At 39.0% G+C, this 121,896-nt stretch overlaps 2 protein-coding genes across 2 annotated transcripts; one reads left to right on the top strand and one right to left on the bottom strand.

Annotated features, from left to right (window-relative positions):
- The first annotated feature begins 325 nt into the window (after positions 1–325).
- On the top strand, positions 326–24,490 carry LOC132771599 (nucleoside hydrolase-like). The gene is made up of 6 exons (XM_060769796.2): positions 326–387; positions 15,458–15,648; positions 16,769–16,948; positions 17,783–17,894; positions 20,563–20,699; positions 22,648–24,490. The coding sequence occupies exons 2-6, from the start codon at positions 15,469–15,471 to the stop codon at positions 22,966–22,968; spliced, it is 930 nt and encodes a 309-aa protein (XP_060625779.1). The 5' UTR covers positions 326–387; positions 15,458–15,468; the 3' UTR covers positions 22,969–24,490.
- A 9,711-nt stretch (positions 24,491–34,201) lies between these two features.
- TMEM131 (transmembrane protein 131) lies at positions 34,202–113,720 on the bottom strand. The gene is made up of 41 exons (XM_060767103.2): positions 113,395–113,720; positions 100,019–100,080; positions 87,077–87,117; positions 76,028–76,096; positions 73,613–73,736; positions 72,186–72,302; positions 71,086–71,208; positions 69,864–69,944; positions 68,686–68,836; positions 68,543–68,599; positions 67,742–67,803; positions 65,742–65,850; positions 64,755–64,863; positions 63,657–63,810; positions 63,391–63,561; positions 62,579–62,689; positions 62,362–62,496; positions 61,592–61,696; positions 60,059–60,145; positions 58,347–58,499; positions 57,816–57,891; positions 57,590–57,707; positions 56,470–56,608; positions 56,245–56,354; positions 55,732–55,798; positions 52,325–52,476; positions 50,911–51,053; positions 50,488–50,674; positions 49,271–49,456; positions 48,164–48,322; positions 46,853–47,445; positions 44,108–44,283; positions 43,119–43,243; positions 42,270–42,391; positions 41,964–42,122; positions 40,342–40,501; positions 38,947–39,068; positions 38,770–38,866; positions 38,019–38,116; positions 36,096–36,259; positions 34,202–35,127 (listed from the first exon to the last, which is right to left on the bottom strand). The coding sequence occupies exons 1-41, from the start codon at positions 113,570–113,572 to the stop codon at positions 34,834–34,836; spliced, it is 5,646 nt and encodes a 1,881-aa protein (XP_060623086.2). The 5' UTR covers positions 113,573–113,720; the 3' UTR covers positions 34,202–34,833.
- Positions 113,721–121,896: the final 8,176 nt, after the last annotated feature.

Below are 121,896 nucleotides of genomic sequence, written 5' to 3'. Positions count from 1 at the left end.
TTTGCCCCCTCAGCCTCTTAAAAGGAATGGAAAGGAAAGAAAGGGTCTGAGGCTGTTAGGAATTGTGGAAGTCCAAAACACCAGGAGGGGCGAAGTTGGCCCAGGCCTGAATAGATTCTCTTTGCCTCTCAGGGCTTGCAGAAATGGTGCCTTTCAAACTGGACTGCAGCAAGCAGGGGGAGATGGGCAGGTCAGGCAGAACTACTCTTTTCCCAGTTGAGGCGATCGTTTCAGTTTCCACAGCTGTGACCACCTGTTCCAACCAATCAAACTGAAGGACTCCAGGCGGGAGGGTGGGGCTTATCCAGAGGCAGCGGCTCCTGATTGGCCAGCTTGCCTCCGCGAGCGCTGGACAAAGCAACGGCTGAAGTGGGAGCGCGTGCGAAGGTAGGCAGCGTGCCAGAACTTGAGGGAAGGGGCTCATTGTGTGAAGGAGAAGCAGCCGTTACTCTTCCCCATCCCTTCAAGCCCGCCCCTCCCTTGTGCGCGTGAGGGTTTGATTGACAGCGGCTGTCCCTCGCGCCTGTCTTTTTCCCCCCTGAAGCGTTGCTTGGGAGACTCTGGCTTCCAGAACACACACACACACACACAGAGAGAAGGCATGGCTGCTGTGGGTTTGGGGGAGCTGTTCTCCCAAAGAGTAAAGTTTCTTCGCCTTCATCCATAAAATGCCCCACGTTCATGTGTGTAGGGCAGGCCCTCCCACTTCCACCATAGAAAGCAGCACATGCTTGCCAAATACTCACTTTGATTTTGCTGCCAAGTGCTTAGAAAGCTAGTTCTTATCTGTGATAACACTAAAATTAGGCCACTGTGACGCATTTCTGCGAATCTGGTTTAACAAGTCAGCTCCTCATACACGAATTCTACATAAAAAAAAATGCAGTAATATGTATTTATTTATTTGTGATATTTATAACCCGCTTTTCTCAGCCATACGGCGAGGCGAGTTACAGATTGGCACAATTTGATGTCAGGCATTCATAAAAGTGCCGTTCAAAACAATCAACATTACAATATAAAATACAAATAAAACCTGTTAAAGCATATAATCATCGGTGTCATCTTGTTAAAAACGATATCCAGTAACATCGTCTGGCCATTCCATGTTCATCATTCATAGTTCCGTGTTATCTATTCCTCTGCATTCTCAAAAGCTTGCTCAAAGAGCCAGATCTTTACTTTTTTTCAGAAGGCCAGGAGGGAGGGGGCCAATCTAATATTCCTGGGAAGGGAGTTCCATAGCCGGGGGGCCACCACTGTGAAGACTCTGTACCTCGTCTCTGCCAATGACACTTGCGAGGTAGGTGGGATCGAGAGCAGGGCCTCCCCAGATGATCTTTAGCTCCTAGATGGTTCATAGGAGGAGATACATTCAGACAGGTAAGCCGGGCTGCAATCATTTAGGGCTTTATAGGCTAAAGCCAGCACTTTGAATTGTGCTCGGTAGCAAATTGGCAGCCAGTGGAGCTGATGCAAGAGGGTTCCTTGAGTGCCACTCCTGTAGTAACCTGGCTGCCACCCTTTGGATCATTTGAAGCTTCCGAACAGTGTTCAAAGGCAACCCCACGTAGGGCGCATTGCAGTAATCTATTTGGGATGTAACAAGAGCATGGACCACCGTGGCCAAGTCAGACTTCCCAAGGTATGGGTGCTGCTGGTGCACAAGTTTTAACTGTGCAAATGCTCTCCTGGTCACCGCCGAAACTTGGCGTTCCAAGCTCAGCGATGAGTCCAGGGTCACTCACAAGCTGCGAACCTGTGTCTTCAGGGGGAGTGTAACCTCGTCTGACATAGGCTGTAACCCTATGCCTTGTTATTATACCAATAATAATAATAATGTCTACAGAAGGCATGGGCAGACTTGGGCCCTCCAGCTGTTTTGGACTTCAACTCCCATCATTCCTAACAGCCTCAAGCCCTTTCCTTTTCCCCCTGAGCCACTTAAGTGGCTGGGAGTTGAAGTCCAAAATGGTGGGAGTTGAAGTCCAAAACACCTGAAGGACCCACATTTGCCATTGAGTACCAGGGGAATGATTGCAGGAATAGCAGATTATAAGTAAAATGACGTAATACAATACACATTTTCTGCCAAAGTTACCACATAACAGCTACCTGACAAATAGAGCAATTTAATTAGTACAAGTACACCCAGGCATTCACATCTATTTCTATATCTATATCTATATCTGTATCTGTATATATATAATAAAGAAGAGTGTTTGTATGGGAAGGACAGAGGTGCGGAGGGCGGAAGGTGTATGTGCCAGCATTCTGATTGGCTGCCGCTGTGGTGCTATTTGCATATGGTCTCTGATTGGCCAGCTTCAATAGGAGCCCCTGGTGGAGAAGAGGGTTCATGGCAGAAACGGGGCATGACAGAAAGAAATTTGCATATGGTCTCTGATTGGCCAGCCTCAAATGCAAGATTCCAAGATGAGAAAGAGAGGAAAGGAAAGGCCAAAGGGGTCAGAACACTCCCAATACAGACCGAAATAGGCACACAGTGCCCCCATCACCCACTCTACATCCTACTGCAGTTTGGAGGAGGATGAACCATGGATGATGGGACTTGCAGTACCACCACTCACATTCTGAGACCGCTGTTAACCATATCCAATGACTGAACAGGACCAAACTTCGCACAGAGACCTCTCATGACCCACTTTACGTCCTGGTGTGGTTTGGCCGGGGATGGACCGTGGATTATGGGACTTGCAGTACCATTGCTCAATTCTTCAGACCACTGCAACCCTCATCCAATCTATCTATGTATATAATAAAAGTCAAAACTTGTATGCGGAGGACAAAAGTGTGGCGGGAGGAGTATGTGCCAGCGTTCTGATTGGCTGCCGCTGTGGTGCTATTTGCATATGGTCTCTGATTGGCCAGATTCAATAGGAGCCCCTGGTGGAGAAAAGAGTTCATGGCAGAAACGGGGACATGAGAAGGAAATTTGCATATGGTCTCTGATTGGCCAGCCTCAATTCCAAGATTCCGAGATGACAAAGAGAGGAAAGGAAAAGGCCAGAGGGGGCTGAGTCAGACAATTACCAATACAGACCAGATTTAGCACACAGAGCCTGCAAGACCCACTCTACATCCTACTGCAGTTTGGAGGAGGATGAACCATGGATGATGGGACTTGCAGTACCATCATTCACATTCTGAGACCGCTGTTAACCTCATCCAATGACCGATCAGGACCAAACTTGGCACATAGACCTCTCATGACCCACTTTACGTCCTGGTGTGGTTTGGCCGGGGATGGACCATGGATTATGGGACTTGCAGTACCTTTGCTCAATTCTTGAGACCACTGCAACCCCCATCAATTATCGATAAAGACCAAACTTGGCACACTGAGTCTTCATGACACACTCTACATCCTGGTGCAAGTTGGAGGAGGATGCACCATGGATGATGGGACTTGCAATACCTGAACTTCCTTCCTAAGACCATTACAACTGCCAACAATGATGCATCAGGGCCACAATTCAGACAGAGAGCCCGCATGACCCACTCTACATCCTGGTGCAGTTTGGAAGAATTTGTAAATGGATGATGGGACTTGCAGTCACTTCACTCACTTCCTGAGACCACTGAGACCCTCGCCAATGACTGATCAAGACCAAACTTGGCACACATAGTCCCTATTGCCCACTCTACATCCTGGTGCACTTTCGAGGAGGACAGATCATGGATGATGGGACTTCAAGTACCTCCACTCCCTTCCCAAGACTGCTGCAACCCTCATCTAATGTCCGATCAAGACCAAACTTGGCACACATAGCACCCATGACCCACTCTACATCCCAATGCTGTTTGAAGGAGGACGGACGATGGATGATGGGACTCCAAGTACCTTCACTCACTCCCTGAAACCACAGCGACACTTATACAAATACCAATAAAGACCAAACTTGGCACAGAGAGCCCCCTTGGCCAACTCAACATTCGAATGAGGTTTGGGGGAGAACAGACTATGGATGATGGGACTTCAAGTACCTCCACTCACATCCCAAGACTTCTGCAACAGTCATCCAATGACCAATCAAGATCAAACCTACCACACAGAGCCCCCATGACCCACTCTGCATCCTGCTGCAGTTTGAAGGAAGATGGACTTTGGATGATGGGACTTGCAGTACCTTCACTCACTTACTGAAACCACTGCCACCCTCATCCAATGACTGATAAAGACCAAACTTGGCACACAGAGCCCCCATGACCCACTCTATATACTGCTGCTGTTTGGAGGAGGGTTGACCATGGATGATGGGACTTCAAGTACCTTCACTCACTTCCTGAAAACAATGCAACCATCATCCAATGACCAATAAAGACCAAACTTGGCATAGAGAACCACCATTACCCACTTTCTCTAATAACCCGGGCAGCGCCGGGTCCCCAAGCTAGTTACCAATAAATACCAAACTTGGCACACTGAGTCTCCATGACGCACTCTACATCCAGGTGCAGTTTGAAGGAGGATGCACCATGGACGATGGGAATTGCAATACCTGCACTCCCTTCATAAGACCATTACAACTGCCAACGATGATGGATCAGGACCACAATTCACACAGAGACCCAGCATGACCCAATCTACATCCTGGTGTGGTTTGGAAGAATTTAACAATGGATGATGGGACGTGCAGTCACTTCACTCACTTCCTGAGACCACTGAGACCCTCGCCAATGACTTATCAAGACTAAACTTGGCACATGGAGCTTCAATGACCCACTCTACATCCTGGAGCAGTTTGGAGGACGACAGACCATGGATGATGGGTCTTCAAGTACCTCCACTACCCAAGACTGCTGCAAAACTCATCTAATGACCAATCAAGACCAAAGTTAGCACACAGAGCCCCCATGACCCACTCTACATCCTGCTGCAGTTTTGGAGAAGGGTGGACCATGGATGATGGAACTTCCAGTACCTTCACTCACATTCTGAGACCTCTGCAAACCTCATCCAATGACGGATCAAGACCAAACTTGCCATATAGACCTCTCATGACCCACATTATGTCCTGGTGTTGTTTGGAAAACTTTGGAGATGGATGATGGGACTTGCAGTACCTTTGCTCACTTCCTGAGACCACTGAGACCCTCGCCAATGACTAATCAAGACTACACTTGGCACATGGAGCTCCAATGACCCACTCTACATCCTGGTGCAGTTTGGAGGAGGACAGATGATGGGACTACAAGTACCTCCACTCCCTTTCAAAGATTCCTGCAACCCTCTTCTAATGACCAATCAAGACCACACTTGGCACACAGAGCCCCCATGATCCACTCTACATCCTGCTGCAGTTTGAAAGGGGATGGACTTTGGATGATGGGACTTTCACTACCTTCACTCACTTACTGACACCACTGCCACCCTCATCTAATGACTGATAAAGACCAAACTTGGCACACAGAGCCCCCATGACCCACTCTATATCCTGCTGCTGTTTGTAGGATGGGCCATGGATGATGGGACTTCAAGTACCTTCACTCACTTCCTGAAAATAATGCAGCCGTTATCCAAAGACCAATAAATACCAAACTTGGCATACAGAACCGCCATTACCCACTTTCTCTAATAACCCGGGCAACGCCGGGTCCCCAAGCTAGTACATATAATAAAAGTCAAAACTTGTATGTGGTGGATGTGTGGCGGTGCGACGGGAGGAGTATGTGCCAGCATTTTGATTGGCCAGCCTGAAAGTTCCAACATTCGGATTGGCTGCCGCAGTGGTGCTATTTGCATACGGTCTCTGATTGGCCAGCTTCAAGAGGAGCCCCTGGTGGAGAAAAGAGTTCATGGAAGAAACGGGGACATGAGAAGGAAATTTGCATATGGTCTCTGATTGGCCAGCCTCATACCCAACATTCCGAGATGACAAAGAGAGGAAAGGAAAGGCCAAAGGGGGCTGGGTCAGAACACTCCCAATACAGACCGAAATAGGCACACAGAGCCCCCATCACCCACTCTACATCCTACTGCAGTTTGGAGGAGGATGAACCATGGATGATGGGACTTGCGGTACCATCACTCACGTTCTGAGACCGCTGTTAACCTCATCCAATGACTGATCAGGACCAAACTTGGCACATAGACCTCACATGCCCCACTTTATGTCCTGGTGTGGTTTGGCCGGGGATGGAGCATGGATTATGGGACTTGCAGTACCTTTGCTCAATTCTTGAGACCACTGCAACCCTCATGCAATTACCGATAAAGACCAAACTTGGCACACTGAGTCTCCATGACGCACTCTACATCCTGGTGCGGTTTGGGGGAGGATGCACCATGGACGATGAGACTTGCAATACCTGCACCCCCTTCCTGAGACCATTACAACTGCCAACAGTGATGGATCAGGATCACAATTCGCACAGAGAGCCCACATGACCCACTCTACATCCTGGTGCAGTTTGGAAAAATATGGAAATGGATGATGGGACTTGAAGTCACTTCACTCACTTCCTAAGACCACTGAGACCCTCGCCAATGACTGATCAAGACCAAACTTGGCACACAGAGTCCCCATGACCCACTCTACATCCTGGTGCACGTTTGAGGAGGACAGACCATGGATGATGGGACTTGAAGTACCTCCACTCTCTTCCCAAGACTGCTGCAACCCTCATCTAATGTCCAAACAAAACCAAACTTGGCACACAGAGCCCCCATGACCCACTCTACATCCTAATACGGTTTGGAGTAGGGCATGCCATGGATGATGGGACTTGAAGTACCTCTACTCGCTTTCCGAGACTGCTGCAACCCTCAACAATGATTGAACAACACCAAACTTGGCACATAGACCTCTCATGACCCACTTTATGCCCTGGTGAGGTTTGACTGTGGATCGTGCATGGATTATGGGACTTGTAGTACCTTCGCTCAATTCCTGAGACCACTGCAAAACATCATCCAATTTCCGATAAGGACCAAACTTGGCACACTGGGTCTCCATGATGCACTCTACATCCTGGTACGGTTTGGAGGATGATGCACCATGGACAATGGGACTTAGAGTACCTTCACTCAGTGAAACCACTGAGACCCTCATCCAATGACTGATGAAGACCAAACTTGGCACACAGAGCCCCCATGGCCAACTCAACATTCTGGTGAGGTTTGGGGGAGAACAGACTATGGACGATGGGATTTCAAGGACCTCCACTCACTTCCCAAGACTGCTGCAACCCTCATCTAATGACCAATCAAGACCAAACTTGGCACACAGAGCCCCCATGAGAGACTCAACATCCTGGTGCTGTTTGGAGGAGGACGGACAATGGATGATGGAACTTGCAGTACCTTCACTTACTTCCTGAAACCACAGTGACATTCATCCAAATACCAATAAATACCAAACTTGGCACAGAGAGCCCCCATGGCCAACTCAACATTCTGGTGATGTTTGAAGGAGACTATGGATGATGGGACTTGCAGTACCTTAACTCACTTTCTGAGACTGCTGTGACCCTCATCCAATGACTGATCAAGACCAAACTTCTCCATCCTGGTGCAGTTTGGAGGATGATGGGACTCACAGTACCTTCACTAACTTCCTGAGACCACTGCGAGCCATATAAATAACTGATAAAGACCAACCTTGATACACAATTCCTTTCTCAAATAACCCGGGCAGCGCCGGGTCCCCAAGCTAGTATATAATAAAGAAGAGTGTTTGTATCGGACAGAGGAAGGGCGGCGGGTGGTGTATGTGGCAGCGTTCTGATTGGCTGCTGCTGTGGTGCTATTTGCATATGGTCTCTGATTGGCCAGCTTCAATAGGAGCCCCTGGTGGAGAAGAGGGTTCATGGCAGAAACGGGGCATGACAGAAGGAAATTTGCTTATGGTCTCTGATTGGCCAGCCTCAAATGCAAGATTCCGAGATGAGAAAGAGAGGAAAGGAAAGGCCGGGGGCTGGGTCAGAACACTCCCAATAGAGACGAAACTTGGCACACAGAGCCCCCATCACCCACTCTACATCCTACTGCAGTTTGGAGGAGGATGAACCATGGATGATGGGACTTGCAGTACAACCACTCACATTCTGAGACCGCTGTTAACCTCATCCAATGACTGATCAGGACCAAACTTCACACATAGACCTCTCATGACCCACTTTACGTCCTGGTGTGGTTTGGCCGGGGATGGACCGTGGATTATGGGACTTGCAGGACCATTGCTCAATTCTTGAGACCACTGCAACCCTCATCCAATTACCAATAAATACCAAACTTGGCACACTGAGTCTCCATGACGCATTCTACATCCAAGTGCAGTTTGAAGGAGGATGCACCATGGACGATGGGAATTGCAATACCTGCACTCCCTTCCTAAGACCATTACAACTGCCAACGATGATGGATCAGCACCACAATTTACACAGAGACCCTGCATGACCCACTCTACATCCTGGTGCGGTTTGGAAGAATTTAACAATGGATGATGGGACTTGCAGTCACTTCACTCACTTCCTGAGACCACTGAGACCCTCGCCAATGACTCATCAAGACTAAACTTGGCACATGGAGCTTCAATGACCCACTCTACATCCTGGAGCAGTTTGGAGGACGACAGAGAATAGATGATGGGACTTCAAGTACCTACACTACCCAAGACTGCTGCAAAACTCATCTAATTACCAATCAAGAACAAAGTTGGCACACAGAGCCCCCATGACCCACTCTACATCCTGCTGCAGTTTTGGAGAAGGGTGGACCATGGATGATGGAACTTCCAGTACCTTCACTCACATTCTGAGACCTCTGCAAACCTCATCCAATGACGGATCAAGACCAAACTTGGCACTTAGAACTCTCATGACCCACGTTACGTCCTGGTGTTGTTTGGAAAACTTTGGAGATGGATGATGGGACTTGCAGTACCTTTGCTCACTTCCTGAGACCACTGAGACCCTCGCCAATGACTAATCAAGACTACACTTGGCACATGGAGCTCCAATGACCCACTCTACATCCTGGTGCAGTTTGGAGGAGGACAGACCATGGATGATGGGACTTCAAGTACCTCCACTCCCTTCCGAAGATTGCTGCAACTCTCTTCTAATGACCAATCAAGACCACACTTGGCACACAGAGCCCCCATGATCCACTCTACATCCTGCTGCAGTTTGAAAGAGGATGGACTTTGGATGATGGGACTTGCACTACCTTCACTCACTTACTGACACCACTGCCACCCTCATCTAATGACTGATAAAGACCAAACTTGGCACACAGAGCCCCCATGACCCACTCTATATCCTGCTGCTGTTTGTAGGAGGATGGGCCATGGATGATGGGACTTCAAGTACCTTCACTCACTTCCTAAAAATGATGCAGCCGTTATCCAAAGACCAATAAAGACCAAACTTGGCATACAGAACCGCCATTACCCACTTTCTCTAATAACCCGGGCAACGCCGGGTCCCCAAGCTAGTATATAATAAAAGTCAAAGTTTGTATGCGACGTAGGGCAGAGGTAGGTAGGATGTAGGGCGGACGTGTTTGGCAGCTTTCTGATTGGCTGCCACTGTGGTGCTATTTGCATATGGTCTCTGATTGGCCAGCTTCAATAGGAGCCCCTGGTGGAGAAAAGAGTTCATGGCAGAAACGGGGACATGAGAAGGAAATTTGCATATGGTCTCTGATTGGCCAGCCTCAGTTCCAAGATTCCGAGATGACTAAGAGAGGAAAGGAAAAGGCCAGAGGGGGCTGGGTCAGAAAATTACCAATACAGACCACACTTGGCACACAGAGCCCCCATGACCCACTCTACATCCTACTGCAGTTTGGAGGAGGATGAACCATGGATGATGGGACTTGCAGTACCATCACTCACATTCTGAGACTGCTGTTAACCTCATCCAATGACTGATCAGGACCAAACTTGGCACATAGACCTCTCATGACCCACTTTACGGCCTTGTGTGGTTTGGCGGGGAATGGACCATGGATTATGGGACTTGCAGTACCTTTGCTCAATTCTTGAGACCACTGCAACCCTCATGCAATTACCAATAAAGACCAAACTTGGCACACTTAGTTTCCATGACCCACTCTACATCCTGGTGCAGCTTGGAGGAGGATGCACCATGGATGATGGGACTTGCAATACCTGCACTCCCTTCCTAAATCCATTATAACTGCCAACAATGATGGATCAGGACCACAATTTACACAGAGAGGCCGCATAACCCACTCTACTTCCTGGTGCGGTTTGGAAGAATTTGACAATGGATGATGGGACTTGCAGTCACTTCACTCACTTCCTGAGACCACTGAGACCCTTGCCAATGACTGATCAAGACCAAACTTGGCACACAGAGTCCCCATGACTCACTCTACATCCTGGTGTACTTGCGAGGAGGACAGACCATGGATGATAGGACTTCAAGTACCTCCACTCTCTTCCCAAGACTGCTGCAACCCTCATCTAATGTCCGAACAAAACCAAACTTGGCACACAGAGCCCCCATGACCCACTCTACATCCTACTGCGGTTTGGAGTAGGGCATACCATGGATGATGGGACTTGCAGTACCTTCACTCACTTACTGACACCACTGCCACCCTCATCTAATGACTGATAAAGACCAAACTTGGCACACAGAGCCCCCATGACCCACTCTATATCCTGCTGCTGTTTGTAGGAGGATGGGCCATGGATGATGGGACTTCAAGTACCTTCACTCACTGCCTGAAAATAATGCAGGCGTTATCCAAAGACCAATAAAGACCAAACTTGGCATACAGAACCACCATTACCCACTTTCTCTAATAACCCGGGCAACGCCGGGTCCCCAAGCTAGTATATAATAAAGAAGAGTGTTTGTTTGTATAGGACAGAGGGCGGACAGAGGGCGGACAGAGGGCGGAAGGGGTATGTGGCAGCGTTCTGATTGGCCAGCCTGAAACTTCCAACATTCGGATTGGCTGCCACAGTGGTGCTATTTGCATATGGTCTCTGATTGGCCAGCTTCAATAGGAGCCCCTGGTGGAGAAGAGGGTTCATGGCAGAAACGGGGACATGAGAAGGAAATTTGCATATGGTCTCTGATTGGCCAGCCTCATTTCCAACATTCCGAGATGACAAAGAGAGGAAAGGAAAGGCCAAAGGGGGCTGGGTCAGAACACTCCCAATACAGACCGAAATAGGCACACAGAGCCCCCATCACCCACTCTACATCCTACTGCAGTTTGGAGGAGGATGAACCATGGATGATGGGACTTGCAGTACAACCACTCACATTCTGAGACCGCTGTTAACCTCATCCAATGACTAATCAGGACCAAACTTCACACATAGACCTCTCATGACCCACTGTACATCCTGGTGTGGTTTGGCCGGGGATGGACCGTGGATTATGGGACTTGCAGTACCATTGCTCAATTCTTCAGACCACTGCAACCCTCATCCAATTACCGGTAAATACCAAACTTGGCACACTGAGTCTCCATGACACACTCTACATCCAGGTGCAGTTTGAAGGAGGATGCACCATGGACGATGGGACTTACAATACCTAAACTCCCTTCCTAAGACCATTACAACTGCCAACAATGATGGAACAGGACCACAATTTACACTGAGAGCCTGCATGACCCACTCTACATCCTGGTGCGGTTTGGAAGAATTTGGCAATGGATGATGGGACTTGCAATCATTTCACTCACTTCCTGAGATCACTGCGACCCTCGCCAATGACTGATCAAGACCAAACTTGGCAAGCAGAGTCCCCATGACCCACTCTACATCCTGGTGCACTTTCGAGGAGGACAGACCATGGATGATGGGACTTGAAGTACCTCCACTCCCTTCCCAAGACTCCTGCAACCCTCATCTAATGTCCAAACAAAACCAAACTTGGCACACAGAGCCCCCATGACCCACTCTACATCCTAATACGGTTTGGAGTAGGGCATGCCATGGATGATGGGACTTGAAGTACCTCTACTCGCTTTCCGAGACTGCTGCAACCCTCAACAATGATTGAACAACACCAAACTTGGCACATAGACCTCTCATGACCCACTTTATGCCCTGGTGAGGTTTGACTGTGGATCGTGCATGGATTTTGGGACTTGCAGTACCTTCGCTCAATTCCTGAGACCACTGCAAAACATCATCCAATTTCCGATAAGGACCAAACTTGGCACACTGGGTCTCCATGATGCACTCTACATCCTGGTACGGTTTGGAGGATGATGCACCATGGACAATGGGACTTAGAGTACCTTCACTCAGTGAAACCACTGAGACCCTCATCCAATGACTGATGAAGACCAAACTTGGCACACAGAGCCCCCATGGCCAACTCAACATTCTGGTGAGGTTTGGGAGAGAACAGACTATGGATGATGGGACTTCAAGTACCTCCACTCACTTCCTAAGACTGGTGCAACCCTCATGTAATGACCAATCAAGACCAAACTTGGCACACAGAGCCCCCATGAGTGACTCTACATCTTGGTGCTGTTTGGAGGAGGACGGACAATGGATGATGGGACTTGCAGTACCTTCACTCACTTCCTGAAACCACAGTGACACTCATCCAAATACCAAGAAAGACCAAACTTGGCACAGAGAGCCCCCATGGCCAACTCAACATTCTGGTGATGTTTGAGGGAGACTATGGATTATGGGACTTGCAGTACCTTCACCCATGTTCTGAGACTGCTGTGATCCTCATCCAATGACTGATCAAGACAAAACTTAGCACACAGAGCCCCCATGACCCACTTTACGTCCTGCTGCAGTTTGAAAGGGGATGGACTTTGGGTGATGGGACTTGCAGTACCTTCACTCACTTACTGACACCACTGCCACCCTCATCTAATGACTGATAAAGACCAAACTTGGCACACAGAGCCCCCATGACCCACTCTATATCCTGCTGCTATTTGTAGGAGGGTGGGCCATGGATGATGGGACTTCAAGTACCTTCACTCACTTCCTGAAAATAATGCAGCCGTTATTCAAAGACCAATAAAGACCAAACTTGGCATACAGAACCGCCATTACCCACTTTCTCTAATAACCCGGGCATCGCCGGGTCCCCAAGCTAGTATATATATATATATCAGTCAGTAGCCTTTATTTCGGTCAACAAACCATCGGCTAAGTCAAGTGAAAGTAGAATGATGAAATACGACATTTAAGTAATTAATAACATAACATTTGTCTTATGATTAATGAAAACAAATATCACCATTCACTATTGGTTGAATGACTGTCTTTATAATCTAAAACAGGAACTGATTGCCATTTAATAATAACACAAACACACACACACACACACACATAGAGAGAGAGAGGCAGGGGGAAAGAGATTGCAAGAGTACTTTAATACATGCTTTTCTTTCCCACCTAAATGTGATCGAGGCATTACACAGCATGGGACCAACAACACAAAGCTAGGAATTTCAATCATGGCCACTCATTCATGTAGTAATTTGGTATTTGAGAAAACTCTTTTATTTCAAAACAAGATACAGCCGTCCTTATGCTCTTGCTGAATTTCTAATAATGCAGAGTAAATGCTAAATTTCTTCTAGTTGTACAGATGGAATGCCTGAAAGAATCCATAACAGTACAATCTCTTTCATACCTTAGTTGGAATTAAACTTGTGGTGTACTTTCCATTGCATCTACACCTTCTTATTAAATAGTAATCATGATGGTGACAATGAACAGAGACTAAGCTTAGGGCTTTGTGTGTGTATCTAGGCATGAGCAAACTTAGGCCCTCCAAGCAGGCCCGTAGCCAGGATTTCATTTCGGGGAGGGGGCTGATTTTTTTCAGGGGGGGTTCGGGGGGGGGGGCTGAGTTTGGGGGGGGGGCTGAGTCTGAGTGAAAGAGGGTCTAGCCTAGCAAATCTTTTGTATCATTACCCCAATACCCCCATGTATATGGGATATATTGAGTATGGTGATCAGATTACGATATGAATAAACATAACAGTTTAAATAATGCACCAGTAAGGCCTTTTCGCGAACCACCATGAGAATTTTGGGGGGGGGGGGGCTGAAGCCCCTCAAGCCCCCCCCCCCCCCCCCGGCTACATGCCTGCCTCCAAGTGTTTTGGACTTCAACTCCCACAATTCCTAACAGCCTAACTGATGGGCATGTTGGCTTTTAAGAATTGTGGGAGTTGAAGTCCAAAATTCCTGGAGGGCTGAAGTTTGCCCATGCCTAGATATACACAGCATTGTTTGGGGGTCAGAGAGGGCCACTCCCCCCCCCCCCCCCCCCGTTTTCTCCCTTCTCCAGCTCTGAGAAGATCTACTCCACAGCAAGTCTTTTTGGACATACTTTCTTTGTAGCTCATACACTTTCTCCCTCTCTTTGTTCTTTCTTTCTTCCCTTGCTTTACCTCATACAGCTTCCCTCCTCTTCTTTCCTTCCTTCTTTCCTTCCTTTCACCACCCTTTTTTTTTCTTTCATCCCACCCTCCATACTTTCTTCCCTTCCTCCTTTCATCCTTTCTTTCTTCCCTTCCTTTCTTTCCCATTCCTTTTCCCTTTCCTCCCCTCCCCTTGTACCCTTCCTCCTTTCCTTTCTCTTCCTTACCTCCTATTTCTTCCTTCCCCCTTCCTTCCTTCTGTCTCCCTCCCTTTCTTTCCCTTATTTCCCCTTTCTTTCTTGCTTTCTTTTCCTTCATAAACATGCCACAAAGCAGCAGCCAAGCCGCTTCACTTTCTTTCCCAGTGTCATCACTAAGAGCCATATCACCTACCCAAAGCCAATCCTTCACCTAGCTACAGACAATCTGCTTTCTTCTTTTCTTCCCCTCAGCTCTGGACCTGAAGGAGGTATTTTCATTCAAGTCCCTCAATTATTTTAAGTGGGACAATGAAGAGTAAGTCTGCCTTGTCTGATTCAGATACATCAAGCCATGTAGGAGTCTTTGATATACAACTGGGCAAACATACACATATACTTTTGCTTTTAAATCTATGGAAAATATGTATGTCTTCTATATGTATCATCCCACAGGATGTTAAAATATCTGGGCATTCCCTGGGCAACATCCTTGCAGACTACCAATTCTCTCACATCAGAAGCGACTTGCAGTTTCTCAAGTCATCCTGACATGAAAAAAAATGTATATACTGATGGACATGGTGACATATTGCTGATGGACATGCCAATAACTGTTCTGCATTCAGCCTATTGGAAAGAAGGCTATTGTTGGCCATGATCCTGTTGTTGCTCTAAGCTGAGGACGGGGAAAGAAAATGAGGCCATGGAGCTTGAAATAAGTCAGATTTCTCCATCTACATTTCTGCTACCATTTTTTTACTATGGGATCGAGGAGCATGGCATTGTTGAACTAGATCTTATTAGCATGTAGCTTTACTCCTCTGCTCACTTGTCCCTTCATTTGATACACAGGTTGTCTTTTTAAATTATTAATGCCACTTTTTCGCAGGTATTTCCAGAATGAAGAAGTTTCTGCTGGTTGATGTTGACCCGGGTGTTGATGATGCTGTAGCGCTAATGATAGCTCTAGAATCTCCAGATGTTGAAGTTCTTGGGATAACTTGCTGTTACGGAAACAGTCAGTTGCAAAATACATCTAGAAATGCACTCCGTGTGTTACATGTTTGTAATAAACTGGAGGTAAACTTCTCCTAATGAGTAATATTCAAAATATATTTCATGTTATTATCATGTGGGGCTTAAATAGTTAGCAATTGACATCTTGATATTGCCCATATATGTTTGTGTTTCTACATGTAATGCCAGTATGGCTGTACCAATGACTGGTTCACTTTTTAAAAAGGAACTCATATATGATACAATGTATCTAAGATATTACAATCTCTCCTATAGAATGATGCCACATTATAATAAATGTTACTCATTCTTCAGGAGTCTAATATAAAATTTTGAATATGGGTTCTCTTATATTTTCAAACACTGAATCTGACAGAGCTGAAGAATACATTTTAGCCCACTCCATCTCTGTAATTTCTTTTGACATCAAGAAATTCTAGCCTCTGATTGAGTGTGGAACTTTTCTTCAATTAGCAGACAAAGTTGTGTCACTAAACAGTAAAGCTGTGTTACAAATTTCTCTGACACAACAGTCCATATTTTGTAAGAGCTCTTGAGTTTCTTGATATTGTAGCTAACCTTTCTACTAACTCTAGTATTTGCTCTGTAACAATAGTTTAACATATTTTTTTAAATTTCAGTTTCTCCCTTGTTATCAGTTTACCCTGATGTAAAAAGATCTTTAAGTCTAAAAACTTGTTTAGCCTTCCATTGTTTAAACTGTTCTATTCTGTCCTCTATATGCATTTTTTCTAAAGCTGTAATATGTGCTATTGGAGAACGTGGAAATGCTGATATATATATATATATATATATATATATATATATATATATATATGCGCCCATTTTATACCATATGTTAATTGTATCCCTTAAAAAGGTTATGATATATTAAAAATGTTTGACATTGGTCACTTCACAGACTGTCAACACACTTCCATAGATTCATCTCTTTCTGTTTCCACAGGGGAACTATTCCCTCTTATAAGACGCACCATTGTGTCAAATTAAAATATTCAAATGTATGCATAAACAAAGTGCAGCTAACCCAACCTTTTTCTTAAACTAAACCCTGATTTGATCTTGAAAATCATAGTTTTTTTTTCCTTTGTAGAAATATAATTATGAGGATTGTAATTGACTGACATTAAAACATTTTCTATTGATATACTATCTTTTATAGATTCCAGTTTATTCTGGAGCTTCTGCTTCCATACTTGGTGAGCCATTGGTGGATACATTCTATTATGGAAAAGATGGTTTCGGTGATGTTCCAGATCTACATTCTCCAAGTTTAGACCTTCTGCAGAAAGAACATGCTGTACTTGCAATACTAAGAATAGTCAATGAGCGACCAGGTCAGGTGAGATGACATGGTCACTCTGTAAAAGCCAAATTTTATTGTAAGTGATGGTGTGGAGATCCTCTTCAGGTGTTCACTCCTGAATTTTTTTAGTCACAAATCCAAATACATATGTGAAGTTTGTTTTCAAAAAGTACTAATTTTTTTTTTAAAAAAAACCTGAATTATGGGTGGCAGCATGTTGTTGACTAGGAGTACAGATCAAAATTATCAAGATGTATCAAATATCTTTGGTACAGGGCTTGGAAATTGCATTTTATAGCAAAAGAATGCATATTTTCCATATTTTTTATTCCTGTATTCCTCCATTCCTGTTCAAATACATTCTACCTGCAGTCCACCTTTAGAGCCAACTTTTAGGTTGTATTAAAGATGAGCTGTGTTTGGGAGTGCAAGGAAGATAATGTTTTCATCCATTATAATCAAATACTGATTTTAAAACAATCTGATGGGAATAAGAAAACAGCAATATTCTGACCACTGACTGGGTGGATGCTCTAAGGGTAGTGGCAGGGAGCACCCTTGGAAGATGAGCAGATACACTGTATTTTAATTTATTTTAAACAAGGCAACTCTAACCAGGCTTAATTGTGGACATGGTATTAATATCCAAGATCCCAGTATTAATGTTCTGGGTAGTGTAATATTAATTGTACTGTAATTTGAGCCAGGAACTTACCAAGTCCTGCTTGTGTGGTTGTATTATACAGTCTTTTAACTTAGCAAAAGAAAATTGACTACAGTCTGTACTTTATCTGTAACAATAACTTGATCCTAGGAAATGACACTTATAGAGTGGTGTTCGTACTGAGCATTATCATGACTATTTTATAGGTTTCTCTGGTTGCTGTTGGACCCTTGACAAATTTAGCACTGGCAGTGAAAATGGATCCAGACCTTCCTAAAAAACTTAAAAATGTGTTCATCATGGGAGGAAATATTGAAGGTAAGTGATCAGAAGAAGCCTGTTAAGAACCCCCGCCTCTGTTTTGATCAGTTCACAAATGAGGTGTATTGCAAGCCAAGTCTCCCTTATTTGGAAAGCCAAAATCTGAAATTTCCAAAAGCTGAAACTTTGTGCTGTCTGCCATTCCCTACTGACTTTGGGGAAAGTTGCACATTCAGTGCCAACTCCTAAACTTTTTCTTGAGTTGCTCCTATTGAGGGGAGAGGACATGTGTCAAACTCAAGGCCTGCCATGTCATTTTATGTGGCCTGTGGGGTCTGGACGCTTGTGGATGCTTTGACTGCACTGAGAGTGTGCTGAATGCGGATCTCCTCTCGCAGGTGGGGCTGAAATACCTGGATTAATTTCTGGTGGACACAGCATGTGAGGCAGGTGGAGGCCTTTCCCTTCTCTTCTTCAGGGTCTGGGCAGCCTTTCTCCTGAGGGGCTGGAGCTGGGCCTGTGGTGATTGTATTTAAAAAGGCATGCCCATGTCTGGTCCAGTCCCTTCCTAACTGAGCCGGAATACAATAGCCCTCAATTTGTGGCACAAAATAGGAAAGGAATTTTGAAGAAGAGTGACTCCCTGCACTTTGCTTTTCCTCACAGAGGATCTGAGGGATATTGGAATACATGGGGTATGAACCAATCTTGATAATTAGTGGGTGGCTTTCATGTGGGAGGTATTTTAGGCTTTCAGTACCAGACAACATAGTTTAATTTTTCTATTCCATTTGTTTTATGGGGTGCTGTACTGCATGTTAAACATTATTCTTTGAGTTGCCAGGTCTTTATGTAAGCCATCTTGGGTCCCATGATGGGAGAATGGTGGCATTATATCTATATCTACATCTACACACACACACACACATGGCTTTCAGTGCCAAGGCAGCATAGTTACATTTATACAGTATTACAATTACAACTGACCTTTTGAAGGCAACCATAAGGCTGATGTGGCACTTGGTGAAAATGAGCTTGACATCCCTATCGTAGATGTTCCAGTGCTCACTTTCTCCCTGGCCAATGGCAGTACGCAGCCGATATCCTGGAAATGAACTACAAGGTCAAGTGAGGAGTGGTCCCCTTGGCTACTGTTTATTTCTAGCTTGGAGGGAATGAAAAAGACTCGGGATGGGGAGTGATTTTCCTTTCCATCCTTGGATACTTTGCTTAATGGCATGAAGTCTCTGAAAATATTTTCCTTGAGGAAAAACTTAGCTCCCTTTCCCTGAATCACTGTGTATATACAAATACAGGTGCAGACAGGTTTTATAGGTTTGTTCTTAAGTTGAAATTGTATGTCAATCAGAACAGGTACATTTTTAAGTATACCCTCAGTCAAATGTGTGTGAGTGTCTCTGTGTGTGTGTGAGAGAGAGAATTATAGAGATTTAGCTTTTAATAGCATAGGAGTTAACGCCCTATGCTGTTGGAGCCCCTGATCAGAGGATTTCACCTCTCTTTCTGTCCCCGTGATAACTGGATTTTTGGGGGAAAAAGGTTTGTTGTTGAAATAAGAGTGGGCGATCAAGCTTCAGTTGAGACACTTTTGCCCCATGATAACTCTTTCAGGATTGAATTTCCCTTCCTAGAGGTACATTTTTCTCACTTCCTGTTGTCTCAGCCCCTTTCTTAACTATGAGTTGTTTGTAAGTCAAATGTTTGTAATTTGGGGTCTGTGTGTATTCTAAAAGCAAAATAAATAAATATCAAATTAAAAATCCTCTCTGCCCCCAAGCATTTCAGATTATAAAGAACCTTAACATCCTTAGAATGCTACTGTGTATTCATATATCTGTGATTTATATACAGTGAGGTCTATCTGAGTATTTATTATGTTTTAACATATGGTTAAGCAGTAGAATTATGAGAAATCTAGCTGACTAATTGCTGAATGAATGCAGCGTGCTTTTATTTTTTACATAAATTGATTAGTCTGATGGCATTTGAGCAGTTGTATCCTGTAAACATGTACTTTAAAGTAAATAAGTTTTTAACTGGAGGGTTTTTTTTGTTTTTGTTTTTGGCCAGGTTAGTGTATATAAAATTGCAGTCTAATTTAGATACCAGGTGGAGTGAGATAAATAACTAAGACAAAATCATTAAGGCAGGAAAAGTTATGTAAATGCACAGCTGGCGTTTTCTTTGAAGTATGCTCATTAGAAAGTCCTATTTCTGAAGAGGCAAGTCATTTTAAACATAGATTGTTTGTTTGAGAGTGGAAGCTCTTTTAGAAGGGAAACGTTCAAAGGAACCTCCAACTATAGGCAATCATACAAAATACAATTACTATCAGTGTTGTTACTCACACATACATTATTTAGTTTGTGTTCTATATGCTCTTGAAATGGTGGAGCTGCCATTTCATGCCTTGCTTGGGTATGAAAGGGGAAAATGCCACTCAGGTAAATAATAACATATATTTTGATACAATTTATATGCTTAGAAGTTGATAGAGCCAGTGAGGGAGAAGGTAGAGATTATTTTGTATCTCACCTTTTGATCTTCAAAATGTCCTTAGAAGTGCCTTGCATCCATACAAATATCTACATATACATACATTATTATATGTTTAGAAATGGGCATGATGTTCCATATTTATGCAGATAATGTGTTATATATGAAGTAGACCTGAGAAGAAAAGTGACTTATTTGTATCTTTTAGGAAAAGGAAATGATACAGTCTCTGCAGAGTTCAATTTTGCATCTGATCCAGAAGCTGCTTACATTGTCTTAAATGAGTACACGTGCCCAGTTTATATTGCAACATGGGAGGTCATAAACGCCTTTCCGTTATCCTGGGTAAGATACTTGCTGTCTCACAATCACTCTCCTGTAAACTTACAGGATGTTGCTGTAAAGGTCAGATAATATATGGGCAGACATTTAAATCAGTGCTAATCAGAATGATGGTCTATGGACTGAAGCTTCTTTTGTGAGTTACTGCTTGCCACTTCGTTGCAGAACGCCAGAAAAGAATAAAAGAAAGAGTTGCTGGTTGTGATAGTCCCTTTACCCAGATTGGTTCCAAAACTCCAACTCCTACCCATTAGACTCCCTTGTTCTCCCAATCATTCCCTTGATGGATTGGGTTATTGGGCCTCACAATGATCTCCTTAAACCTCATTACATGATTTTTGTCCTCTTTTCTTAAGCTGTTCTTGGGATATTCAAATGAAAACAATTATTGTGTGATACACACACACACTGTTTATAATACAAAGAGCTTGGGGGAATTATGGTAGTGTGGCGAGTTGTTGTGAAGATAAGATGGGAAACAGGAAAAATTATGGATGTATCTTCACAAAAATCCTTTGAGGTTGATTAGCCAGAGAGGGAACAATTGGCCACATGTCTAGCAATGAGCTTTATAGTTGAACTAGCTTAGGTACCCAGCAATGCCCTGGTTAGGTATTTTAAACATTAGAAATAATTATTGTTTGGTTTTGGATGTTATGAATTGAGCCAGTAGAAAATGCATAAAAATGTGGGTGAATTACAACTCCCAGCATCCTGGGCTAACCACCCCCCCCCCCTCAAATCCACCAGTATGCAAGTTGGTCATGGTGGGTATGTGCACCAAGTTTGGTCCAGATCTATCCTTGGTGGAGTTCACAGTGCTCTCTGAATGTGAGTGGACTGTAACTCCTATCATACAGGGTCAATTCCCCCAAACACCTCCAATGTTTTCTGTTAGTCATGGTGGGTATGTGTGCCATGTTCAGTATAGATCCATCATGGGTTAGGTTCAGAGTGCTCTTTGATTGTGGGAGAACTATAATTGCTGTTGTTCTCTGTCATTTCCTTCCCAAATGCCACGAATTCTTAAAGTTGGTCATGATGGGTCTGTGTGGCAAGTCTGGTCCAGATCCATCGCTGATGGGACTCATAATGCTCTCTGGAAGTGGGAGCCATCTTGAAAAATAGACAGACTGACTGATAAATACATACATACAATAATAATTTCACTTATATATATAAAGATGGAGATTTCAACTTGGGTCTAACCCAGGAATTGTCACTAATTTATCCTCCCATCATTCTCTAATAGTTTTTGATGTTTCCTTCCAAAAGTATTTTTTTATCACTGATGTCTCTAAAATTTCCCTAAAACATAATTTTTCTTATTTATTTATTTTCTTATGATGATTTAGCATAGAACAATATTGACACACAACTTTGGAAAAATCTGTCTGTCTTGACATAAGAGGGTTCTACTCTGCCATATAATGCAATTTAAATGGCATTATATGATAATTGTAGTATATAATTAATAAACAACATTTCCTCTGGGGAATTTGTCCTTGTAGGTCTTTAATATTTAATCTTCATTGGATATATGCTGACTTATTTATAATATTGGATAATGGCCCTCAACATAAGGATGAAAACACAGTTAGCAGTTGCTAATATTTCTTTAAGAGACCTGGTCACATACTTAAAATGTTGCAATTAAGTACTTTGTAAATGTTGGGAGGTGAAGTTTGATGATATTTTATTCATGTTATTTAACTTTTTAAAATTTTGTTGTCATTTGAATTGACTATTCAAATTTTCAAACTGTGTTGTGTCCTTAATTCTACATAAAAATATTCCCAATTATTCAAACGAGTATCAATTCTTACTCATTGAAAAGTTGTCTCGGTGGAATGTTACTAATTCTGACAGCAATATTACTTGAGCTAAAACTCCTGTATATTTATCCCAAGTTTGCACTTTAAGTTCAAATTCAATGTTTTTTACTTTTCAGAATTTCTATCATCAATGGATTAATCAAAATACTGAGAAAGCCAAGTTTTTGAAGAAAATCCATGCTCATTGTATAACAAAGGGTGAACATAAACCAGGCTTTGTTTCTTGTGATTCTTATGCTGTGGCTGCTGCAATTGATGATAACTTTATCACAGAAGTCACCTCAGTTGGTGTCACTGTTGAGCTCAGAGGTTCCCTGACCAGAGGGATGATGGTCGTGGACTGGACTGACAAACTGAAAAAGAAACACAAAGTTTTTATCATGAGAAAATGTGATCTCAAGAAATTGGAGGCACTTTTCTTGGCTGCTGTGAAATAGAAATGGGACTCCTAAGTGAAAATCCATCCTAACTTAGACATCTATTGGGATGGGAATACTGATCTTTGGCTATAGTTGCAACCGTTGAAACAGTATTTCATGCAAGAGAAACAATGTTAGCCTGGAAAAGGTTGCCACTGCCATAATTCCATTAATGCTAATCCTCTCTTAATTACAGTCTGTTAGCATCTCTGAAAAAATTGAGTTTGAATCTAAACCTTACAGAGAAAATAATCATCATCATCATCATCATCATACTCATACTCGAGCTCGACTTGAGATTTTGTGATATGAAATCTATCCTATATATCTCGTTTGCTATGACATACTGTGTTTTTGTGTCAGTAAAATAATAATAATAATAATAATAATAATAATAATAATCTTTATATATACCCTGCCACCATCCCCCCAAAGGAACTCAGGGTGGCTAACAAGAGGCCAAGCCCAAGGATTACAATACAGCAAGGTAAAATACAACAGCACATAATAATAACAAAATGAAATGCAAATAGTAGCAAATGCACAATAAACAAACACAAAATAAAACAGTGGATGAATAAAAACACAGTGGGTGGGCCAAATGCACAGGATAAAATTGATAAAACCCATGAAAATTTCTTTTATGCTTACTTTCTATAATGAAACTAACATTAATAGTTAAGCAATTACTCAAATCCGTTAGATAACATGATTTTATTTATTCCATGAATTAACCTACCGAGATAGTAGGTTAATTCACAGAATAAATTAAATCATGTTATCTAATAGATTTGAGTAATTGCTTAGCTATCAGTGTTAGGGAGCCCTCGGTGGCACAGTGGGTTAAACTGATGAACTGCTGAGCTTGTTGACCAAAAGATTGCAGGTTCGAATCCGGGGAGCGGCGTGAGCTTCCACTGTCAGCCCCAGCTTCTGCCAACCTAATAGTAACAGCGCTCCATGTAGTCATGCCAGCCGCATGATCTTGGAGGCATCTTTGTACAACGCTGGCTCTTTGGCTTAGAAATGGAGATGAGTGCCAACCCCCAGAGTCAGACATGACTGAGCTTAATATCAGGGGGAAACCTTTACCTTTACCTACCAGTGTTAGTTTCATTATAGAAAGCAAGCATCAAGAGAAATTCTGATGGGGCACTCAGGGAATATACTGAAATCCACTATGTATCTACTGGATTCAGCCCAGAGAAAAATTAAGCACACTTTTGCTTTTTTCTTGTAGTGGACTACAATTTCCATTAGACGTACCAGTTAATTACCATAAGCCTATTTTATGTGTTAAATACATTAATCACAGTTAGCTTAAGTCAAGAACAAATTGGTTAGTAACTTCCAAAACTTACATAGATGTTTTATGTCAAAAGGGAAACAGTTTATCACTGTAACAAAAGAAAGGTGCCACTATAATATTTTTTCTACAACAGTAATTATTTTAAGTATTGCCAAATAATGTGTTTCTGCATTCCAAAGTTACAGAATTACAGTGCTGAATTATTCTCTTTGTGTTAAATGTTAAAAATATAAAATAAAATATTATTTGTTAAGATTCAAAATCCATACAGAAAACTTACCAGGTTCTTAGACATACTGGACGTTCTCCAGACTGAACATGGGCATCGTCATAAGATGGTTTTTAGGGTATGGGCTCAAGGTTAAAAGAAGGAAAAGATGACTGTGCTGTCATGGTATTTCTTGTAGCTTTGAATCTTTGCTTTCAAGAGTCAAAGCTAGGCATCTCCTGCTATACCTGGCCAATAAGAAAAGTAAGTGTGCATACTCACAGGAGCAATGGGAAGCCAAAGACTGAACTTTTCTATCTTTTTCTCACTTAGGAATTTGTCATGTGCAGTGACTTGTAAAATCGATTTGTTTCTACATGACATACTTTGATCCCTTTGGGTAGGTATCTCCTTGTTAAAAAAGCTTTCTTATTCAACATTCTGCAAACTCAAAACATTTAATATCAGAAAGGCCGGGCGGTCCTTCCACTTAGTTGAACCTGCATGGCAAACTGAAACAACAACAAAGGATCTCAATTTTTAAAAAGGCTCAGCTGAAATGGAGAAAAACCATAATTGTCTATGGAAAAACCTGACTTTCCCTGCTTCCAATAGCCTCCCATAAAAGCCTCTGGAAGGTCCAAGGCTCATTCTTCCTTTATCTTCACATTTCCAAATGTTATATCAGGCTGAAAACAGCAACAGGGGGAGAAATACCAGTGAAATAGCCAATCATGTCCTCTGTGTTTTGCAGAGGTGCATTTTTACAGTAACTGTATTTTGCTTGCCCCTGAATTAAAACAAATTCAGACTTTCACAGTTTTGATTACATACCAAAATTCTTCAATTTTAAGATACACTTACTTCCCCAAGAAAAAATCTCTAAAAACAATGAGTGTCTTAGAATCACAGATGCTTTGTTTTATATACTGTTAGTAGTACTGCCAAAACCAAGGTCACAACAAGATCTGTTATAGAACTCCAATATGCTGATGATAATGTCATCTGTGCACACTCAGAAGAAGACCTACAAGCCACTCTAAATACCTTTTTCAGAAGCATACGAGAAGCTCAGATTCTCATTGAACATTGAGAAAACCAACGTGTTCTTTCAGCAGTCACCAGCCAATCCTTCTCCAATGCCAGAAATACAGCTTAATGGTGAAACATTAGAAAATGTTGACCATTTCCGCTACCTTGACAGCCATCTCTCCACAAAAGTCAACATTGGCACTGAAATACAACACCGCCGGAGCTCTATGAGTGCAGCATTCTTCCAAATGAAGCAGAGAGTGTTTGAAGAATGGGACATCCGTAGGGGGACCAAGGTGCTTGTTAATAAAGCCATTGTCCTCCTAACCCTGCTATATACCTGTGAAACGTGGACATTTACAGACATCATACGCAACTCCTGGAATGATTCCATCAGCGCTGCCTCCAAAAAATCCTGCAAATCTCTTGGGAAGACAGACAAATGTCAGCGTGCTGGAAGAAGCAAAGACCATCAGCATTGAAGCAATGGTCCTCCGCCATCAACTCCGCTGGACTGGCCATGTTGTTCGAATGCCTATCACCATCTCCCACAGCAGTTACTCTACTCCAAACTCAAGGATGGAAAACGGAATGTTGGTGGACAGGAAAAGAGATTTGAAGATGGGTTCAAAGCCAACCACAAAAACTTTGGCATAGACACTGAGAACTGGGAAGCCCTGGTCCTTGAGCACTCTAACTGGAGATCAGCTGTGGCCAGCAGTGCTGGAGAATTCAAAGAGGCACAAATAGAGGGCAAAATGGAGAAACATGCCAAGAGGAGGGCAAAAGGGAGAAACATGCCAAGAAGGCACATCAAGCCAACCCTAACCCTAATTCTTTCCCCTGGAAACCATGTCCTGCAGGAGAACATGCAGATCAAGAATAGGGCTCCACAGCCACCTATGGACCCACCGCCAAGACACTACATCTGGAAGACCATTATCATCCTCAAAGTAAAGTGGTACTGAAATTAGTGTGTGTCTTACACTCATTGCCATCTTGGAATCAAAGAAATGCAGTATGTCAAAGAGCTATGAATTCTAAGAAACTGGTTATGAAAAAAACATAACCCTTCTAAAAATGTCAGAGAGGAAACTGGACTATTAAAACGTATTACAAATTCACTTTTCAGCCACAAGGTGGTGATATTGACCAGCAGTAAAAATAAGTGTCTATGCCTTTTAGATCATGGAAAGGAAAAAAAAAGCTATTTGCTATAGACTTAGCTTTCTCCACTGATTCCTAGTCCTGTTCACTGTATGCTTACCTATGTGGGCTTATGTTTTGTGGGCCACAGCAACATCTTGAGTTTTCCACAACAAGTTTCTAAATTGAGTCGCAATTGAGGACCAATGTCTAATTTCAGCCCTTTTCTGAAAATACAGTGATTTGGCAATAGTGAAAAGGTCCCCACTTAGTCACACTTTAGTTATTTATAACAAGTGTCATGGTTGGCAGGTGTACTTCAAGTATGGGTTCAATCCAGATTAACATACTAGTAGGTTTATCTACACCACATAAATATAGATCCCACTTGAACGGGCCCTGCTCCATCCTAAAGAAAGCCAACATGGTATAGTTGTTTAAGTGATAAATTAAGATGCTTGGAGCAGGCATGTAGCCGAGGGGGGGGGGCTTGAGGGGCTTCAGCCCCCCCCCCCCGAAATTCTCATGGTGGTCTGTGAGAAGGCCTTACTGGTACATTATTTAAACTGTTACGTTTATTCATATCATGATCTGATCACCATTCTCAATATATCCCATATGCATGGGGGTATTGGGGTAACGATACAAAAGATTTGCTAGGGTAGACCCTCGTTCACCCAGACTCAGCCCCCCCCCCCCCCCAAAAAAAATCAAAATCCTGGCTACAGGCCTGGCTTGGAGAAAAGGGTTTGAATCCTTACTCAGCCATGGACACCCAATGAGTGACCTTGGGCTACTCACACTTTCTCAGCCTCAGAGAAAGGTAAGGACAAACCACCTATGAACAAATTCGGCCAAGAAAAAACCCATGACGGGTTTGCTTTAGGATTGGCATAAGTCAGAAATGTTTTGACAACAAAGAACAACGTTCCATCCCAACTAACTAGAGATTTGTAGTTTGGGGAAGTACTTAAACTTTGAGCCACAGAACTTTAACTATAGAACTAGAACTCTAGTAAGTAATTCTATGTATCCCAGGATTCCTTGGGATGGAGCAAGTACACTTAGAATGCAAGTAAGCAGGGCCGTAGCCAGAAAACTCTTTTGGGGAGGGTTGACAATTTCAGGGGGGGGGGTTGAAAATTTTGGGGAGGATTGAAAATTTGGGGGGGGGGGGTTGAAACCTGCCTCCTAGCTCACGCTGAAGCAAAGAGCACAGCAGGGGCAGAGCAGCCTTCAATAGCTTGCAGCTCTGCCCCTGTCAACCACCTCCACCAAGTCTGGCCTCCTTAATGAGAGCATTCAACACACACACCCACAACTTGGTTGCTTCACTACATCGGCTATTGCTGCAAGTAATGACAGTGTGAATAAATTGTCAATATTTGCTTGAGATAGTGCTTACAGTTCTGGAGGGACTCTTAATTTTTTGCATCTTATAGACTTAGCATGGGGATTTGGTTAACCAGTTAAAATTCATGAGTAAACCAGGTTTTTTTTAAAAAAAAACATCTGAAACATTTCGGGGGGGGGTTGAACCCCTAAAACCACCCCCTCGCTACAGGCCTGCAAGTAAGGTACTATTTATGTGCAGTATGGATCAATTTATTGTTTACACATTAGGAGAAAAGTTGAGTTTTTGGGACTGAGCCCCCTTGAAGTACTGCAGATAGCCACTTCTCCTTCCTGAAAGCATTGCATGAGGATTCTGGGAAGTAAGAGCTGAAATATGCTGGCAGCTTTGCTTCCCCTTGGCCCCACTCACCAGGAGAAGATGAGCACCTTTCTGAAACTGTGTTCGACCCTATGGCTTGCTCTCTAGCTTTGGATTTGGTTGACTTAAAAGTTTTGTTTTAGACTGGCATCATATTCCATAAGCACTCATTTATGATTTGTGGGGATTGTTTTCTTAAAACAAATTTTCAGGGAAAAGTCTTCAAAATGCGGTAGCACTTTTGTTGCAAAAGACTGGAATTTCACAATTTATATTATTATTTATAGTACTCCACCCTTCTTCGGGAGCAGGAAGATCAAGGGGCATTGCTCACAAAGGCTGGCTCTATTTATGGAGAATTGTGTCATAATGTTTTATTGATTTATAAATATAGAGATGCAGCAACACAAGCACTCTTATAATTGCAAATGCACTGGCTGCCCTACATCAGCCAGAGAAGAAACATGGCCCTCTTTAAGCTCCTGTATCTATCTCAGATTGCAGTTTCCTTTGTTCCTTCTCATTCCTGCCCCTGAAAAAAATGCCTTCTTGTCCCAGAAGGATAAATCATGTCCCCAGTTCTAGTGGCCTTCAACTGGACTATTCAAGGATCATCTCCCAACTATTTTTTGCAAACCCCTTTGTCACACATCTGTAGTTGTCACAAATCTGCAGTCATTGCCTTTGCTTTGTCTTGTCCCAATCATTCAATGGCCGTGCCCTCTTTCAAAAACAAGTGAAAACCACCAGATTTGGCATAACATTATACATGATCAGCACATGTTCATAATTTTTGATTATTTTCCCAGCACAAGTGACCATGGAGAGAAACTTTGGTCTCAGCAGTACAGGCACTACAGAGAAAAGTGTTTAATAATATACTTCAATTGCAGCCATTGAGGGAGCACTATGTACCCCTAACCTTTCACTTAAACCTATTTTCCTATCCATACTGCATTCTTCTCAGACATGCAACTAAATAAATGCTTCATCAGAACAAGTGTTCAGTGTGAACATATCTACTTCTTTCCTTCCATAGTAAACATCACTCTTTAGGTTGTTGTAGGTTTTTTCGGGCTATATGGCCATGTTCTAGAGGCATTATTTATTTATTTATTATTTATTTGCTTTATTTCTATACCGCGTTTCTCAACCTAATTAGGCGACTCAATGCGGTTTACACAATTAATTACCACAACAATAACAATTAAAACACAGCATACACAATAGCAAACACACAACAATCATACATAATGCCTCGATCACAAACAAGATCCAGTCTCATATCCTTATGCCGTTCCTATGTTCAGTTTACCGTCATTCTGTGTTCAATTGCGCTGATTAGCCAAACGCTTGCTCAAAGAGCCAACTTTTGAGCTTCTTCCGAAACGCCAGCAGCGAAGGGGCCTGTCTGATGTCGTTTGGTAGGGCATTCCATAACCGAGGGGCCACCACCGAGAAGGCCCTGTCTCTCGTTCCCGCCAGCCGTGCCTGTACATTCTCTCCTTATGTTTTGCCTGCATCTATGGCAAGCATCCTCAGAGGTAGTGAGGTGAGGATACTACCTCTGAGGATGCTTGCCATAGATGCAGGTGAAACGTCAAGAGACACAACAGAGGAGTTAAAAAAAAAACCTACAACAACCCAGTGATTCAGGCCATAAAAGCCTTCGACAATACATCACTCTTTACTTCTTTTCTCATAAGTCTTAAACAAGACTACCGTATTTACCATTTATGCATATTAGTAGCCAGTCTGCCCCAAAGCATGTAAGATGACATTCCTGATGAAACCTGTTTACCTGAGTCCTTCATTGTAAGGGAAACAAAAGTTAAGTAGCTTAAAACAAAAGTTAGGTAGGTCATCTGCCCGGAAGCATTTCCTCTTAACAGCAGCAACAGAGCAAGTTTCCATTTCCCCTGGAGATGTGAAGAGCAGATAAACTGGCAATACTTTCAGCTGAGACGGAAACCTATAATCTGCATGAGACAAAAACAAATGAGCTCCCTGGTTCCAAAAATGATGTTTTAAACTTTATATAACACAAGGAACGCCACACATGAGAGCCAGCATGGTCTAGTGGATTGAGCATGGGATTATGATTCTGGAGATCAGAGTTTGAATCCTTCTTTGGCCATGGAAACCCACTGAGTGATCTGGGGAAAGTCACACTCTCTCAGCCTCAGAGAAAGACAAAGACAAGTACACCCCCCAAAACAAATCTTTCCAAGAAACCTTGTGATAGAGTCACCAAAAGTTGGACATGACTTGAAAACACACAACAATTCCCACATGAATTCCATGGGGTTCTCTTAAGCACAGAAAAATCAGAGGTTGTTGCCAGTACCTTCCCGTGAAATATAGGCTATGGCTGCTGGTGTTTGTTGCTGAAATGCATAATTTAACACAGAAGATTTCACTTTAAGCTTGAACTGTTTTTATTGGGACTGATGGATGAGCAACTGGAAAGGAAATACAGAAGACTGCTGTGATAGGTGACCATGGCAGCAAAGACCACTATGCACAAAAAATGTGGAAGAGTGAAATAATACCAGTAAAGGAGGACTTGCAGTTAAAACTATTTAAAAAAAGACTTGGAATTTGTATTATTTCAGAGATAAGAGAATAATAGTAGAGGAAGTGTATGTTCTCGTGAATAAGTATTATATTTAGACCCATAATTACTGCAAAGAAAGTTGGAAGTCAATGTAACGGTTTTTTTTTTTGTTAATTGTGTTCTTTTCTTCCTTGTCCTTTCTTTCCATTATGCACGACTTTGAATGTTCCTGGAAGCTTTGAATACAAGAACCCCAACATACCTAGAAATCTTTCCAGTGGTATGAAGCTGACGTCTTCTTACCAAACTAGATTGAGCAATGTGCGCAGTAAACTGTTTTCCTAAAACTATCTGCTGATTTAAAGAGAGATAACTGCAGTAACAGAATGCACATTTTCACAGTACTTTCCTTCCCTTTCCAACTCAGCTGCAGGCTTGCTTTAAATACTCAAATTATGTCTTAATTTTTCTCACAAAGGGAGGTAAACTGCACATCCTGTTTCTGCAGCCACGTAGGTCTGTATCATTTAAAAAAAATATGGCAGGAACACAGAGTATGGAATTTCTCTCTCATGAGAACTTCTGCCAGCCTGCTAAAATTACTGTTGGGTTTCTGGACACTGTCATATTGCCTGTTTGTGACTAAGTCATATCACTGGAATGCATGCTGCATGCACTTTCTAAGATTAATTGCCCTGCCAGCTGTGCATTATATATCTACTGGAAATCAAAATTAACCAATTTATTATTGCTTCCATTCGTGCTAAACACATCAGTACTGGTTTGATATACACTCATGTTACTGAACAGTTCAGATATGGTTTTAAGTAGGAATTATATGTATTGGGTGCACAAACATACAAAAAGTCCCACTTTAGGTTCTTCAATTTGTCATCTGAGACCTCACACAAATGAGTTTCAAGCCTGTTCAGAGATCCCATTTGAAGCCTTCTGGAGTTGAATAGATGGTACATCCAAAACTAGCATCCCCTCTGATCCTGTAATGAAATCTTTATTGGGTTGTTTTATCACCTCTGAGGATGCTTGCCACATATGCAGGTGAAACATCAGGAGAGAATGCTTCTAGGATATGGCCATACAGCCCAAAAAAGTACAACAACCCAGTGATTCCGGCCATGAAAGCCTTCGACAATACAAAGTCTGTATTCTTGGGTGAAAGTCTTGTAACTCTTTCCCAAGCACTGTTGTGTTCTAGTTATTGGGCTACCTGGTAACTCACCTAGAGAAAAACAAGACAGTTTTGAATTCTACCAACTCTGCTATAAGTGAAGTCTTGGCAGCTTGATACAACCTGTCTAAGCTTGTACTCCACTGGCATATTATTTAAAAGTGCACAGAAGCCACCAACAATGTCAGGGGTACTTTGTACTTTTCTTGCATAGCAGGGGGTTGGATTAGATGGCCCATGTGGTCTCTTCCAGCTTTATTATTCTGATTCTATGATGGGGCATTCAAGAAGGACTTCCAGGAGATCTAGATTAATTATCTGGGCTTGAATGTATTGTTTCATATCTTATGATACTACATTCAATTCCTATTACTAGAGTTCCCTCCTGGACAAATTCGTAATCCTTATTTGTGGCTGCAAAGCTACACATTAATGCTTAATCAAAAGAAAGTATGTTCGATGACTATGCTTAATGCTCAGGAGTCAGCATTGGCTGGGAGGGCCTTTGCACAACTCAAACGTGTGCACCAGCTGTGACCATACCTCGTGAAGTCGAACTTGGTCAGGGTGGTCCACACCTTGGTTACATCCAGACTGGAGTACTGCAATGTGCTCTACGTGGGCCTGACCTTGAAGACTGCCCGGAAGTTTCAACTGGTACAACAGACAGCAGCTAGGCTCCTTATTGGAGCAAATTATAGGGAGCATACAACACCCCTATTAAAACAGCTTCATTGGCTGTCGATAAGTTGCCAAGCCAAATTCAAGGTGCAGGTCATGACCTATAAAGCCCTAAACGGTTCGGGCCCTGCCCATCTCCGCAACTGCATCTCCTTTATGAACCGGCATGAACTCAAAGATCTTCGGGGGAGACCCTCCTTTTGCTCCCACCACCGTCACAAGTGATGTTGGTGGGGACAAGACAGGGGGCCTTCTTGGTGGTGGCACCCCATCTCTGGAACGGCCTTCCAGGGGAAATAAGACAGGCCCCATCCCTCCACTCCTTTCGTAAGAGCTTGAAACTTGGTGGTTTCAACAACTCTATGAGAATGACCAGTTCTAGTCCAGCCCAAACGTTGAATATGGCCTTGCATTCTTACCTATTACTCCGGTAATCTCTCTAACTGGCCCTGGAAATGAGCAGCCACAGACTCGTACCTGCTATTGCGCTTAGCCTGTCATAGCACTGTTCTTAATTCACAGCCCCCTCATATTTTGAGTTTGCACTAGCCTTTGCCCGACTTTTAATTGCTCTGAATAGGCAGGGTTATTTTTAATATACATGTGTTATTGCGATAATTTTATGCTTATGTTGTTTTGTTAATTTTATGTTATGACGTTTACTTTGTATGTTCGGTGTTGTACTTGGAAACTGTCCTGAGATTCCCTCGGGGAGATAGAGCGGTATATAAATAAAGTATTATTATTATTATTATTATTATTATTATTACTATTATTATGCACTGAAACCAGTCCTAAAAATTTCCCAGACAAGGCCATGCTACCCCCTCTCTTTAAACCATTCATCTTTAAGTATATTTATTTATTTATTATTTACAGTATTTATATACCGCCTTTCTCACCCCTGGGGGGACTCAAAGCGGTATATCAATAATTCTTCTATAAAGCTAGTTATGGTGTATCTGAATATTTCCCTATTGTAAGTAACTACTACTAAAAGGATTTTATTGTGTGGAGGAAGTACAAGAGAGAAGATAACTTCTCTTTAGTGACTCAGCAGCAAAACAGACATGTTGGTTGCAGCTGTCATCCAGTTTGCTGCCAGCAAATTCACACTGTAGTTACCATTTAAGAGAAGTTTACATGGCATGGCTATTTTTATACACAGTTTTCCTGAGCAGCTGACTTTCAGAAGGACTGAAGTTCACTTTAGTCCAATTGCTTGTTTGGCAATTGTCCCTGAGATGGATGGACAGTTCTTCCATGAACAAAAGCCTCTGTGGACTGGTGAAGCGTCTGCCCTGCGATTACCACTGTGAAGACAACTGGCACTTATATGAACTCTGTTATATAGCCTGTCAAATGTCTGAATTTCAACGCATGCTTCAAAGTCACAGGAAGAAGTAACACAAGAGTGAAAAAAGCATTATTTATTTTCAAGTACAACTCAAAGTTGTATTGGTAAGAAAAGCACAAGGAATTGGCTATGCATATTTCAGTTCAACTTAAAAATGCATTCAGGTTTACAAATTTACAAACAGCACATAAAATGTTGAATTTGAACAGAATGCTCTTATATTCAGCAATTTTTGCTCCTAAGGTTTTTACATTCATTGAGTCTTTAACAAAGACAGCCTTACTTTTTAAAAAATACTCTGCATTTTTTTTTGCACAAGGTGCTCCTTAAAATTATGGTTCAGAGCATAATACTGGGTGAGGGTTTAAAAATCAAGCACAGTAGCCTAAAATCACTGCATTTTGGATGTTGCAAGGTGATTAAAAAACCTGAAGGGAGATGTTAACACACCAAGGCTTTGGCTGCTGATTAACAATCCAAACCATTTCCAAGCTGATCAGCGATTTTATACTACCATAAGTGCAGGACTTTAATAGGAGCAAGAGATGGATATATGACTAGATTTTCATGGTGCTGTGGGGAAAGGAGCAAGGGGCTGATGGCAGCAAACAGCTTGCAAATTATGTTCCAGACATGTTACAGAATTTACCATGATCAGATCTGGGCAACTGTCCTTTTATTTGCTTAATTTCAGTTTTCAGGTGGGTAATGCACATTAGGCCAAGGATCTGAGCTTCTTCTCCCAATCGCAGGGCTCCAAATTAGCCATGGGTTATATGTTTGTCCCAAGTCTTCAGGGCTGCTAACTGCCGGGGCGGCAGCAGCAGAAGGCGGAGGTGCATTTTCATTTCCAAGGTCAATTCCCGGCAAGGTGTTTGTGGGAGTGTTGAAAGGAAGAGTGCTGTTCAAATTGCTTGACCAAATGGAGCTGCTGAACGGAGTGGTGGTAGTAGACCAAAAGCTGCTTGGGTTGCCAAGGATAGACTGCATTACACAAAACAAAAATGGAAAGCAGAAATTGTCACATCCAAGGAAAAAGGAGTAGCCAGATGCTAGTTACACAAAGTACATTAAAAGGTTTCTTAAAACCTTTTTCACTCAGAACTCCTTTCCATCTGAGAAATTTGTACAGAACCCTAAGCATATAGGTATAAAAATAGTTTTAAAAATCCCCTACAAATATTTAGAGATAATAAATCAGCATTTGCAAGGTGCTTCCTAAACAGGCGGATTTCTTTTTGTGGAGTACAGGTGAAACATCTTCTGCAGAGGCCACTAGAAACACTGCACGTTGTTGCCAATGTATTTGTGTAAACGTGTAGAAACCTTTTACTGTTATCAAAATTTTCATGACCCCAATACTGAGTGAAGGGAACCCCATTTGGTGTCAAAACCTGTAGTTTAAGAAGCAATCCATTAAACAACTGGTGTGAAATTATAGTGTAGGACTCATTGTTGTATTATGATTATTTGCTGACGTGCAAGCGATGTTAAACAATTCAATAGGTTATAAAATGACCACACTAATCATCTCAGTTGTAAGCTATTCACAGTACTGCACAACACAAAAGAATCTGCTTCTTCCAAATGTTAGGTTCATCTTGTACTGATGCTATTAAAATAAGAGATTGGCAGTCTGCCAGAGGAAACTCACAAGCTGTACCAGGTTTCCTTATGCTGACCTGTAACGTCAAAAAACATGTTACGTAACAAAAACTTAAGAATATTCCATGGAAAAGGCTGCAATCAGCATGAGGTACACCAAGCAATGCAACTGCTGTACGTACTATGTGTTAGTGGAAGTGGCCACTGACCTATACTGGGTAGCACTGTACTTGCCTTCAATGACCAACTGACAATTTGGGGTGTTCAACACATGCCAGTTCTTGAACCAGAATGATATTTAGAAGCAATCAGCAACTCTGATATGGAAAAAGAGAATCTGAACTTACTGGAGTTGTGTGAGTTGGGGATCCTGAGCTTGAGGGCCAGGGGGGCATAAGATCCGTAGCTGAAGAGTCCCAGATGGACGAAGGAACATTGGTAAATTCACTCCAGTTTTGCTGAGATTCCTGCCCATATGCAGATGGTGACAATCCGAGTTTACTGAAAACTTCTGATTGAGTGAAAGGAAGATAAAAACACGTTTGTATTATGTTCTGTCTGGATAGATTTACATATGTTTTTCAGTAGATTAAATTAACACATTTATACTCATATATGTAAAAGGCGACAGAAGAATTCAAATATGGAACAGATTTAACTGGGTATCAATTAAAGATATTGGACATAATGAACATGGACAGACTAACTTCTTTTCTGAAAACACACCAAGGCAAACCCAAATGCCCTACCAACTGGACTTTATGAAATAATTTTTGATAGCAAAAGAAAAAGATGCAAATACCAGATGATGGAGAACAACTACAATCAATAATTAAGAGTCTTATAACCTTGACAGAAAGGATTCAGAAGTCTACCAACAAGAATCTTTTTTATATGAACTATTTCTTGATCTGAAAGCTTACAATAATACTTCCTTGCTGAGGTGTGTTTTGTTTTTGTCTTGTGGGAGCAGATTTAAACTCTGCTCCAGAAATGACACTGAACGTTGACAGGTGCTATAGAAATGTGCAGATCTTTTTTTGATATGTGAACTAGTCATGTTTTATCTCAACCAGGAGAACGTGTTGATTTTTTCCCAAATGACAAATTGTTTTCTATTTACTATGTTCCTGCTACTTTATCATTCCCCTAATTATAGTATCGTTAAAGGCAGACTGTGACAACTTTGCTTGCCATTTTTTCCATGCTGAGTGTCCAACTGGGCTGAGCAGCGACTTGCCCTTGATTCTTATATGGGAGTGGAGAAAAGGAACAGAATCCACTCTTCACTGCTTTGAATTTTGAAGGGTACAAATGCTCAAAGCAACTTCAGGTTGAGTATTCCTAATTGAATTGCTTGGTCCAGAAGTGTTTTGGATTTATTTATTTTCTTCAGATTTTGGAATATTTGCAGTACCTAATGAGAAGTCTTAGAGACGAGACCCAAGTCTAAACATGAAATGCATTTATGTGTCTTACACACTTTACTTAGCCTGAAGATAATTATGTACCATATTTTAAATAATTTTGAGCACGAAGTGATGGACTAGCAACTAGCAAGGTATGTCTAGGAATTTTTAATAACTTTAAAAATATTCATTGTTGGGAGGAAGCTACACGAGTGACAGGAGAATGCGCAAGTGGTAATGGGGAAGGATTGGATTTTCCCTGATGTTTAGGAATATAGACACTATTCATTCTTACAGCTATGTCTCTGGTTCTATCTGCTGTACACTTACACTAACATTTTATACCGTAGGCAAGCTTTATGTTCCTAAAATGGATGTTACTGCAATCTTTGGCACAAATGTCTTGCTAGCTCTAAATCACCTCTGCCAAAGCATGGTAGGAACATGTGTCCTTTTGCTTCTGGGCAGAAAGCCTGACAGATTTGGCAGCTTTCTCCCTAGGCATCTACGTTTTTTGTCAGTTCCTAATCAAGAGAGAAAGGTTTATTTAACCATGAAGAAAAAAGCTCTTGTCAATTTCATTATATAGCTAAACATCAATTTCCTCTCATATTTCATGGTTTAAACAACTCTTGAAACAAAAAACACCTCCTTACTGTTAAAGAAAAATGGGCCTGTTTGTAAGCGAGAGCGAGAACACATTCTTTCATTTGTCTCTCCAATGACTTTATTTCTTTCCTCTCAGCTGGATAGGAATTCACTGTGCTGTGTAACCTTCTATTTTTCAAGCCATTAAACCAACACACACATTCCATACATTTGTCTCCAAGCTGTAAAAACCTACTATGACAGATCACTTACCTCCAGTCAGATTAAAGGAGTTTCCAAATGCTGAAAATGAGTTGAGGGGTGTGAAATCTGGGCTGCTAGGATTGCTTATAGGACTCCACAAACCAGAACTAAGTATATAGCAAGAGAAAAGAAGGTTTCATTAGGAACATAATGAAGAACATAAGAACACGACCAAATAGTTCATGGACCATAATTATGGCATTCAGAACCACAATTAATAACCCTAAGATACTATTAATTTTGCATGAAGTAGTAAGGGTAAAATCTGGCACCAATAATTTATCGGTATGTGCTGATGGAATGTGTACCTAACAAACTGTGGCCAGACTTAAAAAATTGTCGCTAAGATTTGTTTTCTCTTCTTGTAGAGCCAAGAGCTGCAACAATGGCTAGATCCACACTGCAAAATAATGCAGTGTAGACCCATGCAATGCCACTCAATGAAGTTCAAACTGCATTAGTTGGTAGTTTAGTCCAGCTTATGAATCCCATTTTCCAGTGTGCTATAGAAGGGGAAAAAATATTTTTATTCTATTCTTCTAAAATCAAATACAAACAACAAATTACTAAATAGATTGTCTCCAAATTTAGAGACTTCAAGAAAGACTACTGTTACTTACCAATATGAAAATTTGTAAAATGTATAAATAACAAGGCTTTATAAGCCCAGTCTTCCAAACAAGGTGTGAGAGGGAAACCTGTTACTCCCCATGCCCTTGACTCCTTGGCATTTTGTTTTAGAGGGAATGATTTCAGATACCTGTCAGAGCCATCACTGTCAACAGCTGTGTTTGGAGCATTCATGCAGCCAGAAACCTCGCCTTTAACTGGTGAAGGCTTTACCAGGCCACTGCCTCCTGCAATGAGAGGCTGAAATTAGTAAATCTAATCAACACTGCAATTCCACATTAAGAACTTCCCCAGATCTGTATGTTACCTGGGCTCTTGTCATAACCAGCAGCTACAGCGGCAAAAGTAGGATTTCCATTCCTGCCAGGGAGAGAGGCTGCCTTGGCCACCTTATGTTTGGCACTTGCCAACAATTTGCTTTTTGGTTCACTACAAATGTAACAGAGAGAGAGGTGATGTTCCTTCAGAGCTCAACTGTACTGGAGTATATCATCGGAATTTTGTATCTGGACATTTCAAGGCACTGATCAAATACCTTTGGCCTTGGACTGTCTGACAAATGACTATCGAGATTCCAGAAGGTAATTCTCTTTATCTCACTTTCCCAAACCATTTTAAATGTAAATCTAGTACTGAAGTATGGTCAGAGGGATGATTTGAATCACTGCCTGTCAAAGGAATGTAGAGGGAATGTGTGGGCTTCTTCTGCTTTGTATTTTTTGAACAGGAAAGCTTTTTTTAATAAAACAAACAGGAAAGCTTCCATGCTTTCAATTCACCAGTATTGGCTTGAGACATGTACTTAACTAGAATGGCTTCTCCTGAAGTCATGGAAGAAAGTTTGCTCCTCTTAAATGGAAATAAACCTTACTTTAATTAGTTAATTAATTAACTGACATATTTAACTTAAACTATAAACTCCTCTTTATTCAGTCCGATTCCCAACTGTCTACAATGACCACGGGCAGCAGTTTTCACACTAAATGCAACCAAAAGAATTAGAGCAAGTCACTCTTATAACAAATGTTAACATGAGGAACAGCATGTGTGCATGTGCCTTCAAATCGCCTGTGAACTTATGATGACCCCAAAATTTCAAACAGGTTTCTTTGGCAAAAAATACTCAGAGGTATTCCACTTACTTCCTCTGAAATGTAGCCCACGGTACCCAAAACTCTTAGGCAAACAATGATGTTTTAACCAGATGTCAAAATAATTTAAGGTCAGTATCACTTGTGCACTTTGAGAAAGGCATTTGAAAGTTGTGGCACCAGCCCACAGGGTGCTCAAAAATGTTTCAAGTGTTCTAGATCACCAGAAGAATGCTGAAAAGGGTTCAGACATGAAACGATAACCATTGTAGTTCTGAAAGAATCCAACTGTAGTAAGCTGCAATATCCAACTGTATATGTCAGTTCTTATTCAGACAGCAAACTTCTGCACAGCAAACTCTCACAAAAGCATGTGAAAGAAAGCCTTCTGCAGAACCCAAAGCCCTCTTTGAGGTGGTATATGGCTGAATCTAGTGTGTTACCCTGAGCTATACAGGACTGCTATCTCAACATATCCACATGTGTGTGATTAAATACAAATTTCTTTTTAAAGCTAAAGTTAAACTCTAACAGCATAATAAAAACAGCATTTTATATTGGCACTATCTCCAGACCTTTAGCTTGGTTATGCAGCCACCATCTGAACTTACTTGCAGTTGTTCACAATACTGCTGTAAGTACTTCGTGGCACAAAGGTCAATGCTGGAGGGGGTGGAGATGAAGAGGCAGGAGTTGGTGAGGTCTGTCGTTGCTTCAAAAAAGCATCTGCATTGATGGTTTGCAGAGATAGCTTATAGAGGTTGTCAGTAGCTAGGAATTAGAACAGGATATTCATCAGATTAACTTACTTATAAAAGTTTTATTCTATTGTCAACTTCTTCCATAAGTAGATAACAGAATTATGTAATATAAAACATTTTAGGTCTGATTTTTTTAAAGTACAGTAGGCCTCGCTTATTTGACGTAAACTGGTTGGTAGAATGTTGGCTAAACGAAAATGTCAAATAATATGGAATCTCCTACTCTTCCTCATCCAATGCGATGCTAGACACCTAGAATACTAACAACAGGGACTCAAAGAGTTAAAGCAAAGCAAGTCTTGGGGCTATAGAAGCCCAGCAGGAAGTGTCCAGATGCAGAAGAGGAGTGTGAAAATCACAGGGGTAAGGAGGGAGGACACTTCTGCTTCTGGTCTTGCCTCTTTTCCCCCTTTCTTCTCCCCCCTCCTCCTTGTCTTGCCTTTTTCACTTATTGGGAATAGAGAGAGAGAGAGTTGGGGAGTTCTCCTTTAAGTGAAGGGGAAATGCTGGACAAAAAGGGAGGCATCGGATAAGAGCGTTGGATAAGACAGAATGTTGGATAAGTAAGACTCCACTGAACAAGCTACTTACTGTGCACCATCTAAAGTAGGGTTGAACAACTGTGGGGGGCTGGGGGGCACCTTATCCCCCTAGAGAACTTGGGGGTACACCCCCCCCACTTGCATTGCAAAACCCTAAAATTTACTTTCTAGTTTTAGTGATGCTAATGTCCCCGTACACTTCTCTCCATAGCCCCCCCTCCTCACACACACACTTTGCCTGTTCCTGACTTAAAGAGACACCCAATGAAAGGCAAAGTAGATGAGAAACTTCTGCATGTCCAACATCTCAAACAACCGCATTATCAAACCTCCTGGCAGGACTGGTTTGTGAGATCACTCAAGTTTTGCTTGTTTTAGAGAAGGAGGTTGCTTTCTGGCAACTTAGAGGTTACCTTACTGGAGAGTTTGTAGCCTCTCCACCATGAAGAGGTGCCACGGGGAATTGCCCTTCCCTGAATTGGGTCCTTTCAATCTGCTCAACTATAGGAACATCAATATAATTGTATTACAGTGGTCTTTAGAATGTTGGTTCAGATATTACTTCCCTTTCTGTCAATCTGTCAGACTAATTAAGGAGAGACTAGAAATGGGCTTGGGTCTTAGGATTCCCTGTCAAGGTAAAAAGAGATCCCATGAACAACTAGATTGGCCACTCACCTCTGCCCATAAGAAGGAAATGAACTCAGACTTTCTCATGGGCAGCCGCCTAAGAAGAGTTCATGGGATGAAGGGAGGAGAGAAACCATTTAATCAAGCCTTTAATTGTGCCCTTGTTTGAGGAATCCTGAAACAATCCCGCTTAAAAGCAAAAGTTCTGTATTAAATTTGATTTCATTTCATTTTGTCAGAGAGCCTGGCTTTTTATTTGGCCCCTATAACCAACATCAAATTGGTACATTGAATACTTACAGCTGCCTGCTTTGTGAATTGGCACTGAGTCCCACTCTGGTGGTGGAGAGTCTTTTTCTCCTTCTGAGCTGCTGGTATTGCCTAATTCCTGACCACAGTTACTGGAAAAAAACTTTGCTAATGATGGTGGTCTGCTGTCCATAGGTTTTGAGTGCATACCTATCATAAGAAAGGGAAGGATGAAAGGCCAGCCTTCAGTTAGTGACACAGGGGCTCTTCCACTTTATAGAGTTATGATCATTGAGGCAAAACTATGAAAAATAAAAATAAAGCTCAGCAATCCGTATCAGATCTGGCAAGGCATACCTTTTTTCTGGGGGTTTCTTGGCTTGAATCCATTTGTGAATGTATGCTGGGAAGACAGCTTGGAGGAAAAGCTTTTATGTGGCTTAATTTCTAGTGACGAAGAACATGACATCTCAAAGGAGCTAAAATAAAAGCAATGAGTGCAGAAGATATGGTGTTAGGGTAAACAAACAACTTTCTTTCTTTTATGAGGCATCATAAGAAGTAACTAAAATAATCTTAATATATACAGTAAAATGTAAAATACAGTAATTATAATAAACACAATAACGAAAAAATGGATGAACAAAAGGCGTTCATGTAGCATCTAAAAACTAGCAATATTGATGATAGTCAAATTACTTGAAGTATTTTAATTTGTAATAAAAATATTAATGAACAATCCAGATTTATTCCATAATTATATTATAGCCTACAATATGACAAGATGCAAGTCTGTTGTGAATGTGCCAACAATTTGCTAATCATGAGGCATTCGAACAATCAAACAGTAGACAGTCTCCTTGAATCTATTTATCTGATATGCTGCCTATAAAAGAAAGCCATAGCTGTGCAAAATTCTCCGCAATTACAAACTTTCCTTGTGCTCATTACCCATAATTTTTATTTTGTCCATGAATCTCCGTTTCCTTTCCCAAAATCTCAACAATAATAATTTATTTATTTATAAGATTTTTATCTTGTTCTTCTACAAGACTGAAATCTAATAAAACAGAAGAGGTTACTACTGTAGCCTCATTCTGTGGGATAACGCAAAGTACTCGCTACACAACACTTCATTTCCTCCAGACAAGTAAGGAAAGCAATGTAGATTGGATGGTTTTACCATTGTCATTGCTTTTCACTTACCTAGATTTCACATCTGTTGGGATTTCTTTTTTGATTACTGGTAGTTTTTTGCTTTTCTGCTTTGCATGGATTTCACTTTCCTGTTTTTCTGATATTGGATGTTTTCCCTTTTGTTTTTCTGTTTCCTGGAAAATCCCAAGAAAAATGTTAGTTGCACATTTTAAAAAGTTTTTAAAAAAATAAAATAAAAACAAACACCTTTAACAACAGGCATTAAATACAAGCTGTATCTCCACCCACACTTCTATTACAAAAATATTTATCCATAAGTATGAGGGCTGTTTTACATGATTCCAATACTACAATTCATTATGATGAGCTGCAGCCGTTCTAATGTATACCATGAGGCAACCTGAGATCTAGTCTTAGAGAAAAGCAGAAAATAAAAATAAGTCAAGTGTCTTCTTTACAATCCTACCTAACCAGTGATATATTACTGGGGCGTCTTTTTCTGTATCTCATGGGGATCAGGAGTGGTGGAAATGTGAGACAAGATCTTCCAACATAATTATTGAAATTGCATGCTTTGCTTTTTATCTATTGATTCACCCTGTAATAATACATATCCTGTCTAATGTATTTTGAAATTCCAATGCATTATTTTTTCCTGCTGTTGTTGTGCGAATGTTGACTTATTGTTGTCACTGAGTTTTGAAATGAGCTCTGCAAAATGCTCTGGGGACAATTTGCAAGCCTGAAAAAGTTGCACCAAATATTTTGGCAGACTTCAGGTATGGAATTATTAGATGGACATTATTCACTGACTGTACTATACTGAATGTTCGTTACAGGACTTTCTTAAAACTGTGGTGTAAAACAACAACCAACTATGAGTGGAAGCTCATTACTGAATAACAGATACAGTACTAGAACATTATATAAAAAAGAGTTAGCAATGTTGGAAATTGTTTTCAAGATCTAATGAAAATACAAGATGGGCTAAATCCTGCTTCTAATTTATTCTCTCCAATCCTGCAGCAATTCTATACCTCTTTCAGAAGTGTTTCTGTGTCTGGATTGGAAGTTTCTGTGGTAGTTGAAGAACTGTCATCATCTGCTAGAGAATCCTTTAGTTCATCCTCATGCTGCTTTCCCTTTCCTCTTCTCTCTTTTTCTTCTCTTTTCTTCTGAGGCTTAGCTTTCCGCTGAAACGGTTTTCCTTTCCCTGTGGTGATAAAGGCAACTTCAATTTAGCAACAGCTACAATCTGTGACAGCTTTAGTAAGCAGCACTCATTGACCACTGGGATTTTCCTCAGACAAATTCTACTTAGAAGATAATCTACTATGCTGAAATAGATAGGAACTGTACTTCAATGAAAAGCACAGTAAAATTTCTGATTCATTGTGCCTCAAGTCAACCACACTTTTTTTAGACAAGATGTAATTCGTTTTAGTGCCACTTTCATGTCAAATATAAGAAGTCTATAAAATTTCATACATCTTATTTTTTGCTTTATAGAAAATGCCCACTGGACATCCGTTTTTTCAAAGTTTTTTGTCTATACTATGCTGACAAACAATGGAGAGTTATTTAACAACTGCATTGCTTATAATTGATAGTACTAAGAAATACAACATCTAAAATAGTCTTAAGTAGAGCAATTGGAAACATGGTTTTTCAGACATTGAACTCCAAATTGTCTCAGCTCAAATGGTCAAAGGAAGGCAGGGTCCAGCAAGGTCTGGAGTGTCACCTATTCATGACCTGTGCTGTAGAATGTATGGTATTTTTAAAAATATTTTAATGTAAGCAGATTAATTGCCATCCATTCTCTAATGTAATTCTCATAACGAATCAGATGAGATAACCTCTTTAAAACCCAAGGCTGTACACTTCTTTGTTGTTTGATTTGTACGAACACTATTTCTTCATATTAATTATGCATAACACTACATAAAATGGACATTAAAAGAACACACCATAGTAGTCACACATATGCATAAATAATGGCACGAAAGCACTCCAAGAATTTTCTTGAAGAATCTTCTCAACCCTAAGAAACAACAAGAGTTTTTTGTGCAAAGAGACAATGGTGAGGATAATCTGCTCTGCATGGACAGTTCCTTTGTACCGTCCCAGAGAACATGGTATTATGCTTAAAGTTTTTTTTTACTGAAACCTGAGACACAGAAGCACCAAGCAGCTATGTTTCGTTCCAGACACTTGGGTGCACACAATTCCTATCAGTAAAAGCCAGATCATTATCAGCTATTTTTTCTCCATACAGCTTTCTTTTTTTTCCCACAGGGTGATGTTCCTAGAAGAGAAACAGGTAGTGCAAACACTGAAATGACACCCAACCTATTTCTTCTTATTGGCTGGAGCAATGCCTGGGCACTGTAATGGGCTGGTTGGAGACTATAAGCTTACACCGAATCATAATAAATGATGTTCTTTGACTTCATGTTTCTCATGTCAGGAATTGGGTAAGAAATCTGGTATGAATGGCATTCCACTTAGAATCATAGAGGTGGCAGAGACCATAAAAAACCATCCAGTCCAACCCATGCCCAGCAGGAAGACAATTAAAGCACTCCTGACAGATGGTCATCTAGCCTCTATTTAAAAACCTCCAGAGAAGAAGACTCCACTACCTGCCGAGAGGCAGAGGATTATACTGCTAAACAACTCTAACCATCAAGAAGTTCTTCCTAATGTTTAGGTGGAATCTTTTCCTGCAGTGTGAATCCATTGCTCTGTGCAGAAGAAAATAAGTTAGCTCAATCCTCAAAATGATATCCTCTCAATCATTATAATCATGTTCCCTCTCAGCCTTCTCTTTTCTAAGCTAAACATACCTAGCTCTCTAAACTGCTCCTCATAGGGCTTGGCTTTTTTGACCTTTTTCTTGAGGAAGCAGATGTATATCTTAGAAATACTCCTGGATTTGTTTCTACTGCTAGTGGCCCTGCTGAATCCTATTGGCTAACAAAGCACCTGTGTCCACTTTCAACTGGTCAGTTATTGTTTTTCTGCACTAGAGAAGACTAATATAAATTAGTTTGCACACTAGTTATGTTCCAATGTGACTACTGCAATATACTTTATATTTGGCATCCCCTGAAGACAATTCAGAAACTGTAACCAATATACGAGCAGCAGCAACACAGCTGACCAGAAATATGCAGCAGTAACACAGCCGACCAGAACATTCGACAGATAGCATCAGTCTTAAATGAATTTCACTGGCTGCCAATATTCAAAGTTACAAAATACTTTGAGGATAATTTTAATTTAGCACTTCAAGCAGAGTCACAACAGAGACAAATACACACACTGGGTGGAGGAGGAGGTATTTTGAAAAATGTGCACTTTAAGGAAATGTGTTCTAAATCCAGAAGGATGCATGTAATCATTTAAATCACATTTATAACGCCTAATCCTACAAAAGTAACATTTAAGTCTAAAGCTGCTTTCTTCCATATCCTGTGCTCCTGCCTCCAGATTATAAACTGATGGCCTAAAGGCACTGGATGTAAGAAAGAATGGAAGAGTTGCAGTTGCTTAACTTCGCATTTTTCTTCATGGTCGTAGTCATAAGAACTGCAAGGCAGTTGGAACTGTGCTACTTTTTGTCATCTACCATCCCTCATTGTTCCTCAACATCAAGTCTAGTAACCAGCGATAAGAGCATAATGGAGGTTTCTCACTTAACAGTTACAACTTTATATGTACAGACTTACCTTATTTCTTAAGCTACAGTTAATCAGATGAAATGGAGGTTTTATTACCTTTATTTTTTGCTATTGGAGATGGGGGGTGCTCTACAAACACATCTGGTGAAGGGGATTCGGGGTGATCAGAGTCTTTATCCATGGTTTCTATCAAAGTAGCAAAATCAGAGTCCTCTGAGCTGTGCCTTGTGTTCCCGGCACTTTCTGAGTGTGATGGGGTTGGATGTTGTGATGGTGGGAGAGAATCTTCATTCTGCTGTTCTTGCTGCTGAGGCACTACTGGCGGCTGTGTTAAGTGCTGCTCCAGTAAAACCGGAGCGTGATGCTGGTTTGACTGCAGATTTTGCTTTGCACCCCTGGATTTTCTACTTGCAGTATGATTCTGAGTTGCAGGACTGGAGTCCAGGAAAAGAGAACCTGCTCTGTTGGCTGCCTGTGCAGAACCTGTCTGTGGGGAAGTCCTGCTAGAAACACTTGAACTGTTTTTAAACTTCACATTCTCAATTTCAACTGGATTTCTATTGCTGTGTAGGTTTACTGTTGAGTTGCATTGCTTATGATTTCCTGCATTGGATCGTGCTGAGGAACTTCCCGGCCCATAGATTCCTCTGGAAGAGCTGTGGTTAGAATCTGATCCAAGTGGATTCAAGCTGGAAGCAAAGTAAAGGTCATTAAATCTCTCAAGTGAAATGCTCACTAAACAACTGCTGCTACACTGTGACAAACCTCACTATTAGTTGTTAATGTTTGTCAGTAATAGATTTAAGCAGATTTAATATAATACAACTTCTGTAGACTATTATGGAACAGAGATAATGTTTACATTGGCCTCAAAACCTTAAGAGACAAGATATTAATTTTAAAAGAAAATGTATAAGATCTTGCCACAAAATCACACGTCATTGATATACTGTTTAGACAGGAAAGCTTATCAGTGCCATTTCAAAACACAATAAATAATAATTTACACAGATTCCATCCATGAACACTTAGCAGACCTTCTTTTTGAAAAGACGTCCTTCTATTGTTGTTTGTACTTTGTCTGTTACCTCATTCCTACCATTTTGGTAGTAGTTTGAAACTTATTCTAGTTTTGTGCATTACTCATTTTCAGGAAAACCAGTTATGTGAATTATAACAAAGGGCGACAGTTCTGGACACAAATTGTGATATCTGCAGGCAGGAGCCGAAATTTAAAATGAGGAACCATTAATTGTTCCATGGATTATGTATTCTGAAGTCACTACCAGTAATTTTGAATTTCCTCGACATTTTTGCTTTAGTTGTCTTAGCAGTTTCCTTTCTAAGGTCAACCCTACTGATGAGAAATTAATCTAAAGAACATCCAATTCATAAGTAAAGGCTTACTTTCCATCAGATGTAATTCCTACTATTCTCCTGAGATCAAACGGTCTTCCCATATCAAATGGAGGATTGGATGCCTCAAAGGACAGGCGTCTTCTGAATGGCTCCCAAATTCCTTGAGCTTCTAAATAAGCTGTTCCAATCACCAAAAGGAAGAGCACGCTGAAAAAGATAACCCTCAGTAGGTTTACCATTTTGAAAATTCAGAAACTTTTGGACAAAGAGTAACACTCAACTGTCAACTCTGTAAACCATAGGATCTCACCGTTCTGACAGAAATATAAGCAAGGCTTCAGTAGCATCAATCCACTATGTAATCTGTGCATATGTCAGTATGACCAGTTATGAAATTAAAACTTATGCAACTTATCTCAAAATGAAGGACAGAATATCATAGTTAAAATACTGGAGACTTCCAGAGACCAGAGTATTGGCAATTGACCCAGAAAGCTGAATTCCTAAAACAGGGGACACCAGCTTGAGAAGGTGTATCCCTGCAGTACAAAAATTTAAGAACTGTTTCTCACAAGAGAAAGAAACTCAGTCTCCCACACCCTTGGGGTGGGGTGGGGGGGGGGGAATCTTTAAACTAGTAATGCAGTTGCTTGCTTTGTTTCTAAAATCTGCTAACTTTTGCAGAAACACTGCCAATAGACTTTAGCACAGCTACTGATGGAATTAACTGCAAATGTTCATGTCTGTGAAGCTTTTTTGTTCTTGTTAGTAGAATCCAGAGATCATGTACAACATGAGACAAAACATGTCCAGGTTGCTCTGCTTTTATGATGTACACCAACTTGTGCAATAATGGGATACAAACAAATTTAGGAGCAATGAAGTTCTAATATGCAATTTCAGGTTAATACTGACTAGATTCAACATGCTTGCTTTAATACTGAAGTAGAACAACTTTAAAAAAATAGTATCTAGTACATAACATTTTTAGCACCACAGCAAGAATAGTCACCGCCCATCACTTGTATCAGACTTCCTATTTCTGCTTAACAGATTGTAATAGCATATTTTCTTGACATCTTTGATTTACTGGCTTAGAAACAGCAGTGCAACATGCAGATATAAACAAGATATTAAAATACAAACGCATAATACCTCATTATTCCTGAGACTACTACATACAGTGCTAGCTCCCAGGTGGGCCTGGGCAGGGCCTCTGCACAAGTAGCTAACATATGATAAGGAAGAGATGCATTTAATATGAATACAAATTCAGAGCCTCCTGCTGTGGTTAACTTCAGTTCACGAATAACTCTGGAAGTAGTGAAATCTGGTGTAAACCTGTTAAAAAGTAAAGAACAATTACAGTTGGCCCTTTCTATCCAGAGATTCTTCATCTATGGATTCAACCAATCAAAACGCATTTCTTAAAACTGATAGAGCAAATCTTGATTTTGCTAAGTGCCAAGAACTATGCTGACATATACGAATTCCCTGCCTATAGCCTCTCGCCATTTTACAGATCATCAGGCTCTCTTCATAATCATTGAAATTGTTTAGCATTTTATATAAGGGATGCCATTTTACTATGCCTTTGGAATATAACAAGATTTGAGCACAGATTTCTGTATCCACAAAGGGTCTAGGAATCAAACCCATAGCAGACTCCAAGTGTCCATTGTGTGGTATGTGTAACTATATACTATATACCCGTGGTGGTGCAATGGGTTAAACCCTTGTGCCAACAGAACTGCTGACCCGAAGGTTGGTGGTTCGAATCTGCGACAGGGGGGTGAGCTCCCATCTATCAGTTCCAGCTTCCCATGTGGGGTCAGAAGAGAAGCCTCCCACAGGATGGTAAAACATCCAGGTGACCCCTGGGCAATGTCCCTGCTGACGGCCAATTGTCTCACACCAGAAGTGACTTGCAGTTTCTCAAGTTGCTTCTGACACACACACAAAAAAAACAAACAAACTATATACCCTGATTTATAACTGAAAAGAGTATGCTTAAATGTTCGTATCAAGTTAGAACCACCCTAGATTCAACAGGAAAATGAAGCCAACCAGAATGGTTATCATAAAGCCTAATCATGGTATCAAACAGACAGCAAAGCAGGGGAAGAGAAAGACATTATGTCCAGGAGTATTGTGCTAGTAGTCCTCAGTGCATTAGACACATCACTACAAATCACAAGATTTTATCAACACTAGAAAGAAACACGAATTTCCCAGGTATTCTTTGGATAGAAGAGTATGGAGCAGAGTATTTTCTAATAATTGTTATACAAATATTACTGAGGCAGGAATTCTAACCACCCACTTTCCCCATAAGTTGAAATAGTGGCAGTATTTAGCATAAATACACTTACAATATGACAATGTCTTTAGAGGCATTGGTGCTTAGTGCAAATTCTTGACAGTTAACTACTTTAAATCCATATCCTTCACATAAATATCCGCTTATTTCAAAGGATTTTATATTAATTTGAAGCTGCCCTGTATTCTCCACTCTGAAGGTCCTTTTCAGTGTAAAATTCGGCTCCTTTAATTTAGTTTCTGAAAAAAGGGAAACAAGGTAGTTAAGATTTGATGAACAAAATGTAGCAATTACTTCCCAAACAGTGGTTTTAGTATACAGTTGACTTGGGCTTTATAAAGCCACTAAGGTTACTTTCTCCTCTTTTTGGTTTTAACTTAAAACAAAACAATAGATTGTCTAGTGTCTTTCATATGCACCACTGCATGCATTTTGAAAGCTCGCTTCAGTGAATGTCTCACTGCAGAATACTCACTTTCAGTACAGTCTTTTAGTAATGCTTCAGTGATTTTAAAACGCAAAGAACTTCCTGGCCCAGGTGGTTTGCCTGCGATCCTCATGCTCTCAGTTGTCCCTTGTCCTTTAACCATTAAAGCTTCTATTACAGTCAAATTATTTCTACAAGACAAAGTAATCTTAAATTACTCATCATGAAGAATGCAAATTATCAAGATCTTTTAAAGTTGAATCAAGAGGAATACAAAGCTAGAGACAAAGAGTAATCGTTTACAATTATTCTCTTATTGGCCAATTGCTGCAAGACTTAAAATGGATACAGTTTTGAACTAAATTAGTCAGAATTTGGGTTGAAATAGAGGCAGTCCCTGGGTTACAAAGATCCAATTTACATAGGGCTCCTAGTTACAAACGGGGGTAAGACAACAGGAAATGAGAGAATATCTACTCCTAAAAAGGGAAATTCACTCCAATAAGAATTTTCATGAGAAAAAGGTTTCTCCACTGGAGCTTTATCACCAATTCTAATTTCTATAACAAACTAAACATTTCAATATTCAATTGTCACAGGGACAGAAATAATAATAATAATAATAATAATAATAATAATAATAATAATAATAATAGAATCCTAGGGTAGGAAGAGACCTCTAAAGGCCAACCAGTCCTGTCCCTGTGCCTTACACAGCCTGGAACTCCCTTACTAGGGAGGCTAATGTGGCTACTTCTTTGCTGTTATGGAAGGTGGAGATGAGGACCTTTGTCTTCCAGCAGTCTTTTGGAATTTGATAGGTTTTTTTTTTTAAAACAAGAGCTTGTTGGTGTAGAGTAGTTTTTTCTGCTTTTGAATTATTATTTCAAATTATTTGAATGTTTCTGTTAATTTAATCATAACTTTGTCTATGTTTACACCCTTATGTTACTTTATCTGTAATAACCTTGCACACCCATTTGAATCTCTACTTGTTAAAAATATGGCATATAAATAAAGTGATGAGTGGATCATTCTTATTACTCTTTCCTTAAACCATATTTGGCAGTTCCTACACAAGCATCTCAGAATATGGCAGGCATGTGACCCAGCTATGAATTCCATGAATTGGTACTTCCACATGTGTGCCAAATATTCATCAATATCAGTGTCTGTAATCACAACAGCAGCATGAAACGAACATTCATGATCAAACAAAACAATGTGGCCTGATGTCTGATTAAACATGTGGATATGAAAGTTCAAATAACAGCCGCTCCACACCTGTGCATATACATGAACATATACATATGCTTATGTATAACCTAGCATTTGCATAACTTCAGTTATAACTCCAAAGTTATTACATTTATCCTAAAAGTTACAAATCAGTATTTCTAGACAACTGCCATTTCTATAGTCAGACACTCCCACCCCATTTTATTTAAAATACATACCATACCTGATCATTATTAGTGATGATACTGTTTTATTATGAACTGGAGTAAATGTTACTCTGACAGATTTTCTCTCTCCAGGCTTTAAAATTACATTTAAAACTGACTGCCGAGACAGCCCCTCTGTAAATCCTGTAGAGCTCTGCAATGCCTGTCCCTTGAGAGAAACAAATAAAATTTAATAATTAGGAAGGTTGTATAATCCTGTATCTACATGGTAGAATTATAAAATGCTGCATGTTCACTTTTGTTTAAAAAATTGGGTTTGGGGGAAACATTACCATGAGGGATAGACAATCTGTGGTCCTTAAATTGCTACTGGGCGCCAATTACTGCAGGTGCCATCCAGCACATCCAAGCTCAAGGAAGATGGCATTTGGAACTTAGCAACAGTCCTTTCCCCAAAGGCACTTACATGTTTACTATAAAGACCCATTAAAGGCAGTGACATATTTACCATAAAGATGTTTGGCATTGTTTGTGCCTCTTCTTTAAATAGGAATTAGAACCAAATTATCCGGTTGGATTCTGCCCCTTCTGCCTTAAGGGAGAAACACAACCAAAGCACTCATGACAGATGGCCATTCAGACTGTGGTTATTATTATTATTATTATTGATGATGATTAGTATTAGAATCCTAGGGTAGGAAGAGATCTCTAAAGGCCAACCAGTCCTGCCCCTTTTGCCTTAAGGGAGAAACACAACCAAAGCACTCCGGACAGACGGCCATTCAGACTGTGGTCATTAATAATAATAGAATCCTAGGGTAGGAAGAGACCTCCAAAGGCCAAACAGTCCTGTCCCTTTTGCCTTAAGAGAGAAACACAACCAAAACACTCCTGGCAGATGGCCATTAATAACAACAACAACAACAACAACAACTTCTCAAAGCACAGCAGACAAAGAGTCAGTACAAGAAAACTGCACTCCAAATCAGAACTGACAACTGGCACAACAAAGCATTGCATGGGCAGTTCTGTAACAAAATTGAAAGAAAAGTTGACAGAGAGAAGACCTTGTTATGGCTCACGAATGGAACCCTGAAAAAGGAGACAGAAGGCCTGATTCTTGAAGCCCAGGAGCAAGCCATCAGAACAAATGCCATTAAAGCCAGGATTGAAAAATCAGCTGATAACCCAAAATGCAGACTGTGCAAAGAAGCTGATGAAACCATGGACCATATCCTCAGTTGCAAGAAAATCGCACAGACGGGCTACAAACAAAGGCACAACTCTGTGGCCCAGATGATTCACTGGAACTTATGTCACAAGTACCACCTGCCAGCAGTAAATAATTGGTGGGATCATAAACCTGCAAAGATTGTGGAAAACGAACATGCAAAATACTGTGGGACTTTCGAATCAAGGCTGACAAAGGTTTTGGAACACAATACACCAGACATCATGATTGTAGAAAAGAAAAAAGTCTGGATTATTGATGTCACCATACTGGGTGACAGTCGCATTGAGGAAAAACAACAGGAAAAACTCAGCCACTATCAAGACCTCAAAATCGAACTGCAAACGCTCTGGCATAAACCAGTACAGGTGGTCCCAGTGGTCACTGGCGCACTGGGTGCCATGCCAAAAGATCTCAGCCGGCATTTGGAAACAATAAACATCGACAAAATCACGATCTGTCAACTGCAAAAGGCCACCTTTACTTGGATCTACGCACATCATTCGAAAATACTTCAAGCAGTCCTAGAAGCTTGGGAATTGTTCGACTTCTGATTTTGTGATATGAAATCCAGCATATATATCTCGTTTGCTGTGACATACTGTGCTTTTGTGTCATAATAATAATAATAATAATAATAATAATAATAATAAAAGTTCACCTGTATTTGGAGAGCATTGTGAAGTATAGCAATGATGGGTCTGGACCATACTTGGGAGGAATACTCAATACGCCCAAATTTGAACACTGGTAGAGTTTGGGGAAGACCTTGACATCTGGAAGTTGGTTGGATTTATAGTTCATTTTCAAAGAGCAGACTGAACTCAGCTGTGGGGTGGGGGGGGGGAAGGCAGGCAGCGGGCCCTTTGTTCTCTCTCCTCACATGTTGCCTTTTTGTGCCATTTTTGGCGCTGTATGTGTGTACCTCTCCCTCTCTTTCTCTGTATCTTCCACATCTTTTTGAGGGAAGTTTGAAAGAGAGCGGCATGTGCCAGGGCTGAGAGGCAAGAGGTGAGAGACTCCTCCTCTGTAGCCCAGATTGAAAAATCTTTTCTCTCTCTTCTTCTCTGTCTCTTTTCCTCACCCTACTTCCTGACCTTTTGAGGCTCTAGTAGCTCGCCGCCATGCTGGTGCTCGGGTAAGCCCGTCCCTCATGGAGCACAGAGTGCTGGGTGGGAGGGGCGAAAGCAGAATGAGTGGTGAGGAAGAATAGTTGAGGATGGCGTTGTTTACACGCATGCGCTGTGTAGTCTTGTACTTTTTAAGATTTTAAAGTTATTTTCACTGTCTTTTGGGGTTTTTTTTAATTGTTGGTCATATCTTGGGGTATGAGGTATTTCTAAGCCAAATTTGGTGTCAATTGGCCCTTTGTTTTTTTGTTTTTAATGTACACACAACACACAGAAGCTTTTTACATAGAGAGATATAAAATGACCTGTTTCAAGGTTATCCTTTATAAATATATAAATTGTAAGATATAAAGGAGAGGGGGAGAATGAAAGAGAGGAAGAGAGACAGACAGCTGTTGGTATATTCTCACTTCTTTTATGAGATTTGATTTTAAGGCTATTTTAAGAGTATTATTATTAATATTAATATTCAATTTCATAAATAGAAGGGTTCCTCATCTTCATACACCTAATTACAACCTTTAAGCCAGTGTTTCTCAAATTGTGATTCTCCAGGTGTTTTGAACTTCAGCTCCCAGAAATCCCAGCTAGTTTACCAGCTGTTAGGAATGTTCCAAAACACCTAGAAGAGCAGAGTTTGAGAAACTCTGCTTTAAGCATATTCTCTGTTTAGGCTCCTATATTAGGAACTAGCCAATGATGCAGGTTTGGATCAAGAACAAATCTAATTTATGTTTATAGAAACTTATTCATTGAATTGAAGCATATATGGAAAACAGAATGAGCTCAAAGCTGTTCATATAAAAATAGCCAGATACAGGTACTTAATACAGACATTTGGTGTTATATGCAATACAATAAATCCGTAAAGGTGAGTCAAACTTCTCTCCATTTTAATGAGGGAGGGATTGACTGAGATAGTAAGTTTGTCTAAGACTGTCCAGAAAGTTTTGCGGCAAGATAGAAATTGGAGCAATGAATCTAAACTCACATCTTGTATGTGTGTGTGTGTTTAACAATTATAAAACAATAGCTCCACCACCTGTAATGAATAAATTAAAAAATGACCAAAATTAAGCTTAAAAAACAAAGGATTACTTACACAGTTCCTAGAGACTTGAAATTCTAACGTCCTTAAATTAAAGTTTTCTGGCTTACTCAAATTAAATCTAAAATAAAAACGTAGGAGTTAGGCACTGTCCATGATTTTGCATGTTTGAATTATTATACGTGTACACAAATAACAAGTTGTTTTATTTTGTTTTTGGATTTTATATAATTCAAAACAACTATTATGACAACTAACATTATAAGACATAAAATTATAATAATTATGATTACTTATTAATGTATATCCCGCTTTTCTCCCCCATTGGGGATTCAAAGTGGCTAACAACAAGGTATAAAACATACAAGGTATGTTTCTGAACCTGATATAAACTGTACAATGATATCAAAGACAACTTATTTTTGGCGCTGTTTGAGGCACACAAAAAAGGAATGCATGTAACAAACTATGAACCCAGCCCTCTAGTTGCTTCATTCATTATTTACAAATTATTATCTGTTGCTTATATCATCATCATCTACTTACTAGTCATTATCCATTACTTACCTGTCTATTAATTTATCTATGAAGATTGAAGGATTAGAATACAGTGCTATGGGAAGGAACTGAACAAAAACAGGAACATCTGCTGGATTTTCAAGAAGAATTTCTTCTTCCTAATAAAATAAATTTAGATTCCTATTTATTGTCCCAAAATAAAAACAACAAAAATAAATTTTAGTAGTAAGGTTCTCTTTCTATTAGTACTGCATTAACATTGTCAGGACTCACAGATGAACTATTTGTGTTGGTAAGTGAGAAATCCAAATGCCTCATTGAGCCTAGTAAAGAAGGCCAAGCCAGTTCTGCTGTGATTTTGGATGTCACAGCCTTCTGAAGATCTGTGTCCACTTCAAATACAGCACTTAATCTAGACAAGAAATAAAATTAATAATTACAATAGCATTAAAAAGGGTGAGGAGTTAAACAAAAATGTAACGTGTGATGGAATTTGCATGCATGAAAAACTACAGCTGGTCACTTTCAACATTCTACATCAAAAATATATCCAGAGATATATACCCAAGGTAAATACTTATGAAATGATTCATTTCAGAGGGGAGACAGTGGCTCTCCAAATGCTGCTTAACTACAACTCTCATAGTCCATAATCACAGGCTAAATTGGCCTGTGTTGTATGTCAGTCTGTTCAGCCTGTGAGTGTGTCTGATGATCAGGTTGCTTTGGATGATGGTAATGAGAATGATATTCATGTTCAAGCTGATTTCCTGATGGGAATGGGGATGCTATTCATGTAGAAGTTCCTGAAGGGAATGGGGATGAAATAAAATAACTGCTTGCTATTTTAACCCATCTGTGTGGTGTTTAAAGTCAGAGGAGCACAACGGTGTTAAACTATGTAAAGAACTACTGGTTATCATCCCCAGAATAAACTAGAGTAATTTTATGCATCTCTTCTGTGTTTCAAAATTGCCTTATATGTATTGTCGAAGGCTTTCATGGCTGGAATCACTAAGTTCTTGTGGGTTTTTTCAGGCTATATGGCCATGTTCTAGAGGCATTTCTCCTGACGTTTCGCCTGCATCTATGGCAAGCATCCTCAGAGGTGACCTCACCTCTGAGGATGCTTGCCATAGATGCAGGTGAAACGTCAGGAGAAATGCCTCTAGAACATGGCCATATAGCCCGAAAAAACCCACAAGAACTTATTGCCTTATATGTTTATTAGCTATATTTGGAAGCTTCCAAATTCCATCATTTTTTACTTTAAAAATCTCTACATTTCTTTCTCAAATAGACAAATGACTCATTTACCTTTGAAAATAACACAAATGGATCCTTCAAGTTCAGTAAGCAACTAGAAAGCTGTTAGATTTGAAAATAAACTCACCGACTGCCTGAGTGATCTCTTATTCCAATCCATTCTTTGAACAAATTATCATGCAAATCCCAGTCAGAATCCCATGCATCTTCTTGCATAGATAAACTGTGCTGTAATTTTGATTCAGCTAGAAGAAACAATTGCAGTTTTATACAAGTGTCTTCAATATTTAGACTACATGTTAAAACAAAAATGCTAAACACAAAAATTCTTAATAGAAATTAAAATTACTTACATTTACTCAGAAAAGGCAATCCCACATAACAGTGATTTCCACACTGTAAACCAGGATCAAAATAAACATTTGCTATCTGAAAAATATAAGCAACAACAAGAGAGACACATCTTGTTAAAGTACATGTCTCAGGAACTGCAAAACTTTTAGAAGTCTTAATGTTTAAAAGCAGTAAACTTTGTTGTTAATGATCAAAAGCTGACTGAGGTCTTAAACCGTTCTCTGCTAGGAAAAGGTGAGGTCCAATGGAAATAGAATACATACCACACTATTGTCCCATTTTCATTCTGGAATGCACAAACCTCCTTAGGCACATTATCCTACAAGATAGCAGTCTAAAAATGGAACACTTTGAAATGTGCTGAACGGAAGCACAGATTTGAAGGACTCCAGTTCTCTTGGTTCACACTAAATATGCCTTCCCAATGGTAGTAATTGTAGAAAGGAAGTAGTTGTTTCCCTTTTACTAACCACATTAGGAAAGAGAATTATCGCTTTATCCATACTGAGTAAAAGACACAATCCTCAAACCTTTGATTTTTTTCCTGGCTCCAAATCTTCTTTATTGCTTCGTAATCTCTTGTAATAAAAGCGAACATCTTCTGAAAGTGAGCGAATCTGCTGTATTTTTACTTTCTGTGAGAAAGAGCTCATAATACTTAAACTCTGATGGACTGTCTTGCCCTAAATAAAAGAAGAAAATAACTTTTTTTTTTCTACACATATCTATACTGATAGTTGCAAAGTATTAGCAAACTTTGAAATACAAAGGTTCATTCAGTTTTAAGAGATTTTCTTTGGGGGGGTCGGGTCACAAAAGTATTGTTTTAAATTTTCATTTGGATGTACAGCTGCACAAGGCCAGAAGACATACATGCCACTCATTGGACCACTTGCATATCTATCTATCTATCTATCTATCTATCTATCTATCTATCTATCTATCTATCTATCTACACACATGTGTACACACACACACACTATTTTTAAAGTACTCTAATGGTTTCATGCCCTGTAGGGCAGAATGGTCAACTGTGATGGACGCGGTAGCTGATCTTCTGGTTTTTGAATACTCCAGAGATTAGATAGTTTGCAAAAAAATGCTGAAGAGCAAAAAGAAAACCAGTCGTGCATGTGACCTCTTCTGGTTTTCAAATACAACTTTTTATGCATGAATAATAATAAAACTTTTATTTCTAGACTGCCCTCTCTCCCCGAAGAGGCTTGGGGCAGCTTACACACACAAAAAAGCAAGCATTCAATACCTACAAATGACCCTACAATACTTGAAAAGTTAATTGCAACACATAAATGTTTCTTGGAGTGACAATTCCCCATTTTATTTTTGCCCAAAAAAAGGTGGCTCAGTGAGTCTGAATAGGCTGAAGGTGGAAAAAGTACTTTGTCTAGCCTTGGTCTAAGGTGTACGTCTGTGTGAATTGTACAATGGTGCCTGCAGGGTTGTCTGAGGCTCAGGAGAGGTCCTTTTTGAACAAGGAAGTAAATGAGAAGGGACAGAATGGCCCTAGGGAGCTGCATGCGGCCCCTAAAAATAGAAGGGCACCTCCCCTCCAAGATCTGTCCTGGAAGAAAAGTTGGAGATGTAAATTCATGCCAAGTTGCATTTTCCACATTTTTGCCTCCTTCTTACTTTTAAGAGACATTCCAAATGTTAGTAAGAAGTTTTCCACAGTAATTGATCAAAAACACCCACCTGCATAAACCTGTGGAGTACTCAAAGTTTATTTCTATCCCTTTTTTTATTTGGGCAATCAATAGGAATTGTGCCAATATCACAAATAAAATTCGAAACAGAGCTTCCCCCACTCACAAATTGGGGAAGGAATGTATAGAGTGTAAATATTTCGATTTCTGAATGAGAAACAATGAGGGAATATCTCACTTTATTTTCAAGAAGCTGAAAAACAGTCCAAAATTTAATGTTGCAATACAGATTATTTCTCACTTCTAATCAAAGGATCTGGAAAATGAAAAACTGAAGTAACTATTACATAGTTTCATTTTTTTTGCACAAAATACCAAACAATTGTTACTTTGTACTGAGCAATGAGACAGTGTAACATATCAACCAACCTCCCACATAGGAGGAAAAAAATCATGACATCAATTCTCATGAAGTCAGGCATATGAACCAATGGAGACCTTGAAGTCTATTCATTTCAACAGCACAGAACCATTTTCTTATGACACTTGTTTCCATCTCTAAACAAAAACTAACTTACTGGAAAGGAAGGTGGGAGAAGAATGTGTTTTGGGGAGCATGTCAAGGAGCCTACAGCAATTACAGCCTTCACAGGAATTGTTAAGATCTGCAGAAAGGAAGCAAAACAATCTTAAGGGTAATCAAACTGACTCTTGCTTTATTAGTTGTTAAACTTAGCTCATTTTTTCCCATTTGCCAAAACTGATTTTTTTAAAAATGAGTACAGCTGCCCAGGACAGTGGAAATGGTTTTGTATTTATACAAAAATCTCTGAATGTAACAAAGTCTAATTCCTCAGATAATGTATCTGCAAACCTATAGGGCAAACTTGAGAAATAGTATCACTGTTAATAAAAGCATACTACTGAATAATTTTCTGTAAAATTAACTGTCCATCCAAAAAGAACTATGTCAATTTTTGTTATCCTGAAAGGAATTTGGTATTCTTTTAATATAGGACACACTACAGGAAATACCAGGATAACACCATTTCATTCTCAGAAAGCAAGCACATGGACAGAATAAAATGAAGCTATACAAAGAAGTTGTGATCTTGAAACTTTCTGTATTGACACAGATTCTCAACAGCTCAGAAGACACTAATGAAATAGAATATTTCCCAAGGACTAATTTAACAGAACATTTGATACCAAAGGCAGAAATAACATAGAAAGAACAGGGATACATTGCTACATCCCCAAAGGAAGAGTAGTTCAGCATGTTTTAGCAATTTTTAAAATTCAAAACAAACTATATGCATACGAGAATGAAACAATGAGGTCATATAACACTTGTTAAACAAGAACATGTGCAATCTTCCAGAGACTACTAGAAGGCGTTTCCCAAAATCCATCCATGGATTACTTTTCTTATGCTTTCATTTTGGTGGCCAAACCTGCTTTTTAAAATTGCTGTAGGGAGCAAGTGAGATGAACATAAATGCTCTATTTTCTTTGTATTTTGCTGTTCATGACTAGTAACAGATTCTAGAGACCGCTACTGTTCACCTTGCCTGCTGCAGGAAGGCATACACAGATGCATTGGGTTTGGCTATAGCATCCAATTCTTTCTTAGCTCAACTTTTATTGCATTGTTTACTGCAGTAAACATCAGTGCAACTTGGAACACAAAGATCTAGGTTTCTTAAGCCACCATTCCACATGCTGAAGTTGTAAAAAACATCTATCTAGGCCAGTGGTTCTCAACCTGTGTGGTCCCCAGATGTTTTGGCCTTCAACTCCCAGAAATCCGAACAGCTGGTAAACTGGTTGGGATTTCTGGGAGTTGTAGGCCAAAACACCTAGGGTCCCACAGGTTGAGAACCACTGATTTAGGCAGAGGACAAGGAAAGAACTTTGGGGGGAGGGGGTTTGAGAAGTGTAAAAAGACTTTGTGAAAAGGAGCTTTGCAAGCTTAGGTGTTCCTGCAGTTTACAGAGAATGAAAAAACTAAACTAATATTTTCTGTTAACAGCTAACAGTTGTTCTCTTTGATGTATTCAGTTTTTATTGCCATACATCATTTTTTCAGGACCAATATAATTTAGAAGTACCTCATAATCTGTTGTGATCTGAATGGCCCCATCATGAATCCCTTCAAGTTCTTTTGGTAGTAAGTTTATTCTGAACACTGTGTAAGAACCAGGTGTCAATGTTACCTGTAATACAAAATATATTTTTTCTTTATCTGCTTTAGTCTCATATTCTTCAAAATCTAAAAAAATATTGAAGTTACAACAACAGTTAGCTAACTTATAACTCTCCAGTCCTAATTATCATCAGTAACTATTCTAAGGAGCTCCCGGTGGTGCAGTAGGTTAAACCAATGAGCTGCTGAACTTGCTGACTGAAAGGTCAATGGTTCAAATCTGGGGAGCGGGGTGAGCTCCCACTGTTAGCCCCAGCTTTTACCAACTTAGCAGTTCAAAAAGATGCAAATGTGAGTAAATCAATAGGTGCTGCTTCGGCAGGAAGGTAATGGCGCTTTATGAAGTCATGCCAGCCACATGACTTAGGAGGTGTCTGCTGACAACGCCGGCTCTTTGGCTTAGAAATAGAGATGAGCACCACCCCCAGAGTTGGACACTACCAGAAAACCTTTACATGTATTTTTAACTATTGTACACGGACTAATTTCTATTAATTAGGTGTTTTTTTCCAAATGCAGATGGAAAATCAATAAGTGCTACAACTACACTGTAAAACAGAGATGCACATCTATATCTGAATTGCTAAAAAAGAACTTTAGGAACTGAATTCACATATCTCATCTTGGTGCTACATATAGCTATAACAAGGAATGTTGACAAAATGCATCACTTACAGAAGTTTGATCCAATGCACCGGCCTTTTTCAGGTCTGGAAGACTTGCTATTACTGCAGTTCTGTTTCCTTTTCCAGCAGCTAGAAGTTCCATGGTCAAGCCATCACCCATCACATGCCAGCTTTTAATAACCAGCTTGAAAGGGACAGAATAGCTTTAGTAATATAAACCTTATCATTTAAGAAAAAAGAAACAAAAAGTAATGCCTTTCACTTACCTGAATTGGATTGCTATTAATGATTGCCAATAAAATGCTACTAGTTTCTGTGGCACTCAGTATACCAAAATCTATGATTTGTTCATCAAGTTTTGGGGGTAGAACAAAATACTGGGGAAAGAGAGGAACATTAACTGTATTTAGATGGCATTATTGTAGATATTTGTTATTGCCAGTGCTATTGCTGATTCTAACATGTTCGAGCCTGCATCCCCCAAGCTGATCCTCTTCTACAACAAGAGTGATCAACATCCTGTCATCACAGAAATGCTTAATCCTCTAGAACAGATAATCTTAAGGGGGTCTGCTCACGACTGCTTTCTGCCCAAGAAATTGTTATGTGACCCCCAGGTACATAGGCATACAAAATAGGTAAAAAGCCCACAAAAATTACTGATAATCAGCATTTCCAAGGCTTGCTAAACAGGATGTTGAGCTGAAGCATTTTCTGCAGAGCCCACTGTAAACACTGTGTATTGTTGCTAACCTTTTATTGTTGCCGAGTTTTGGGACCCCAACACTGAGCTAAAGGCATCCCATTTGGGGTTGGGACTCGTAGTTTAAGAAGACGTACACTAGAACACACAGAGGAATGCAATGTAACAAAACCCACATTGTACGTCTTTGGCTTGGGTAGATTCTACGTTTGGTTTCATAAACAAGTACAACAGCAACAAAATAACCTCTGAGCAGTTCTGAATCTGTTTTCTACTTCTTGATAAACACTGATTATGCAGGGACTTGAATAAACAATGGGAAACATCTTGTTTCTTTAAAAATTAAAAATCCTTTCTTAAGTGCAAGATACTTACATCTAGAAATCCAGTATATGCTCTCACAGGTAGATGAAATTTAGAAGCATTGGTAATGATTAAAATATTGTTATCAATGTGCAAAGATGAGAGAGAAGCCACAAAATAAAGTGTGAAAATGTATCTGGATTCATTTGGTGGAATTAACACTGGTTTGCTGAAGTTCTGGATCTAGTTCAAGAAACAAAACTCAAATTAGCAATGTGTCCAATCTGTGTAACATTTTATAGTAAAGAAAGACTGTGATTCAAAATAAGTGGGCTTACTTTAAATGTTGTTTTAATTTCTTCTGGAAGTATTATATCATGAATGAAGACTGCAAAGTTGAATGTATTTGTTAAATATATTGATCTTTCCACAGAGTCTTCTGGACTGTCACGGATATGAAATAATGTGGCTGCATGATCAAATCCTAAGTATCTATATCAAAATAAGAACATAAAGGTATAGATCTGTACTGCTTTAAGAGATAAGATTGGTTCACAGTACACAGTACCCTTATAATAGAGTTTGATAGGCAATCTATTCAATACTAAATTGTTTTCTTAGATGGTTTATCTCACTTTATGAACATCATTGTATGCCTAAGGTCTGCCACAGTTCTATTCATGATTCCCGTTACCACCAAGTCCAAATTCACACAACATTTTGAAAGGCTCTCTCCTGTGTTCTACCATCACAATCAAAAATAAAATTCATTCAAATTATTTCCCCTAGTTTTTAAAGCATGAACAAACAAATAAACGAATAGTTCCTTAAATGCCTTTTTAAAAAAATCAACATTTTCTCACTTCAAACAATAAATAAATCTGAAACCAAGTGAGAATTATAAACAGAGAAAGGAACTGGCAAAAACCACATCAGAGTACTTTGCTTAAGAAACTGCTATAGAATTAATCATTAGTTGGCAGGTGAATTGCAAGCACATACACCTTGCATATACTCACTGTACACATGGTAATGCTAGCCTATTGGCATATATGCCTCACACTCTACTTGCTATAAGTTCAGTCCCTCAGATCACATCTTCTTAAATCTGTGCATAAGCAATGATTCCTGACAGCAAGCCACTACTACATTGGCTAGAATGTACAGTTTCCCAACACAGTCCTGTTTGATCAAAAAACTGTGCTATGAAGGCCAGGTTAGACATTCCACCCCCACCCCCAATGTCCAGGAGGAAAAATACAAATATTCAGTTGTTATCCAATATTCATACATTAATTAAGGCAAGGCTGACAGATGGGAACAGGACTTGTTTCTGTTTGCTACTACTATGCATATAGCTAGTAATGTGTCTAAATCTGATGTGCAAATTCAGAAATGTAACACTGCTATTAAAATGCATTCCAGCATATTCTTACCCATCTAATACTTCTGCTTGATATGGAATTTCAAGTTTCGAATAGCTCTTCTCTTTTGCTTTAACAGTTATTTTTCCAGAAAACTGTGGAGATCGTTTTGCTTTTGATGCTATAAATACATATATGGATAAAAACATTGTTACACATACAAACTGGAAACGTTTTCAATTTTTTTTCTAGTAAAATGATTCAGTGTTACAGCTTTGGTTGGCCAATAACTACTATGCTCTAATTTGAGCTCTTAAATGTTTTGTAGCCATGGTACTCAGTTAATCTAATAGGATGAGATACTCTTTAGTTCAGAAATCTGAGCATAATGCTGTTTATTAGCTACCTGCCAAGCTTAATTGGCTTAATAATAATAATAATAATAATAATAATAATAATAATAGCAGTTTTATTTTTTGCCTGCCTCTCCTCACAGCTTGAGGCGGGTTACACATTATAAAAACACAAATAAACACATAATCATTATAAAACACCCTACAAAATACATATATTAGAACATATTTACATAAAATACATATTAAAATACGCAGAACAAAAATTAGACATACAGTGGAATTTAAAATTCGTCATTAAAACTGTCTACCATAAAACTTCATGATGGTGGTAAGAACATAAATGGCACCACATACTGCTTTAAGTCAAAGAAGGACTTCTAATGTCACCCCAATGCTCTCTCTACTGTTTCTGGGCAGTGAACAGCAAGAAGGAACATTTAGAGCTTCACAGAATTCAGTGAACCAAATAGATAATATAATCTTTGCTTCACAAAAGTGATGGAAAAATCTGCCAGCATTAATTAAGCTAGTCTAACCAGTCTATTTTCAAAGATAAGCAGGTAGAGACCCCAAGCTTGCTATCAGGGGTAATATATTCAGGCACTCCACGCATAAAGCATTCCAATTACAAAATGAGGACAATATAGTTTTCCAAATATATGACATACAAGAACTAAAAAGATTGAGCAACTCCAGTACTTACCATCAAAACTAATACTTGCAACTTTGGTGTATTTACTTTCAGAAGCTCGTAACGTAACTGGCTTGAAATGTACTGTGATAGCTTCATTTTGTGGTGTGGGTCTAACACTCTGGAAAACAAACAAAGCACCACTTAGGCAATATTTACTGACACCAAGCCAGGCTGCAAGTGCTTTGATTTCTTTTAAGTTTTTGTAACAGAGGGTTAGACAAATTTGTGGTCTTTCAGATTTGTCCTGACTTCCAATTTCTAGATCCAGCAAGCATGGTAAACATGAGAGTTAAAGGGAATTATAGTTCACCAACAGTTGAGAGTGCCACAGAATTTGCAGCACTGCAACAACAAAACAAATCTTGCTACACAGTGGAAAATTTTCTCCTTTTTATATAATGCAAAAACATGAAGGGTTTCAGAGAGAAGGTAAAACAAATGTTTCAGAAGTTCTGTTAATGTCACACTAGTTTCTGTCATCAAACAACAGAAATTCTAAGTACTATGAATTGACAGAACAGATTACTGCTGGAAAAAAATACGGATCTCAAAATATTAAACATACCAGGTTCTATGCAGGTCTTTAAAAAGCAGACCTGCTGTCTGAAAAGATATCTGCTCAAAAGATTTTTAGATTTCTCTCCACAACAAGCGCATAAGAATGAACATGCAGTAAAAAAGCACATTAATTTTAAGGGATACTCACAGTGCAAATGTAAAGAAAAGCTAAAGTCTTCTTGAACACAAACAGAAAAACTCTAACATTTTGTAGCTTTTCAATATCATCTACTTTTATTTTCCTTTTAAATCTGAGCATTTTTTCATAGGACTCAATATGGAAAGGCTATACAAAAGCTTTTTTTTATTCCTATAGTAATTGGCAACAATAATATTAGAGAGTCTTGAAGGAATTTAGTTCTACGAATATCTAGATTAGATTTCTGCTAAATATAGTCTTGGCCTTTCTCATGACATTCACATGAAGTTTCTTCCTTGCCTCTAAACTGTTGGAAGAGCACTCCAGAACTACTCCTTTGGTGTTGAACTCTATCCTCCTCCACCAGAGCTCTGTGTTTACATGGAAACATGAAGAAAATACTTTAGCCTTCCATTGATGCCTGATGTTCTCCTAACTCCCAAAGATGACTTTATAGCAAGAACAGAAATCTGAGCAGTAATCAAAGAATTAGGACTTTGAAGTATTAGATCATAGATATGTAGCTAATATTCCTTAAGCAAGAATTGGGGTAAACATTATAGGGTACAGTTTTCATATAACACTAGTGCCTTGACTCTATTATCTCCAGCTCAGTAGTGTATTATTATCAAAGGATAAAGAATGAGGCCCCCAAGCAGAATCACCCACAATTCTGAGGTGCAGCATTGATCAACATTAATGATTCCAGTTCTTATGCTCTTTGCCATGAGCATAACAGTTCAGAGTGTAGAATACACTTTTTTCAGTATTCTATATAACCCAGAAAATAGGGAACAGGCTAAAATTCTGATTCTTGAAGCCTGCAATCAACATCTGCAGACTGATTACATGTTAATCCCCCTTCAAAAAGTTTGTGGTTATATATGTTATACATATTATATTTTTATAAGAACAATTTTACCACTGGATATTATAAAAGCAAAACTAGTGATATACCAGACTTTGTGGAATATGTTTATATGTCTCTGAGTCTGATCTCAGCTCACAGAATTGTATATCAGTTTCCAATTAAACTAGCAAAGTTATAGAGAGGGAAGAAAAGCATCAACCCCAAAAATATATGTACAAGTTTAGAAATTTTAGTTTAAAAATCAATTAAAAAAACCCTGTACCGACTTACCCATTGAATATTTCTGAATACTACAAATATGAGCAACATGTGGATCAGAATGCAACTGGGCGAATGGGAGTCACTAAACAGAACTCAGTTTTTGACATCTTATCCCTCATGCTCTTTTAGATGCACAGAAAAAAATTGCAGTGTATAATGAGAATATAAAATTAGACTTACTGTTATTGGTACATCCTTTGTCCCTGAATTTAACAAGTGTAGATTTAAAATTTTGGGCAGATCTGTTAAAATCCAATAAAAAGGAACTAAGGCACTAAACTGAACTCTTTTAAAGTAACATTTTAGAATGAGATATTTAGTACAATTATCCAAAGTAAGTAATTTATTTAACTACTACATTACAGAATGACAGTCATTAATTTGTAAGCAGTTTCTGAAAAATCCTCTGCATGCCTGTCTCTAGTGTGATTACTAATGATGACTGGATATATAGTAGCCCCACTTTTTTGAAAAGTCAATTCAGACTGAGATTCAAAAAGAGAATCTGGTTAAAATCCAATTTTTAATTCCAACTGGCTCAACCATTCTATGTAAGATTTAAAAGTAAACAAATGCAATATAGGAGCAGCTGGAACAAAATGGAAATGGTTCTTGTTCCATCTTTTCTTCAATGCCACATGCTGCTTTCTTTATTCGACATCATTTCTGTGGTTCTTCACAGCTAAAAGTTGTATATTAACTACTGGCACCCAACACACTAGTCGAACAACTGCTGTGGTCTCTGTGTGCTCCAAGAGCGTGCATGCTGAGCTCCCAAAAAACAAAAACCCAAAACAAAACAAAAAACAAGCATACATTTTCCTCACTTCCATCTCTATATACGTATTGTGGTGATGTGGCACTGTGTTTTACCTCTTGAACTGAAATTACAAACAGGTACATGCTATACTTAATCATTTATTTTACAAGTAAGTGATCTACTCAGTGTGGAATTTCTGAATATTCAAATACAGGTCTTACCTTGTGTTCGTAATGTACCAAAATCCAGCATTTCTGTCGAAGAATAAATTCCCGGGGCTTTAAGAAAGGACAAACAAGTAAGTCATTCCCCCTACGGCAGCAGAGAAATACATGGAGCAGAGAAACATTACATCTTCACAAACCTGTTGTGACTTCTACTTCTACTGGAAGAATGATAAACTCTGTACTATCTGAGGCATTTGTTTTTATTCGAATGAACGCTGTGTAATTATCTGCTTCTCTTGAAGAAAAACTGGCTCTCATAACTCCTTTTGTTTCATAGGGGGGAATTTCCTATTAAAAAAAGGAAATGGTGTAAAATTAATAAGGCAACATAAGAAAAGGATCGCAAAGTCATTTACAACACAGTTGGAATATGCTGCATAATTACGGCATATTTAGGATATAAACAAAGAAAATACTGAAGAGTGTGCACTCTTCAGTATTTTCTTTGTTTATATCCTAAATATGCCGTAATTATGCAGCATATTCCAACTGTGCAGGTTCCTCAAGCAGATTCAAAAATTAGCAAGTCTTACATAGAATTTATAGACCATCTATACTTTTAATTGGGCAAGTAACAATTGTTTATACAAGTCAGTCTGATGAGGATAAGATGAAAGGCCACAAATGAAACAAACTCTTAACAGGTTACAAGTCATATGTACTCCCCATGCAGTACAGAAACTTTGTCTTTCAACTTAGGATACTTTTTAGCAAAAGCAGTTATCAAGGGAGATTCTTCTTTACTCTCAGCCAAATGCAATAACGTAGTTGCTTTGTTTTGTCTCACTGTGAATTGAGTTTTTGTGGGTGTTTTCTGAGGAGGGAGCTAATGAAAACAATGATCCAACATTAAGACCCATTGCCTCATAATGTCTGAAGAGAATTAAAATTTGAGAAGTATAACTCAATGGGAGAAAGTCTTGGAAGAAAAGCCATCAACACTTGTAACATTTAACCATCATCACTTGAACTAAAGTCTATATTATAAGTGAATAACGTTTCAAGGTGAGAGCCATAGAAACTTCCCTAGCCAGGCACATGTAACCCCAGAACTGTAATTTGTTTCTCCCAGATGTATATGGTAATGGTGGTTTGCTGTAAATTACTTACTCCAAGAGAATTCGAGTACATGTAGGGGGGTAGGGGAAGGGAAGAATATTATGAACTGCTGAAGATAACATTTCATGCTCTGCTGATGCTCTGATCCACATAGACATATGCCAAAATAAATTCATTCGTCTTTAAAGATGCAGCAGGACTATTTTTGTAATAATGTAACACCTCAGTATGAAAAATCTAACATATGTATACTCACCCATAATTTTCGTGTGCCTCCTTGTTGGCCAGTTGGAAGTTCTAGGTGGAGATCTCCTCCACTTGAATACATTTCTACTACCTGAAAAATTAGCCAAAAATAAAATTATAGTTTAATTTTTGACAATACAGGTCCCCCCAAATCTGACACACTGAAGCACTTATGGAAGAAACAGTCTTTGTGACAAAAGGATTTGTAAAAATCTCACTGCTTTTTCAGTGTGGAGGTATTAAATATATCTACCATTCAGATTATAGCAACATGTTTAGTAATCCTCCATATTTTAGGAGGAAAGGCTCTTCAAATAATTAACAATCTGTATTTTGTTTACTCTTAAAACGACAGCAAATCTATTAAGATCTCTTACTTGCTTAAATATACAATCATATTTTATTTTTACCAATAAAAAATAATCAATTATCTATATAAAGTCTGTGAACTAAAAAAAGGTATGTCTCCAGGGAAATCATGGTACCCCCTTCTATTCTGCCTTGGTCAGACTACACCTGGAATACCAATTCTGGGTACCACAACAGAAGGGAGATGTTGACAAGCTGGAATGTTTCTAGAGGAGGGCAATTAAAACGATCAAGGATCTGAAGAACAAGCCCTATGAAGAGTGGCTTAAAGAGCTGGGAATGTTCAACCTGCAGAAGAGAAGGCTGAAAGGAGACATGATAGCCATGTATAAATATGTGAGGGGAAATCATAGGATAGGGAGGAGGGAGCAAGCTTGTTTTCTGCTGCCCTGGGGACTAGGACATGGAACAATGGCTTCAAATTACAAGAAAGGAAATTCCACCTGAAGAGGAAGAAGAACTTCCTAAAGTGAGACCTGTTCAGCAGTGGAACTCTCTGCGCCGGAGTGTGGTGGAGGCTCCTTCTTTGGAGGCTTTTAAGCAGAGGCTGGATGGCCATCTGACGAGGGTGCTTTGAATGCGGTTTTCCTGTTTCTTGGAAGAGGGTTGGACTAGATGGCCCATGAGGTCTCTTCCAACTCTATGATCCTAAGATTCTATGGAGTCAACTGTACTTCACCTAACACAGTTTCTCACAGTAATAACTGACTATGATTAATGCAAATATTTTAACAACAGAAAACAGTAAGAATAACATTCCAATCCAAATTCAAAAACTGGGAGAAGGTCTGAAAATACAATAAAAGTATTAAAACATATTTCCTTTAAGAAATAATAATAAATGTTAATTTGTTTTTACTTACCTGCAAAGGCTCACTGTGGGGATTGTGTATATTTATTATAGGAGAAAAACTACTGTTTACTGGAACTTTTGCCCCAATAAAAGGGCGCAACCTATAGGGGTTTGGTACTCCTACACCAAACACCTATTTAAGAAAAAAAAGAAAGACACTTTTCATTAGCATGTTGTGTGTACTTACTTTCAAGTTTCTATTTTTAAAACCCAAATAATCTTGACAGAAAAGAGACTCTCTCCCAACAGGCTTGTCTTTGCATTGTATGATGTATGCTTAAACAAGCTGTTAAAATAAAATATGTAATTTTCCTGCCTTTTATTGTTTATATAAATGATAATCACAGAACAAGATTCTCTCAAAATACAGTTGTTGTCCTCCATTTAGATTCAAATCTTTTTACAGCATAGAATATATTTAAACCACTGACATTTTCCATATCTTTATCCCAGTTATCTGGGATACTATAGTTATTGTTTTACTAAGATTACTCATTTAACATTGTCCCTAAAAAAATAGTACAGCATTATGTTTATGTTAGCACTTTTCATACGATTTTTTAAAAAAAAACCCTGAAAAACTTGATCCTGTCAAAATTACTTTGCTATTTAAATAATCCTATCCCATGTGCTCCTTTAATATTATAAATGCTTAAAATCAATTTATGGATTGCCACTGTATGATCAATCTTCACCTCTCCGAAATCAAGCATACATCACTAATGCATTTTAACAGTGAAAATGATTTACTGTCTACTAGATCTATTTATTACACAGAACCTTAGCATCTGAGCTTATGGGATTGTACCTTTAAAAGCTAAATCATGATATACAAAATATTGAAATATGTTTTTGAAATAGTCATTGTTCAGTTACTGCTATATCATAATATCAAATGTTGTTACAGCATACTGCAGTTGAACAATATCTCATTCTATGCTCAATATTTGGAATCCATAACAGGATTACTGAACAGAGTCTCTCACATACAGCTATTACCTTTAGTTTAAAACATTGCCTTTAGAGACCTCTGCTGAACAATGACCAAATCACACAATTTTCAATTTACTGCTCAATGCATGGCTAATACTGTATGACATTTCCTCTTACCTGGTAAGTAAACACTCCATGATTAGATGTGTTAATAAATAAAGTGTTTTCTACATTTCCAACCATTCTTGCAAGAAAAACTACATCAAAAGATGTATTCCCTCCTGGGAGAATTTTCTGAAAAATAAACATCATAGACATCATGACATGTTATTATTCTGAGAAATTTAAGTATTTAAAGCCTGCAACCTGGCAATTAAAAGAGGACTGATGTGTGAAAAATATCTGTGATTGTTATGGTAGCAAGCTACATCGTGCTTAATTGTGCTCCAAGTCCTTCTTTAGGGAAATGAAAATATCAATGCAACTAGTATTAACAGTGGAATTAGTAATTTTAATTTCTCTTTAGGAGAAACTAAAATTACTACATTTAAGTTTATCCTAAAATACCTTACCAAAGTACTTCACCAAACTACAAATCTTAGAATTCCACTGGATGGAAACATGACACTTGAAATAATTAGAAACAGCTAGATCTGTGGATTATAGCCAGACCCAGAATCTCAGCTTGCAATGCATAACCAGTTGTCTTTTCAGGTTACAATGATTCATTCTTATTAATAGGACTTAACACCCTGAAACATTTACTGCCCTGAGTACAAAATCTCCCAGAAAAAAAACGATTTCCATGAAATTTTAAGGTACATATTTATTAATTTGTTTAGTGTATTTAACCCTCAGCATGCAGGCAAAAGGGCCTAAAGCAGCTTACAAATGGTTGATTTGATAGTTTCTTGATTTCAACCTTACAATCTCTATAAAAATAATACAATATAATTTAAAATCTAAAAACACACAAACATTTAAAACCATTACGAACCCATTCATACACCCAAAATACTTTACAGCATTTTAATTTTTTTTAAAGTCTGCCTATAAAGAAAGGATTTAACCTGCTACCAGAAGAACAATGAGGAGGGACCCACTCTGGCTTCCCCTGATAGTGTTCCAGTCGAGAGGCAGCAACTGAGAAAGCTCTCTCTCAAGTCTGCACCAACCGTGCTTGTGATGGAGATGGGACTTGGAGATGGGACTTAGAGAAGGGCCGCTCCTGAGGATCTCAGGGCCCAGACTGCTTCAAACCAGGAGATATGATCTGCCATACATCCATACCCAAATACACATTCTCACTTGTGAGTACTTAAGTTAAATGTGCTTCTAAATTTCACCCCCTCTAGATATGCCTTTAAATTCAACTTTTGACTTATTCATGAATGGCAGCAAAATCTATAATTTTGGCTCCAAAACCCACCCTCATCTGACTTATGATCTTCCACATGAGTATCTGCAGTAAGCTTGCACTGAAAGTCAAGCTATTTTCAGTGACAAGATATACTGTAGTTTGGCAAGTAGATTCTGAATTAAATTCTATTATGCTGAGTTGAAATAAGTTTGCAAATTAGCATGAAAAACCAGAGCTGGCTCACCCTGTTTTGAAAAAAAGATGCATGAAAATGGGAGGTTGTTGCAGATATTGATACTAATATAATAGTTTCTTCTGAACTAGGATTGTGCAAATAAACTTTTTCCATTTTTGGCATCCCAACTGGCCTGTGCGAAAAGAACAAAGACAATTAGTAATATTTTGTATTTTGTGACTTTTAAAATATTATGGTTGCAGTTGAGGATAATTTACTAGATCAAGAACCTAAGAAAATTTGTTCTGGTATATTTAGCATCTCTGAAATCCCACCGCCCTATAACTGTTTACATTGTTATTTCATAGCAAGCAAACATAACATGTTATATTACTCCAGAATATCTAACCACTTAAATAAAAATAACCAAATAGGATTATTTTTAGATTAGTATTTGCAACTGTATCTTAATGTTTATCTTTTGCTGATAGACTGCAAACAATTTTATTCACAGAAGATTCTATACCCTACCTTTTAACTTTGAATTGATCAATGGAGTGGACTGAGGCTCAAAAAAGTAAAAAGTAGAGTGCTTGTTTCTGGAATGAATTCCACAAAGAGACTGTGGGTACATGAAGCATCCCTATCACTGCTGCATTTTCCACTCGGGAAAAATAACACTGTAGCTTATGACTCTCGTGCCTAGAATTCAGCATTCTGGCTGCTGTCCCATTCATTCTTTACTTTAGGATATAAAAGTCTAAACCTAGACGATTGGGTGCTGTTTCTCTCAGTTGCAGGAAATACAGTGTGGACCATTTTGTTGATTTATTTTAATGGCTGGAAAATTAATCTTTAGAAGAAAAGTTCACACAGCCTTCAATATTCAACAATCACATACTCTGCTGTAAAACAATGGCTAACATGTAACTCACAAGTTTGACATGAAGTTAAGTTCCTAGCAAATCAGAAAATATATTTCTAAGTCCTAGTGAAAATCTTTTTTACCCCGTCTCTTTTTATATCGTTTGGAACACAATGAATTTCCACTTATAATGCAACTTTGAAAGTAAGGGGTGCTCCTTGGTACTTTTGGGTCACTACTGCAGATTCATCTGACTTAGATACAGATTCAAAGAATGTAATCTGTGACAATGGATGTATTTCAGTGTGTGAAGCCTGAGAATATGGTTAGGACTTTTTAAGAGGTGAGATTATAATGCCATTATTGAAAAAGCTCTCACTGGAGCTCATCATACTAAATTATCATTTTTCAATATTTGTATGGCTGGGTAAAGTGTGTGACCCCCCCCCCCGAGTTGTTTTTATGGCTCCTGCTTTTGTACCAACAGAAGTTTTAGTTGTACATTCATTTATTAAACTATAACACAATCAGTAACAGTTGGCAACAGAATGCCCAGAGATACTAGTTTTAAAATGGTTGCATCTGACAATTCTATCAAATAATGAGTCCTGATCATACCTGATATCTACTCTCAACCAAAGCTAGATTTGTTCTTAGTTCAGGGAATAGAAATGGTGATTGTTACTGTCAAACAACTTTCCAGTAACACACACACAAACAAACACACATTAAATCAGATTAGTAAAACTGTAGGCACTGATTTCAAACTCTTTTTCCAATTTTCCACCCTTTACCACAGCCTAACCCAAACGTTATGCTAAACCAGTACATGAAGGAAAAGGAAGGAGTTTTGAACAACCATGGGTGATTCCCGCCCCCTCCGCCCTGCCCCGCCCCAGGCTTATTTTGGATAAAGAACTAGGCAACATTAAATTATTGAAAATATAGACTACTGAACTGAATTCATTCTACACTCTAGCTGAAAAGAACAAAGAAAGCAATATGAAGACTGACAAATGTACATAGACAATGTCAATAAAGAACATGACCTCTCTTTTTCTTAAATAGATGAAAGGTGTTTTCACTGAAGCTTTATCACCAATCCTTGTTTCCACAACAAGGAAACAAGGTGAAATCTTCTGAACAGGGGAACAGACAGTAAAACAAACACCACCTGGGATTAACCCTTCTCTATGCTATCTAAAACTTATATACATATATTTGGCTGAAGTTTAAAAATACATGTGTTCTGACTTGAGAACAAACCTACACAACCTATCTTGTTCATAATTTGGGGGCTGCCTGTACTTTATTCCTTCTATTTTTAACTCTTCTACCTTTTCCCTTACATACTCCAGTTTTTGAGAAAACAATGAGCACAAATTTCAGCAATTGTAAACCAAATATTACTGTTTATATTTTGTATTAGCCAAAAACAATGCAAAAAGAACAAAACTCTGACACACTTTTCATCTGATTCCATAAGTAACCAATTTCTTTGAGTTATCTAATAACTAAGTATCATCAAATTTGCTTTAGAATATATAAGATTCTCATTCAGCCATTGATTTCTGGTGGCCTTTGTATTTAGAATGCTAGTCAAAATATTTCCAACTTACTGTTGATGAAAATCCAGCATGGGTGGTTCAAACCGAATAGGCCTGCAATTCCCTCGATACATAGATAAACTGTTAGAAAGGAGAGAAGAGAACAAGTGAAGATGATACACAAGGTTTTTTAAAAAATTATATTCAGAATTCTCTAAAACTTTTCATCAATATGGAAAATTCTACTATTGGCAAGTAAGATAATACTTCTGGTTGGAGCATGCATTTTCTTGCTACATTCTCTGTTTCTCTTATTAACAGGCTAGATGTACTGAATGTGATAGGGAGCCAGCAAGCAGTGGACAGATTCTGATGACCAAAGTTTAACCATGACTTCATATTTTGGCTTGTCTGGAAGTTTCCAAATTCAGATGTAATTGGTAAACTATGATTATCAAGAGTTCCTGGCTTGTTTTGCTACTCCTGTCAAAGAAATAATTCAGAAGCTAATTCAGAAGCAAATTTTAGCCCTATTTGGCCTCTTTCACATGGACTTTCAAAGACACCCCCCAGGTATTGCCTTTGGGCTTTGGTATGGGCAATTCAGTTAAAAGTAGGGGTAATTCGACAGATGTTCACTTTAACTAGAATCCTGCTGGTGAGCTATATAAGCAAAATGATTTATTATGTTAGGACAGTTCATTTTTCCACAATTACAAAGTGCCTGTACCTTGCAGTACCTACAAGTAAACTGGAAAAGTAACAATACAATCTAATATATAGCTAAATAATTGAACATGATTTGTATTCAGGTAAGTGTGTAGGATCACAGTCTAAATCTTCAAAGAGACTTAAAAGCTTACATATAAACTACAATTTATTTTACAAAAACAAGACACAGACTTGAAAACAAACTTAATTGAATTGTGTAGCTCAAAATTGGCAGACACAAGGTTATCACTGCTTACTTTTATGTAACTGTAAAACCACTGGGTATAACATGAACATCACTTCAAAGATTTAATAACTGTTAAGAGGGGTGGATGGTTGAGGAAATTAGCAAGGCTCAACTACTTAAGAGATCTAGTTACAGCTGCCTGCAGCATATGTATACTCTGTTTCCTGAAACTCAAAATCAGCACTTTTCAAAATACAGCTACCAAAGGCAACTCTAAATACAGTTTCAGCCTGACATACATAAATCCGTTCCTGTTTTTGTAAATGTAAAACCAGAAAAAAGTAAGAATTACTATTTTCACCATAGGTATGCCCATATCAGTATATATCTTCAGCACAATCTAATCAGATAATTCTGTAGCTACAGAAATAATGGGAATGACATTAAAAGTCTTCTAAGCTCCTCGCAGAATCATAGAATCATTGAGTTGGAAGAGACCTTGTGGGCTACCCAGCCCAACCCCCTGCCAAGAACCAGGAAAATCGCATTCAAAGCACATTCTTCAGAATTGTAAATCCTAAATTGCAACTAAAAGTGGTTGTAGCATTTTCTTTCACAGTGTATGTCTACTCCTTTTTTAATACACATAATAAATGTATGTGTATTGCCTTATAAATTTGTTTACTCCTTACACAGAAATTTGTTTACTCCTTACACATTATAACTCTTTTCAACACATACAAAAGAAACACACATTAATCACATTTATGAATAAAACTAGCATTTTTACCAAGAAAATCAACTATCACCCCTCCCCAGTTTTGGAAAGTACTTTAATAATATAAGAGCAGACAAGAGTGACCTTTTTAAAAAAAACAACCCTGTCTTTCTCATACTGAACATACTCAGCATCTTTCGATTGCCTTCAAAAATGTTCAAGCACTTTCAGTTAGGTAGTAACATGTTGTAAGTTATGAGCCAGCATAGTGCAGTAGTTTGAGTGTTGGACTATGATTCTGAAGACAGGGGTCTAATCTCTGTTTGGTCATGGAAACCCACTGAACAGATGTGGAGGAACCCCTTCCAGAAATGCAGTTGATGCTGCAATAGGTCTGGTTAAGTGACTTCACACTTGGGTAAAAGGCTGTTTGCCTGCTAAACCATAAGCCAGAAAAACAGCTGATGCAACCTACTTGGAAACACATTTTGTTGAAACAAGAAATCCCTCTTTTATAGACGAATAATACAGAAAAAGCATCTGAGACTGATGAAATGAAGAAGTACAATAAATGTAAAAACCCAGTGCTCTGCGAACATCTAGACAATGTAGAAAATGCTCCAAATCTAGATTCTAATAGAATGGCGAGAGAACAATATTGTGATTTCGATGGAAGGCAGACACAACTTTTGGCAAAAATTGAATGACTAATCTCAGGACTACTGTATGGGAAGGTAAGATTGACCCATCCGCAGAGTGCAAAGCTCTATGGCTCTTCTGACAGAGATCACAGTTACTAGAAAGGTGATTTGATAGATGAGTGGCCTTGGGTCAAATGAAGCCATGGGTTCAAAGAATTTCTCGGGGCAGCTGAGAAGTACAAGTTCTAGGTTTTACTGAGCAGCTGGCCCTAGCACAGGTGAATATAAATTTTTGTAAACCTTCAAGAATGCCTTGACCAGTGGAGTCAAGAAGCAGGTCAAGGTGTTGAAAATGCCATAATACAATTGTCAAGTAATGCCTGACAGAGGAAAAGGGACCAATGTGAAACCAAAAAGTCCAAAATGTGGGCAATACTTGCATCTTTCAGAGAGAATCCTTTAAGCTAAGGAATTAATAAAATCTGTCCATTTATATGTGTACTGTGTTCCCTCGCTACTTTGCGGTTCACTTTTAGTGGACTCGCTGTTCTGCAGTTTTTCAATAAGTATTAATTTACAATATATATCGCGACATTTTCACTGTTTCATGGGGTTTTGCTGCCACGGCTCTCCGAGGCACTTTCCCTCCTCAGTCCTCCCTCCCTTCCTCCAGCCTTCAAGGGCCTTTCCTTCCTTTCCTTCACCCTCTTTCTCTTCGCCCAGCGAAGGGAAAGGTGAGGAGGGCTTGCTTCCTTTCCTTCACAGCCACTGCACTGACAGGGAGGCAGGAGGGGGGAGTCGCGGAGGGAGGAGGAGGCAGAGGAGGAGTAGTACTCGGTAAAACAGAAACAAGGTTTATTTTAAGTTTATAAAGAGTTAGAAAATCTGGAAGCTTTACCCTGTCACTGCAGAGAATTTGGTTTGGAAACAGGTGAAACTTTTGATACTGATCCTGAAAAGACGTAGGAGATGAGTCCTGTTCAATCCTTGCTATTACCCTAGTGATAAAGGAGAATGGAAGGAAACAGTACACTACACTATCTTTGTGGTTAAACAGGAATGCCTCATTGTAAAAATCTGTCTTGCAGGAGTTCCTTGAGCAGAAGATGTATTACAGGTCTATCCTTGGTAGTCCTCATTTGCAGAAGATTATGTTAGAGGTGCCTGTGTACAGTTTTCATTCATGACAGGACACAGGAAGATGGCACAAAGCATCTGTGAGTGTATTCTTCTCACTCAGCAGGTGGATGGCAGAAGACAGAATTATCATGTGTGATGCACTAATCCCACAATTTCACTGTGGGACAGAGAAGGGCACCTAATCAGATGCACCCTTTTGTTCAGGTAGAAAATCACAGTGCTGATCTCTGAAACTACCTTGAAAAATGAAAACATTTTTAGAACAGTCAATGTCTTGTTGACTGAGCCAGGCAATCACAACAACCATGCACTTTGTGAACACATACAGGCCAGGGCATAATTCAAAGTGCAGAATGTGGAAGTGGTACACACATCTTCTCATGTGATGGGGAAGAAATATCTGTAGGACAGCCTGTCCACAATGTGACAATATGCATCCTTTAGCTCCAGCATAGTAAACTAGTTCCTCTTCTGTATCAGGAGGAGGATTGAACTGAGAATGACCATCCAAAAAATGCCTAGGCTGGACAAAAAAGTTGACATTTTGAAGACTGTATGGTGCACACAGTATGGTGTGCAGTTCTTTATTTACTTGGACATAATGAAGTAGTAAGTGAAAAATTCCTCCAATGCAGATGAGCGAGTGAGATAAGTTAAACAGAATCCCTTTCAAGGAGGACCCTTTTAGTATGGTCAAAAGAGGAGAAACATGATATACCCTAGCAAGGAAGTTTTCTACAACTCTATGGCATAACCTTCTGCTGATGATATCAAGGGTTCACTTGATTATGGTGGTTCAATCATGATTGAAACATCAAAGTCTATCTTGGAATGGTGGGAGATGAAGTGGTGAACACAGGGCAACAACAGTGTCTGTTATTCTTTTGCAAGTCACAGCTATCATTTGATGTGGACCAGAGATTTCTTCCTGAATTACAGCTTGTAACCAGTGAAGGAATAGGATTTCCTTGCAGAACTTGCAGGGAAGGCAGAGGAATATTGATGGTGATATGAATGTTTCCATGAATAAGCTGAAGCCCTCATGAAATATGCAAATGCAAATGCCATCCTACTAGTAGCAGAAAATAGCAAAGATTTGGAACAATTACCAAAGAAAGTAAAGGAAGTAAGTACAAAGGCAGATTACATTTTTAACAACATAAAATAACTATTGTAGATGGAGATGCAAAAATAGTTTAAGATTTAAGATTTCCCATATATTGGCTAGGCTTTTTATCAGAATAGAGACTGTAAATCAAGAAATCAAAGACAACCAGGCTTTGAAATGGTGGCTCTAAATGAACTAGACAAAATCTGGAGTGTAGAGATATATGTGTAACTGAATATTAAAGTTAGGATTGTTCATGCTACTGTATTTCTCTTTTCTATGTATGACTGTAAAAGCTGAACAAACACAATTAAGTCATGTTGTATGTGCTGCTGGAGAACTGTTCTGTGCATGCTGTGATCTGCTAAAAAGATAGACAGCAAATCAAACCTGAACTCTCATCAAAACCACGGTGATTACAGTGATTCTATTGTATTTTGGTCATATCACGAGAAGACGTGAGACTCTCTAGCCATGATAATGCTGCTTAGTAAGATAGAAGACAGCAGGAAAAGAGGAAGACCACATTCCAGATGATGTGTGTGTACTCTAGTTTAGAGTCAGTGTGGAAAAGACCCAGCTCATCAAATGGCAAATTAAAGCCATGCATGTCTGTTCTAGTTTAGAATCAGTGTGGAAAAGGCCCAGCTCATCAAATGGCAAACCAGAGCCATGCATGTCTGTTCTAGTTTAGAGTTAGTGTCAATGTGAAAAAGACCAAGCTCATCAAATGGCAAAACAAAGCCATGCATGTCTGTTCTAGTTCAAGAGTCAATGTGGAAAAGACCCAACTCATCAAATGGCAAACCAAAGCCATGCAAGTCTCTTCTAGTTAAGAGTCAGTGTTAGTGTGGAAAAGGCCAAACTCATCAAATAGCAAACCACAGCCACACATGTCTGTAAACTGCAACTCACTAGCTATGGTCTTAAACATGAAATCCCCAGGATGCTTAGCCTTGGGGGTGGCAGCCACTATGTGATCTTACTCTTGAAGGTTCTAAATAGCATATGAATATTTTTCCCATAGAAACTTCTGAAACGCACCAACATAGGGGCTGTAGTTAACAATCAAGCTGAGAAAGGCAGCAGCAGAATATTTTTTTTCTTTTCCATCCAGCTTCTTACTCGCTGAGCCAGAATAAATATTTTTGAGAGATCTTGAATTGGACAGCATCCATAAAAACTGAATTTGATTTTGGACGTTATGTCACTTTCAAGCCACCTGTTGACATATAGTGACCTCAAGGACCTCACATACTTTCCTTAGGTAAGAAATACTCATAGGTGGAATCTATGGTGTCTGCAATTTGAACGTGAGGCATTTAATAAGCCACTCTTATTTGTACCCATCTTATCTTAAATGTATAAATAAAAGACAGGAGGTAAGATTAAAAAGGGGTAGAGTAGGTAAAAAGCAGAATGGGAATGGAAGAAATAAAAGAGAAAAAAGGAGAAAGAAATGGGGTGAGGTGAGGAAAGCTTCACATTTAATTATCACTGGGCTAGTGGTGTGTGAGCCAGCATGGCGTAATGGTCCGAGCACCAGACTATGACTCTGGAGACTAAGGATCAAACTGCCACTCAGCTATGGAAACTCTCTTGGGCAAGTCACACTCAGCTTCAGAGGAAGGAATTAGGAAATCCCTTCTGAACAAATCTTTCCAAAAACCCTATGAAAAGTTCACCTTAAGAGTAATGTTAGCAATGACTTGAAGGTACACAAGAACTAGTACTGTGTAAGTTATACACTAAAAACTGTAACGATTCAATTTCAGCTCACTCCGAGTAATATAGTAATGTATATTATACATTAATACACAATAGAAATCAACCCAGACTACAATTACTTCTTTAATAGAAAATTTGGTATGAAAAGAAAAAAAATAACTTGGAAAGAAGAGACATAGTTTCCTACACTTCAAAAAAGAACAAAAAAGTTCAGCTTTGTCAGATAATAATAATAATAATAATAATAATAATAATAATAATAATAATTTATTTGTAGACTGTCCTATCTCCCTGAGGGGACTCAGGGCGGTTTCCAACATGTATGGCAAACATTCAATGCCAAAAGGGAAAAACATTCAAACAAATTACATCAGGACAAATCATATTAAAAATTTAAAAACAACCTAACTCTAAACTTCATAACAGATAAAGGAACTGACAAGTAGGAGCTTAAATCATATATGTGAATATAACAGTTAATATAAATTTAACACTAAACAAAAGCAACTAAAATAATAGCTAAAACTTCATAAAAAGATAGTGCCTCAAACAAGTAAACAAAAATGTTTAAAACCTTCTAGAAACCACTTAAGGGTTTTTTTTCTTACATATATCTCACTGTACTGAACTAAATGAGTACCTTTCTCCAAGGATGTGGGCCCCTGCAGCCAGTTTCCCTCTCCTGGTAGATCCATGAAAGTCCCTTATCCACAATGTATTCCCTACCCAGATACAAAATGACTGCAATAGCCACTCAACTCTGGTGAAATTCATCAGCTGATGTAATCACTTTTCATCTGTCTCACCACCTTTTCCATGAAACAATGCCCATGGAGAGAAGGGTGATTTAGCGGCTCTATGGTAGACTTGGGGGGACATCAGTAAATGTCTTGGCATACCAAAGTTATACACGCAGAACTACTACACTATGCCAAGCCACGGAGTGTTCACATGTTTTCCTTCTGCTTCTTCTAACAGTTAACTGAATCTACTGAGTATGAATCAACAGTCTCTTCCACAGAAAACAATAATATCACAGCTGGTTCTGCTGCTTATTAAACACCATAGGGTACTTTCTAATTTGAACTGGCTGTCAGAAAAGATGCTTTATTGTAAGTGGATTGGACCAAGTCATCCTGAAGTCACCATATTCTAGATCAGTGAATCTAGAATATGTGGGTCCCCAGATGTTTTGGCCTTCCAACTCCCAGAAATCCTAACAGCTGGTAAACTGTCAGGGATTTCTGGGAGTTGTAGAGTAAAATACCTGCGCACCCACAGGTCAGAATGACTGTTCCAGATCTAAAGTGTTAGGTGTTCACAAAAGGCAACATCAACAGCTTTGCATGTCATCCAAATTACCTAACATGTGGTTCTTACACCAATAATCTGCACAATAAATTTACAAAAGGTTTGTTTATAATTCTTGTTTTAAGATATAAACAACAAACTAAAAATAGCTAAAATCATCCAATTTCGTCATCCCACCGCATTTGTGTTTCTTTTTTTTTTGCAGATTAGATCTCTTGAAAGTTTGTAGCTGCTGCTTAATTATCTCAATCTCCTTGCTTCATTCCTTCTGCTGCCTTTTTGCCTGATCACCACTGACCTGCCAATAGAGCCAGCACTTCACTCCTTCTTCTTTCTACAATGAAGCCTCATCCAGATTTTAAACTACTTACTTTGCCTCTATTTCCCTCCTTATATTACAAAGTCTCATATGGATTTTAAACCCCTTCCATTGATTCTCCCTTCTCCACCTTCCCACTATGAAGGTTCATCTTGATTTTAAAACCCTTCCTGCCCTACTTCATGATGAGAAGGTTTGGAAGGAAGATGTGAACAAAGGGGGTTTAAAATATGGATAAAGCTTCATTGTGGAAAGGTGGGGAAGGCTCGGCACTATTACTAGGACAGGGATGGAGTGGGGCAAGGGGGTGGGTCAAAGGGAAGTGGGTATAAAAACTGGACCCTGTAGCATATATATTCGTGTATCTGAGTGTTTAGAAGTTAATTTAATATCTACAGGCAGTGAGAAAAAGCAGTCTACCTTGTTCATTCGTTCAGTCGCTTCCGACTCTTTGTGACCTCATGGACCAGCCCACATCAGAGCTCCATGTCTACCTAGCAGCTTAATAATAATAATAATAATAATAATAATAATAGGATTTAAAGATTGAACTGCAAAGACTATGGCACAAGCCAGTAAAGGTGGTCCCAGTGGTGATCAGCACACTGGGTGCAGTGCCTAAAGACCTTGGCCTGCACTTAAACACAATTGGTGCTGGCGAAATTACCATCTGTCAGCTGCAAAAGGCCACCCCACTGGGATCGGCACGCATTATTCGCTGATACATCACACAGTCCTAGTCACTTGGGAAGTGTCAGGCGTATGATCCAATACAACAGCCAGCATAGTGATCTTCTTTGCTGTGTACTAATCTTGTTGTGTTTCAAATAATCTAGTTCAAAGCAAATAATCTGGATTTTATATGGCAGTGTAGATGGGGCCTCAGTCAGAAATTTGTGTGACTTTAGTGGACATAAGCAACGATTAACTAGCTTGATTTTTATCGCATCATGAATAAAGAATCATGAAACATACTGCATGAGAGATAACAAATACTCAGATGTAGCTGTTGGTCATGCAGCAAATTCAAAAATCCCCAAGTAATATTTTGTTGTATTTTGCTGCATGGATAACATGCAGAATATTTTTTTTTCTTGATTTCAGAATATAGCTTGAGTTAATATCCTTTATCAGAACTCTGAAATACTCAAGACCAGAAACTTTTTGCTGCCAGCTGCGCACTTCTACCTTTGGTGAAAAGGAGCTAGTCACACATCCAGTGTCCTAGTGTGGGAAAAAGAACACACGGCCTCTATAAAAAGCGGACATCCCAGACACTTTCATCCTCATTTTCCATCCTTGATTTTTTTGGATTCAGTTGACTGAGTGTGGGATAGGTTTAGGGAACAGCCTGACTCCCTTGAGTCCTTACGGGGAGAATTTCCCCAGCTCTACTGTCTGGCTTCTGTACTCTGTCCTGCATCAGCAGCCTAAGTCCCCCCCCCCCCCAAAAAAAATAAAAAGCTCTTTTTTCTTCTAGTTCATTCACTTCTTTGATTCTCACTGTCTGCTTTTCCCTGCCCTACCTTCTGGCTTGTGTGTGTGTGTACTCCTGCACCAGTCCAGTTATCTTCCCCTCCCCACCTCGCCAATTATTTAAAAAGCACTTTCTTCTTGTTAGTTCATCTCTTTGATTCTCTTCTATTTTTCTTATGGCTTTTGTGTGAGTGTAAGGGCTTGAGCCAATTTTTCCTCAATTTTTTTAAATACTAAAAAAAACTCCTTTGTTACTCTTTCCCCTATTTTTCTTGTTTGTGTGTGCTTGCAAAAAAGTATTGCAGAGCATACACACACACTTACACAGCATATACCCCCACACACATACACACAATTATAATGAGGTGTGGCCATTATATAGGTGGTTCTGCTGGGTCAAGTTTACAGGCTTTGAGGGTAGTGCAAGCCCGTGGGAGTGTGAGAAGGATAGGTGATACTGATGAATGTGACCCTCCTACGCCCACCAAAATTCAAAGAACATCTTTTTTATTGGGGGGGGGGGTGTACTGCTGCTTTCAAAAAGACATTTTATTTATATATTTTTTATAAATTTCCTAAGAATTAGTGGATGACTTAAATGTTCTGAAACTTGGGGGGCTTTTAGTTGTAAATGTGTGCTCCAAGTGTGCCCATATTTGTCCCAACAGCTTTAAAAATAACGGAAAAAGAAGTCTCACCATTTCCCTCATTGTGGCAAAAGTACCACACCTACTGGAGCAAAAACAGACCTTCTGGTGGACGGATCGTGAAAAAGTATTTCCCCACTGCCGATTTTGGGAATTTTCCAGTAAAAAGAATTGGGGGGGGGGGGGGACGGGACGGGACTGAAAATTGGATGGGTTTTTGACAAATCGCACACCCCTAGTACAAACCAGAGGACTGATAACTGCTCATAACAACCTCTTTTACAATCCTTATAGAAGGCTTCATAGACCAAATAACTTCTAAATAAATCATATATACTAAGAATGTCTGATTTCCTTTAACTACATTTGCACAATGGCTTACAATTACTGAAAGTCCTATAATACAGAAAGCCACAGAAACCCAAATCACTGCTCCAAATATTGCTGGGAGCCCAACGTGGTCATTTAAAATGGCATGTATCAACCCCAGTCTAAAATTTAAGAAGCATACATATTAGTCAAACCCATAAATATTAGATATGACAATCTGTAGAAAGAAGTAAAATGCTCATTTCTTTAAAAAAAAATGTCACCAACAACTGGATTGTTGTGGTTATTTCAAGGAAAATTATAAGAAGCTGCAAGCATATTTATGACTATTTATAGAAGTCCTGGACAACTGTATGTAAAAATAGATACATTTAAAAAATGGAAAACAAACACTGACTTAGATTAAGCTGAAAGTGTTTTATAAAAATACATAAAATAAAAACATATTTTGTGTTAAGAGATTTACTAAATGAGAAGAACAGATGTACTAACAGAAAAGGGAGGGGGCACATAATTTTTGCAGATATCTCTCTTTCCATTTAAGTGACTGGGAATCTTGGGAATAACATGGACATTTGAACATGTGTGTGAAATCACCTCTCTTATTTTAGTAGAACCCTCCTCTATATCTAAGTTATATATGAGAATACAAGAACACCTCTTTACAGAAAGAAATCATTTGCTATCGTCCATAGAGATGTCACAGAATAAAATATCAAAACATCTTAAAGTTTAAAGTAGGATAAACCTAAGCATCAGTTGGAATTTCAGGAAAGAAATACCATATATATAGAAAATATCTTACCTTTTTTGTTGATACGAACTGAGGCCAACAGTTGTCTCAGTCTGAAAAAAAGCAAGATTCAGCAATAATTTTTTTTAACAAAATCCAGACAAGTGAGTTATGTATTTTGACTCTGGAAATCAAGTATCAAGCCCCAATCTTAACAATTAGCCATCAATTCCCATAAACAGAAACCTATCATTTCTAGTCGAACAATTTTACAAGATGAAGAGTGTTTTGGCTTAGTGTATGTTAATTTACAGCTTGATACCTTATGCATATTTAGTTTAGTTCCACAAAGCTCTCTAGCGTACATAATATAGTAGGTTTAAGTCAAAACACAGGAACTAGTAAATATTTAAAAACTAATGCTGAAGACCAGAGCTTGTGCCATCACAATGTTCAAAATTACACAGTATCAATTGATTATTCTAAGGTCTACCATAACTAAGATCCAGTCACGAATATTGAAGACTTTCCATGTAAGGGAGGGAGGGCTGAATCCTAGAATCTTAAGAGTTGGAAGGGACCACACAAGGCACATCAAGTCCAATCCTCTGCCATGCAGAGATACACAACAAAAAGATGTCAGTCTAACCTCTGTTTAAAGATCCACAAAAAAGAGTGCATCATCCCTGAGACTATTGCAGGACAGCTCTTCCAGTCAACAATTTCTTCATAATGGATTTTCTCAGCAGCTAGTCTGAAGATGGCCCACTTGTTCAATAATACAGCTACTTTCCCCCTCCTTTCCTTGGCTTTAAAAGTTCACCCTTCTTCCACTGTTCTGTCAGTTGATAAAGAGTTGCACCTCCCCAAATAAACAGCTCGAAATAAATAATAATAATAAATAAATCCTTTCCTCAGCACACATCACAAAAACAACACACCTATCCCTCCATGCTCCAACCACCACTGCACAGCACTCAATGCCACATCAATATGAAATCATGGAGTTGGAAGGGACCACACAAGGCACATCAAGTCCAATCCAATTAGTTACTGCTCTAGAATAAAAGCTATCTCTCAGTTTGTTTTTCCTTGTTTTTATCATCCTGTACCATCTGCTAGATGGTAAACATTCAAGAAAAGAAAAGAAAAGAAAATGCCTTAAGAATATAATGGTGAACAGTGACATTTTGATAGTTCTGATAGCAAATGACTCTAAAAGTTTTGCCACGGGGGTTGAAGTGCTTTCAATAAGTAAGAGGGCAAGACATATATTTTTTAAATAAATAATGGTATCTTTTTTAAAGAGTTTACAAGTAAAAGGTGATACAAAACGACCACTATATAACCCAAATAAACTCTATATTGTAATTTGCAATCAACAGGTTTTTAAAAGAGCTTTGTAGGGATAGACCCTATTAATCAGGTCTTGAATGGATTAAAAGTAAACAATTTTCTACCCGAATATCTAAATAAGCATATGGAAGAAGGATTCTCAATGTGTACTTCATGAATAAAATGAAGTAAGTACACATTGAGAAAGCATTTTGCATGTACTTATTTAGATATTAGGCTAGAAAATGATTTACTTTTAATTTATGGAAGATCTGGTTAATAGGGTCTAGCCTTACAAAGGTCTTTAAAAAAATTATGAACTGCTTCTCGACCTTTTGGCTAAGATCAAGTTTGTATGTAGTATTATTTTATTCATGAAGTAAACATGTGACAATGAAGTAACTAATTGTTATTTTAAAACGAAATGAATTAAGACAGAATGACAGAACTATCTAAATAATCAGTGTAACTGAATTGATACATAACTAAATCTAAAGCAAATGATTTTGATTTTTTGTTAAATTTCTGTACCTTCTTGAAACACACTGATATGCAAATACACAGTAAAAAAAAGTTTGCAATTATAAAAAGCAGCCATTTAGGATTTTTCTAGACTCTACACCCCAGACTGGTTCTGGAAACCAAATATAATGGAAATGCTCAAATATTGGAATAATGGGATCTGAAACTTGCCTAAAGAACAAACTTTGAGACTCTGCTCACTTCACTTCCCATGAAAAGGCATACAATATGGCAATACTACTCAAACTTTTTTTAAGTTCAAAATACTGTCCTTTAAAAGTTAAGCACAACTTTCTTAGCAATATCACTAGGATTTAAAAGCTTAACATTATCTGAATAGTGCTCTTAAAATCCAGTAAGACTTACACAACTTAACAAGATAAAGATATTCTGCTAAACAGAAATTGCTGCTGTGGTCTTATACTTGAAATATGACCAGTACAAGAGCTATACTGGAAACAAAGATCATTAAACACGATGAATATTCTTAAATAACTAAAATCCAGCATGCCATATAGTTAAACATAATATTAAAATGTATCCAATTTAACCAAGCAAAAAAGAATTAAACCTTTTTTGAATTGCATGCCAAATATAATACTTTAAAATTGGTTTTGAAATTTAATATATCCAGTTTAGGTTTGAATACACTATGCCATAGTAAATCAAATCAAAAAGATACAGCATATACCAATTCTATTATCATAATAAGGCAGAATGTACCTTGTTTAAAACACCTAGAGCTCCAATAATTGTCAATTACATTTGCACATGGCTATCTCACTTGTAATCCACTTTTCTTCCATTACAGAACTCAGAGCAGCAATTGTGGGGTTTCCAGGAAGTCTCTCACCTAAGAACTAATCAGATCCAGGTCTCTTTAGCTCCAACAGTGTGAACCCATAGTCAATGTGTTTTGATATGACTGATAATATGTAAATATACATATGTTACATTTACACATTAGGTTTCTATAGCAACACCACAAAGTCCCCAGCAGTCTGTCCAAAAGCTAGAGTTCCTTACAGATATCCCTTCAGAACAGGCAGCAAGGAACCTCTGGCCCTACAGACATTCTTGGAATCAACCCCCATTAATTCCAGCCAGTAAGGTCAATGGTTAGGAATGAGGACAGTTAGAATCCATTAGCAGACTGCCCATACTTGATTGAAAGACTAAGGTTGAAATTCCGTGTGCACTTATGGGAAAAGGACTTCAGTAAGTTGAATGGGATTCATTTTTTGTAGATATGTGTAGGTTTCAGATACAAGCATGCTCTGTGGGTAATTTTTAAACTAGACACCTATACCTGAAAAATTCAAGTCAAGGTGAAATTCACAATTTCAGCAGTTATTCAACTGTTAAAATTCCTTCTGGCAATTGTCCTTCACATTTTCTGTCCTTGTCTTTACGTCCGTCTAGACCCCCCCCCCTTTATTTCTTCATGTCAATTTCCTTCATTGACCTTGCCAACAACAGCATTAATAGTCTATTTTAAATTGTATCAGGAAATCATAGCTGAGAAAGTGTTAACTGAGGAAACCAGTCCAAGACACATAATATAAAAATATAACTAACAGTTCTCATTCCAAACACATTAACTGGCTATAAGCACAAATAGATGTTTTTCATTTTGCTATCAAATTACAGCAGGAAATTATAAATCAGGGGTCCTCAAACTATGGCTCGGGGGCTGGATATGGCTCTCCAAGGTCATTTACCCAGCCATCGCTCATGGTCAACCTAAATTGTTCTTCATTTTAATTATTGTATTGTTTTAAAGTGTTTTTTGAACTACAAATAAGATATGTGCAGTGTGCATAGGAATTCATTCATTATTTTTTTAAAAAAAATATTAATCTGGCCCTCCAACAGTTTGAGGGACTGTGACCTGGCCCTCTGTTTAAAAAGTCAGAGGACCCCTGTTATAAATTATACCTTTCAACCTAAAATTAGAGAAAATTGACTGGAAAGTCTACAGAGGAAAATATTTTATAATAGCCAAATGATTTTAAGAGTTTATGTAGCAAATGTTGACTATTCACCATGCTTGAAAAGTAATCATAATTGGAAGAATATCACACTTCAAATGCATAATAAGGTTTAAACTCAACTAAACTTATATGTTGTTAGAACATGTGCCGATATTTTCTGTTGCAGTTTAAGTAATTAATACTTAAGAACCCCCTTTAAAAAAAATGAAGCATGAAATAACCTGTGGAGCATGGTCAATTGACAAACACACTGCCCTATTTCAGGCAATGAGATAAAATCTGGGATCTTTCCACAGCTTAATTTTTCATTACAATAAAAGTCTAAAATCTGATTGAACAGGATTTGTATACTAACACTGCATGAAGTAACAAGCTACTGCAATGTTTTGACTGGAAATCCAAACCAAGCCCACATTGAACAAAAATAGTAACACACTACATTGCAGGATTACTACAAGGTATTTTATTACCAATCTGTTTGAACACTGAACTGCACTTCATTGCAAATGAAGAACATACATACAAATATTTAAACAAAACACAAACACATCACTATGTTTCAGAACAATTATAGATTAAAAGACAGCAAGAACCCATGTCTCTCAAAATGAGCCAAGTCACAATAAGATTAAGTATGACCTTAATAATGATTGGGGAGTCAACAGGGATATGTGAAACTGCGGACACCTCTATTATTTTCAATGGGATAAATGACAGACGTATCTGCTGGCCCTAAGTGAACAAATGAAATTGTTCAGGAGGCCTTAAGTGAACAAATGAAACTATGTAGAGGACATTGGTTTTGTCAATAGGTGTTATATGGTATGCTAGTGAACTACACAATACAACAATTCTATACTTTCTTGGCCCATTATACAACACTGAAATAACATTGCAGGGCTACTGTTAACCATGCTTTCAGCCTTAATCCAAACATCAATTTTCAATAGAGACAATAGTATCTTTGGCTATTTCTGTTGCTTCGTTGCAACTTAGCCCAATGTATAGTATTTATACATTTACTATACAGCTGTTATAAATGGCAGTTTCTTCCAAAGTGCAACATTGGAAGTTAACTGGGACAATGAACTGCATTTGCTTTGGAATTGGAAACTTGTCAGACAAAAGTATGGCTGCATGCCTCATTGCACAATTTGTTCATCTTATATTCCAGACGTGCTTGTGACAAATGTGAATTATGCCAATAACAATTCCTGATTTTTTGCTTGAGTGCCAGACTACATTAATGCTATTTTGGAATAATGGAAAAATAGAGAATTTCTATACGAGTGCACAGTTAGACACTATAGGCAGCCCCCAAGTTACAAGCAAGATAGGTTCTGTAAATTTGTTCTTAAGTTGAATTTGAATGTAAATCAGAACAGATACTTTTCAAAGTTTAACTCCATCCATATATACAATTGTGTGTGTGTGGAAGCTTTGGATAGCATAGTGATCCCCTGTGGTGTTTCTTTTGCTGTTTGTGCACCTGTTCAGAAGACTTCACCTCGCTTTCTATTCCTGTGAGAATTGGATTTTTAAAAATGTAGCTTGTTGTGGAAAAAAGAACTGGTGAGAAAGCTTCAGTGGAGACACCTTTCTCTCACTTCCTGTTATCTCAGCCCCATTCTTAACCATAAGTCGGTTTGTAAGTTGGATGTTTGTGACTCGGGAACTGCCTGGAGGTAAATTAATAAACCTGCAAATGATGTAAATTAATCAAAATTATATGTCCCAAAGACATCTGCTATTCTAGCCCATCACGAATTCCTGTTTTCTTCAGTTCCAACATGTTGCAGCCCAGTCAACTACTTGATCCCTTTTTCACCCTAACATCACACAGATGAACAAGAATAATACGTTTATTAAGAAAAGAGTATCTAATATAAAAAAAGTTTCAAAATACATCAGTGAGCTAGATTTTTAGAAGCTTAACAATAAGCAAGGACCAACTCTGAACAGGAATCCCAAAATCACTTAAGGCACTTAAACTAGAAATATATCCACAAGCTTTTGAAAGCATGATCATGACCATAATCCAAAGGTTTGATACTTGAATTTGACTATAATCCCAAGGGCTTGAAACTTGAAATAAGATTTATAATACAAACAGGAGACATGGAACCTAAAAAGGAAAACAAGATACAAATCCAAAAACATAACCCCTAACTCAGAGCTCCCAAGACAGGAAACTTGACATATGAAAATCCAATGATGTTCTCCCCTCTGAACATTGACTCCAATTAAGAATACCCCCACTTGCACATGACATCACTTTTTCCCTTTGCTTTTCTTTCAGTATCTGAGAACACTGGATATGTCTCTGTTTCACACTATCCCATTGGATCCGTAAACGCTGGGTTATCTGTAAACCTCCTGTCTCCTCCACACTCCTTTCAGAATCAACCCCCTGGCCAATTCTCAGATCTACCCAAAACATTCACATCCTCTTGAAAAACACTTTTGCTTTCCCCCACAGAAACACCAGACTCCACCAAAAAATCTTCATCCTCTTCCTTATCCTCAGAGGCTTCACAGGCCTCAACACTACATTTTAATGGGAAAAACTATATTTGATATGTTTACAATGTGCTAGTTTAAACTGAGTGAATAAAGGACTAGGTTTGCAGTCTATTATTTGCCTCTTTTTCAATGTGGCTATGTGCCACTTAGCAAGGCTCAAGAGAACAAAATCTTGTGAATTACTTACTGTAGAAGTAATATTAGTGACTATATGTCATTACCACTGATCCATTATGACAACTTCACAATCCCCTCAAACTATTGTGCACAGGGATGAATTTGTTGAGATGCATTACTTGCCACGTATTACCCAAGATTATCACTGAGGCACATATTAAGATGTTTAACCATCTTGAATACTGGGAGTAGCCTATTAATACTGGAATAAAAGTACTACCTCTACCCTTTAAAATGGAGACTGCACACAGTACATGCAAAAATTATAGCAGAGCAGAAGTGTAAAACCTGAAGTGTCTATTACTGTGTCTCATTACTATGCTGACTCCAGAAACCTAGCAAGATTTATTATAGAAGAAAGACCTGAAATAAAATATTCGAATTTCATCTATCTTCAAACTGTATACAATATGTCTTTAGTATTACAAACACAACATGCAAATCTGAACAAAATCCCATACAGAAATGAAGAGTTATACAATGGGCTTTTTGCCCCACATATTCAGAGTTATTTAGCAGAACAATTTGGCAGAGGAATCCACACCAGTTCCTTTGTTTATCATTCAGTCAAATCCAAATTTCCCTCAGATATTATGAATTCCATTATTGCATTAGTATTTGCAGCAATAGAATAGAATAACTTCATTGTCATTGTACAATGAAATTAAATGTCATCCCCAATACACATTATATATGTAGAATTCCAAAAACAAAACATAACTCTTCCATATTCAAATCACTATTACACAACTTCTAAAGCCACATTGGTGTGAAACCATAGAGTTCAATAAAAATAATAATAAACTTTATTTATACCCCGCCACCATCTCCTCAAAGGGATTCAGGGCGGCTCACAAAAGCACTCCAGAGTGCCACACACCAAAGAAACAATACATAAGCATAAAAACAATAACATAAAATTACAACCGCAAACACATCGAACGCACATAACATCATATAATAAAACTTTAAAATTATAAAACGCTATCTCTCAGCCAATTTGCCCTTGTTTGTATGATCCTATACTGGGCTGCCAAAAGGTAATAATTTAAAAAATATATATCCAAAGTGAGATGAATCCTTAAGAATATTTTGAGCTTTCTTAAGGCAGTGGGTATTATGACATTCTTACAAAGAGGAGAAAGGCCAATGAATAATTCTCTGAGCAGTAGTGGTAACCCTCTGGAGCACCTTCCTATATGCCACTGTGTAATTAGCAAACCACCACACACGATGCAATAGGTTAGAACACTTTCTATGGCACAGCAGCAGAAAGTCACCAACAGTATTTCATTCAATTGTTGGTTCCTTAAAAGTTTCAGATAATACAATCACTGCCGCGCCCTCTCAATCAACATCGTAGTATGAACAATCAGGTCCTCCTTAACATTAGCACTCAGGAACTTAAAACTGGCTATCTGCTCGACTCAATCTCCATTTATAAGGTTGAATTTCTGATTCATTCCTTCTGTAATGTATTATAAGCCACTTGGTCTTATTGATGTTAAGAACCAAATTATTGTCCCTGTACCATGAGAGCAACTGATCCACTTCATCCTGGTAGGCATACTCATACCCTTGAGAGATAACCCCACCACTGTTGTATCATCTGCAAATTTAATAATATTACTATGGTAAACAGGGGTTAAATCATATGTGTAAAGAGTATAAAGTAGAGGACTCAACACAGAGGCCTGTGGCATACCAGTGTTGAGAATTAGAGCTGAAGAAATATGATTACCAAATCCAACCTTCTGGGAATGTCAAGACAGGAAGTCCATAATCCAAAACCAGATTGAATATGAAAGTCCAAGACCCATAAGCTTAGATACCAATCTATGTGGAAGGATTGGGTCAAACTGAAGTCTTCAAAAAGCATCCTCATACATTTCCCCTGTCGTTTCAGATGAGTCAGCACAGTGTGGAAAGTGATGGCTATAGCGTCCTCCATAGTTCTATTCGTTCTATATGCAAACTGAAACTTATCAAATGTATATGGAAGGAAAGAAATGGTATGCATACAGACCCATTTTTCAAGAACACTTCATGATGATAGAAGTGAGTGACACTGGTCTGTAGTCTCAAAAATTATAAATAGGGAACTTCTTTGGTAACAGAACAATGATGGAAGCCTTCAAACAAGATGGAATAATAGACTGAGATAAAAACCAATTAAAAATAACAGTAAAAAAACAAGCCAAATGATCAGCACAATCTTTAAGGACCTGATCAGAAATGCCATCAGGTCCAGCAGCCTTTCTAGGATTCACAGCACTCAAAACATGCCTCACCCCATGTTCCTCCATGGTGAGGTGGGAGCTGCAATCAGCTAATAGCTGTATTTCAACTACCCCTGGTGGATTTACTTCAAAGTGGACAAAAGGTGATTCAACTCTACCAATGAAGCATCCTCATCAACAGGAATGTCACTGTTTAATGTACAATTAGTATGAATGCCCTGCCACACCTTGCATTGTTACTATGAAAATGATCCTTGACCTTCCTCTTATAATTCATTCTGGTTTGCCCAATGCCTCTTTAGACTAGCTCTAGCAGCACTATATTTTACCTCCAGACCTAAAAGCATTATTTCTGTCACGCAATGGTCACTGGACTTCCCTAGTCATCCAGGGTTTCTGTTTGGAATAAATTTGATTGCATTTGTCCACAGTGACAATATCTGTGCCACATTTAATATAACTCTGAACAGCTGCAGTATTCTCCTCCAGGTCTGGTTGATAAAAAAACGTCCCAGTTTGTCATCTCAAAGCAATCCTGAAGTTGTTGAGAGGCATATTCAGGCCAGGATTTCACAGTCTTTATTATAGGCAAGGTCTGTTTCCTGAGAGAAATATATGCCAGTGCCAAAAACAATGACATATGATCTCACCACCCCAAGTGTGGTAACTGTATAACCCTGCCGCCATGTTTAATGTTGGTATACACTTTATCCAATGTATTGCCTCATCTGGTAGCAAACTTAACATGCTGTTAAAATTTAAAGAGGACTGTATGATTGAAGTCCCCCACTATAATATCAGGATACTTTTTTCTGCTGGTTTCCAACAACATTATACAAAAATCCCAGAGCTATAGTAGTGTTAGCATCAGGTGGAATGTATACTGCAGTTCTACAACAATGAACACCTTTGTAGGCTTCTACCTAGTTGTTTTTGGCATAACTGAAATTTAACTCAGGGATTATACTTAAATAACAAAGAACCAATATATGGACCATACGAGTAAGGAAAACATCCCTAAAACATATGTAATAAATCCCCCCGTCTCTTTCTACACTTAAAATGTAGCTTTATGTGCTAGCTCCTTTACCTAGTCTATAACTGTCATTAATATTCATAAGTGATAGGAGATAAAATTCTACCTCTGAGGATGCTTGCCATAGATGCAGGCGAAACGTCAGGAGAAATGCCTCTAGAACATGGCCCTATAGCCCGAAAAAACCCACAAGAACCTTCTGCAAGATAGTTTAGTGCTAACTATACCTAAGCAAATATGAAAAAAATAGTTTCGTCATTTTTCATGCAATTGACAAGGAATGATACAATCAATTGCTCAATTAAAGCCAGGGCTCAATAAACTCTGATTCAGCAAGTGAGATAAATAATTTCTAAAAGAATGCTAAATAAAAAGCCTCTCTGTGAGTTACCGGGCTATTTTAAATAATGATGAACTACAACATTCTAATGTTCAAAGGCAGAATTTTTTTTCTGAAGTTTGTTAGATGATGAAGCTATCATACAAGGTCAAAAGCCTACTTAAAAGCAGGCTTTAAATTCTTATACTATTAAGATCTTGAAATCTTCTTAACATTTGAGAGCTGTTGTTTTTCATCTTCAATTACAATGTGTGTTTGGATATGTGCACCACTTGACTATTCCACTTACCTGTTTCTGCTGTCCATGGATTATTTACTTTAATGTGTGAATCAAAAACTCTGGCTTATCAGAAGTTTGTTCTTGGCTTATGACTTTGCTATTTAATGGGAGAGACTTTTTATTCAAATCTCACACTGAAGACACCATGGATGAAAACTCCACATTTTTTTCAAATACTCCCATTTGTACATTCATGCATGAATGTGTCACTCTATGCCAGGGGTCCACAGACTGGATGTAGCCCTCCAAGGTCATTTACCTGGCTCCCACCCTAAATTTTAGATTTAGGGATGCCCTAAGCCTGAAATGACTTGAAAGCATACAACAACAACAATCCTAATAAACTTGACTATCTCATCAGCCAAAAGCAGGCCCACTCTTCCCATTGAAATACTGGTAAGGTTATGTTGGTTAAAAGTGTTCTTTATTTTAAATATTGTACTGTGCTCCATACAGTCATGCTGGCCACATGACCTTGGAGGTGTCTACAGCTAATGCCGCTGGCTCTTCGGCTTAGTAATGGAGATGAGCACCACCCCCCAGAGTCGAACATGGCTAGATTGAATGTCAGGGGAAACGTTTACTTTTACCTTTTATTGTTATTTCATGTGCTTTTGTACTACAAATAAGATATGTGCAATGTGCATAGAAATTTGTTCGTGTTTTTTTAAAAACTATAGTCTGCCCCCCCCCCCCCCCCAAACAGTTTGAGGGAACATGAACCAGCCTTAGGCTTAAAAAGTTTGAGGACTCTGGCTCCATGCAATAAGTCAGAACAAGCACCATGTCTATGTTTTAACTATTTGGAAAACCAGAACTGTATCTTTATATTGATGTTAAAATGTCATTGGAAGAAATCAGTATAAATCATAAAAGTGTAACTGGTTTCCTCTTTTCTGATTATTATTAGAAAAACAGAAGTGAAAAGCCCTAGAATGACAAAACAACAACCGCTACTGTTGTTGTATCTTTTGGTGAAGTTTATCAAAACAGATTGCTATTTCACAGAAAGACTTTTGAAATATTTAAAAGATAATAAGAAAACCAGCAAGGAAATACAGATCCACAAAATACTCCTCTCTCAGATGTATTCCTGATAACAAAGCTGAAATCACAAGTGACATTTCAGTACTACATCACAGTATAGCAGTGCAAATGCAAAGTATCAAATACAACACCTATGTATGAGTTAGATATCACACCAATCAAACAGTTAGATCCGAAGAAATACACTATTGATATTACCTGCAATAAAGAACTTTATGTCATTCAACGAGACATTTTGCATTCAATTGTAAACAACTTTGTCAAGCAATAAGCTTCACAAGGTATTTACAATATTCATGGAGATCTGTTGCATTTAATTCTCCAACCCTGGCAAACTATTGAAAAACAAGTGGTAGATTCAAAATAGTCCAACAGAACTATGTCTTGAGTACAAAACCAGCTAGGTATTGTAAGGTTTTCTGGCTTTTTAGCATTGTGGCTCATTTATCAATTAAAAATATAATACTGTATATACTCAAGTAAAGGCCTAGTTTTTCAGCCGTTTTTAGGTTGAAAAAGTCCCCCTCAGCTTATACGTGAGTGAGGGTCCTGGCAGGAAGGTGTGAGGCCAAAAGAAGCTCTTTTTTTAGCCCCACATGTTCTTGCTAGGATGTTCACCTCTCAGCACAGCTTGCTGTGCCGAGAGAGGAGGAGAGGCTGAGCACGTTCCTGTCCTTTCTTGCACGCCTTCCTCTCCTCCTGCTGTGCCAAGAAGGGAGGAGAGGCCACGCACCTTCCTCTCATCAGTCCTTCCCACTTCCTCCTTTCCCACCTCAATTTCCCCCCACTTTTCCAGCACCCCTATCCTGCTCCAATCTTCCCTTTTTATACATACAGCATTTCCCGCAAAATGTATTGTTAAAATAAACTATGGTGATTATTGGAAGGATACGTAAACAATTTACATTGAAGAAGGTTAGAATAATGATTTAATCAGAGTTGGACAGTCTTATGTTAAATTAGAGTTTTATGTAAATATTTAAAAAAACATTTTAACCTATTGATGCCAAAATTAATGTGATTTTATTGGTATCTATTTTTATTTTGAAATTTACCAGTAGCTGTATTTCCCACCCTCGGCTTATACTCAAGTCAATAAGTTTTCTCAGTTTTTTGTGGTAAAATTAAGTGCCTCGGCTTATATTCGGGATGGCTTATATTCGAGTATGCACGGTACCTTAATTTTGTATATGTGATTGTGCCAAAATTCCAACTTAAGTCACCCACTATCAAGAAAAAATAAAGTTAATTAAGCTGCCAACATTTATTACCAGATTTCCAACTTAATTCATAATTCAGTTGATTGCAATTAGTCAGTTCCTATCACTGCCCTGCTATGGCAGCTACTTCATCCTTCATGTAAAGCTGTATCATGCGATCTGAATGATTTTTTCTGTGTACTAAGACCCAGGAATTCTTTAATGCCAATAGGCCGAAAGAGGAAGTGGCACAACGAACAATATGAAGATGTCACCCTCTTCAAATTGTTTCTATATAAATATTTAATGGAAAATATTTACCTGTAATAAACCTCCTTCATCAAAGCGCAGAACTTCGATTAAGTTATCTGACTGGATAAAAGCTGTGAAATAAGAAAAAAAAACACAAATCAAAAGATTCACTCAAATCATTACATTTTAAAAACTGGCTTTAATTCAACTTTTTAAAAGTATGATTAAAGAAAAAGAAAAAAAGAGAAAGGGAGAGTATATCGGATATGAGTGTGGCCTTGGTATATATTTTTATATAAGCCAGACATCCTCCAGCTGAAAGGCTGCAGTTTGAGGATGCCTGATATAAGCTATCTTTTCTAAACAATTTTAAAAGTTGACATCAAAAATATATATGTTTGTTAGTGATTAGGATGCCAGCAGAGCCTGCTGCAACAGCTTCTCTAGCATCTGATATGAAGATGTACAAAGTTCATAAATCAGACACACAATTTTATTACCACAGATAATACAGTAGTTGTTAGGCAAATTCAGAGTCACAGATCCACTTTTCAAACACACACACACACACACACACACACACACACACAAAACACTGAAGTAGTTTCTTTGAAATTGGTTTGTATCATTTCACCAGACTTCAATAATAATAGACAAAATCAGTAACCTCATAATATTCAGTATATTTAAAGCTTATCCATAGACAATTTCAAACCCTTATCTTGATTTTTATAAGTACCACACTCAGTGTTTTTATTCCAATAATTCAATTAAGAAGTCATAGGAATAATTCAATTAAGAAGTCATTGCAGTAATCTAAAGGGAGAAAATAGACAACATGCACTGAATGTATTAAAGGCCAAATATCTTCAACATGTTTTTAAACAGTTGCTCTGTTAATGCATCACTTAGCAGAAGGTAGCGTTAACATTCAATCATTTTAATTCTAATATGGAAATCTGAATTAAATTGAATACACACTCATTTGGTATCTTGGGATATAATATAGTCCTTTTCAGTAAATCTCTGCTAAGCAAAGTGCAGAAGGTGGTGGTGTAAGACAGGGCTATCTCTGTGACACCACAAAGGCTGTTTTGAAGGAGACTTGTGGGAGGTTCACGTGAAAGTTGTTTTGTTTCCAATGACATTTAGGCATTCAATAATTATTGTTTAATTACTGAAGTCTCTACCAACTTTTAAAATATTTGTTTCTGAACTGGCTTCATTTTATTGTTGTTTTTTCTTATTTTTGTCTGTCAATCCACTCTAGTTTGAAGAGGGGAACAGAAATATGTCATGAACAGCTTGGATATTGTGTCTAACCACATGGCATGCACTATCCTTTTAATGGTTCACGCTAATGTGTCTGAAACACTTGAGAAAGAGAAGCCACAAGGCCCCAAGGCAATACAGAACTATGAATCCATCTGTTCTTTCCTTTTGCAACACTATTCCAAAGTACATCTGGGCCTGAGAGATACTTTTGCAAAAATGAAATGCTAGCCTGCCAGTACTTTTGGGAAATTTTCAAAATGCCACACCAAACTCACAAGACAAACCACACAACATTCAATGAGTATAAATAAAAGATCTAAAAAACCTGCTACAAAGATATTCCTATAATTTTCAAAACTTGCCTGTGAGCTTTGGCCTTGGTGTCTACCTCCATCTATATATTCTGAAAAGGATCATGTTGTTACTGTGACTGCAAGTGTGAAAATTATGAGGTCCTACAGATGACGCTCTACTACATATTGCAACAGTCCTGAATAGAATGGTCAATGATAAGAAATGCAGAGCTTCAGGGTAACATCTAAAGGAGCCCATTCTCACCCCCAGTGGGAGACTGGTCTAAAAATATTGGGTGCAAGGAGACAAAGGGGGACCACCCAAAGCTATAAGGCTATAATTTAATTTATATAAGAAATAAAATAAAATTTATGTAATGTATGCATTGGCCTCACATAACCCATTGGGCAAGCTGTCACCCTGGCCAGCCCACCATGGTTTACTCCCATTGTATACTAAATGTAATGAATATACGGGACAGGGGAATCCTACACTATATAAAGAGAATTGGATTACAATCATCCTCCTGGGAGTAAACTGCAATGCCCTCATTAGTCCACATCTGAGTAGGCATGTCTAAGATTGTACTGTCAGAATTCTTGTGGAGGGAGGGGGAGGGAATCAGTACTAAAGTTTTCAAAAGAATCAGGAATACAATGTAATATTAAACACAATTTTGACAGGATTCTCCTCAAAAATACGTTATTTTAGCTAGAATCATCCATGATGTCTTCCTTCAGTTTGTGATACTTCTAGATACAATATACAAAGTAAGTTTGAGAGGACAAACAGAAATGTATCAAGTGAGAGGAAAAATTAAGGATATTATTGATAAAAATGTATATGCATACACCTTTAAGTCACTTGTCATGAACTTCTTAGGATATTCTTAAGCAAGTAATATGTAAAGGTCATTTTCCATTGTCCTGCTCTCAAATGCATCCTAGGGGACCTGTCATTCCTTTGAAGTCTCCCATCAAACTACACACTAACAAGGGCTGACCCTCCTAATATTCTATGGTCAAACAAAATATGCTGCTTTCGGATCCACACTATTTCAAATATAATAATACTTAATTTCATAACAAAACAAAAAATATTTTAGCAGTATGTAATTCAGTAGCATGTTACCCTCCCAAGTAATGAAGACCCACTTATATGATCAGCTCATGAAGTAGGTTACACCAGTGCTTATGGAAATGTAAACCTGGATTTGTGTGCTGTATATGCTTAGGTAATTATCCTCCCTCAATTCTGCAGATAGAAACTACCCCCAAGTTGTTAGTGACCATTCTTTGAGGTCTCCAACAGTAACAAATATCTCAAAAGTATCCAAAAAACCAAAAAAAAAACCAACCCCAAAACAAATATACTGACAATGAAGACCAGATCTGGGGGACAGTTTTCAGACAATTTCAGAGGGAAGGGTACAGCCACCCTCCAAAGTTGCTGTCCCCTGCCTTATTTTTATTTAATTTGTTTATATCCTGCTTTCTTCTATTAAACAAGACTCAAGGCAGTTAACAATACTAAAAACATCACAAATCACAATTTTAAACCTATAACATATAAACATTAATACTGAATTAAACATAGAATAGTTTAAACAAACAGTTAAAAATAAGCAAAACTAACAACAACCGTGCCCCCGACTGAAATACGAAGGGAGTCAAGAAGTAGAGGATAAGAAAAGGAATTGAAACCATGGCAAATTAAAGGGAGGAATAATTTGATTTTGAAGCAAGGTGGGCTCCTTTTTTGAGGGTGGAGTTGACTTTTAGTATTAAGAAATATTACTTCTGCAATTCTGTATCTTCTTTTATGTACAAATCTTAAAATAATACAATTTTGTATAAAACCCTATTTTTAAAAGCATTTCACTGGTTCAAGAAGACAAAGTGCTTCTTAAGCATTCCTTAAATTGCTCATTTTTTATGGGAAGTGTCATGCCCCCACATAAACCTCTTCTGTTTCCCCCTTAGTTAGGAGAGGTTAGCCTCATATTGTAAATAGCCATTATGGGAGGGATCCAGAGTTAGCCCCTTCTCTTTAAGACAGTGGTTCCCAATTTATAAGAGACAGTGGACCACTGAGACAAATATTGGATACATTGTGGACCATCAAGATCAATCAACCGCTCGCCCCACCACCCTGACAAAATAAATTTAAGAATTTTTGAAATAACTAGAATATCTTAACCATACTGACATTCACATATACATTTTTATAAAGACAAAACACCACAATGAGACCTCTACTTTTTTGTAAATACATGATTTTTATCTGGACCCCCATGGAATATCCTGGGTAGGACAGTGGGGACACAGGAAGGAAACAAAGTTGGAAGGGGGCTATGGTCAGAAAAATGTTGAGAAACAGAGGATTTTTGTTTACAGAATCAAAGTCAGAGGTGCCTTAACAGCTATCAATAATTCTGAATCAGAACCTAAAGCAATTCAAGGTAAAGTGGAGGACTCAAATGTCCTCCACCCTTCTTCAGTTGTTTGAAAAACTTTCTAAAATGGAGCTGTGGTAAGTGCAGGGAGGTAACATGAAATTTTCTTCCTTTTAACTTCCTGGAGTAAAGTTACATTAGGATTCAAGTATATTTTTTACTGGTATCACTCTTGTGTTCTGAGTATTTAAAAAACTATGTTTGATTTATGACGATAATAATAATAATAATAATAATTTTGACCACATGGTTACAAAGGGGAAAATATCAACTCAAGAACTCAAACCTTCATTCTCCTCATATTAAGACAAAATAGCTTCAAGTTTTTCTGCCTCTTTGAACTTAACCTGGCATTTGTTTTCTAAACATATTTTTTAAAAACTCTTCTCTTTACAAATACAAAGCCTAAGAAGGGTTGAAAGAGACCCTTTGACAAATTACACAGCTATGACCTGGTCTGCTCATGAAATTCCTGTGGCACCAGACAATCGAGCAATCTTTTGGTAAACACTGCACTGAGGTGGACAACAAGAGAATTACTTGTGAATTAGCATTATTTCAACACAGTTTAACAAACAACTATGTCTTGCTTGACTGTTCTTTAATTACAAATGTTCAAAGGAAAAATATCACAAAAGAGATGACAACATGTTAATCATCTATGAAAGCGAAAGGTATTGTTATGCAACAGTGGACTGGTTCCACATTAATAGTAAAACAACTGAAAACAGTGGTGGATGGGTAGACAGGTTTTCAGTTCTGATAATTACCCGCCCTTAGGACCTGTTAATTTTCCCCTCTGGAAAATAGTCTTTATCTTTGTTACCTTGAAAGAACTGGAGGAAGCCCTGGACTAGTTTAAAAGAGAACTGTATCTAACATTTTCTTTTGTGCAGCAGGGCAGAGATGTCAGGTGGACTACTAGGGACTACAAAAATAATCTGGAGATACATGATGGTTACTCTTAATCAAAGTATGACCGATTCTAACTTCAATCCCATGTTTCTTTATTCACAAAAATATAAATAAATCTCAGGGTCATACTGTCATGCTTACATTTTAAAGCAGCTGTACTTAACTAAATTATTTAAGAGAGGTAAGAATTGCGGAGTTTTCACGCTAATTATTTGTATAGGTCAGTAAATAAAAATGGAAGTGCTCCTGGGCATTACTTTTTTAATTAAAAAAATAGTACTAGAAAAAGCTATGAAAGCTAAACAGGGCTAGGTTCCTATTCCACAAAAATGAACAGCAGTTTAACAAGTGTCCGCCAACTTGTCATAGAAAAGCTAATGTTATATACATGTGAAATAGAATCAGGCCAAGTAAGCCTTACATAAGTAAATAAAAACACTTTTAGAGACCACCTGAAAGCATCCTTCAAACTGGGTCTTTCTTTCTTCAGTTTCCACCTTTCTGGTGATTTCTATTTTGGAGGCCAGATGTATAGATCTATTCATTTTTAACACAGTGAAGGTATCAGGTGACGCACGTTTATCTACTTCCTCAATTTCTCTATTTAGCCCTTACTGATGTGTAGGGGTTCTACTGATGGCTGCTGTTTACCTTGCCTGCTGTACATAGACGCATACTGTTATAAAAGGTTTCTAAACTCAATCTTGGCTTATTTCAATGTTTACAGTAAGAGTCTTTTATCCACAAGGGATACTTTCCAAGATCATTCCCTCAGGTATCTGAAACTGCAGAGAGTGCTGAAATCTTATAGTTTTGCTTCCCATGGTCAGGAAGAAATACTTTACTACCCAACTACCACCAATTGTCCCTTTGAACTTCCAGGCCAAGCATACCATAGAACTGCATTGGAGAGACCCTTCATAAATACTCCCAGTAGTAGTGATTGTAAGTAACCGAAACCACTGGAAATTAACATGTGGATGAGGGAATCTTCCTTATAGCCGACATTGCTTCTGAAATTTGACAGCAAAGGGTTGTATTTCTGCACATGTCCTTTACCATTCCGTCAAAAAATTAGTAAGGGATTCTGGAGGGAGCTGCTGTTTACTTTGCAGATTGTAGGCAGGTAAACACAGTTAGTGTAGGGTTGGCCTTACTTTTTCCCATCTTAAGCTTCACTGCCTTGTTTAATGCATGCATGCGGTTGCAACCTAAAACTAAAGAAATATGTTTTTCCAGCCTTCCTTCACCATGCTGCCACTTCAGTGGATGAGGATAGGGGATGTCTGGGCACGCATAAAACATCTTTCTAAAAAGTTTTATTGTCAAAAGCTTGGTTAACTGAGGTAGGCCTCTGAATGTAATCACTTTGAATACATTATCTAATGTGATTTTAGATGCTAAGCACAATCAGTTTTAATTAGTCCTGGGGATATGAAACCATTGGGAAATAGCAAGGATCTCATGTTCAGGATAGGAGAGTCACTGTTATTCAGATTTGAAATGACTGGGATAGATAAAAGTATTTTCCCTATGTATCTAGACAAAAAAACAATCAAGGGGGAGCTGCTGACTTACTCTAAGCAGGATGGGCATGTTATGGCTCTCTAGGATTAGGCTTCTCCAACCTGTGTCCATGGGCTGCATGCGGCTAATGATGGCTATGAATGTCACCCAACACAAAACTGTAAACTTTCTTAAAATATGAGCTTTTTGGCAAGTTTTTGGTAACTTCGTTGTACAGTTCTTGAGCGTGAACTTTGTAAGACAACAACAGAATGAAACAGAATAATCTGAGTACATTACATCCATAAATATTATCTGTAATACACACTCTAATTGCACACAGTTCAGCCTGAAGAAACAACACAAAAAACCCCAGTTACAATTAACAAATAAAATAAAGATTAAGAGGACTCTGTTGCCATGTTGCTCATCAGCTAGTATTCGTGTATTTTATGTGTAGTTGAAGCCTATTTTTCTTCTTCCTTTTTTTTAAAAAAAATTTTTTTTTATTGATTTTCACCAAAGTTTACAATAAAACATTCATTCATAAAAGAAGAAAGAAAAGGGAAAAAAATAGTTCCACCATCACCCCAAAAAACTCCTCGACAACCTAGTACAACAAAACAAAATCAAACCACAACCAACACCCTAGTGTGACTTCCCTTCTTCTTACTTTCCTCTGTTCGTCTTCTATCTTCCCTTTTCCTCTTTCCCATTTCTTCCAATAATGTTTACTTATATATTAGGAAGGGGACTATATATATTACTTCACACTCTCTTATTTGATTTAGTTTATCCAGTCTTTCCTTTCAATATATTCTTGCAAAAGTTTCCAATCTGTTGATTTTATACCTCATCCATTGTTTTGCCGTAACCAATATGTTAATTCATCCATATCTTTAATATCAGTGATTTTTTTAATCCAATCCATTTTTTGAGGAATTTTGTCCTGTTTCCACAGTTTAGCTAAAACCATTCTTGCAGCTGTGGCGAAAAAGGTGAACAATTTCTCCTTATTTTTCTCCTTAAATATATCTGAGTCAAACATGCCCAGCAGGTACATTTCTGGCACTAGTGGCATTTTTAATATTTTTTTGCATTCTATATGAATCATTCTCCAGTACTTATTTATTTTTTCGCACGACCACCAAATATGGTAGAATGTACCCTCTTGGCTCTTACACTTCCAACATTTATTATCAACCTGTTTGTACATAATACTTAATTTTTGAGGTGTCATATACCACCTATGTAGCATTTTTAACCAATTTTCTTGCATGTCAGATGCATAAGTGTATTTCAGTCTCTTTGTCCATATTTCTTCCCATTCTTTAAGTTGAATTGTTCTCCCAATATTTTTGGCCCATCGAATCATTGAATCTTTTATGACTTCCCTTTCTGTTGCCCACTCTAATAATTTGCTATAAATTTTTCTTCTTCCGATGTGGCCCAAGAAAGTCAACTGATTAGACATCTCTGCTCGATATGTTGTTGACTGCACCTCCACTACTTTTCTCACTATTGGGTATACAGGTCAGAACTGATAGGAGTTACAATTCAACATAATATGTAGAGCCACACTGGATGCAGATTATTATACAGTACTCTAGAGTAAAGTTTGGAAACGTTATTTTTGAAGATAATTAGTAGACTTTCCCAGTCAGCATGACCAGTTGGTCTTGAACTCTCACTGCCAAGAGGTAGACAGAAACTAGTAAATGGGTTTTATTTCAAACACTGACTTATTGATTTATGTACAGTTGCATCTAGAGCACACCTAGCAAACAGCATTCCCTTTAAAATGTGGTCTTTTGCCAAGGCATTTTTCATTCATAAATACGGTTTACTGGAGAAAAAACCCTTGTTTTACAAGAACCACAGAACATGTTCAAATACTTCATCACGACAAATCTGTATTTAGAAGAGCTATAATTGATATATCAATTCATATCAGTTTGTTGCCAGATATTTTTCCTTTCTCCTATAAAATATGGTGAAGGGAAAGTGGCAAGTGAATCTGTTTTCCTCAGTAAATTTAATATTCTTTCAGTTAGTGTCAACTGTTCCACCCAAAGGGATGGCAGGTATACTTTCTCCTTCTACTTTCTTTTAAGGGAGAAAATCCAGCTAAAGTAATCTGCTTCATTTAGTAACATGCTAGAGGCTTCTGGGAGTGCCATGGGTAAAAGGAGAGAAAGAAGCGAGTAGACAGATTTCTGTACTTGCCACTTGGCTGGTTGCCTGAGGGCAAATGCTATTCCATAATGACTATCAGGAAAATGGCAAATTTCCAGTCTGAAACACAAACAGGTATTTACACTGCATACCCAAAAAAATGTTGAGCTAAGCAAACTGAACACAGCTGGAACATTTGCATGCACTTAAAACCACAGCTACAACTTTCACACACCACAAAATGAGAAAGAAGAAGAAAGAAAACAAGTAAAAGTGAAATAAAATTATCACCAGAACTATGCAAGTGTTTCAGAGCATCTATTTTAGATACAATTTGAGGAAACAAGAACTTCAGTTCTGTGATGAAACCAAAATTTAGTTTGCAAACATATATGCAATGTCTGAGTAGAAGTTCTCGGTCAGTCTATAGATCCCTGGTTGTCTTGCGAGTCCCAAGGCCCTTCCTAAATGTTTATGGCACATACATAGGCCAAAAACAATACTTAAAACTGGAAAGTAAAACTCTTACTTATGAAACAAAACTTACTAAGGGTTGAAGAACCTGAAAGATATTTCTACAGAAGAAAACATAACTAGTATTCACATTACATAGGACCCAAAACATTCTGCGCTATCCTGAGCAGAAGATTTTCCTATCAAATCCAGTTAGCAGCAGTTTCTAGACAACTAAACCTTTATTTAGATGCAATATTCATCCTGCTTTTGCAGTGTATGCCGTGACCAGCCAAGCCAACAAAGATAATCACATCTGTAGATAACCTTTCAGGTAAAAATAAGCAAAGAGTAAGATTCAAACAATCTTACTAAAGAGCAGTTTCTGAAACAGAAATTTTACTAATTTCCTAAAATTTTATAATAGACACAACATCAAAATATCCAATTTTGTTAAGTAATTTCCAGGTAGTCACCAATAATAGCAGGTATCAGCCAAATACTACACTGAAGGAGATAAATTGCCAACACACAATAGGATTAGATATCTTATAGGAAAAAAAAAGCACAGCTTATTAGTAAGAAATTAAAATGGGAATGCGCAGGAATTGGCTGAAAAATCTAATCACCACAGTACAGAAATACTATCCTTTCAGTATCATCTTGAAGGAAAAGAGAAAGAAAATGATTAAATCAGTCAGAAAGTTCAATATCCTGGTGGAAGAAAAGTGACACAGTGGGTCAAGATTCAACTGGCTAAAAGAATAGAGGGTCCAAGGAACTTGCCTTGGAAGATCAGAGACATTGGACAGCTAAGCACAAATTGTTCAAGTGTATGTACAAAAGTACAAATATAGGCTTTTACGATTAGTACATAAAATGACAAACACACCAAAGCTTCAGAATATTTTCCCCCCTATTTGGATGCACTGAAACATCAAACATGTCTAAACAGCAACCTCAAAAAACAGCAGAGGGCAAACTATCTGGATGATTCAGAAAACTGTATTAGTGACAGTGTAAGACTAACTGCTGAGCTTGCAAGTTCTAGGTTACACATGAGGGCACATTTTAAACACTGTATAGCAACAAAATCTACACACAAAATATCAGCACACAAATCATTGAAAGTATAGTGACAGCTATATTTGGATTCTATGGAAAACATGTCTGAAAAAGAAGATATACTGGTAACTCAATTTGTTTGAGGTTTTATATGCTAAACCAAAGTTATAAAGAAAGAATTTTCTACTAAATACCATGGGAAATTAAATACACATGTGGTAATATTTAAGAAATTAGCTCATATCTAGTAATATATTTGAAATGGTTTTCTCCCTGATCACCGGCTTCATTTTTCCTTTAGCAGGTCATTTCCTGGCTTAAAGCCATTTATCTGTTGTCCTTCAGAACACTCGAATGATCAGATGTCTCTGAGGACCATTCTGTATGTGCCTTCACATTGCATTCCAACTTAAGGCAACCCCTTGAATTTTACAGTGTTTTCTTAGGCAAGGAAGACTGAGAAGCAGTTTTGCTGGTTCCTTCCTCTGAAATATAACCTGCAGCACCTAGTACTCAGTATTCTCACATCCAAGTACTTACTGGGATTAATACTGTCTAAATTAAAGGCCTTTTAGGGCATTTAGGCCCTTACTTTCAAGCTGCTTTAGAAGACGTGAAGTCTAAAAGTGGCACTCAAACTAGTTTTGAAATATACTAACCACCTAATGTGTTTTGATAAATAATTTGAAAACACTAAAAATGTGATAAAAAAACAAAATTATAAAATTAAATAAGATATTAAGTTGAAAAAATGATGTGTTTCCAGAGAGTTGCACTATGTCTGAATCAGCAAAATAAACAACAGGGAGTCTATTACCACTGCAAAGACGAATATTTGGCATAAGCTTTTATAGACTGCTTAATCAGATACCATATACTGGTATCTCCTTGATAATAAAAACTCTTGGGCAATGTGTGCGTGCACGCATGCACATGTATGTACACATGCATTTATATTTTCAGAAAGTATCGGCCTGAAGGGAAGGGGCCCTTTGCTTAAATGCTGTCACTTCATGCAGTTCCTGGAGCTGCATCAGCAAGAAAATGCAATGCCAATTTATGTAACACTGTAAGTAACCATCTTTTACACATGTACCTCCTCAATGCACAACATTCTGAGTTTCACCACAAAAACAATGACAGGGCAGACAGTGCTCCTATATACACACAAACCACCTGCCCATCAATCTGTGTGTGTGATATTATTATTATTATTTATTTATTTACTTTGTATACTGCTCTTCTCACCCCAGAGTGGGGTGGGTGGACGGGACTCAAAGCAGTCCAAGATATAAACCGGAAATTCAATGCCTCACACATACAAAAACCTAAAATAAAATAATAACAACATACAGCTACCAATCATATACATACACACATACATTCATATACACGCAGATGCCCTCCACAATATATGTCTCTGTGTGCACATGCATTACATATAGATTTATCATCATAATGGGTGATCACTCATGGCTGCGTATGATTGTCTTCCAGAGGTGTCTTTTGAAAAGACTGTGAAGACCTATTATGGATCTCCATGGTCTTTCATATTGAGGTCATCAATTTCCAGATTTCCACATAGTTTCAGACATATACATTTATACTCCTCCACTATATATGTATATATGTGTGTGTGTATACATATATATGCTTATATATATATATATATATATATTAACAGGGATGATAATGTTTTAATGTGTATGGTGCTGATATTTTAATCGTGTAATTAAGTGGCATTGTGTTGTTATTGTATATTTTTTGTATGTTAACACATGTTGTGAACCGGTCCGAATCCCTCTTTGAAGGTGAGAGGGTCGGTATATAAAACCTCGAAATAAATAAATAAATAAATATATACATACACATCAATTTTTACACTATCTCCCTTTCAGCCCCCCCCCCTCCCCACACAGAGCAAAGATCTTTCCACAATACATATCTATACACATACATTCATATACACAAAAAAACCCTCCACAATACATATGTCTATCTGTGTGTGTGCAGGCGTGTTTATATATTCATACATACATGTACATTTTTGCTGTTAGAGTCTATATGTTTATATATTGTTTATTTTATGTTTGGCACTTGTAATGTTCCTGTGAGCTGCCCAGAGTCTCTTCGGGAGATGGTGGCGGGGTATAAATATTATTATTATTATTATTATTATTATTATTATTGTTATATGCATACCATAAAGTTTATTATTATTAGTATTATTATACACCTATTCATTCATATACACACAGATCGATATATAGATAGATAAATAGTGGAGATGGTCTCAATGTGTGTATATATATGTGTGTGTGGGTATTCACACAGATATGCTATGCTGTTTTATATTGTTGATTTTGTTATGATGTATTTTGTTATTGTGTGTTTATTACGTTGTATTATTTTGGGCTTGGCTTCATGTTAGCCGCACCGAGTCCCCTTTGGGGAGATGGTAGTGGGTTATAAATAAAGTGTATTATTATTATTATTATTATTATTATTATTATTAATTGTCCTGAGGTTCTGAAACAGCGCTTTAAACAAATCAATCCTACCCAGGAAACAGCATGCCACCTGAGTGGCCCTCAGCATAACCAAGAGAACTATTTTAAACAAGTTGCTTTAAAGCAGGCATGGGCAACCTTCGGCCCTCCAGGAGTTTTGGACTTCAACTCCCACAATTCCTAACAGCCGGGAGTTGAGGTCCAAAACCCCTGGAGGGCCGAAGGTTGCCCATGCCTGCTTTAAACCCAGAGGCCAGGCGATGCAAGGCTGCCTCTGGGAATGCCAAGGAGAAGCGGCCGAGAAGGGACCGAAGGCAAAACAAAGAGGGCAAAACAGGGCGACTTCCTTCCTTCCTTCCCTCCCTTCGCCCCTAAAGCGCAAAGGAAGCCAAGCTCAAGCCGCAAAAGGGAGCGAGTAAGCCAGGCCGAGGAGGAGCACAAAGGGGAGGATGGCGAGACCCCGGCGGAGGAAGGGAAACATCAACAAGGCGCAGGAAGGAAATGCGGAGGGACCTCGCTCGGGGAGGACTCCGTGGCAGGGCAACACGGCTCTTGGGGGGAGCCTGGTTTGGGGGGGGGGGGCTGCGAGGAGAGGAAAGAAAAGGGGGGAGTGTGGAGAGATGCCGGGCATTTAAACCCCTGGGGAGGGAGGGAGGGAGAAAGACGCACACACACACAACCGAAAGGCAGCGTGAGTGTGTGGGGCGGGGGGCGTTGTTATGGCGACCCCGAGAGAGAGAGAGAGAGAGAGGGAGAGGGAGGAAACCCCCTCCCCATTCCCCTCCCGCCTCCTTTACCTTCTTTTTCGGCCCGAGCGGCGTTCAGCAGCACCGCGACCAGGAGACGCAGCGCCGCTCCCAGCCAAGGGGCCGCCGTCAATGCCGTGGCCACCGTGACGGGAAGGGAAGCCCCGGAGGAAGGGGAAAGGGAAGGAGAGGCGCGAAGAGTCGGTTCCCGCTTCAGCACTGCCGCCATGGCGCTCCTCGGCCGCTGAGAAATCCCCGTATCCGCCTGAGGGGGCCCCTGAGTCCCGTACGCGAGGCCGCTCTCGCTCGCGCTCTGGCTGGTTGGCTGGCGCGCGCTCCCTCTCCCTCTCTCTTCCCTCCCCCTTCCCCCTCGTTACGGCCTGGCGCTGGAGGGCGCGCGCACGCGCAATGCACACGCCTCTCCCCGCCCCCTGCCCTGCCTTGCCTTCTCCTCCCTCCTTCCCTCCCTCCCCACGCTTAGGTGCAGCTCCGCCCCGCCTGCGCACACTTCCTCCTCCTCCATCTTGGAAAAGGGCATAGCCATGCTCCTCCCCCTCCTCCTTTCGGAAACGTATGGCGCCCTTCCATCTTTGTTGAGGGCAAAGCCGTTCTAGCTCGTGGTTCTCCCGTGAGCACCATCTTGACTAAGGGCGCGGAGTTCTATTTCACCATGCGGGCTTTTTCTTCCGTCTCCAAAGCGCCTTTCTGTCGATCGTGACTGAAGGTTCTACTCTTTTAACGACCTTCCCGAAATCTAATGGCTTCCAGAACAGATCGAGAGAGTCGTGACTCGGCATTTCTGTTCTTAAGTGGCGACGTTCTAGCCGGAGTGTGTTTTCGAGCTCTATGGTGCCACGGGCTGCTTGGCCGCTCCGTCTCCCCTACTCGTCTCTCCCGGGGGAGGAAAGGAGGCGGCCAGCACTGCGCAAGCGCAAAGGAACCCCACCTGTCTATACAAACTTTGTGTGAGAGAGAAAACGACTTGTTTATGAGGACAAGTTTCACAGTCCAGGCAATGTTTACATGAAAGAGCAACAACAAAAAAGGCTTGTGATACCTGCAAAACAAAAGCTTTTAATTGTCAGAAACTTTTTTGTGGAAGGCAGCCTACTTAAGTCATCAGAAGATGCCTTAGTTGGCACATGAAGTACAATTAAAAAAACCTCCCCCATTAAGGCCAAAAGGGGTACAATTTACAATAAACTCTTGTCCATCTGAATTTAAAACAGTCATTAGGTAAATTTTTCTGCTTTCAGTTCATTCTGACGAGGCCACATTTCTTTTTGTTCATGTAAATAAAGCATTCCTACAGAACACATTCAACTAACGCTTGCATAAACTGGGGCTATTATCTTGATTTTCAGGAAGCTTAGTCTTGGATATACTTTACTAAAGTCTCTGAATACCAGCTTTAAATCCCTAAAGACACCAGATTCCATTTGCTCTCAGAACATAAGGAGTGCTGACCCTGATTACTCCCTGGATGGGAGACCACCAACAAATACCAGGTGCTGTAGACTATATATCAGAGGAAGGAAAAACCACCTCTGCAGACTCCTTTCCTAAGTAAAGTATGAAGTATAAAAATTATGGGATCGCTGTAAGTCAGCAAGTGCTCAAAATGCACATATATACACAAAGTGAGACAGAGTCCCGGTTTAACTGAAGGAGGCTTATCATAACACCATTATTTTAAAAAGCCCTCCTCGGTTCCTACCAATTGCCCCTTCTGGGGAGGGGGAGCAAGCTTGTTTTCTTCTGCCCTGGAGACTAGGATGTGGCACAATGGCTTGAAACTATAGGAAAGGAGATTCTACATGAACATTAGGAAGAACTTTCTGACTGTGAGAGCTGTTCATCAGTGGAACTCTCTGCCCCGAAGTGTGGTGGAGGCTCCTTCTTTGGAGGCTTTTAAACAGGGTGCTGTTTCCTGCTTCTTGGCAGGGAGTTTCTTCCATCTCTATTATTCTATAAAGGGACTTTCCCAGAAGGTGGTGCTCAACCTTTTGGTCCTCTAGTTGTTTTGAACTTCAACTCCCAGGAACCCCAGCCATCTTACCAGTCGATAGTAATTGTGGGAGCTGAAGTCCAAACCACCTGTAAGACCAAAAATTGGGAACCACTTATCTACATGAAAGGGCTGGGAAAGGCGGCCTAAAGTGTTGAAGTTTGGTGCCACCAGTGCAAAGAAGATGCCTGGCTCCATCACTCATTTCCACTGCAAGCCAAAGAAGCTTTTTTTTGGTCTTAAGCCTGTGCCTGTCATGAGTAATGGACAGAATGAAGAGGAACAAATTGAAACTTAATCAAGATAAAATCAAGGTGCTTTAGGTTAGTCAAAAGGCAAGGAAAAGGGATTTGGTCTGTGCAGGATGGGGTTATGCTCCACCTGAAGAAACTGACCCACAGCTTGGATGTTCTCCTGGACTGAGCTCTGACACTGGAAGCTCAGGTCGCAGTGATGACCAGGAATGCATTCACACAGTTCAAACTTATGCACCCGCTGCACCCTGTTCCATGAGGTGCAAAGTAGGACAATGGTGACACATGCCAAAATTGTATCCCAGTTGGATTACTGTAGTGCATACTTTATGCCTTTGGAGAGTGAAAACTTCAGCTGCTCCAAAGAGCTTCAGCCCGATGGCTGACTAGGGTTTACTATGGGGTACATACAATTCCATAGTTGCATCTGCATCACTGGCTGCTGGTCTGTTTCTGGCACAAATCGAATTTCTGCTTTTATCCTCTAAGCCCTATATAACTCAGGTCCACCTTATTTGAAGAACTGTATTTTTCTTTGCAAACAATATTGTACTTTGACATCTTCTGAGGAGGCTCTTCTCTGGGGAGGGATCAGCAAGAAAGGCCTCTTCAGCATCTGATTTGATGATTGACTACGGTATGTTTCACCAAAAAATTGTGCTGGTGTGTGTGTTTTAATGATATTTTAAATTTGGTTTTAATTTTTTTTATTGTTTTATCTCATAGGAGTTGACCATAGAATAATGCTGGAGGACCTAGAGATTCATAGAGATACCATATTTATCAAAATCTGTCAAATCCACAAAAGCAAAACCTGCAAATGTGGAGGGCTGACTGCAATGGTAGGTCATTGTCTTTAACTACCAGGTTCCTAAATATAAATGAAGGAAGGAGGACATTCCACAGGTTAAATGTTTATCAGATGCGAAATGTGCAGGCTGTGATAGCTTGATGACTGGTTAAATGAATGCAAATGAAGAACAATTAGTGATAATGCAATCACTTCAGCATGGATAAGAAAGTAATCACCCATTGTGTGACAAAAGACAAGCTGCAATTAATATTGTACAGTCAAACTTTGTTATTTGTTCCAATTAGGCTACTTTATCCTGGATTCTTTCTTTACATTCCTCTTTTAAGGAATGGCAACTTTCACTTCCAAACAATAAGTAGTGACTGCCTATAACACTGTTCTAGCCAAATATTAAGCCATGTTGTTGTTGCCTTAAGAAACACTTTAGGGGACTCTTTAACATTGCTATAGCTATTGTAGGTAAGGTAAAGGTAGTCCCCTGACATTAAGTCCAGTCATGTCTGACTCTGGGGTGTGGTGCTCATCTCCATTTCTAAGTCGAAGAGCGTAGACACCTCCAAGGTCATGTGGCCAGCATGACTGCATGGAGCGCCGTTACCTTCCTACCGGAGCAGTACCTATTGATCTACTCACATTTGCATGTTTTCGAACTGCTAGGTTGGCAGAAGCTAGGGCTGACAGCGGAAGTTCACGCCGCTCCCCGGAATCGAACCTGCGACCTCTCGATCAACAAGCTCAGCAGCTCAGTGCTTTAACCCACTGCGCCACCGGGGGCTCCAACATAGGAAGCTATTGTAACTTAAAGGTTAGCTATTGTAACTCATTTTAAATGCTAATGGACCTTTAAAATGCGAAAACCACTGTTAATACATTAACATTTTAACCATAAGGTAAGGAGATGAGAACGAATGAAGCACTATAATCAGTCAGAGGCTTCCCACAAAATGACACTACTTTATTTCTTTCATTTCTACTGCAATTTGAAGTAGTTTTCAAATAACAAAGGCTAAGAACTTTGCCTTGAATGAAAACTAAAGTCCTATGTCAGACTCAATGAAATCACATGTAGTCCCTAGACATTCCTGAACCTGAAGCTGCTGCCTTTCGAAGTTGACAGTAAAGCCCTTGATGGACCAGTGGTCTGACTCAGTGCAAGGAGCTTCCTATGTTCTTCAAGAATGTCACACACTAAAAATATATGCAGTTTCCCAGAAGATATTATAATTTGGTGCAACATTAATGCTAGACACAAAAATAAAAGCCAGGTTTTATCCTGGAGTCCACAAGCTTTTGGGACAGTGCAATAAAGCAGCGATAGGAAACCTTACCAGGCCAATTAGATTAGACGCAGATGATCAAGACGGTTTTAAACAGTGTATTTTAATATTGAGACAAATGTTTTTAATATTTATGTATGCATATAATGAATTCAAGTCCCGGGATTGAATGTTTGCCGTTTATATGTTGTGCTCCATCCTGAATCCCCTTCGGGGTGAAAAGGGCGGAATATAAATGTTTTAAATAAATTAAATAAATAAATTGTTTCCCACACAAAGAGAAAAACAAAGTGTTCATAATCAGAAACATTGAAGACATCAGCTATAAATTTGAAAGAGATCTAGCTGTAGATCCCAATCTAACTTATGTTTGTTCCTGGTATATGCAAGATGAATAAATGACATGGTATGTTCTCACACCTCTGAAGTACCTCCAAATAATGGACAGCCTGAACATTTGTATCTTCTCAATCAGTTTTTTTAAAAATTTAAACTTCATTACAGTATTTATGAACATATGATACTCTTCCACCCAGGGAACTGTATAGTTTGTCAACTTTAGAGCCCTAGGTCTAGGAATTAACTTTCCATTATCTGAGCTAAGCTACCCTTTATTTGCATGTATAATTCTGGTTTTTAGCTTTCACCTGATCTTTGGTGTTCGTTCTTACTGGCCTGTGCAAGTTTGTGTCTTGTTAAACATGTGGCTCAGGTCTCTCAAGGCTCAACTCGAAGTGCCCTCAGACTCCAACTTGCAGTCCTTAATCAGCTGGTTCCCACAGGTTTCTACTATGAGTCACCCTCCTCAATTGGCCTTAATGCCTGAAAGCATGATCTGTCCTGAGCACTTCTTCCAGAGAGGAAACGAGCAAAAATTGCCCCAGGTGGAGCCCCATAACCATACTTCTAAATGTGGTAATCTATCCCTTAGAGATTCAGAGCTTTCTCACTATCCTACAACCTCCAGATTCTTAATCTTGTAAATCAGTCCAGAATGACATGAAGCAGAGATAGGTAGACTTCAGGTTCGCTGGATGTACTTTTGCTTTTGTTTTGTAAATCAAGCAGCCAGAACCAGTTGCAAAACACATGTAGTAGCACTTGGATGAGAGACTACCAAAGAGTCCATGGTGTTGTAGGCTCTACAGCAGGGGTCTTCAAACTAAGGCCTGGGGGCCGGATATGGCCCTCCAAGATCATTTGCCCAGCCCTCGCTCAGGGTCAACCTAAGTCTGAAATGACTTGAAAGCACACAACAACAACAACAACAACAACAACAACAACAATCCTACCTCATCAGCCAAAAGCAGGCCCACACTTCCCATTGAAATAATATGTTTGTTAAAATTGTTCTTCATTTTAATTATTGTATTATTTTAAAGTGGGTGGTTTTTTGGCACTAAAAATAAGATATGTGCAATGTGCATAGGAATTCATTCATGTTTTTTTCAAATTATATGCCGGCCCTCCAACAGTTTGAGGGACTCTGTTTAAAAAGTTTGAAGACCCCTGCTCTGCAGGTTGCGTGCTCCTTGGTTCCAGGAGTATTTTGGATGTTGGAATACCTGTAATTTGCATATATGTATATAATGAGGTATCTTGAAGAGGTGACCCTAGTGAAAATAAGAAATTCATTTATATTTTATGTATAGCTTATCACATTGACTGAAGGTAATTTTATACATAAAATTTGTAATCATTTTGTGCATGAAACAATATTTGGGGACATTTCTCCATCAAAAAACAAAAGTGTTACTATCTCAGCCACCAGTGTGGACAATTTTGCAATTCTCTTGGAATTCTCTTTAAAATCTTGGAATTCTTGATAAGGAATACTCAACCTATATTTCAGAGGAAGGAACTGGTGAAGTCATCTCTGAGGATTCCTTGCTTAAGAAAACCCAATGAAATCCATGGGATTGCCATAAATTCTCGGGGAGCTTGAAGGTACACATGCATAGCATTTTTGGAGCTTCAGGGTTGGTTTCAATACTAGAGCTGAAGTGAACTTAACTCTCAGTAGCCATACGTTTTATTATTTCAGCAGCTTAACTGAGATAGAAAAAAGGTTAGCCTTCTTCTATTGTTTAATAACGGTGAGTCATATCACTGCACAGATCTACCAGTAATCCCAATGACTCTACTGCCCACCCTGACCTAGAGGACTATAAACAACCCTCGTAAAGAGAACAAAGGTTTGTTTACGGTTACATAAGATGTGTAATTTGCTATATAAAGATTCTTTTATGCAAAAGCTGTATTTTAGTCATGGCTTGGTTCCTTCTGGAAACAGAACTTGTTTCTACACCACGAGATCTAAATAGTGTATTGCTTTCCTGCTCTCAACAAGATTTTTTTTCCTATTTAATGAGTCACTCTTCTTTAAAAACTCTACAAGTTGTTGTTATGTACCTTCAAGTTATTTTTGATGTTTGGTAACTCTGTCATAGAGATTTCTTGGCAAAATTGGTTCAGAGTAGGTTTGCCTTTGTGTTCCTAAGGCCAAGAAAGCGTGACTTGCCTAAGATAACCCAGTGAGTTTTGTGACTGAAAGCATATTCCAACCCTGGTTTCCTGGGCCATAGCCCAACACTCAAACCACTACACCATGTTGGCTCTCTTACTACTCTTTGTTAATGTCTGGAAGGTATTGTGCACCATAGCAAAAATATGCCAAATCTAAGGGTGCTTCCAGATAGGAAAAACCCATGACGGAGCAGGTTTCGGCGTGGATTTTTGTCCCCACACCTCCCCCCAAAACCTGGGCTTTCTTGCGGGGGGGGGGGGAGTGTGTGTGTCTAGATACCCTCCTGATAATTACTGGGAGGGCACCCAGATACCCAGAAACCCACCCCCAAGAGCTTAATTTTTTTTAAAATGTGAGTTTTTTTTAAAAAATTAAGGGATTTGGGGGGGGGGCTTCGGGGGAGGGGATGGGTGCCATCTCACATCTTTGGGCTCCAAGAGTCCAAAAGTGCGAGATAGCTGTAGGGACTGACCCCCCAGGTCATCCCAGGACTATCCAGGGATCAGTCCCTACAGGCCCAATAACCCATTAGCCTTTCCGGAAAGCCCGAGTCTAATGAGGTATTAAATTAATTCGGAATTACTGTGGCTATTCCGAATTAATTTGCTTTTACCGGAGGTGCTGTTTGGACACCTCAGGTAAAAGCCGGACAGGCCCCGCATTTTGGGGCCTGTCTGGAAGGGTCCTTATTCACATATAGGCATCCATTTGGTGCTTTAAAACAATTTGAAAAGCAAGCATACACAACTATATCCATTGACATCTGTCAGCTTTTCTGGGATAGTGAAAAGGGACACAAAATAGCTAAAATGTCTTTGTATCTGTGAAAAACTGCAGTATTGGCAAAATTGTCTCCCCTTCCACTGCAAAATTGCAATTGTGTAGTGGAACATAAAATAAGTAATGTTCATTTCTCTCTGTTCCTGGTCCTTCCAGCAACTTCCCTCATTACATAATAGATGGGAATGTGGTGAATGAGAAATGCTGCATCTGTAGTATCACAGCTTGGGTTCAAATTCCCATTCAGTCAATTATAGTTACTCTCAAAGAAAGTGTCAGCTTCAAAGCACCCCCCCCCCCCCCGCCGCCACCCTGCATAAGACTGCAACAGGGAGGAAAGGGTTGAATCCCTCCTTTGCACCTGCTGAAATGCTTATCCTGCCCCTAGAAAGCTATACATTCAATGCAAATACTCATTTCATATATTGGGTCTACTTTAGCCCACATTCTTCCATGTCACTCCTTGTATACCAGGTATCTAGGCACTCCACAAAGTGGTTCTTGGGAGAAGAGGCATGGAAATTTCTTAGTACAGAAGCAGAACACAATGAATGGTACAACCAAAAGCTTGGCCTTAAAAACTTGCAAAGGGGAAAAAACATAGCAACAGGTTCAGTAACAAAGTCTTCTAGGGCTGTTAATCAGACCAAGCCCTGAATATAACCAAACCCATGTAGCTCTGGGCAAAATTTCTAAGGGAAAAAGTATGCAGGGCAAATGCTATCTTTGTTTAGAGTGCTGATGTGGCACCTTAATTCCCTTTGTTTGCTTGGTTTGCGTCTGGGTCATTAGGAGATGTGATTCACTACACACAAGCTTTTACACCCCAAACTGCACAAGATTAAAAGCAACAGGAGCACTTTGGGCCACCATCTGTTTCATTCATACCAACT

The sequence above is a fragment of the Anolis sagrei genome, chromosome 3 (genome assembly GCF_037176765.1).
Source record: "Anolis sagrei isolate rAnoSag1 chromosome 3, rAnoSag1.mat, whole genome shotgun sequence".
NCBI lineage: Eukaryota > Metazoa > Chordata > Lepidosauria > Squamata > Dactyloidae > Anolis > Anolis sagrei.
The sequence above is the reverse complement of the archived record's forward strand: the minus strand, read 5'-3'. Positions and strand labels throughout refer to the sequence as shown.

Bases quoted from the DNA above. Each gene is read 5' to 3' on its own strand.
- LOC132771599 (XM_060769796.2), top strand. From the start codon at position 15,469: ATGAAGAAGTTTCTGCTGGTTGATGTTGACCCGGGTGTTGATGATGCT. The intron at 16,949-17,782 runs GTGAGATGACAT...ACTATTTTATAG, and splicing joins TCAATGAGCGACCAGGTCAG to GTTTCTCTGGTTGCTGTTGG. The intron at 20,700-22,647 runs GTAAGATACTTG...TTTACTTTTCAG, and splicing joins ACGCCTTTCCGTTATCCTGG to AATTTCTATCATCAATGGAT.
- TMEM131 (XM_060767103.2), bottom strand. From the start codon at position 113,572: ATGGCGGCAGTGCTGAAGCGGGAACCGACTCTTCGCGCCTCTCCTTCC. The intron at 87,118-100,018 runs GTAAATATTTTC...GCTTTTTTTCAG, and splicing joins ATGAAGGAGGTTTATTACAG to ACTGAGACAACTGTTGGCCT. The intron at 62,497-62,578 runs GTAAGTGAAAGG...GTCCCTTTCAAG, and splicing joins TTAATAGCAATCCAATTCAG to CTGGTTATTAAAAGCTGGCA.